At 37.4% G+C, this 120,091-nt stretch overlaps 4 protein-coding genes and 2 long non-coding RNA genes across 9 annotated transcripts; 3 read left to right on the plus strand and 3 right to left on the minus strand.

Moving 5' to 3' along the window:
- The first annotated feature begins 17,797 nt into the window (after positions 1-17,797).
- Positions 17,798-45,133, plus strand: LOC5574832 (threonylcarbamoyladenosine tRNA methylthiotransferase). Its single transcript, XM_021844146.1, has 4 exons — positions 17,798-17,857; positions 17,930-18,729; positions 41,765-42,417; positions 44,778-45,133. The coding sequence occupies exons 2-4, from the start codon at positions 17,943-17,945 to the stop codon at positions 45,012-45,014; spliced, it is 1,677 nt and encodes a 558-aa protein (XP_021699838.1). The 5' UTR covers positions 17,798-17,857; positions 17,930-17,942; the 3' UTR covers positions 45,015-45,133.
- Positions 40,317-41,332, minus strand: LOC110676399. The gene is made up of 3 exons (XR_002500342.1): positions 40,843-41,332; positions 40,703-40,767; positions 40,317-40,643 (listed from the first exon to the last, which is right to left on the minus strand). It is a non-coding gene; the product is annotated as an uncharacterized LOC110676399 (long non-coding RNA).
- Positions 44,930-74,033, minus strand: LOC5574831 (translation initiation factor eIF-2B subunit gamma). The gene is made up of 7 exons (XM_001661610.2): positions 73,727-74,033; positions 63,002-63,149; positions 62,576-62,933; positions 62,381-62,518; positions 45,603-45,770; positions 45,303-45,529; positions 44,930-45,238 (listed from the first exon to the last, which is right to left on the minus strand). Exons 1-7 carry the CDS (start codon positions 73,893-73,895, stop codon positions 45,082-45,084), a joined length of 1,365 nt encoding a protein of 454 aa, XP_001661660.2. The 5' UTR covers positions 73,896-74,033; the 3' UTR covers positions 44,930-45,081.
- LOC110676398 lies at positions 57,219-58,045 on the plus strand. The gene is made up of 4 exons (XR_002500341.1): positions 57,219-57,353; positions 57,421-57,556; positions 57,615-57,746; positions 57,945-58,045. It is a non-coding gene; the product is annotated as an uncharacterized LOC110676398 (long non-coding RNA).
- On the minus strand, positions 58,073-61,139 carry LOC110676397. The gene is made up of 2 exons (XM_021844147.1): positions 60,020-61,139; positions 58,073-59,958 (listed from the first exon to the last, which is right to left on the minus strand). Exon 2 carries the CDS (start codon positions 58,873-58,875, stop codon positions 58,075-58,077), a length of 801 nt encoding a protein of 266 aa, XP_021699839.1. The 5' UTR covers positions 58,876-59,958; positions 60,020-61,139; the 3' UTR covers positions 58,073-58,074.
- A 1,155-nt stretch (positions 74,034-75,188) lies between the features above and the next one.
- Positions 75,189-117,103, plus strand: LOC5574828 (calcium/calmodulin-dependent protein kinase type 1). Of its 4 annotated transcripts, XR_002500343.1 has the most exons (3): positions 75,189-75,518; positions 87,506-88,941; positions 117,020-117,103. XR_002500343.1 is itself a non-coding variant. In XM_001661609.2 (2 exons), exon 2 carries the CDS (start codon positions 87,742-87,744, stop codon positions 88,870-88,872), a length of 1,131 nt encoding a protein of 376 aa, XP_001661659.2. In that variant the 5' UTR covers positions 75,189-75,518; positions 87,506-87,741; the 3' UTR covers positions 88,873-89,165. The 4 variants fall into 4 exon arrangements, 3 of the variants coding, with proteins under 3 accessions (XP_001661659.2, XP_021699841.1, XP_021699840.1); XM_001661609.2 differs by lacking the exon at positions 117,020-117,103 and having other exon boundaries at positions 87,506-89,165; XM_021844149.1 differs by lacking the exons at positions 75,189-75,518; positions 117,020-117,103 and adding an exon at positions 75,567-75,763 and having other exon boundaries at positions 87,506-89,165.
- The last annotated feature ends 2,988 nt before the right edge of the window (positions 117,104-120,091 follow it).

The following is a 120,091-nucleotide window of genomic DNA, read 5'->3' on the forward strand; positions in this document are numbered from 1 at the left end:
CTGTTTTAAGCCATTTTAAGCTGTTTTATGCTATTTTGGCTGTTTTAGCCGTTTTAAGCCATATTAAGCCATATTTAGTCATTTTAAGTTGTTTTAGGCCGTTTTAAGCCGTTTTAAGCCAATTTAAGCCATTTCAAGTCGTTTCAAGCCATTTTAAGCCATTTCAATTCGTTTTCAGACGTTTTTAGCCATTTTAAGCCATTTAAGCCGTTTTAAGTCGTTTAAAGTCGTTTAAAGTCGTTTTAAGCAATTTTAAGATATTTTAGCCATTTTAAGCTGTTTTACGCCGTTTAAAGCCGTTTTAAGCTGTTTTAAGCCGTTTTAAGCCATTTTCAGCCATTTTTAGGCCATTTTAAGCCATTTTCAGCCATTTTAAGCCGTTTTAAGCCGTTTTAAGCCGTTTTAATCCGTTTTAAGCCAATTTAAGCCATTTAAAAACGTTTTAAGCCATTTTAGCCATTTCAATCCGTTTGAGACGTTTTTAGCCATTTTAAGCCATATCAGCCGTTTTAAGTCGTTTTAAGCTGTTTTAAGCCATTGTCGTTTTAAGCCATTTAAAGTCGTTCTGAGACGTTTCTAGCCAATTTTAAGCCATTTTAAGCCATTGAGGCCGTTTAAAGTCGTTTAAAATCGTATTAAGCTATTTTAAGCCATTTTTAGCCATTTTAAATAGTTTTAAGCCATTTTAAGCCAATTTAAGCCATTTTAAGTCGTTTTAAGCCATTTTAAGCCATTTCAATCCGTTTTGAGACGTTTTTAGCCATTTAAAGCCATTAAAGCCGTTTTAAGTCGTTTAAAGTCGTTTTAAGCCATTTTAAGTAGTTTTACGCCATTTTAAGCCGTTTTAAACCGTTTTAAGCTGTTTTAAGCCTTTTTAAGCCATTTTAAGCCCTCTTTTAGCCATTTCAAGCCATTTTTAGCCATATTAAGCCGTTTTAAGCCGTTTTAGGCTATTTCAAGCCATTTTTAGCCGTTTTAAGCCGTATTAATCCATTTTAAGCCATTTCAATCCGTTTTGAGCCATTTCAAGCCGTTTAAGCCGTGTTAAGCCATTTTAAGCCATTTTTAGCCATTTTTAGACATTTAAGGACGTTTGAAGCAGTTTTAAGCCGTTTTAGGCCGTTTCAAGCCATTTTAAGCCAATTTTAGCCATTTCAAGTCGTTTTAAGCGCCGTTTTAAGCCATTTTAAGTCGTTTTAAGCAATTTCAAGCCATTTTAAGCAATTTTAAGCCATTTAAGCCCCCAAGTAACCAATAAGCCGTAAAAATCGGTTCTATAGTCGATTTAAAGGCATGGCCAACAGGGCTTATTGGAACTATATCGTGATTAAGGGCTGCTCAAAATCCACACTTGGCGAATTATTCGGCTGATAAACGGCCTACTCGTTCCGAGTCTCTAAAGTGAAATATGTCAAAAATTTTATAGCACGTTGGTGGAGGAAAAAGGAAAAAAAAGTTTGTTTATCTCATGTACTTTTCTTTCTATTTCTCTCTCTTCCAAGTTGTTTTTTTTTTTTTTTTTTTGTTGAATGACTGCGGCCCGAACTAATGTTCTCCCATCTCCTACTATCTGATGATTCCGGTCACATTCCCATCTGCTCCATCGTTGCTCTTTCGATTTACCCTGCTCAGAATCGTACATAAAGCAAAACATCATGGATGCTGGGTGATGGCATACATTGCATGTAGTTGAACCTGCATAATCTATTCTACATTTTGGCGAAAATCAAAACAAAAATCGCAAAAACAAATTTAAAGGAATTATACATTCCTTGGAAAACCCGCTGAGGGCATTCAAAATCAACGTATTCCGTATTTCCCGGTATCGTAACCCTTATCGCAATCCGGACGGTCTCCGGATCGGGTGGAATGCGAGAGTTTCACACTTTTTCGTTCGTTGCGGTGAATTCAGATAATCACTAACCACCCGTTATTCCGGAGACCATCCGGATTGCGAGAATTGCGATCAGGTTCACGGCATCACGTATTTTCTTTTAATCATTCGTAATAAATAACAATCTTGTTGCTATTCAATACTGCTTCGAATTTTGTCATTCTTGACAAATTGCATCATCGTTTGTGATTTGTTTTGAACGAAGCCAAATTTGATTCGGGTGGCATAATAATCATGTACACCAGCCTCTTAACAGCATTGACAGCCGTTGTATGCTGCTTGCAGACACAAGGCTTACAAGCACTGTGGAGTAGCGTTATATACCCATATACGGCTTGTATCAGTGCCCGAAGGTCACAGTGCCTAAAATCACTTGAAAATTTTATATAAAGCCTGCTGGCACTGAAAATCTGTAAAGCGACCCATATACCGCTTATAACAGTGCTTAATGGTTACCTGGGCCGTTTTAAGTCGTTTAAGGCCGTTTTAAGCCATTTTAAGCCATTTTAAGCCATTTTAAGTCGTTTTAAGCCGTTTTAAGCCATTTTAAGCCATTTTAAGCCATTTTTTGCCATATTAAGCCATTGTAAGTCGTTTTAAGCCATTTTAAGCCAGTTTTAGCCATTCTAAGCTGTTTTAAGCCATTTTAAACCGTTTTTAGCCGTTTTAAGCCATTTAAGCCATTTTAAGCCGTTTTAAGCCATTTTAAGTCGTTTTGAGCCGTTTTAAGCCATTTTAGCCATTTTAAGCCGTTTAAGCCGTTTTAAGCCATTTTAAGCCATATTTAGCCATTTTAGGTCGTTTTAAGCCGTTTCATGCCATTTTAAGCCGTTTAAGCCGTTTTAAGCCATTTTAAGCCATTTTTAGCCATTTTTAGACATTTTTAGACATTTAAGGACGTTTAAAGCCGTTTTAAGCCGTTTTAGGCCGTTTCAAGCCATTTTAAGTCGTTTGAAGCCATTTTAAGCCATTTTAAGCCATTTTTAGCCATTTTAAGTCGTTTCAAGCTGTTTTAAGCCAATTTAAGCCATTTCAATCCGTTTTGAGCAATTTTAAGCCATTTAAGCCGTTTTAAGTCGTTTAAAGTCGTTTTAAGCCGTTTTAAGTAATTTTTAGCCATTTTAAGTCGTTTTAAGCCATTTTAAGCCGTTTTAAGCCGTTTTAAACCATTTTAAGCTGTTTTAAGCCATTTCAAGCCATTTTTTAGCCATTTTAAGCCATTTTAAGCCGTTTTAAGCCAATTTTAGCCATTTTAAGTCGTTTTAATCCATTTTAAGCCATTCCAATTCGTGTTGAGACGTTTTTAGCCATTTTATTTATTTATTTATTTATTTACCAATATTTATCCATCTGACTTCAAGGTCTTAATGAATGAACTAATAACAAAAAAAAATACAAAATGGACGAGAGAGTAATCTTGTTTTTAAAACACACAGTTGTTTCAGCGAACTGAAAGAGATCTTCAACCATAGTGAATGAGCGAATCATCGACGACACTGGTTCATTATATCCAAACGTAGTTCGGTGAAATCTGCCTTGCCCAATGATCGCTGACGGAGAGGTCATTGAGCAGCCCGAATATTGACTTCGCAGCACCAATCTGGAGTTCGCCGGTTGGACTTCCGAATCGAAGTTTTGAACGAACTAACTGTCATTGCTCTGCCGGTTCGGCTTTTATCTCGACTGTTTTTGACAACAGCCCAACATCACGTCGACGGAAGAAGTTTCACCACAACGGAGGATTTGTCAATTCGAGCGCGCCAAAATCCTTCCGATTGAAAATGTGTTGGCGGTGCTTAAGGTGCAACTGTTTACTATCCATAAACGATGATCAAATTTGTAGTTTTGGGGATGTGATATCGGTTCTACCGGACAGAGATGAACTGAAAGTATATCAACATGCCTGTTATCAGCAAGCATATGATCCGATAGATCACCGAATGACCGATATGATATAAAACAGAAATATTTTCTTTTCAACGATAGTTTGAACATAGATTTTTCATGGATGCCACGATGAGTCTATCGTGTGTTACCTTAAGTTCGTTGATAAAGAAGAGGAAATTGAGCGAAGTTCTTTTTCTGAATTTTATCAGGATGCACAATATTTAACTTGGAAAGCAGTCGTGGACGATCAATTTCATTGTTCAGAAGTTTAGCTACAAACATCGCCTGTTGAATTTTACGCCTTTTCTCAAGGGTGTCCATGTTGAGTAGCTTGCACCGAGCAGGATATGCAGGAAGATTCAGTGGATCACGCCAGGGTAGATGACGCAGGGCCATCCGAATGAACCTTCGTTGGACACGTTCGATCCTCAATGTCCAGGAAACATCATTTGGCGTCCAAACAATGGAAGCAGTTTCGAGAATTGGCCGTACCAGCGCGCAGTATAGTGATTTCAAACAGTACGGGTCTGTGAAATCTTTGGCTAGTTTTGATATGAAGCCCAGCTGTCGATTTGCCTTGGCTATTATTGACGCATAGTGATTGTTGATGGTAAATTTCGAGTCCAACGTCACTCCTAAATCTATCACTTCATCAACCCTACGAAGTCTGGATCCATTCATCCTATAGTCGAACAAAAGTGGTCGTTTCGAGCGGTGGAATGTCATTACAGAGCACTTTGGAATGCTGACAATTAACTTGTTCAGTTGGCACCAGTCAATAAACTTGTCTATCAGATTTTGCAGACGATGGCAGTCTTCCACTGATCGAATCACCAGATAAATTTTCATGTCGTCAGCATAGATGATTTTGCAGTCCACACCTAATGTCGAAGCGACGTCGTTGAAAAACAGTGTAAACAATAGGGGACCCAAATTGCTTCCTTGGGGTACACCCGACGTATTACAGAATGGGGTCGAAACGCAGGAATCGATTTTAACACGTAGCTGCCTTCCGATCAAATAAGAGGCGAGCCATGATGCGAGTTTATTAGTCGCACCAAGGCGAACAAGCTTCGACAATAGCATATAATGATCGATTCGGTCAAAGGCCGCCTTTAAATCGGTGTAGATCACATCAACCTGTGCTTTCTCCTCCATAGCAGATATACATGTATTAGTAAAGCAAAGCAGATTCGTAGTGACAGATCTTCCAGGCATAAAACCATGCTGATCGAGTGAGACGTAGTGCTTCGACTGACTAAGAATGACTTCACTGACGATAATTTCAAACAGCTTCGATACTGCTGACAAGCTTGTAATTCCTCTGTAATTTCTAACATTTTTCCTATCTCCAGCCTTGAAGACCGGAAACATGAACGATTGTTTCCAAATGGCCGGAAATCTACCATCATTGAAAATTTTCGAAAGCGGATCAGCCAGAACAGCAGCACAGCGACTGAGCAATACTGATGGAACGCCATCGGGTCCGGGGGACAATGAACTCTTCAATTTTCTGGCAGCAGGGATAACCATTGCAGGAGTTACTTCGAAAGTCGTCAGACTAAGGAAATCCAGCGGGACCTCCGAGGAAGCACTCTCAGCTTCCACCGTGGAACTAGCAGTATGATCGAAAACAGAAGCAAAAAAGTTCGCAAATAGCTCACAACACTCAGCAAAGGAGCTTGCTTTCACATGATCATATATACTGCTTCGCGACTAAAAATGGATGAACCAACGTGCGAAGTTCGATTTTTGACCAACTTCGCCTCGTCACGAGTCACTTCGCTATAGTGCGCATCTATGCCCTCCGCCGTGTGCATCATGCGCACTATTGAGAATCGAGTTGCGACACGGCAAAGTTGGTCAAAAATCAAACTTCGCACCTTGGTTAACCCATTTTCTAACGCGAAGCAGTATACCATATTTCTAGGGATGGCCGGATCTTTTCTTTTGCTGTTCACGAATTTCCAAAAACTTTTCGGATTCGAACGAAGATTAGTTTGCACTCTCAACACGTGGGATTTGTACAGCGATGCATTCAAACTATGGTACGCATTACTGGCTCGTTGGAACTTCAACTTACTATACGCAGTTTGCTCTTTCCGATATTTACGTTGACACGCATTCTTCTCACGTTTCAGTTTTCGAAGCACGTACTCCAGGCAGGCGAGAACGGACGTCTTCGGTGAGGAACGTTATTTTTTAGCCATTGTTGAATGACGAAACAGAAGTTTGAAGCCATATCATCGACACCTCGGCAAGCATTTAGGCATCTCCAGTCAAATGTAGAAAAATAATCCAGAAGTGCATCGTAGTCAATCCTACTAAAATCAAGAGCCGGTTCGTCAGCAGCAGGCAACGGTTTATCAATCTGCCGTTCACATTGAATGGAAATCTGCATTTCCAGCGGAGGATGATGCAAATCTACTGGCAACAATGTAATCGCAGCTTCACTGATGATGGGAGTACAGTCGTTCGAGCGAAATACAAGGTCCAGTGTTCGATCATGTTGATTGCGATGGGAATTCGCTTGGATCATATTCAAAAAGTCCATACCATCGATCAAAGCAGCACTCGCAGGAGCTAAAGATGAATTTCCAGCAAGTTGTACCTCACCATCAGCGTTCAGTAACCACTGAAGACGAGGCTGATTATAATCTCCGCATATCAAAATCTGGTCATCAAAGGATGCGTGGTCACAAAGTTCTCGAACGGAAGCTATATGTTCTTCAATCAAGTCAACGTCTCGACTACGGTCTGGTGGGATGTAAACTACTCCAATCATGAGATGATTACGGTCAACAGCAACCTCAACAAATACTTGTTCCAGCGTTAAACCGCGACGAATGCGAATTTGTGTACTAGCCAATCGACGGTTAACTGCTATCAGCACACCACCAAAGCTCGTTTTATTGCTATTCATGCAGCTGCGGTCACATCGAAAAACGTTGAACGTCTGTCCAAATATTTGCAAGGAATTGATGCAATCGTTCAACCCAGTATCCGTCAGCATAATGATGTCGTAATTGCAATCCATAGCAGCCTGAAGCAAGTCGTCGATTTTTGTTCTAACACCTCGAACATTCTGATAGTAAAGGGATACATCGGCGGTGTTCGTCTGCAACATAAAACGGTTGAGTGTACGTGGGGGAGATATTAAATCCAGCTTTTTACGAGCGCTAATGGCTGCCGCCAACAGGCTCGCTTTCTGGTAGGGATTGGTCGATTTGACGTTTGGCTTGGGTCCGCTCAATATAAAACGACCCAAGCTAAACGTCAAATCGACCTATCCCTACCAGAAAGCGAGCCTGTTCGCGGCAGCCATTAGCGCTTTTAAAAAGCTGGATACGGATACTCGCCTGTGATGGGAACCCTAGGGTTCCCACCGTCCGAAATAGAGCGCATTATACAGGAGTCTGATTGAAGTCCACAGGTTTGATCGATGGACGATGGGAGTTTTTTGATTGGTCCACGAACTCCCGAAACACCAATCCATCCAGCCATGTAGATGCCAATAACGCTTGATCGCGCGCCGACGGATCGAGACCGATTTTAAATGAAACGAACGATATGTTCGAGACATCTTTGCCTTTCGGAACCAAACGGTTTACATCACACGGTGCTGATAGGTCCAGACAGCGAGCCACTATTTTCTGCACATCATCGCAAGATATGAGTGGCTGGAATCCGGATAAATACAACCAGAATTTTGGCGGCGTTGGAGTAGGCTAATCGAACCAATCGAAAGATCACTGAGGTCGATGTCTCTTGTACCACGATCGATATTCAAGGCAGCGGAGTCATATTGTTCCACACGAGGACGTTTGGCTCCTGGTTTGGGCCACGCACGGAAGGAAGGTGTTAGCAATTGCTTAGTTTTACCTCCTGCAACTGTAGTCGAAGCGAGAACATCAACTTTCTTGCTCAATTTGTCCACCACTCCAGCAAGCAATTGTACTTGAGATGATAAATTATCAGACGCGGTCACACCAGTAGGAGAAATCATTTGTGATTGCATCTTATCCTCCAGGTAGCGTTTCACGCTTCGGCCATCCAACTCAGATCGGCAATCGGCGCAGATAAACATCAGCTTCCCTTGCGACAAATCGTCTCGATTGGTACGGTAACTGAATCCGCAGCATTGTTGACTAATGTGGAAAACGGCATCACAAAAGCCACAACGTATCGGTTCGATATCGTTCACGTCCAGTTGGCATTCTTTGCACTGCTTCTTCTCCATCGTCATAACCACAACTGATAAGCCGGTAAATTCGACAAGAGTTTTTTTTAGAAATTAAGCAATTCCGAGATCGTTTTCGATTTGTCCAATGTATGGTAGGATCACAGTTCGATTAAACTACTAGTACGATAATGGATAATTACTTAAAACCGAATTAATGAACAGAAAAACGTAAAAAACAACGGATAAAACACAGTGTGCACCACAGCTAGTGACGTATACAACCTTGTATTTAAGCCATTTAAGCCGTTTCAAGTCGTTTAAAGTCGTTTTAAGCCATTTTAAGCCATTTTTAGCCATTTTAAGTAGTTTTACGCCATTTTAAGCCGTTTTAAACCGTTTTAAGTTGTTTCAAGCCGTTTTAAGCCATTTTCAGCCATTTTAAGCCATTTTTAGCCGTTTTAAGCCGTTTTAAGCTATTTGAAGCCGTTTTAAAGCGTTTTAAGCCATATTAAGCCGTTTTAAGCCATTGTAAGTCGTTTTAAGCCATTTTAAGCCATTTTAAGTCGTTTTAAGCCATTTTAAGCCATTTCAATCCGTTTTGAGACGTTTTTAGCCATTTAAAGCCATTTAAGCCGTTTTAAGTCGTTTAAAGTCGTTTTAAGCCATTTTAAGCAATTGTTTGCCATTGTAAGTCGTTTTAAGCCATTTTAAGCCATTTTCAGCCTTTTTTTTAGCCATTTCAAGCCATTTTTAGCCATATTAAGCCGTTTTAAGCCATTTTAAGCCGTTTTAAGCTGTTTTAGGCTATTTTAAGCCATTTTCAGCCGTTTTAAGTTGTTTTAAGCCGTATTAATCCATTTTAAGCAATTTCAATCCGTTTCGAGCCATTTTAAGCCATTGAAGCCGTTTTAAGTCGTTTTATGCCGTTTTAAGCCATTTTAAGCCATTTTTAGCCATTTCAATCCGTTTTAAGCTGTTTTAAGCCATTTTTAGCTATTTTAAGTCGTGTTAAGCCGTTTTAAGTCATTTTAAGCCTGCGATGGCTTTTCGAATTCAGAAGATTCCAGGTTTGACTCCTGGCAGGATCGCCATGCGATGGCTTTTCGAATTTAGAAATGAACTTCACCATGTTTGACGAAGGAAAAATCATCTTTATTCGTGTGCAGATTAGTTTTATTATTCTATCAATTGCGCATATCGTCATTTTGACCTTGATCTGCTAACATTTCCATATATTTATGGCAAACTATCGGAGACGTGCATCAGAAAATTCCTATTGAAACATGATTATGTTTTCTTTTCAGTTATAGCCATACGCTTCAAGCCCGTCGCCTATGCTTATCAAGCATTGAGCATTAGGCCCGTCACCTTTGTTTATCGCAAGTGTGCTAGGCTGCATAAACAATCATTTCATTCATCTCGTCGTTATCGCATAATACTCACGACCATTCGAAAGTCTAAGCAATGGTTTACGCTATTGAGATTTTATGAGCTTCCTTCGTTATTCGATTGTGTGTAAACTCTACTAATGAAAACGACTTTTTTTTTTTTTTTAATTTTTTTATTAGTATCATTCCAAACATTACATTCATTTCTTATATCTAGGTGTTCTGTGTTATTAGACAACACTATCATCCTAATTTGGTAAAACAAATTTAAGATTTTATTAACATATTGTTAACAACATATAACATTTCATTTGCCGTAGCAGTTCAGATTTTTTACAGGTGAGTTGATTTCACCTGCTTATAAGAGAAAAAAAAAACGCTTTAAATATACTTAACCTAACTTAACCTAAACACATAACGCATTAATCGTGGCAATAGAAGATTGTAACGATTTTTGCCTGAAATTATTTATTATTTTATTTGACATTTGTTCCAATGTTTCAACATTGGATATTCTATGTAACTCATTGGTACTATACCAGGGAGGAAGCCTCAGAATCATTTTCAAAATTTTATTTTGAATTCTCTGCAGAGCTTTCTTCCTGGTATTACAACAGCTAGTCCATATGGGTACAGCATACAACATGGCTGGCCTGAAAATTTGTTTGAATATCAAAAGCTTGTTCTTAAGACAAAGTTTTGATTTTCTATTAATAAGGGGATAAAGACATTTTACATATTTATTACATTTGGCTTGAATGCCCTCAATGTGATTTTTGAAAGTTAAATTCTTATCTAGCATGAGCCCTAGATACTTAACTTCATCTGACCAATTTATTGGAATCCCTCTCATCGTGACAACATGTCTACTTGAAGGTTTCAAATAAAGAGCTTTTGGTTTATGTGGGAATATTATTAGTTGAGTTTTGGAAGCATTAGGAGAAATCTTCCATTTTTGCAAGTATGAAGAAAAAATATCCAAACTTTTTTGCAATCGACTACAGATGACACGCAGGCTTCGACCTTTGGCGGAGAGGCCTGTGTCATACGCAAACAAAGATTTTTGACATCCCTGAGGTAACTCAGGTAAGTCAGATGTGAAAATATTGTATAATATTGGTCCCACAATGCTGCCTTGTGGAACACCAGCTCTTACAGGAAGTCTTTCAGATCTGGAGTTCTGATAATTAACCTGAAGTGTACGATTTGACAGATAACTTTGAATTAATCTAACAATGTATGTTGGAAAATTAAAGTTTTTTAATTTTACAATCAAACCTTCATGCCAAACACTGTCGAATGCTTTTTCTATGTCTAGAAGAGCAAGACCAGTAGAATAGCCTTCAGATTTGTTGGAACGGATCAAATTTGTTACACGTAAAAGTTGATGAGTGGTCGAATGTCCATGGCGGAATCCGAACTGTTCATTGGCAAAAATTGAATTTTCGTTGATGTGGGCCATCATTCTGTTCAAAATAACCTTTTCAAAAAGTTTACTGATGGAGGAAAGCAAACTGATTGGACGATAGCTAGAAGCTTCTGCAGGATTTTTGTCTGGTTTTAAAATTGGAACAACCTTAGCATTTTTCCATTTGTCAGGAAAATATGCTAATTGAAAACATTTGTTAAATATATCAACTAAAAATGATAAGCTACTTTCTGGAAGTTTCTTGATGAGGATGTAGAAAATTCCATCATCGCCAGGAGCTTTCATGTTTTTGAATTTTTTAATAATAGTTCTCACTTCTTCCAAATCAGTCTCCCAGGCATTTTCGAAAACGTTCTCTTGATTGAGAATATTTTCGAACTCCTGAGTAACTTCATTTTCAATTGGACTAGTAAGTCCTAAATTAAAATTGTGCGCACTTTCAAACTGCATAGCAAGTTTTTGAGCTTTTTCGCAATTAGTTAGTAATAATTTGTTTTCCTCTTTCAATGCCGGTATAGGCTTCTGAGGTTTTTTCAAGATTTTAGATAATTTCCAAAAGGGCTTAGAGCCAGGGTCCAATTGAGAAATTTTATTTTCAAAATTTTTGTTTCTTAATTGAGCAAAACGCTTTTTGATTTCTTTCTGCAAATCCTGCCATATAATTTTCATAGCAGGATCGCGAGTGCGTTGAAATTGCCTTCTCCTCACGTTTTTAAGACGGATCAAGAGTTTAAGATCATCGTCTATAATCACGGATTCAAATTTTACTTCACATTTTGGAATTGCAATGCTTCTGGCTTCAAAAATGGAATTTGTTAAAGTTTCAAGAGCATTGTCAATATCAAGTTTAGTTTCTAAAGAAATGTTAACATCAAGATTAGAGTCAACATACGTTTTATATATATTCCAGTCGGCTCGTAGATAATTGAAAGTGGAGCTGATAGGATTGAGAATCGCTTCTTGGGATATTTGAAATGTAACAGGGACATGATCAGAATCAAAATCAGCATGAGTAACTAATTGGCTACAAAGATGACTAGAGTCGGTTAAGACCAAGTCAATCGTAGATGGATTTCTAGAAGAGGAAAAACATGTAGGGCTATCAGGGTATTGAATTGAGAAATATCCTGAAGAGCACTCATCAAATAAAATTCTGCCGTTGGAATTACTTTGAGAATTATTCCATGACCGATGTTTGGCATTAAAGTCACCAATGACAAAAAATTTTGACTTATTGCGAGTCAATTTACGCAAGTCAGTTTGGAGCAAATTAACTTGCTGTCCAGAGCATTGAAAAGGCAAATAGGCAGCTATGAAAGTATATTTACCAAACTGTGTTTCAACAAAAACAACTAAAGTTTCAAAAACTTTAGTTTCAAATGATGAAAACAGTTGATGTTTTAAACGCCTATGAATGATGATTGCAACTCCCCCACAAGCCCCATCAAGTCGATCATTACGATAAACAAAAAAGTTAGGATCTCTTTTGAGTTTAGATCCAGGTTTTAAATACGTTTCGGTAATAACTGCTATATGCACGTTATTAACCGTAAGAAAATTAAACAGCTCGTCCTCTTTACCATTCAGAGAACGAGCATTCCAATTTAAAATATTTAAATTATTATTTGGATCCATTAGAAAAACGTAATCCAATAACAATTTGATTTGTAAATTTTACACCTACTTGGACTGCTTCAGTCATAGTGGTGGCTTTGAACATTGCATCAATCATTAGATTCAATTATTCAGTTAGAAAATTAAAATCAGAGGCAGACATGTCATGTGATTTCCCATTAGAATTTCCGGTAGACGAAGAAGCGGAATTACCTGTGGCGGTAGGGTTTTTTCCATTTGATTTGAAACAAGTAGAATGGGTACCCATGGATCGAACAGGGGAGGAGTTCAAATTTCCTGCTACGATATCGGCAAAGGATTTACCGTGGGTAGATACATTCGAAATTGAAAGATTCGAACGGCTACCCGACGGATTAAAATTTGTTTGTGAATGAGCATGATTATGATCTTCCTGATGGGTATGATTCATGATCAAGCGATCGTTAACTGAAAAATGAGCATTGTTCGATACTCTACCAGGCAAATTCCGGAAACGACCGTTATCGTAACGGATATTATCTTTCATCTGCCTGGCACGAGCCTCAATGACCCTTTTGCGTGAAGGACAATTCCAAAAATTGGACTTATGGTTAGCCCCGCAATTACAGCATATGAATTTGGTGGTATCTTCCTTCACTGGACAGACGTCTTTGGCGTGAGAAGAACCTCCGCAAATCATGCATTTAGCATCCATGCGACAATTTTTTGTACCATGACCCCACTTTTGGCACCGACGGCACTGAGTGGGGTTCTGGTAATTTCCTCCAGGTTTCTGGAAATGTTCCCATGTCACACGGACATCGGAAATAAGTCTTGCTTTTTCTAAAGCTTTAATATTATTTAGTTCTTTTTTGTTAAAGTGAACTAAATAATATTCTTGAGAAAGCCCTTTCCGAACAATGCCAGATTGGGTTCTCTTTTTCATAATGATTACTTGGACTGGGGAAAATCCAAGTAAATCATTTATTCCATTTTTGATCTCTTCAGGTGACTTATAGTCACTTGAGAGACCTTTCAAGACAACTTTGAACAAACGTTCAGTTTTGTCGTCATAAGTAAAAAATTTGTGCTTCTTCTCTTCAAGATGTCTGAGAAGAAGTTCACGATCTTTAAGAGTTTCCGGCAAAACGCGACAGTCTCCTTTCTTTGCGATTTGGAAGGAAACCTTGATTCCCCTAATGGAGTTCAAGATCTCCTGCCTAAATCCCGCAAATTCGGAACAACTGACCACGATAGGCGGCACTCTTTGCTTCCTCACTTGAATCAAAGAGCCTGGGCTAGAGGCTGCTTCGATTTGGTGTTCGGAAAATTTGTCTAGAGCATCGAACTGATTGCTCATTTCGATACAATTATTCATTTCACCCTTGGAAGAAAGTTCGCATTCCGGGGAAGCGTCCTTTCTTCCATTCTTGCCACGTGTAGTGACAGTTTTAAAACCCACTTTTTTGGAAGGAAGTAGTGAATTCAGAGATTCACCCTTCCTTTTGTTAGTTGTTGATACCATGTTTAGTTAATAAACGAGAAAGACGTGACCTTCGAGAGGTTTTTTCCCTAGACGGTGTCCAAGAAGGATTACCACCGCTAGCTTTCGCCAACGGGTCCAACGAAAAATCGAAGGCACGGGTCCAAACAAGGATCGTAAAGGGATCAATAGTAGAAAAAAATAGTACTGAAAAGTACTGTTTTAGTAGCACTGAAAAGTACCGTTTTTAATTTTAGCACTGAAAAGTACTGTTTATGTAGCACTGAAAAGTACTGATTTATTGCTTTAGGTAGTTTTTAAGAAAACTTCCAAGAGCAGAGAGAATTCGTGTACGCACAGCACGAAGGTACGATGCGCACTGTAATGAAAACGACTGAAATATAATATCTGTTTATATATTCGTGTAACTTGAAATGATTGAAATGATGCGACAGCATTTCTGTCAATGTGATTTACAGTTTTGTTTTTAGTTTATGTTGCACGTTAATATTACTAATTGAAATGTGTTTTACTGAATCTAATGTTTTAAGCCGTTTCAGTCAGTGTAAGTCGTTTTAAGCCGTTCTTAGACATTTTAAGCTGTTTGAGGCCGTTTTTAGCCATTTTAAGCTGTTTTAGGCCGTTTTTAGCTATATTAAGCCGTTTTAAGCCCTTATAAGTCGTTTTAAGCCATTTGAAGCCATTTTTACCCATTTTAAGCCATTTTATGTCGTTTTAAGCCGTTTTAGCCATTTTAAGCCATTTTTAGCCATTTTAAGTCGTTTTAAGCCGTTTTAAGCCATTTTGTAGCGGTCCTGCCGACCGAAGGAAGCATTCCCCTCCCCGTATCGAATAATTCGAAAGATCAATGATCACCATTGATCTAGGAAAGAACCCTTTTATTTTTTCGATGATGTTCCACGCAAGTTGGTGGATTTCATCAGATGTGGGTTTTTCACTAGGTTAACTAGCAACAAGCGATGTAAGCAGAAGCCAAGAACCTTACTGCTTGTTGCTCGTTAACGTGCTCCAATGCCGGAGAATGTTTTTGTTTTAATTTTTTGTTTTTGTGTCACCCGACAGCGCTGACTGAACGCCCCAACAAGGTCTCGGTCACATGGCTGTACTAACTGAGCCAGAGCAACGCTCGTTTTGGCTTTTCTCTTTTCTCTCTTTATTTTCAGATTGGGAGATTGAGTTCCCCGCGGGAGCGCGATAAAACGCCCCGATCGCTGGCGGCGGGGGTTGCAGTTCTGACGATGTACGACGCGTGCTGTCCTGACGGTCCCCAGTTCTGACGAGGTGTGCCGTTCGTTTTCGACATTTTCGTTCGAAGTTCAGTGGGCATTTTCTGCCAAATTGACGAGCGGGCCAATTCGGGTCGAGAGTGTTTGATAGTGATATAAGGTGGATAAAGTATAGGTGGATAAAGTATAGGTGGATAAAGTATATTTCGGATATTGGTGGAACCACCCACATACGCGATCAGAATCGAGGGAAAAGTGAAAGTGTCTCCATCGATTCCTTAAGAACGATTCTAAGGGCGGAAAGCTAGTGAACAAAGACGGACTTTTTAATAAATTGTGGAGAAAAATTGTGAGAAGAGAAGGGTTGATTAAATAATCCGAAAAAACCAGTGACCTAGCCGGGGGGCCCGCTACAATTTGAACCGTTTTATGCCATTTTAAGCCTTTTTAAGTCGTTTTAAGCCGTTTTAAGCCATATTAAGCCATTTCAATCCGTTTTAAGCTGTTTTTAGCCATATTAAGCCGTTTTAAGCCATATGCATCTGGGTGCTGCGGACAGACTCGATATGCTTGTCAAAGGGGAGCCTGATTTCCGGAGCCAAACATTTGAAATTGAGGTTATGTTTGCTTCGGATGAATTACTAAGGAGAGTCAAGGAGTATTGCATTCCAAAAAAGTTTTTATTTTTTTTTTTCATATTTTACAAGTATAGTTTAAAAATCGATTTTTCTTACATTTATGATTCTCATATGGATTTGTCTTTATAATTCATGTTAATCACGTTTGACATCAAACAACCATAATGTCAACCGGACGTCGAATTTTGATTTGCGTGTTTTTATCGAATCGTAATTCTTCAAAGATTCATGTTCAGTGATATCATTACTCCGAACAAAAAAAGATGAGCATACACTCTCATTCAGTGTCTTCGTTTTTGTCTAGTTATTATTATAAAATTTGAGCCACTTGGTGCGGTGAATAAAATCCGTCGGCAAACGATAGAAACTCACACGATCCTTCCTGTTGTTCCTTCGGCAACCTTTAACCGAGCAACGTATTGTAATCAACAAGTTGTAAAATAGAATAGATAGACAATAATCAAGATTTTCATATGAACTTATCCATATTTCATATGGAGTCAATCGAGTCCATATATAAACAAACTTTAAGAAAGTCATGGGTGCTTGAACACATTCAAGCTTTCCAGAGAGAGATCGGAGAGCAAAATTTTGAGAACAGACAACTTTGAATGACGTTTGAGGGACGAATGCGACAAACACAATTCGTCACAAAAAACATATTTCAAGATTTGCTTGAAAATAAAAGGGGGTTCTGTTCGCAGTACCCAGATATGCATATGGGTTTAAGCCAATTTTTATGTTCATTCTCGAACAGTCTGCAAAAATAGTATGTTTTACCAGAGGTTTTTTCCCTGTGTAAACAACCTTGGCTCGACGTCGACAGCCGAAATGTTAATCGATTAATGAAAATAATCGATTATTGTGCGACACCTCTATTCTTCATCACACGTGCACTGAACGGAATCCCCCGCCTTGAACTGAATGATTTTCGACTCATCCTAGCCCCATGCCTATTTTCAGACGCATTCAGGATGATTTTCATCGCTGTTGGATTCATCTGTTTACAAATCACGCCGAATGAAAATCATCCGATACTGAAGCTATTTTCTCCTTTTGAAAAGATGCTCAAATTTGAGTGATAATCATTCGTGGATGAAAACAAACCACATTGCATGCTTGGTAATAAAAACATCACAATAAATCAAATGGCACAAAAAAACAAACGTTGATAGTTTAATGCACTTCACTATTTATTTCCAATATTAATTTCACTAATCTGAATTCATCTCATGGCCGCAGGAGTAGCTGTCTGCCAATAGCGCCCGTTGTGACTCCACCAAATTCTCGTTCAAAAATCTACATAATTGCACGAACTGTGCATAAGCGGTCTCGATATATCCCTGAAAGTAAAACAAAAAGTACTAGTTACCACCTCGGTTGACGTTAACAAAGATAATTCAGGAGAATCCCTTTTAAAATTGCAATTACTTACGAAATCCGTTATGGAAAAGTCAACACACCACGCTGCTGCCACCATATTTTTACAAAATTGTCGGAGGGTGATTTGACAGCTGGGATCATTAATTTTCCGTATGATTAGTTAGATGGTAACTGAATGATTTTCGAATAAGGACATGGAAGGAAATAAAATCCTTCAGAAGCTGTAGGTTATTCATTTGTGTTGGCTTTATTCAATTATCTACTTATTGTCATATGGCTATGTACAAGAAATCATTACTAAATTGGATGATTTTTGTTCAGTAGTCTGTGGAAGCATCATCTTCTTTCGTAGTCATTTAAAATGAGGAAGATGAAGTTTTGCGACCATGTGAATAGCAAATCATTCAATATAAAGAAGGTGCTTTCGTTCAGTGTGCGCGTCGAAAGTGACAGCTGATCCTTGATGGTGATCTGTTGACATTTTCCCCAGAGTCTATGAATGAAGAGTTGCGCGAAGAGTGAAACCAAATCTACCTATCGAACTGTCAAACCGTCTACCTATCGAGCAGCCCAGCAAAACAGATAGGGGCTGTTTTCGAAGACGAAGAAGAGCAGGCATTCGAAGAAGTCTCTTCGCGCAACTCTGTGTATATAAACTCTGATTTTCCCGGTGTTTCGTTTCGTAGCTCGACTAAAACATATTTTTTAAATTTTTTGGCGTAATTTTCGAAGGTAGGTGGTTTATATCCTGAGATGTGATATCCATTGCGGTCAATTTGAGCAAAACTACCTTTTTCTCTGCAGATAAACAGCGGGAATGGCGGCCTGTACGGAAATAATAGACGACATTGAAGACCTCATCCAGTCGCAGGACATCACTCCCAAAGAAAGATATGCCAACAAATCTAACGTAACAGTGCGAGCTAAACGAATCCGAAAAGCCATCGAAGCCAAGGAGAAAGATGCAGCAGTTCCCGAGAAAAGTGTCCTGGAGAGTGTCATTCCGGGAACTCAATCGATTTACCTGAAAACGTGGGGATGTGCGCACAACAATTCCGATAGCGAATACATGGCCGGTCAACTTGCTTCCTATGGGTATAACATAACTTCCGATAAATCCGATGCGGATTTATGGTTGCTGAATAGTTGCACGGTGAAGAATCCGTCCGAGGATACTTTCCGAAACGAAATTCAAGCGGCTAATAAAATGGGCAAGCACGTCGTACTAGCCGGATGTGTTCCGCAAGCTGCTCCCAAGTCGGATTACATGCACGGTTTAAGTATAGTTGGCGTCCATCAGATCGATCGCGTTACGGAAGTGGTGGAAGAAACCCTGAAGGGACATTCCGTCCGTTTGCTCCAAGCGAAGAAGCTCAACGGAAAGAGAGTGGCAGGCCCTCAGCTAGCCCTGCCGAAAGTGAGGAAAAACCCGTTGATTGAGATCATTCCCATCAATTCGGGCTGCTTGAATGCGTGCACGTACTGCAAAACGAAATTTGCCCGGGCGGACCTGGTCAGTTATCCTGTGGAGGAGATCGTTCAAAGAGCAGCTCACGTTTTCACCGAAGGCGTTTGCGAAATTTGGCTCACTTCTGAGGATACTGGTGAGTGTTGTATTTTACATAGCACGAACTTTATTACAAGATCATATTGCACTTGGACGCATAACTTTCCCACGTTCAGGGTTGTTACCGAAAGTCCAAAATATGTTTCGCGCCAAATTTGCTTCTGACTGTAGGATCTTAGTAGTCCATGTTTATGTAACTTTACGAGGGACTTTACTGCCGTTCTACGCATATTTGTCCCGTAGTCCATAAGGTTTACATAGAACATGGGACAAGTAGGCGTAGAAGGGCAGTTTAGATGGATTTCACGCCAACTCGACAAAGGGATTGGCAGCACCCCTTCAGAATTCAATGAAACTTTCAGGGTGTGAAGACTATGTGAAACTAAGATACTTTACATACTTTGCGTTTTTTTCAAAATCGATCTAGACTAACATTTGGAAAGGGTAAAAGTTTTTTTTTACTTTTTTTATAAACCCGTATAACTCGAAAACGATAAGACCTACAAAAAGTGTTGTATGGGGAACTGTCGGGAAATTTCCTGAAGTTTTAGAAAAATATTGAAAAATAAAAAAACATTTTCTACATTGAAAAAACAATGATTCAAAATTAAAAAGGGCCATTTCAGATTTTGATCGTTCTTAGGCAAAAAGTTTTGCAATTAACTTTACTAAAAGTCGTCCATACATTGCAAATTTGGCATATTTAAGGGAAAAAAGTTTTTCTAACAACGAATTTTTCAAGTCCAAATCTGATTTTTTTTTCAAAGATTTTGTTCTAAACCGTCAAATATGATCGTGTGTTCAAGTGATAAATGAGTATGAATCAGAAAATAGATTGTATTTTTCATTGAGAATAGTTAAAAAACGGAATTACACTACCCGTCATAAATACGTACTCACTGAAACAAGTATTGCAACCAGGCTTTGGAAAATTTAACGATTATCGACACACGAGCCATAATTTCATCCCATTTATTCGCCTGCATTAATACAACACACATGACATTAATCGTTCGTTGAAGATAACGACCCATGAACGAAAACAAGAGACACACACCACCCACTGTTTGGCGCCGATCACTGTGTGTCGACACTTATAACATTCGCTGACCCACTCTTATAAGAAAGATACCAACAGAATTCTAAGAGATTTATTTTTATTTTTATTTCTTTATTAGTATCATTCCAAATTCATTATTTCTTATATCTAGGTGTTCTGTGTTATTAGACAACACTATCATCCTAATTTGGTAAAACAAATCTAAGATTTAATTAACATTTTGTTAACAACATATTACATTTCATTTGCCGTAGCAGTTCAGATTTTTTACAGGTGAGTTGATTTCACCTGCTTATAAGAGAAAAAAACGTTTTGAATATACTTAACCTAACTTAACCTAAACATATAACGCATTAATCGTGGCAATAGAAGATTGTAACGATTTTTGCCTGAAATTATTGATTATTTTATTTGACATTTGTTCCAATGATTCAACATTGGATATTCTATGTAACTCATTGGTACTATACCAGGGAGGAAGCCTCAGAATAATTTTCAAAATTTTATTTTGAATTCTCTGCAGAGCTTTCTTCCTGGTATTACAACAGCTAGTCCATATTGGTACAGCATACCGTGACCTGCTCTAATTCCGTGTGTTGCCTAATACCGTGTATTTGGGAATTATGTGGATTTCTAGCACATTATATTATTTATTTTTTCCAAATGATTGTTACAAACGTTAGCACATTAAGTAGTATTTACAAAGCCATGACAAACTTGAACTAAAGTTGCACACACAAACAAACAAAAATAATGTTAGAATGTAATCGCCTGGTGCCAACACACGGTATTAGGGCACGGATGCTTATGTGTTCCAAATACCGTGTTTCAGTTATAATTCCAAAATGGCGAAGTGAAATACATATTTCATTTCCCGAATCAATCATGTAAACTTCAATACGTTGTTTGATACAAAAGTTTTATTTTTGATGCGCTTCGTTCGTTCAATTGAGAGATGTTTCAAAATGTGACCCGGCAGTCGGGGTCAGATGCACGGTATATGGAACACTGGTATGTTTAATAACATCAACTGTAACTAAGGTTAAAATTTTCAAAATGGTTCAAATCATATTTTTTATGCAAAGTATATAAAACGGTCTACTATATAAAACATGAAAGGCTTGAAAATAATCATACGTTATTTTTATCTGATCGATTGAAACTTGAGTTTTTTTAACGGTAATAGAGCATGTCACGGTACAACATGGCTGGCCTGAAAATTTGTTTGAATATCAAAAGCATGTTCTTAAGACAAAGTTTTGATTTTCTATTAATAAGGGGATAGATACATTTTACATATTTGTTACATTTGGCTTGAATGCCCTCAATGTGATTTTTGAATGTTAAATTCTTATCTAGCATGAGCCCTAGATACTTAACTTCATCTGACCAATTTATTGGAATCCCTCTCATCGTGACAACTTGAAGGTTTCAAATAAAGAGCTTTTGGTTTATGTGGGAATATTATTAGTTGAGTTTTGGAAGCATTAGGAGAAATCTTCCATTTTTGCAAGTATGAAGAAAAAATATCCAAACTTTTTTGCAATCGACTACAGATGACACGCAGGCTTCGTCCTTTGGCGGAGAGGCCTGTGTCATCCGCAAACAAGGATTTTTGACATCCCTGAGGTAACTCAGGTAAGTCAGATGTGAAAATATTGTATAATAGGGGGACACGGGGCAGTATGGACACCCTAAGGAATTTTCCTATTTTCACTGTAAAGACAAGAATATTGTACTGTTTTTCATGTGCAGTATGCTTTTTAAAGTTCTTAAGCATTTGTTAAACATTGTCGCAAAATTTTGAAAAAAAAAATATTTTGTTTTTAAAAAGAAGGTCATAAAAAGCTTCTATTTGGTAGTCACCATCAAGCAAGCGGGGCAAAGTGGACACCCCCATGGGGCAGTATGGACACCTTAACGTTTATAGGAAAATTGTCCCGCGATCATTCCCAGAACCTCGAAAAACGAAGTACACATTCAGGAAACCATAGTGTTAGTGAAACAGTGGCACTACCATAGTGAAACCACAGATTTGTGGCTCCGCATTATAATCATTGCATTAAACACTAAATATTTTTGGATAGTTTTGTGTATTACATATCTTTCTTTTGAAAGTGCCAGCTCATCTTTGTCACCCGGTGTCCATATTGCCCTAACAGTATAAGACATTTTTATGTAAGTTTTTCAATGTTTTAAAGTAGTAGAAAAAAATCTATTATATTTTTGTATTAAGCTGAACTGATTGGACGATAGCTAGAAGCTTCTGCAGGATTTTTGACTGGTTTTAAAATTGGAACAACCTTAGCATTTTTCCATTTGTCAGGAAAATATGCTAAATGAAAACATTTGTTAAATATATCAACTTAAAATGATAAGCTACTTTCTGGAAGTTTCTTGATGAGGATGTAGAAAATTCCATCATCGCCAGGAGCTTTCATATTTTTGAATTGTTTCTCACTTCTTCCAAATCAGTCTCCCAGGCATTTTCGAAAACGTTCTCTTGATTGAGAATATTTTCGAAGTCCTGAGTAACTTGATTTTCAATTGGACTAGTAAGTCCTAAATTAAAATTGTGCGCGCTTTCAAACTGCATAGCAAGTTTTTGAGCTTTTTCGCAATTAGTTAGTAATAATTTGTTTTCCTTTTTCAATGCCGGTATTGTTTTTTTTTCAAGATTTTAGATAATTTCCAAAAGGGCTTAGAGCCAGGGTCCAATTGATAAATTTTATTTTCAAAATTTTTGTTTCTTAAATTTGCAAAACGTTTCTTGATTTCTTTCTGCAAATCCTGCCATATAATTTTCATAGCAGGATCGCGAGTGCGTTGAAATTGCCTTCTCCTCACGTTTTTAAGACGGATCAAGAGTTTAAGACCATCGTCTATAATCACGGATTCAAATTTAACTTCACATTTCGGAATTGTAATGCTCCTGGCTTCAACAATGGAATTTGTTAAAGTTTCAAGAGCATTGTCAATATCAAGTTTAGTTTCTAAAGAAATGTTAACATCAAGATTAGAGTCAACATACGTTTCATATATATTCCAGTCGGCTCGTAAATAATTGAAAGTGGAGCTGATAGGATTGAGAATCGCTTCATGGGATATTTGAAATGTAACAGTGACATGATCAGAATCAAAATCAGCATGAGTAACTAATTGGCTGCAAAGATGAGAAGAGTCGGTTAAGACCAAGTCAATCGTAGATGGATTTCTAGAAGAGGAAAAACAAGTAGGGCTATCAGGGTATTGAATTGAGAAATATCCTGAAGAGCACTCATCAAATAAAATTCCGCCGTTGGAATTACTTTGAGAATTATTCCATGACCGATGTTTGGCATTAAAGCCACCAATGACAAAAAATTTTGACTTATTGCGAGTCAATTTTCGAAAGTGAGTTTGGAGCAAATTAACTTGCTGTCGAGAGCATTGAAAAGGCAAATAGGCAACAATGAAAGTATATTTACCAAGCTGTGTTTCAACAAAAACAACTAAAGTTTCAAAAACTTTAGTTTTAAATGACGAAAACATTTGATGTTTTATACGCCTATGAATGATGATTGCAACTCCTCCACATGACCCATCAAGTCGATCATTACGATAAACCAAAGAGTTAAGATCTTTTTTTAGTTTGGATCCAGGTTTTAAATAAGTTTCGGTAATAACTGCTATATGCACGTTATTAACTGTAAGAAAATTAAACAGCTCGTCCTCTTTACCATTCAGAGAACGAGCATTCCAATTTAAAATATTTAAATTATTATTTGGATCCATTAGAAAAACGTAATCCAATAACAATTTGATTTGTAAATTTTACACCAACTTGGACTGCTTCAGTCATAGTGGTGGCTTTGAACATTGCATCAATCATTAGATTCAATTGTTCAGTTAGAAAATTAAAATCAGAGGCAGACATATCACTTGAAGTGGGTACATCTGATGATTTCCCATTAGAATTTTCGGTAGACGAAGAAGCGGAGTAGGAGTTACCTGTGGCGGTAGGGTTTTTCCATTTGATTTGAAACAAGTAAAATGGGTACTCATTGTACGAATAGGGGAGGAGTTCAAATTACCTGCTACGATATCGGCAAAGGATTTACCGTGGGTAGATACATTCGAATTCGAAAGATTCGAACGGCTACCCGACGGATTAAAATTAGTTTGTGAATGAGCATGATTACGATCTTCCTGATAGGTATGCTTCCTAATCAAGCGATCGTTAACTGAAAAATGAGCATTGTTCGATACTCTACCAGGCAAATTCTGGAAACGACCGTTATCGTAACGGATATTATCTTTCATCTGCCTGGCACGAGCCTCAATGACTCTTTTGCGTGGAGGACAATTCCAAAAATTTGACTTATGATTAGCCCCGCAATTAGAGCATATGAACTTGGTGGTATCTTCCTTCACTGGACAGACGTCCTTGGCGTGAGAAGAACCTCCGCAAATCATGCATTTAGCATCCAAGCGAAAATTTTTTGTACCATGACCCCACTTTTGGCACCGACGGCACTGAGTGGGGTTCTGGTAATTTCCTCCAGGTTTCTGGAAATGTTCCCATGTCACACGGACATCGAACAAAAGTTTTGCTTTTTCTAAAGCCTTAAAATTATTTTGTTATTTTTTGTTAAAGTGAACTAAATAATATTCTTGAAAAAGCCCTTCCCGGGTAGAGCAAAATAGCAAAAGAATAACAAAATTTACTATTAAAATAGAATTTTTGAATAGCAAAATTTGTTCTTTGTTTGTTTGAAATAAGAGATAAAATAACAAAAATAATAACTAAGTTTGTATGGCATAAAAACTAAATAATAACATATTTTGCTATTGTAACAACAAAATAATAGCAAAAATATAGGCAACCGTAAATAACAAAATATGTTATTATTTAGATATTGATAATAAAATAATAACTAAATAAGCTATTCACAAGTAGATCAAAATAATGGTAATTTTAGTTCTTTGACTTTAATATCTAAATTTACCATAATTGAAAAATAAACTTTTTGCTTTCCTGCTAAAAAACTTTTGCTTTTTGAATTTTCAATAAATATCATACGAATAGTAAAATGAGCTATTATGGTAAAATTTGATATTGGTTTGTTCTCATGAATTATTTAAATAAAGTTTTCAAATATCAAAATAATGACATATTTTACTGTGATGGCGATGTTTGTTATTCTTTAGATATTTAATTCAAATAACAAATTTTACCATGATAGTTTATTTTGTTATTGATTAGTTATTACATGACTTTCAAGAATAACATATCAATGATAAATTTTGCTATGATTGTATGTTTTGCTATTGATGAGATATTTAATGTCTTATATTAATAACATAATAATGGTTAAAGTAGATATGATTGCAAAATTTGTTCTTATTTTACCATTATTTTGTTATTCACCTCTACCCGGGTTCCGAACAATGCCAGATTGGGTTCTCTTTATCATAATGATTACTTGGACTGGGTAAAATCCAAGTAAATCATTTATTCCATTTTTGATCTCTTCAGGTGACTTATAGTCACTTGAGAGACCTTTCAAGACAACTTTGAACAAACATTCAGTTTTGTCGTCATAAGTAAAAAAATTGTGCTTCTTCTCTTCAAGATGTCTGAGAAGAAGTTCGCGATCTTTAAGAGTTTCCGGCAAAACGCGACAGTCTCCTTTCTTTGCGATTTGGAAGGAAACCTTGATTCCCCTAATGGAGTTCAAGATCTCCTGCCTAAATCCGCCAAATTCGGAACAACTGACCACGATAGGCGGCACTCTTTGCTTCCTCACTTGAACCAAAGAGCCTGGGCTAGAGGCTGCTTCGATTTGATGTTCGGAAAATTTGTCTAGAGCATCGAACTGATTGCTCATTTCGATACAATTATTCATTTCACCCTTGGAAGAAAGTTCGCATTCCGGGGAAGCGTCCTTTCTTCCATTCTTGCCACGTTTAGTGACAGTTTTAAATCCCACTTTTTTGGAAGGAAGTTGTGAATTCAGAGATTCACCCATCCTTTTGTTAGTTGTTGATACCATGTTTATTTAATAAACGAAAGAAGACGTGACCTTCGAGAGTTTTTTTCCCAAGACGGTGTCCAAGAAGGATTACCACCGCTAGCTTTCGCCAACGGGTCCAACGAAAAATCGATGCAAATTTGTAGCTGTGTGCAACATTGCTTAGGAACGTCTGTGTGATGAACGCAATAGAGGCTTATAAAAGCAAATGCTGGGAAGGAGCTTAGGGCAAATTAAGAGTGCCAGTACTACCCCTATCGCTACCGACAAAAAAAAATCCAAACTGAAACATTTGAAAATGAAGTGAGTCGGACCTGAATCACTTCAATATAAAATAAATCAGTTTTGCACACTTCAAAAATGAAGTGTCACATGACATGAATCATTTGGATATAAAGCGAATCATATCTGAATAAATTGAGCAAGAAGGTCCTGAATTACTTGTATATGAAGAAAATCTCACCTGAAACACTTGAATGTGAAGTGAATTGGACATCAGTCACTTGGATATGGAGCTTATCAAACATGAAACACTTGAATATAAAGTGAATGAGACCTGAATGCCTTAATTTTACTTCAAAAATCAAACATCAATCACTTGGATATTGAACTAATCAAACCTGAAATACGTACATAAAGTGAGTCAAGCATGAATCAATTGAAAATGAAGTGAATCAGCCCTAACCTGCTTGAACATGAAGTCATACCTGAAAAGTGGAATATACACCTACATTCTAGATGAATCAAACCTGAACCACTTGAATATCAAGTAATTCGTAATTGAAATAGGTGAATATGAAGTGATTCAGACCTGCAGCACTTGAATATAAAGCGAACCAAACCTGAATCACTTGAATATTGAGCGAATCCGACATGAATCACTTGAATATGAAGCGAATCAAACATAAATCACTGGAAATAAATCCTAAATCTTTTGAATATGAAATCAATCAGACCTGAATTATGCTTATTGTAATTATTATTATTATTGCTGAATTATAATTATGAACCTTTGTTATGCGACCTTGCCGCGATGGAAACTAAAGGCGTAACCTGTTTGCTTAAAGCCGCGTCATAATTCATATGGCATAGACGCACTAATATCTCGGATGCGATCCAACGGACATTCTGCGTCATTGATAGGATTGATGCCCATTTCAAATAATTAATCTATTCGAAGTGGACATTAATACTATTGGTGACGATTAGTTTGCCTTTTGCTAACCAGAATAATCCGTAGCCACTCTTACTATTAGCTAGCTAGACACATCGTTATCATGTACGACGTAGGGAATATTACTCTGAGGAAAATGACTAGTACACTAACACTGAGTACAAGTGGCGACAATCTTATTTTAATATGGTTTTTACATTGCCATAAAAAGAAATACCTCTTTTGTAACAACGGTATAAATAATCTAATTCCAGCTTCATTTTCGCAAAATTTACAAGTAGAAAGTAGGCGTTGTGGAGCATTGCATTTGCCACCGAAAAGTGAATCTTGTAGGAGACAGTAATAGAAGCCTAAGGTAACTTTACTCTTAAATATTCACTATAAAAATGACTATGAAAAGTAAGACGCTGAGGTCGGTCATAAGGGTTCACTTGCTAGGTTCGAGAAATTGTTGAACAGACAAGGAAAGTGACTTTTTCCTTTAAGAATATATAAACGTGATGACCAATAAATACTTTTAACAATAAAAAATGAAATTAACTAGAACTACTACTGAGCAGCCTAATTTTGTTAAGACTTCACGACAATTGACATTTAAGCCTCTAATCTTACGTAAAAGACAGGAGTAATCAGAATAGCACTTAAATGACAAATTATTCAAAACCATTTTGACTAGACAGTATTAGTAATGACACTACTATTACTATTTCAAACAAATTCTGATGGAGCTGCTGATTTTCACAATGCTTCCTTTTCTCAGAAGCAAGGGAATATGGGTATTTTTCAAAAACTATCACGTCACAATACTAATAAAAAAACAGTGTTCATGTGGGCACCATAGCCTAGTCCGTCTGATTATTGGTCCTGGTAGAGGGGAAACTTGGCAAAAGCCAGACCGAGGGTTCAGCCTGGAGCCTGGAAGTTGATTTTCATGGATAATTTGTTTTCGACTTTAATGAAGAAAACTGGTTTTGACATTTGCTCCATTTTTACAAGGCCCTGTACAATGGACTTGTTCATTCACACAATGACAGATCAATACTTGCAATGTTTTTTCCTGCCAATAAGAGATTACAATCCCAATTCAACTTCACTAACTTTGCATGATTTTTTTTCTAGTTTGACAACGAACCTAGTCCCTTTCCTAGAAGTATCCATAGTAAATACGTTACATAATTTTCCCTTAGTTGTTGGCACGTTTTTTTCAGCTTCCTGGTGGGACCCCCTGAAAATTTATAGAATGTTTCTTAGTGAACTATTGAGGGAATTGAAGTAATTTGAAATTCATCTCTGTAAAGAATAATCAAACCAATCTTCTCAAATTTATTAGCACTATTTTAGTTTGTTTTGACTTGTAACTGCCGTAAAGAACTATGCAAAGATCATTGGTCTGACAAGCTGTTTGAAAATTTCTGGCGAAATTTTAACGAACACCTGCAACGGACTTCAGTTGACTTCTTAAAAGCAAGTTTATGAAATTATTCCAAGCAGTTAGCATGGAGGATACCTAACCTTTTTCTAGAAAATTTCTTGGCGAAAATTTCGAAGATTATGATGTAAAGCTTGAAAATACTCAAGAACTTTTATTGGAAGCATCTCAACTACCACCAAACATGCTATATTTGACATTAATTTTCATTTCAGTCTGTTGCGATGGATCTTCTTCGTGAACAATGATCGACGCATCTTCGCGATCCAACATTCGCCAATATTCAGTTTTCATTTTTGCGTCACGAAGAGCATCGCAAAAAGCGAACGAATGCAACGCCGAAGAAGCAAAATGAACACACCGATTAGCGGTTCGTGAAGCCTTTCCACTCGTAGGATTCATTTATCCACGCGCTGGTCATTCTCGTGATTTATTGCAAGGTTGCTTCTTCTCGTAAAGTCAAGCAAACACTCCACGCTAAAGGCTCAAACGCAATGATAGCGAAACGGCAACGGAAAGCGGAACCGGTTCGCCAGCATGAATCACACCATCCTGACTGAGCTGTCCACGAACGAAAGTGAACCAAGTCTAAGTCGACAAGCATGCTATAGTTCATGCTGGCGAACCGGTTCCGCTTTCCGTTGCCGTTCCGCTATCATTGCGTTTGGGCCTTAAGCCAGCTCCACGCAGCGCATGTGTTAAAAATACACAGAATGAGGTAACCAATTCAGAACTGGCTGACTGAGTGAAAATTCTGTGTAGGTCGCACTCCTTCTGTGAGTTGCCGACGTGTTGACCTTCGGATGTGCAGGGAACGATGGAAACGATCTCCCGCGCGGCAGCAAAAGGTTGGCCGTTGGTAAGATGGGGAGTTTTCTGAGATGTTTTCTAGCGAAAAGCCGGAAGATGGTCGCAAATGCGAAAGTTTTTTCCACATTTGCTTCCGTTTTGGCTAGTCAAATGAAAGTGTCTGAAAAACTTTATAATTGGAATGTTTTTTTTATGTTTTCAGAAGCAAAACAAAAATGGAAGCGAATTCCGCATTCCGAGAATGACCTCCTCTGTGCGCATTTCACTCATTCTGTTTTGTTTACCACCGTTTGCACAAAACTGTGTACAGCCCCTTTGCACAGAATCAGTGCTGCACGAAAAGAGGTCAATTTTGTGCGCTCGGCACTCATTTTTGAGCGGAGCAAGTTTAGCGTGATTGTTGCGAGCCCGCATGAAGATGATCGAAACGAATATTTTCCTGCTCTTCGCGAAGAGCAGGCAGCGTTGATCGTACCGTTCACATTACCGAGCGATGGAAAATCACCCGATGATAGCGTCGGGAGAAACAGCGATCCGAAAATGAAACACGAACGAATGAAGCGCCCGAATGGTTGTTTGTGTTTATTCGCAGATTCTGTTTTGATGCCTACGAAAATTCATCGTGCCTCGTGTTTTTGATCGTTGTTCAGCAACATTGATTTCAGATATAATTTGGTTGAAATTTCATGATTGAATTTAGATCAAATCGATTTTTCCAACATGCTTGCAGTCTCCATAAAAAGTTCTTCGTTCCTCTTATATTGCAAAATACAATACTGTCCGAAACCATAAAAAAATAACATTTTAGCATCGAAAGTATTATGAACATTGTTGATAATAGGGAAGGTGTACCGGTATTCGCCATGTTCCAGTTATTCGCCACCCCGGATTTATATAATCCGATTTACGACTTATATGGTTGCTACTTGTTTAGTGTTCGCTAAATTGCTTTAAGATGATACGGAAACATTCTTGGAAACCGCAAAATTTTCTCAGAAAATAAAAATAAAATCATTTTCCTTAAAATTTTTGCTCTTTTGCATCTATTTTTCGCCATGGTGTTCCTGATTCGCCACCCTCCATAAGAAATCAACGTAGGTGGCGAATTCAGGAACCGAAATTAAAATCGTGACGAATACTGGTGCAAGTGGCCCAGTATTCGCCACTCCCATTTTTAATACAAAAACAAAGTTTCCGATTGGTTTTTATATTTTCCCTGCTGATCATGGATTGAAAGCTTTCGTTTAATGTATTGACAGTAACCAAAGGTCGTTTGATTTATGTATAAACAATATTTCTCCTTAGGGTGGCCAAAACTGGTACACCTCCTCTAATTGTTATAGACATGAAGTTTGAATTCTGTATCAAATTTAGTGCATAAATTGCCATGCAAGCTGACAACCTTGCATGCAAGTTAGCTGCAATGGATAAATTTTGCATTTTCTACAGTCAATATCTCAAAAACTAGACCTGCTAAACGGCATTGGATTCAGCCATCCTTAACCCCTCTACCGGCAGCTTCATTTTTTACCGCAAAATTAAAATTCAAATCGTTATAACTTCTTTGTTTTTCAATATTTTTGCATCATTTTTTCTCAAAAAACTCTTCTAGTTTTAGGATCTGTGTTGATATTGACCATTGGTCATCTGGTTTTGAAGATATTTTAAATTTCCTTGGGGGACCGACCCGTAACTAGAACCCCCACTTGATTTCTCAGGCTACAGAATTTTATTCGTATTCGGATATTCACTCTTCGGAACAATACATTGATGAGAGTATGTGGTGAAAAAATGAAGCAATTTGGTGCAGCCGTATTCAAGTAATGAGCATTTAGGTTTGTGGAACCACGCTGGCCAAATAAAGATCTTAAAAACTTCATAAAACATCATATCGTAATTTTCAGATATTTCCAAGAATTCCTTATTGATTTGTATGTTTTTTTCAGAGTAGCTCCTTATTACTTGGCATTATATAGCCCACCTTTTATTTTTTTTTATAAATTGATCAAAAACAAAATGGCCGCCAAAGACATTGTATATGAAAAATGTCGGTCCCCAAAGGAACATCGGAATATCTTTAGAACCAGATCACCAATGATTAATATCGACACGGATTCCTAAACTAGAAGAGTTGTTTGAAAACTTGTGAAAAAATGGTGCAAAAATATTGACAAACAAAAAAGTTATAACGATTTGAACATTTATTTTGCGGTAAAAAATGAAGCTGCCGGTAGAGGGGTTAATTTAGTAAATAGCGGTATTTTAGTGCTTGAGACAAAAACGTGTTCCACAGTGTTATCTGTTTGTACACGCGTAGTAAGTAGTAAGTAAGTGATCACTTAATCACACCTTCCTATTTCGCACCTTGTGCAAGGACGTTGCCAGCTGATGTGTCGATCTTGTGCGAGAGTCAGGGATTAGTTCCAAATCGCTGACTTAAGTAAAAAAATCCACTTTTGGATTTATGCGAATTGCTTAGTTTCAATGCTATTTTTAATGAATTACAGTCGTGACTTTTGGGTGTGCCTGCCAAGGGTATCTGCTGGTTCATAATGAGATTTTTGGAAGGATTTCATTTCGAGACTACCCAATTTAGGGGTCCGCGAGATGTATGTAGAACTTCAAAGGGGGTCGCGGTTGCAAAAAGGTTGAGAACCACTGGTCTTTAGCATCGATGTTACTGAATCGATTCACATTAGAACTGCAGAATCGATTCTACGATTTAATCGAATCCTTTGAATCGATGTTTTTGAATCGATTCGAATTGAATTCTAATTATTATTTTTGAAGTTTGATATGAAACCAAAGCATTCGTATAAAATCTCAACATCTTTAAATTAAATCGGTTTTGAAATTCACGAGAACAGAATCATTACTTCAGAGCCAGTTCGAAATTCGGTTTTTCTTCACCAGCTTATAAACAAATGTTCATCGATTGCAGCAAAATGAATCGAATAAAAAATCGAATGAAGAAAATCGATTCACCCAATTTCAGATGCCCTTAACATCGATTTCAAAAATTGATTAATCGGAAAAAAACATCGATTTTCGGAATCGATCCAAAAATTTTTGGAAATCATACAAAGATCTGAAAATTTTATAATATATTCTGCATTTCTATCGACTTTTCTTAAGGTGGCCCCACTGCCCCACTTTTCTCTATACGAAATTCACATGTATCAATGCACTGTGTTTTATTTTCTCGATTTCATGCGCTTTTTGAATAGCGCCCAAACCGTTGATTTTAGCGATATACTTTGTTCGGAGAAGTTTCTTGATATATTAAAGCGCATGTTTTGACGAAAAAAGTTTTATGATCAATCCACCTAGCAGTAAGATAGGAAAACTGTTTTTTTAAAACATTTAGATAGCGGACTTTGGGGCAAGTGTGCCATAGGGGCAAGTGCGCCACCCCTGTTTTTTTATAAAAACTACATTATATATTTTCTCTTTGAGCTTAACAATAAGTTCACTTATAGTTCACAATACAATTATCAAAATATGATGAAAATTGCTCTATTTTTCATGTATTTACATCGACTTGTTCAAAGACAACCAAATTTGAGTGGATTTTTATAAGATTTCGTTGCTTCTAAATAGCATGGTGAAAGGTAAATTATTAACAGATTTTTCTAACGTACTGTACATCGTGAAACTATTCAAATGTGTAAGTTATTGTGGCATGTGAATGAAAAAAGTATTTAGTTTTACAACAACAAAATTGTAATAATAAACCAACATGAGGCACCAGTAGTAATTTCTGAGGTATAGTAGGGGAATAACTGACATTTTTGCCCCCCAAAGTGATTTTTCCCAAAATATTCAATAATAACATGTTTTTCGGCTTATTATGTACCGTTTTACATATCTACATTAATATTTTACCGTTATTTAGTGCTGATCCAGTTAAATATTATACATATTCGCTGTAACATAAGGGTAATACATATGTTGTATTGAATTGAGACAAACATAACCATTTTAGTTATTCGAATCGAGTAATAGGGAGTTACGCATGTTTTGAACCTTGTTATAAAGCATCCCCTTATTACGGTTAACTTAAAATTATTTTTTTTAAATATCCATTATAGCCTGCTTTGTAAGTAATATTAAAAGGAAATAAAGAAAATTTCATTACAAGTAGAATTACATGCGATGTTCATTCGGTAGTCGTCTTGCCTCATATGGGTGGCTCACTTGCCCCATAGTGTCGAAAAATAGGTTATTTTGGATGATATTTGAGAAGCTCCAAAACTAATACTTTTTGAAATAATTTTCTTTTTAAGGTGATTATAGAACGAAGCCACACCTCAAATTTCCAAGAGCACAAGACTAGAGAATCAAACAGCGCTCTGCGTTGAAAATTTATCCCATTGGTCGCCACCAGGAAGCAAGCAATTTGATTGATTTTCTACGCGAAATGATGTCAGATTCTCCAGTCTTGTGCACTTGAAAATTCCAAGTTTGGCTTCGTTTTATAACCACCTTAAATGGCACAGTGGTTATGAAAAGATGTGAAACTAACATCATGAGGCTAAATTGGTGGATTGTATAAGCTTTAGGCAAAGCTAGAGAACAATTTGCTTAAGGTGGCACACTTGCCCCAAATTCCGCTAGACATATGGTGTCTTCGGCAAAGTTGTAGAATTGGCAATTTGAAACAACTTTGTCGAAGACACGATTTTTCTATTTCTTATACTTTTTGAGATATATGCCGTTGTATGTGAATGGTCCCTAATAATCATACATTTTTCCTAGAATTTTAACATTTTTTGTGTTTTTTACAAAATTATTTGTCATGGAAAAATCGTGTTTTTGCTGAACATATCATCACTCTATCTTTTGAAGTAACAAAGTTATTCATGAATTACTCTTTTTTTAAGGGGTAGTTTAGGCCTCTATAACTGCCTTCGGCGCAAAAAAGCGCAGACAACTCATACAAATCATAAAAGTACCATATCTTCCCTTTCGGCAGATGATAAAAACTGTTGTCTATAAGCGTCTTTGCATGGCTTTTAACTATCAAACAAATAAGCCTTATAAAAACGAATTCGACTGATAATTCTGTTACTTTAAGAGATAGAGAGGTGCGACGTTCAGCAAAAACACGCGTTTTAAGATGTTTAACAGCTTTGCAGAAGACATCAAAAATGTCCTTCCTTCATCTGGATTTCCAGATGAACTTGACGAGTCTTTAGCAGTGATGTGCTTCAGCTGAAGCTCAGGCGAGCTATGCTTGAGAGTTTTCTCGTTTGTCCATTAGTATTTCAAGCTGCAGATTGCTTAGGGGCTGTCCCTTAATAGATGGACCCTTACTTCCCACTGATGCGTCATTGAATCCATGAAAAGCATCGATAAGTTTCGCGATTTCTTCTCGAAGACTTATTCAAACAGTAGGCTGACCATACGTACCGTATTTAACGGGACAGTACCGTTTCCATCCCCTCGACGGGCTGTCCCGTCGTTTTATGGAAAATGCTTGAATTGTCCCGTATTTTAGGAAATGGAGAATAATAATTTTCAACACTAGTAAAAAAATAAAAATAACATAACAAACAAACTTTCGTTTTTAGAAATATTTCAGAGTTTATTGTCGTACTCATCTGTTTTCCAAGCAATCATTAGTTTCTCAAACAGAGTTAAACTTGATGCGTACATGCTTCTGCTTAACTTTTTGCGTTTCTTTCCTCATATTTATACCAAATTTTGGTGGATTCCAAAATACGGGTCTTCATAAGATAATTATTCATATAATACCTAAAATGAAAAAGAACAACTGTGTTTATTTCAGATACGCAATTGATTGGATTAACTGTTTAAAAAGTGGTTATTTCAATTGAATATTGAAATATTAGAAACATTTACGTTTGAATTTGAAAAATTGAAAAGTGTAACGATTTTTTTTAAGGAAATTCTTAAAAAACGCTCCTTTTTGGAAATCAAAGAATGAGGTTCAAGGTTCTTAAGTGATTTTTATTGAATCATACAGACATGAAGCTTGTGATACCATAATCTGGTTCTGCTACATTCCCTCGAATGGCGGTTTCCCGAATGTCGTTCTCCCAACGCCAGTTCTCAGAATGCTAGTTCCCCGAAAACCTCGTTTCCCCGAATAGCTCAGTTCTCCGAAGAGTTCTAACACTCATAATTGTCTTAACCTTTTGCATTTCAAGCTGGTGAACAATATGTATTTTTGGCAATATGTATTTAGTCGAGAATGATCAAATATCTCCTTCTTTGGTAGCTTATCGATCTTTCTAATTCAACACTATCTCACTACCCGAGCAGAAGCAAAGTTCTGACCATTAATCTAAGCAATAGCTCGCTGATATTTGTGAGATCTTATAAAAGCTAAATATGATATGCTAATAGTATTTCAGGAGTAAATTTTAGATAACATTTTCGGATCTTTTATCTCTTATATCGTTCAAGTTAATATCACTTTTGTATGTCCATATCAAAATTTGCATTTTCACAAGCTCGGGTAAAGACTATTATTGCACTTTTTTGAGCTGCATTGCTTTACAAGGGAACTGGTCATTCGGGGAAATGGCTTCGGTGAAACGGGCCATTCGGGGAACTGGAATTCGGGGAAAAGTAGCACAATCGCATAATCTATGTCTTTTAAAATTGTCCCGTTTTTGTTTTTTATTTGTCCCGTTTTTATCTGGTTGGCCTATGGTCAGCCTATCAAACAGACTCAAGTCAGAAAAGTTAACAAACTTACTTTATCAATCCTACGTGTTTCGCAGACGAAATTCTACACGTTCCGCTTTAAACCAACTCGATTTTTCACTTTTAGAACGTCTAATTTCCGGATTTACAAAACGACGAAAGTAAGATTCTCCACTTTCGCAACCTAACCGCTACTTTCGTCGCTCCGTTGTATGGAAGACAAAGTGACTTAACCACTTATCAAAACAAAACACTACTTTAGTCGATTTTACACTGGTACAAAAACGTCGTAAGTAACTGATTGAAACGACTTATCATTTTGTCATACAATTTTTGTGGGAAGTGATAGGAACTACCTTGAGTTTTAACGTGTGCTGATTGCATGCAAAATTTGAGCGATGTACACGGTAAAAAAATGTTAAAAAGGGGATTCATTTAAAAACAGTTTTAGAAGAAAGGTTGTGATTCTTCTTAATTAAGTTTCTCAAAACCGTATGAAAGTTACTTACGTCGGTTTGAAAAAGTAATCGAGAATTATTTTTTATTGCTTTGCCGCCAGTACGTATATTCCATAATTGAACGCTTTTCGCTAGACAACTGGAGCTAGAATCATTGACCTTCAACTGGAAAGACAAGCTTTGCGCTGTCAATTACCCAATTTTACAGTAAAAGTCTCCTGCGTCAATACAGTGGGTTTTCCGAGATTTTTCAATGCACACCTTGCTTTCAGCGTTCAAGTGTTGAAACGAATATTTTTACGGTTTTTATTGTGGTGGCTATTTGAACCATCCTCTAGCAGATCATAATGACACTATACATTAAAACACTGTTTTTGAAGTAAAATCAGGGGTGGCCCATATTGCCCCGTATGTTCATATTGCCCCCATTGCCCCTCGAATTGCTAGATGTGCGCAAAAATTAAGACTCTCATGTAAAAAAATGGGTCCTAACATTGCACATAGCTTTTTTCAAATAAAAATTCGACACATTATATAGAAAATTAATGGAATTACTAAAATATTATCTTTTTGCAATTACACCGCAAATATGCACAAAACACAGTTTTGTGTTGTTCATAAAAATGTTGATCTTTGGCAGAGCCTTGTACTAAGACGGTATAAAAGTTGACGTTTATACGTATGACGATAAGGTTTTTTGTTTATTTACTAACATTAACGAGAGTTTCTTAGTAAACAAATGTGTGTCAAACACTTATTTCACATCAACGAACATGTTGCTGAAACTATATTGTAATTGTAATTGTAATTGCTCAATCCACACCCTGGCAGACAATTATCCGCCAATCTAGACACGGGCTGGGTGAGGACCTACCAAGCCTCCCCCGTTAACATGTCCTATACCGTTTAGCACACCGGGTTCCAACCACATTCCACAAGCCGGAATTAAAGCGGTCCCACAAGTTTCAGATACATTAAATAGATATAGTCCTTCTGGCACTAAACCGAATAGCGCCCTCCACCTCATCACCAGCACTGCCCATCCCTCACGCCAAACAAAATGCCGGAAGTGGCGTGCCGTGTAGCACATCAGATGTTCTACAGAGCACACCACCTCCGACACCATGCTCAACGTGCAGCAAAGACAGCGCTAATAAAAGCGGAATGCGCCATTAGATTCAGTACCAGAGGGACTATAAATGTAACGAAGAGAAAATGAAAAGATAGTAGAAATGGTTTGGTTGTTGGATTGCTGAAACGAGAAGAAAGAAATAAAGTTGTTACGTTAAAACGTGGTTTTTATAGTTGAATAAATGTATCGATAGTTTCTCATCTGTTTCTTTTCCGTATCGTAGTTCCGTCGATTCTATCCACCTCGAGTTTTGTCGACTCCGCAATGAGGACCGCGATGAAATGAAAAATATAAAAATATGAGCATTAGTGTTTATCTATTATTTAATGTGATTCTTATTTGCTTTCAAATACCTAAGTAACATGCACTTCAACCGGCACCTCCGCACATGTAAAAACTTCTGCGATAATCCTGTGGTGTGAAAGAAATGCGCAATATAATTTTGATTTCAATCCTAACTTCATGACCTGTAGGCTCTACGCGTATGATTGTTCATTATTTAGGCTAAATATACCTGTACATCAGAAAAAAAGAAAAACGACTACGAATATCTTGCAGCGTAAAGTTTAAGTGATCAAGTATTCATCCTCTCTTCGACCCTGCACTATAATAACCTCCTAATATAACGCAGAGCTAAAGATTCTTTCTTGCGTTACACAATCTGACCAAGAAACCATTTTCAAATACTTCCCATAATTTATGCGAGGCAAAACAGATTCCACTTTCTACGTAATGTAACCCAGCATAAACAGCTGCCCAACTCTCCAGACCTGTGCCCTCCAAGATCCAAGGTGCTGCTGCCTTCTTCTTTCCTCAAAGTCTGTCTATCAATTCCGAACTCTATTGCATACTACAATACCAATCAGACCCTATTCCTGACAAGACACAAACCCCAATGTGATGGATTTACCCACAACCTTGTCATAACCCGTCTTACGTTTCGCTATCCTCGGAAGTCACCCATATTGATGCTTGGCAAAAAATATCAGTATTCAATCCACAAATCCCAAATTACACCACATTACGTTGCTCCGTTTGGCGTCGCCGGTGGATACCTGTTCTGACATTCTTTTCTTTCAAACCCCATTTCAAGCATGTCCCCCCACTTTATCAATACGAATGTTAACGAATCACGATAATCTGAAGATCGTGACCAGAACGGAGGTAGGATTTATCACTAGGGACCAACCACCACCAACGAACATGTTGCTGAAACTATATTGTTCAAAAAATCATTCCCCCCTGGGGGCGATTTTCAAGCTCAAGGGGGCGAAAAAGCTAACACGGGAGTATTTGAAAATAATTACGCATAACCTTTGGAGGATTTACATCTGAAGGTTAATCAATTCCAAACTTAACTATTTCCAGGACTATTTTACCTTAGATCGTTATATATCTCATCTGGGTCATTTTAAAATTACGATAGACACTTGATGTTGGTGTTATGCATTCAGGTATTTCAATATCATGTGAGTTTCAAAAATAGTCAGCATTTGAAATTTTCACAAGATTTTGCAGATGCATAATATTTTATACAAGGAACTTTTTTGTATGTGAACTTTGAGGTTCGGAAATTAATATTTCTGGCATCCAGCTTTTCACAAAAAAAAAAACTGCAGTACTCATTTTGATGTTTCGGTTCCACTTTTTCTCATCAGTTATGATACAAATCATTTTAGAAACAAACTTTGAAAAATTTAACAGGTATTTCCAACGAATTTCCAACGATGCCCAAGACAAAAACACTATTTATAAATAGATTTGAAGAAATTTCAGAGATGCGTTGGATTCGAATTTTCAGAACGTCCGAAAAAATAGAGTTTTTCTTGGTGTTAGAAAAAATACCATTTTGGTGAATTGCATTGAAAAATTAGTTTAAAAAAAAAATCTGGATTTTTATATAATATATTTTTCAGGGCTTTGGATTGGATCAAAAAAGCGTTCCCAGAACGCTTCAAACATTTATTATTCAAAATTTATGAAAATTAGTGCAGTAATTTTAGAAATAGCAGATAAGTCAGAATAAAATCACAATTCACGTAGTGAGATCTTCCACAAACGAAAAATTGCAAACAGAATCAATGCAGTTCACACAAATATGACATATCCATGTTAAAAGAAATGCGTTTGCTCGGAAAATATTGGATTTGGATCAGTTTTAAAGAACTTCGCCTCAACTACGTCACAAGGTGCCTATGCATACATTTAATTTGATAAGTTGAAACTGGACCGAACTTTTATCGACTGATTCAGTACCCTGTAATGCACGCAAGATATTGTTAAAATTGACATTATAAATTACAGTCCTATAAATCATTCCTAGTTATTGTAGGTTATTGATATTTAAGAAAATGTTTTTAATGTACATAAATGTTATTGTATTATAATTCTATGGATATGCGTCTCGAGGACATTTTTTGGCGTACAGCGTTTAATCAAAAAATTTGAATCACATATTAGGGGGGCGATTCCAGATAAATATTGGCCTCAAGGGGGCGAAAGTTGAAAAAGTTTGGGAAGCACTGGCATAGAGTACACTGAAAACAGCATTGTGGTAAAAATTACCATGTTGATGGTTTAAATTAAATGCACAGCACCACTTGATTTGTGCAGACTACCCATTGCATTCTTTTCGAATACGTTGTGTCGTTATTTTTACCATGGCGGCAACGCAAGATGAAAACTGTCAAAATTACCATGTTTCATAGTTATGTTGACGACAAATAAAAGTTATTTTTTCAACCATCTCTTGCATTTAAATTTACTACAATCATGTAGTAAATTTTAATATGATGGCATGGTAACTGTAAACACACTTATAAGTGAAATTTTCATCCACCAAATGCATTTAAAGTAATAAAAATCGTGTTGGTTCGATTGGAACTGTTTTTATTGAAAATGATCAAATCTACACATGATGCATTCAGGATTGCAAATTTGTGTAGCGGAATGAAAAACGACGGACGATATCGGTGTGACGTTAGAACTGCGTTGGTGCGGTGGTCGCGTCGATCAAATAGTTGGTCCAGGTTATGGAGATTATCCAAAGACCATTGATAAGGCGGGTTTCCATCGCCAGCACTGACGCTTGGCTGACCTTCATGTGCAGCGACTGGCTATCCTGTTCAGGAGCATTTGATACAAAATGGTCTGCCTAGAAGATCACTACTCCCGGCTCGTTGAATTTAATCACCGCCAGCTAAGAAAGGCGATAATTAATCGGGATGAACGTGTGGTAAACGCTAACAAGATACTTACGTTATCTTCCCGGTGGATGATTTGCTGAAGCTGACGCAGCATAAACACCGATCGGAAAAACTGGTCTATGGATGTGTTAAAGAGAAAAGTCATATATTTTGAAGTGACGTTTGATCAATAAATATTGTTATCATACGTACCATCAAAATCTGGATGCTCAAGTGTTTCATTTTTGGTTAATTTAGTTTGCCTCCAATCGTCTACTAAACTTCATATCTAAATCAATACACCGAAATGGCGTCTTTCGATGGGAGTGAACTTGAGTTACAGGCATAACTGCACAGTAGTACATATTACAATTCTCTGTTTTAATTTCAACCACGAGCATGGTAAAATTGAGAACATTTACTGTTGCTTGTTACTGAATACGTTGTCAAGTCAACTTCAAGAAGAATAGCTCTTGACTACAAAAAAGTTGTTAAAAGTGCAGTGCTTTAGCTTTGTTAACGTGGTAATTTCAACAACATTGTTCTTATTAAGAAGATTCTTTCAATCAATTCAACACTATTTGGGCATAGTTGTGGTAACAACAATGTCGTGATTGAGGTTACTACAACATTAGTTTCAGTGTATAAACGTACCTGCCACACGATATACGAATGTGAAAATGGCAACTTTGGCAAAGAAAGCTCTCAGTTAATAACACTGTGGAAGTGCTCATAAAAACACTAGAAGAAGAAGAAGATGTATGCCGATTTCTTCAAGGTAATGACTATGCAATATCATAGTACCTGCACAACAAATGAAAGTCTATTATTGATCCCCAGATGTGAACAATCTATAAAATCAGATGTTGAGTCCAAATAAAAATGCTTTGTTTGAGACTGATCAACTAACTCAGAAGTCTTATAAGGAATCCGTCCTTCAGTCCTGAATTCATTTACTTAAGCCCATCGAGAAAATAGTAGAATAATCCATTTTCTTTTTTACCAAAAATTAGATTTCAAGTTCTAAATGCATCTTCTCGAACCCATCAAGAATTGAATCATATTTTGGTCACAAACTTGTTTAACTATAAAATCAATTTTTGTATACACTAAGGCTTATTTTTTTATATTTCAGGAACGTATGGTCGAGATATTGGAACATCACTTCCGGAACTGTTATGGCAGTTAGTTGCAGTCATACCGGATGGATGTATGCTTCGTTTGGGCATGACAAATCCACCTTATATCCTAGAGCATCTGGAGGAAATGGCCAAAATTCTTGCTCACCCCAAGGTTTACAGTTTCCTTCATGTGCCCATCCAGAGCGGCTCCGACTCTGTGCTTTCGGACATGAAACGAGAGTATTGTCGTTCTGATTTCGAACAAATAGTTGACTTCCTGAACGACAAAGTGCCTGGGATAACCATTGCCACGGATATAATTTGCGGTTTTCCGACGGAAACGGAAGAGGACTTCGAACATACGATGACACTGTGTGAGAAGTACAAGTTTCCAAGCTTGTTCATCAATCAATTCTATCCCAGGCCAGGAACACCAGCTGCAAAAATGCAACGGATACCAGCGGATCAAGTGAAAGTTCGCACTAAGCGTTTGACGGATCTGTTCTACACTTATGAACCGTACGTAGGAAAGTACGTACTTGGGGACCGCCAGAAAGTTCTGGTAACTGAAATCTCGCACGACAAAAAACATTACGTTGGTCACAACAAGTGCTATGAACAAGTACTTCTACCCATGGATAAGAACTTGTTGGGAAAACTTGTTGAGGTAAGTGTTTAGTACCTACTTGCAGCGTGCCTTCCAGATTTGTGAGGCTCCATTTTACAGTTGCATTATGTAGTTTACACCGTGTAATCTGCTTTTTTGCCTGTGACGACTTTTAATAGATAACAAGCCCTGCTGGCATGTTTCGTTCTGAAATTATAAAAAGCTGAATCCTACTAAACAAAAATGAACAGTAACGATTAATCTTTGCAGACTCATTAAAAATAGTACAGCTAAATGGCGCTAGTTCAAGAACTTCAAGAAAAAAAACCTCTGTCTAGGTAATATTATGGACAATGGTTTTTCTTCTTTTAGCAAACATGAAATGGTAAACATACGTGCCATGCCTTGTGCATACGCTTGTTAATAAAGCAATCGTTACTACACTCATTTCTGAGTTAACTATCAGAGATGTATGTGCTGTCATAGTTCATGTTTACAACGGATGATTTCAAATGATACTGTCATATAGATACTGCATAACAAACGGACTTTCGCTGATTATAATCAGATTGTAATGCTTATGCTCATCACATCATCTGGGTCAGCTCATATATGAATTTGCCTGATTCCAGTCTGATGGAATACTGAAGTAGAACGACTCATGGATTACTTAATACATGTAGGCAATCACCCAAACTTCATGGTATCAACTAGAGCATAGGTTCCCAGAATTTATGAAAACACAACCCACCTAGCGATCAGGCATATTTTCGCGGCCCATCAGTGAACAATCGTGCAAAAATAAGGTTTAATTTCATTCGTCACATTATCGGAAGATTCGATTAAACGTAATAATAGATATGTGACAAAACCATTTTAAATTACAGAGTTTGCGATGATTTCAACATGTTTTGTGTTCATTTGAATGTTGTTCACGTCAAAATATCATCTGCTAACACCAAAGTTATGAACATTATCAAAAGCAGGATAAATAAAATACCTATAAATAAAAATCATCCATGGTCAGATCGATTAACACAAAATTGAGTTAATTACTGTTAAAATCGACCTATTGTGGACCAACCCATTTCAACACATTTGGAAAAACTGCTTCTTTCTTGATTTCTTTTGCTTTTTCGCAACGTATTTGAATTATGGGACAAGCAATCATTGTTCGCGAAAAATAAATTAAAATGTATAGATTCTTCAATTGCAAATAAACAACTATTGTGGTAAAAGTGCACAATGAAGATGAAATAAAGCCAGAAATACAAGATCTATCTCAGTGGTTCTCTGTGCAATATAGTTATCCTGATTGATTACGGAGTAGCAACTACGAAATGTGTGTTCCATTAGCTGATCGATCGATTTTTAAAAGCTTTATCATTAGTTATCATACATATTTAGTCATAGCTTAGCTGAAAATTTCAACAAGGAGAATGAATATAGAAATCTGCTGCAATTTCAGTTTTGTAGCAAAATTCATTGAATCATTTTTTTTTTTCACATTGTAAAAGTTTGGCAATTTTGGCAAAAGGCAATTTTGAACCAACAGATTATAATTTAGTAACCAATCGCAGTAATTCTCAACCCTGTTTTTTCAACCAATTTTGTTTCTAATAGTGTATAGTTCTCGTAATAATTAAGTCTTGATAACTTTGGGAGTAGAACAGTTTCCCGAAGAAAAAAAAGATTTAAGAGATACAGAGCTAGTAGTGCGAGCTTGCGGTCCACACTTTTGTGAACACGGAGTGAAGGGTTGCATTACCAGAAAACAATGAAGATTACACTCAGGCAAATGGACTATCGATAAACATAGAAACCCCTTATGAAAATTCGCCACAAGGAATCGGGTTGAAATTCATAAATTTACCTTATGAAACCGAAATTTGAAAACAAAAATAGTTTTCGCGGCAACCTGGAATCGAACCAAGGACCTTGCGATCGATAGGCTCATGCATACACCCCGCGCCTATCGACGCCTTGGTGTGGAGTGATGCTAAAACGATAGATGAAGCGTTCGTATTGCGATAATCGTTCCATCTTTCATAAGGCAAAATGTATGAATTTCGATAGTCCAGTTCGCTGCGTGTACCAATGTTAAAACATAAATCTCCCGATTGGGTCGATATCATTGTCGCCTGTGAGAGTTATTGCTCTTGAACGCTCTCTCGTCACGTATCAAGCAAGAGAGTGAATATCAGCATTGATAGGGCTCTCCGATTGCGATGTGCCATCAACTGTTATGATTCACGAAATTGTAACACTCTCTGAATATGGTTCGATCGGCTTATTCGGATCAAAATCCTAACGCTGATTATTAATTTATTTTTTTCGCCCTTGTCGAGTTCGCCACTACGAAAATTAAGTTCTATTCTCAGTTCTTGTTTCTAATATACAAAATTGTCCGTTCATTGTAGGTTGAAATTGTTGGCATAACAAAATTCAGCATGCTCGCCAAGGTAGTCCAAGAGGAGAAAGATTGGGTCAGATGTACGACCTTGGAGAACGGCAAACAAGCATTGGAGGTTGACGGTAGTGTCATCAAGATTGTCTCCAAGGACGATAAAACTCACTCCTATGCTGTCTTTTTATTTTTTGCGTTCATATCCTGCGGCATTGCACTGATTTGCCGTTATTTTATGTTTTCGATGTAGAAATGAATAAAAAAGTTATAATAAAAAAAAACATTTCAATCGTTTTATTAGATCCGTTTTGCTATCACTAAATTTCCATAAATCCAGTACTGTTCGACAAGTGTACGTTATCTTTCTTAGTATTAGCAGACACGATGTAATTGGAACCAATCAAACTATTACGCAGACTAGAACCGGATTTAATGACAGATTTTTCGCAAACGATGCAGTTTTCCATGGTCACGCTATTAAAAGAAAGAAAAGTGGTTAATTATGTTGATGTTGATGAACTCATGTCTAAAAACGAACCTTTCTTCGATGATTACATGGTCCATAAGTGTACAGTTCGTCAATCGCACCTTCGGATTGATCACGCAGTTCGCGCCAATAATCGATGAATTGATCGACGTTTTCTCGGAAACAACAGTTTGATCTCCTACCGCAGTTGATGCTATTTGAGTCGATTTTATAGCACTACTGGATGCGATAAGGGCAGTTACAGGAAGATCCGTAAGAGTTTGGAATACCTTGTATATCTGGAAATCCGACCAATAAAAACAGATTAATGATAGTTATTTTTTAACAAAGCATACTAAAAGCAAATCTTACCTGCTGATTGGCGTAGCAGAATGAAGGTAGCGTATTAACTCTTATTCCGAATGTATTAGCAGGTGCGATTACTGCGTAGCATCGAATTGTATCGTTCAGAGTAGATGCTACTGTGTTGAAAATTGACGAATCATGAATTTTTGTGTCGAGAGGGCTAGTTGGTGCGTACTGAAAGTAGATCAAACAATTACTGGAATTGTGTATTTGGGTGTAAATTTAAGAACTTATGTAGGGGAAGGCGGGGCAGTATGGTCATACGGGGTAAAATGGGCCACCTTTCATTTGAGCTTAAAAACAGATTTGGATCTTGATAACCTTAGGACCCCATAAAGTATGCTTTAATTAGCCACCTCCGGGAAAACCGCGCGAAAATCTGATTTTGTACTTCATATATCGATAAAAATCTGAAATGTAGATGCTACTACGAAAATCTTATAAGATTTTGGATGTAAAAATAAGCTTTGCATAAACGAGACTATTTATTTATTTATTAAATTTTTATCAACAGGCTTCGTAGCCCCAATGATATTGTTTAAACTAAGGACAGCAATACAAATTAAAAAAAAAACTAAATCACAAACATAATATTGGTCACAGTCTCAAACATAATCATAAACGTTGTCAGGTAATTAAAAAAAAAAAACATTTAACATATAATCGTTGTCGTTATCGGCTTCTACCAGCAAAAAACTCCGTAAATCTTCGACGAAGCGATTCACGGGTGAGGTGGAAGTCAAACAGTAGGGCAATCCTGTTGAAGACGCGCTGGATACCGATGATCGCCCCATGCATTCCGTAGTTAGTTCTTCGTAGTGGCAAGCGTAGCATAACATTGTTCCGGAGTGAACGTGACTGGGCGTGTAAATCAATTTTTTCCAGGATGAAGGCGCAATCTATCCGTCCTTGTAGCGTGTCTGCAACCGTAAGAGCTCTGCAGACGTCCCTTCTGGTGCGAAGTAGCTCTAGATCAATCAGCTGGCATCGACTCTCGTAGCTTGGCAGTTGGAACGGGTTTCTCCATGGCAGTTTCCGAAGTGCAAACCGAAGAAAGCGGTGCTGTACGGACTCAATCCTTTCGGAGCCGTTGTCGTAAGCGGGGCTCCAGACCGCGGAACAGTATTCCAAAGTGGAGCGCACGAGCGAGCAATATAGGGACTTTAAGCAGTAGACGTCTGTGAAGTTCTTTGCAATCCTGAAGATGAATCCCAATGTTCTGGATGCCTTGTCGACAATGTACGAAACATGCGGCTTGAATGTCAGCTTTAAATCCAGAATCACCCCGAGATCCTTTACTTGGTTCACACGATCGATTTTAGTTCCCAGCAGGCAGTAGTCAAATATTATCGACTGTCTTTTCCTTGTGAACGTTATAATAGAACACTTATTTGGGTTAACTACCATACGGTTCAGGAAACACCAATCGGCAAAGTGATCAAGCTGTTGTTGCAAAAACCCACAGTCGGCAATCGAGTGGATCTTAAGAAACATTTTGAGATCATCAGCGTATGATAGCCGAGGACTTCTTATGGCCGAATGAACGTCATTAAAATAGATTAAGAAGATCAATGGCCCCAGGTGACTACCTTGGGGTATGCCAGACGTAGCATAAAAGCTGCCAGATCTGCAGTCTCCTATCGCCACCTTCAACAGGCGACCGGTTAAATAAGTTTTGAACCAACTAGAGAGACTGCCACAGACGCCGAGCCTTTCAAGCTTAGCGATCGCAATAGTATGGTTCAGCTTGTCAAATGCGGCGAACAGATCGGTGTAAATAACATCCGTTTGTGATCGTTCTACCATGCTGTCGGTTATAAACGATGTCAAACAGAGCAAATTGGTGGCGGTGGAACGACCGGCAGTAAAACCGTGTTGATCAGGACAAAGATGTTGCTTGCAGTGCGACAGAAGTGGTTTCATGATAACGAGTTCGAAAAGCTTCGACACGGCACATAGCGACGTAATCCCTCTGTAGTTGTCAACGTTGCGCTTGCTTCCTTTTTTGTGCACCGGAAACATGTGTGCAATCTTCCAGATAGAAGGAAATATGCCGCTCGAAAGTGACGAACGAAATAAAAAAAGAAGGGGGCTCACCAAGCCGGCGATGTGTTTCTTTAGGAGTACGGACGGTACTCCATCAGGTCCAGGATTGTTGGACGCTTTCAGTTGCTTTGCTGCTTCCGAGATCATCCCATCGTCTATTTCGATTGCACCTAATGCTTGGTCGTTCAAAGGAACATTTCTGGCTGCAAGTGAAACTTCATGGCTGCTTAAAGTCTCGCTGCTAAAAACCATAGAGAACTTCTCTGCGAATAACTGGCAAATTTCCTGCGTAGATGAACCCGTTCTCCCCTTCAATTAATATAACAAATAAAGTTTTGTTTATTGTTTTCAATTTTTTTTCACTGCATTTCGTTCTTTCATTATTTACTAGTGGTCGCGGCAAACTTCGTCTTGCCATCAAGTAGGCTGTTGAAAAGACGCTATGCAAGTCCCGTGTAGGAAATGTCAGATTGGTTTTCTCCCGTTTTCCCCACTATTCCGAAGACTTTCTTGATTTTTTTCTTCGCACAAACACGTCGGAACTCTGGACGAATTCAACAGTGAAAGAATCATGAATCATGAATCCAATCACCCGTTCTCAAGCCATTTCGTGACATACAAACATCATTCCATTTTTATTTATATAGATAGATAGATAAATAAGCATTATGTGAACGAAATTGTATAGATTCTAAAATAAATTTTCAATAAAACATAATTTATATGAAACATCTAGTGACGGGGCAATATGGTCATAGCCGGTTAAAGCTATTTTATCACAAAAATAGATAATAAAAAATGGCATGTCATTTCTGCAGTTTCATTGCAATAATGTCGTCGCACGTGATTTCAATTAAAACTAGAATTTTAACTGGTTAAACTTATTTGAACGACAATGTTTGAAAACAGAAGCTTTTAGAATCATGATTTATTGTACCGTCAAACGGGGTGACTTGCAACACTTTTCAACTTCAATGAACCAAAACCATGATCTAAACGTCATCTAAAAATCTAAATTCCTTTTAGAAGTTTTAATGGCCGGCCCGCCTACAGAATGGGATGACAGAAGATTGAATCGGATTATTTTTTCTTATCAAACGCCATCAAAAAGGTGAAATTTTTTAAACGACCTTGTGCGGGGTGACTTGCAACACTCAATGCTAATTTAGCTTTTGCCAACAAAATGTTGATATTTTTTATTAGTCACACTTGTTGAGCATTGTTATTCATGTATTTAAAGCATTCGAACCAGTACAAGAGCATTTTGAATATCTTTTTGTAAGAAAATAATTGGGCCATTTTTGTATGGGATAAAGAGGCGTTAAATCATCAAGGTCCAATATCTTAACTGAACGATATTTTTAATGAGTGTTTGTAGTTGATTGATGAATTACTACTCTTTTGATTATAAAGTAGACCTAACAGAAAAGTTTTTCACTTTTATAAAAGTCTAAATTACTTGGAAATAAAGTGTTGCAAGTCACCCCGCATAGGTACATTTATATAAAAATGATTTTTATCAAAAAGTTGTTGCTACAATTTCGTAAAATAAAATACGTCATATTATCACTTATAAGTTGTAAAAACACCATGTAGAGTATTACTTTTGTAGATAAAATCTATCTCATTTTTTCAGGTCACGATTTTGAACCTCCATCAAGTATCAGTTTTCAAGACATTCAAAAGAATTATTTTCAATCTATAAAAAATATTTATAATAACAGCTTTAATCATAGCCCCTACTTGAATTACGAGTCACACGTATTGAAGCACCGATTTATAACGAATTTTCTTTTGAAATTTGTGTTTTACGATGAAATTTAGTTGTAAATAACAATGTGTTGCAAGTCACCCCGCCGCACAGTGCTTCGAATGTATGGGACTTCGGGACAAAAATCATAACTTCCGCTATAGGCGTTTCAGCTCAATGTTGTATATAGGAATGTTGTCAGGAATCATTAGGGCTATAATTGACATAAATGACCTATGTGATAAACGTAACCGCATAAGTGGCATAAGCGCCAATTTCGTATATTTGGTTTCATAAAGATGTGATCTCTTCTAGAAATTGTTGGGATGGCTAAATTTTATATTGGCAAAAAATACTCGCACTTAATTGATGCCATGAGTGGCGTAAACGCCAAACGATCAAAGTTTATTTTTCAAACTATCACAAATAAAATAAAATAAAAAATCATTTTCGTGAAAAAATCTTTTATATCAAGTTTATTGCGAGGTATTTTTTTAGCAAATAGATCAAAGCAATAATCTTGAAATTGCATTTGATGATATTTCGTCACATTTTTTTGTTTTTAAGAAATTATAGAATCAAAGTGTGCAGCATATATTCTGTCAAATCCTTGTGACTGTTGCAACCAAATAGTTTTGCCTATATCAAACAAAATGCAAACTCTTCCAACCTATGAGCGATGTTAACCAAGCAAAGCAGTCGATCTCACAATAAAGTGCGTGAGTGCCAAAGATACCATTTTCAGCGTTATGAAATATGTGAATGAACCCAAATGACAAGAAAGTAAATTTTCCCGAACAAATTCAAAGCAGAGCAATGAAGGTTATTGTAAACAAATCATGATATTTAACCATTTTAAAGAAACTATTCAGTAATACCATGCTTAGGGTCGTGGGTTCTAATTTCACCAATTGAGGGCCTTTCCGAGTTGAAAATATCCTCCAAGAATGCATGAATGCAAATGCAAAGATGATCAATTGGCAAAAAAGCCCTCAATTTATTAAAGTGGAAATAGGTATTAGAACACTAAGATGGGAAAAAGGCTTTGTTCCAATCTGAACGTAACGCTAGAAGGAAGAAATTCGGAAGTATTTGTAATGAAAAGTGCTTCTAATGCAGACATGATCATTTGGCACAAAAACTCTCAATAACAGTGGAAATGCTTATAAGAACACTAAGTTGGAAAACAGGCTCTGTTCCAGCTGAGGCGTAACCCCAAAAAGAAGACGTCCACTGTATCTATAATAAAAAGTGCTTCCTCCGCCCTTGTTCAAACTGCATAGAAGGCTAAGCTGGTGGTTATTCTGTTTCAATAGATCAGCATTGCACATGTGTTCAAAAATCCCGGTTATTTATCGCAAGACCATCATCCACAAAATCTAAGATAGCAATCGAAAGAGCAGACGGGAGCAGCTGGAATCATTTTCAGTGTTTAGAAGGCATTCTAAATAAGAACTGATGCAAACATCAGAGAGGTGTTTTGAGGTGATTTTTTGTTATAGCTGTTTGAAGTTTCGCTAGTTATTTTGTTCTATGTGAAAAATAAACTAAATGGGAGCTTTAGATCTCACAGAACTTCTGTATGAAAAAAATCACAATTATTTACAGTGTTATATATAGAACTTATTTATTTTGATGCTTATCATTTCGATTATCACTTAAGAAATTATCATAGAACAACATAAATCGTTACAAAAGATAAAATGTACATCGCAAGAATTTACAAAATCCACGCCATTCAATCAAATTGTTCAACAACTTGGGTTGGCCTGGTCTTATAAATAATTGAGCTCACGATGTTTTGCTACTCATTTAACACATATCAAATGTATGTAAACAAAGTAGCATATTTGATTTAGTGCAATAATATAGTTGATTTTTCCACTTTTGTCCAAGGGACGCAGCACTGTGCGCCGTTGCAAGTCACCCCGTTTGACGGTACTGTCATTAAAATATACTTTTTCATTATTCAAATCAAACTTCAACCCAGTTTTTGTATTGAACTCTATCATACATATTGTGTTCTTTTAAATTAAGCCTTGCAAACGGTTTTCCAATTAAAATAATAAGATTTTGTATGGTGGCTCATATTGCCCCGTAGAGAGGCCATTTCGCCCCGTATAGTGTAGAGTCACACACAAAATAGTGTTTTTCAAAAATGTTCTCAACATAATTCTAAGTAATCTTGTTACCAAAATACAACTGTGGTATGAAAGGAGATACATCAAACTACAAATTAAGCTTAGGGATCGATTAAACTGTGTTGTGGTTCTACGCTTTTCAAGAACTTTTGCTTAGGTGGACCACTGGACCATACTGCCCCTATTGACCCTAATACGCAAACTTTCATGCGAAAACATTGTTGATATCTGTTTTAGTGCAATTTTAGCAGAAAAAAACTTTAATCAAAAGTTATCAAAGTTTGTCTGATAAAAATGCACTGTTTTTCAATGCACTTGATTAGATAAGGTACTGTGGCGCAAGTGGGTAACGAAAACCATATAAGGTACCGCGGGGCAAGTGGGTAAATGGGGTAAGTGAAAACAATTGATATATTTTACTGAATATGTGAATTAACGTTTGAAACTCATGCGTAAACCTTTGAGGTCATTGAGAACATTACGATAGGTAAGAGATTTCTGAGATTTTTCAGCCATTATTGCATAATAGAGCGAAAAATTGTTAACCTGTCAACTGTTACTCCGTAACAAGTTGGCGGCGTACAATCTTATTTTAATATTTTCAGTGGGATAAAGTTGCGGAAAATAATTTCCTGTACCACTTCTTAGTTGTCCTCTGTGACAGTATCAAACTGCAATAAAAAAAGTTTAAGAATTAATTCGACGTAGACCTAAAAATAACTAAATTTAAACACCGTAAGTTTTCTTATCAGGTGGGGCAAGTGAAAAGTTTATCATTAGAGATTGAATTTGTGTTTTCTCTTTAAGTAGCCATAAGTAAAAATGGTTCGCAATTATCATAGAAAAACATAACGTACTGATAATTCAAGAAACACTATACTCAAGCGTTAAAAGCTATTAGAAATTATGGAAATTCTCTAACAGATGTTGTCAAATATTACAATATCAATATGTCTACTTCGGGCAGCCAATTAAAAGGAAGACGTTGACTGAAAAGTTGCAATATTAGAGAACACACTGAAATCTCGTGGAATGTCTATGTAAAGCTTGTTCAAAACATAAAAATGGGGTATAGGTCTATCCACATAAAAAATACCCTAAACACGTTATTGAAGGATTCCTTTTGATTTCTCCCGAAGATTTTTTTTTTATGTCTTTATTTATGTGAATTTTAACACATCCGGCTAGTTCTTCACTCGTCAGAGAGAGTCAGACGGACTCCTGAAGAGTTATCCGACGTCATATCCGACTTTCTCAAAAACAAATAACGAGCCGTGGAAATTCTACAGAGCAGAAATGCAATTGCTGTCCTATAATGTAAGAACTAACATTGGAAATGTTGCAGTTATAATGTTGTCGAATCATTTCAACTAACATAACTGAACAAAAGAAAATTGAAGTGAATAGAATAACATTTTCTTTGTTTACATGTTACTTATGTTATTGTTCATTGGGAAGCCTTAACAAGTGTTAAAGCTAATAGAAATCGTGAATATAATTGTTTGTTTTTGAATTTATTGTTCAAAACAGTAAACTTTTCACTTGCCCCACTTTTGGGGCAAATGAAAAGTAAAGAGACATTTTTCAAAAACTTTTTCTCTATTTTTTCTTCAATTTTTCATAAAAATCAATTTCAACATGCTGCTTATATATGGTGGGAGTCAAGCTAAAAAATGGACACGACCTCATTTGTTTCAATTTTAAGTCTCTAGAATTAGAAGAATCTCAACTATGCGAAATCCATTACCCACTTGCCCCACGGTACCTTACCTGAACTTTTTTGAATCAGAAAGACTTTAAATATAAATGAATGAGGTCATGTATATTCTTAAGATTGACTACCATAAATTGTAAGCGGTATTCTGAAATTGATTTTTGTGAAAACCACTAATTGAACTTGATTTGAACTGATTTTAGTGCAAAACTCTTTCACTTGCCCTGGAAGTGGCATAAGTGAAAATATTGTCATTTAAAATAATAAATTGAAAATTTATCAGTTGGATTCAAGTTTTCAATGACTTTACTATTTGCTAAGGAGTTACGATAAATAATAACATGGAAACAATGAACATTTTATTTTTGTCAATTTAATTTTCTTCAGTTCAGTCATGTTTGTTCAAATCAGTAATTACTAAATTTTCATCGTTACTTCTTACATCATGTGACAGCAATTGCATTTCTGTGTTGTAGGATTTCTACCGCTTGTAATTTGTGTTTATGAAAGTCGGATATGACGTTGTGTAAATCCTCGGGAGAAACCATTCCTCAAAACGGAATCCTGCAATAGAGTATTTAGAACTTTTCATATGTCGATAGACCGAAATCTCATTTTATACCTAAAATTAACTTCAAAGGATCTACGTGCAGTTTCTTAAATTGAAACTTTTCAGTCCACGTCTTCCTTTTAATCGTCTGTTTGAAGTAGACACCGTAATATCGTAAAGCTTATTGGTATTTTTTGAGAGGTTCCATGATTTTCTATTAGCTTTCGACGCTTTGAATAAAGCGTTTTTTTTTTTTGGAAAATCAACACGCTCTGTTTTTCTATGATAATTGCAAACCTTACTAACACATGGATATTCAAAGAGCAAATACAAATTCAACCTCTAATAAGAAACTTTTCACTTGCCCCACGTGTTTAGAAAATTGATTGTGTTTCAATTTAGCTTTTTTAAGATCCTCATCGAATTAACTTTTTTTATTTCACTCTAAACTTATTAAAGAAGGCAACTTAGTTGTAGTAAAGAAAATCATTTCCCGCAACATTTTTCCTAAAAAAAATCAAAATAAGATTAAACGCCATCAACTTGTTATGAAGTCATATAAGCCATTGAGAACATTACGATAGGTAAGAGATTCCTGAGATTTTTCAGCCATTACTGCATAATAGAGCAAAATATTGTTAACCTGTCAACTATCACTCCGTAACAAGTTGACGTGCAATCGTATTTTAATATTTTCAGTGGAAAAAATTGAAGAAAATAATTTTCTGTACCACTTCTAAGTTGTCCCCTCTAACAGTTTTTAACTGCAATAAAAAAAGTTTTTGGAATTAATTCGACATAGATCTAAAAATAACTAAATTGAAACACTGACAATTTACTAATCACGTGGGGCAAGTGATAAGTTTCTCATTAGAGATTGAATTTGTGTTTTCTCTTTAGGTAGCTATAATTATACAAGGTTCACAATTATCATAGAGCAACATAACGTGCTGATAATTGAAGAAACACTACACTCAAAGCGTTAAATGCTATTATCATGGCCAAATCATGAAACTTCTCTAAAAATAGGTTGACAAATATTACGATATTAATATATTTACTTCGGACAACCGATTAAAAGGAAAACGTTGATTGAAAAGTTTCAATATAAGAGAACGCTCGGAAATCTTGTGGAATGTCTATATAGAGCTAATTCAAAACATAAAAAATGGGGTATACACCACATAAAAAAAGTTTCTAAATACTTTATTGAATGATTCCGTTTGATTTCTCTTGATGAGTTATCCAACGTCATATCCGTTTTTTTTAAACGAATAACGAGCGGTGGAAATTCTACAGAGCAGAAATGCAATTGCTGTCCCATGATGTAAGAACTAACATTGGAAATGTTGCAGTTATAATGTTGTCGAATCATTTCAACAAACATAACTGAACAGAAGAAAATTCAAGTAACAAGAATAAAATTTTCATTGTTTACATCCCAAGTAACCACAAGCATTAAATCATTGCACTAATTCAATAGATAATCAACATTGCTAATGCAAATTAACCCTAAAGTAACAACTGTTAAGGCAAGACGCATTTCAGTGGCGTTATGCAAGCTTCAAATTACTGCATATTTTATAATTGCTTTAATCTTGCCTGATTGCATTGCCTCGCCAAATGTTTCATTGCACACTAAAGGGCAAGCATTTAAAGCACTATAAAAGCCACACCTTAAGCAAAACCTAGGTCATGTTTACGAACATTGATAATTAAACGAAACGAAACAAATATTGGATGGTTTGTTTGCAATTCAATGCTCTACAAACCCAAAAACTGTACAGTGATAGGATGTATAACATATTCGTTTATTTTCCAGAATCCATTGTTTCACGTAAGAACCATTAATTCAGCCACTGCTGAAGATAGATTTGTTCAAAAATTTAGATTTTTATTTAGACCCTTGAAACTACCGTTGGAAAATATACAGTGCCAGGCCAACTCAAGATGCAAGATCTCTCCGGCAATCCCAGGGTCGGCTAGCTACTGGCTAATCAAGGGCTTTTCGCGATACAAAAAACTAACACGGGAACTTTCACGTTACTCAAACATTTATTAAAATTCCCTAATTTGTGGCGTGTGCGTGTTGTTCTGTGGGTTCCAATTTTGTGTGAATTTGTTAAGTGTTGCCTAATCTACTTTTTGTACCGGTACATACCGCTGCCTTATGTTGATGTTGTGGACGAATGGCCGACACAGCGACACCAATCCTGCTGTGCGGCCGGAACTCTCGCCGGAATGGCGAAGCGGGAGGATGTACGGGCTGGTATTCCGGTCCGTAGATGGGCCAGCGGGCGTTGCTGGACGGTGGGGTTGCAGGCGTCTTCCCTCATGGACGATAATCGGCCGGCCGTGGCATGGCCACCTTGGACGGCCGAGAGGGGGAATCTCCTTGACGTTTAGGGCCTTCGGCCCGAGATTTTGGTCCTCCTAGAGGACAAGGTCCTTAGTGTTTAGGCCCGGAAGCCTAATGGCTTCTCAAGCCGAGCCGTGTGCTGGACGACGGAACCTATTCAAGGTCCGAAACAAAGACACAAGAGGTCCTAAAGGACACAGACAAGTTACAATCTAGTTCCTTTGAATAGTACAAGGACAAGGGGGGGGGGGGGGGTTCGTACACGTTTTAACTACACTGCACTGAACACTTATCCACAACACACGGACGCCTGATATAAAAAGAGGCCGAAATTGGACAATGGCCGTCCTTTTAAAGATTTCCCACATCCATCATATTTTATCCAATTACATGCCATCTCGCTTCATATATGTATCCTCGTTCCGCCATGATTAATAATTGGTAGCGGACGAAGACATTTACAGCGGTACTTAACCCTATCACTTCTGTGGTATTTTCCTTCTGTTTTTGCACAAGAAACGTGAAGGGTCCAACAAACATCAACAAATACAAAACAAAAATCAACAATTTGTAACCAAACGGTTACACTATCCACCACCCCGATGAAAAAATGCGAAAGCACGAAGAGATTTTGCATTTTTTTTTTCGATTTACTCCTTCAAGTCATCTTCGGCCGCCATCGGTTCGTGGATGAAGAACAAACAAATGATCATATACAAAACTATACAAATTAAAATCTATTAAAACTACAAACGCGCGAAATCATAATTAAACTTTACTACAAATTAAAAAGATAAATAATAAAACATGCTAAAATATTCTTCACGTACGTGCACAAGTATACATATTAAAAATTAGAAAATGAAATAAATTAAAACATGCAAAATATGTACAAAACATTTTAAAATCTTATAAATATCCCGTTATATGGGTAGACAACTCTATTTACACGTTGCGCAACGAAAACAATTTTACAACCCTATTTACAATAATGTACAACACTTTTTAGATCACATTCCGCACGGCCGAACCCCTTGGCGGGATTCATTCGCCGGCGGGCAAACTGTCATTCGTAGTCAAAGTGAACTGTCATAGCATATGTTTTGTTTATCTTTGTGTACTTTATGCTGTACGTTCGGAAAGTTTTATTGAAGTGGTAAAGTAACGAAAGTGGCCTTTTCTGGATTACATGTATTGGTAAGTAGTACGTACGTTAATGAAACATATCGAAGACTAATCTTCATATGTCTTTGCTTCATTTCAGGTGAATGAATTCATTCATTTGCGGGTTGTTGGGCTATGGGACGGCAATCTTCGTCGGGGAAGATTGGTCCATAGCCAACCCATAATGGTCACGGGACAACCGTGATAACCATCTTGCAGCTGCAAGATGAAATCAGGTGAGTAATGTGTACACAGTGAATAATCAATCATACTTATGATTGCAATTAATTTCAGATTGGCCAATCAACACAGTGGGCGATCCCCTCTCGGCAACTCCGCAGGTGAGGAAAATGAGGGTATTTCTTCATCCCTCGCTTCTTCCGCCGGTCCTGCTAGTCCCGATATTGATCCCCGAGTTTATTTAAGGTAAGTTGGATCTAGTTTTTATTGCATGCTAGCCCGTTCTAACGACTGATCGGAGTCTTTCATCCGTCGGTCAAACTAATCTGGGCCTAGACTAACAGCATAACGATTCTCATAACAACTAACACAATCGACTAACAATTTCATAGTCCTTCGGTGTTACAAATTCCCAAAATTGGTTTGTTTTCTTTACTTTTTCAGATCAACCTTCAGCGGTGTTTGCCGTCGGCAATCGGGGATAAGTTTTACTCCCGCACCTCACCAATTTCTTGGCAAACTGCCGAAGAATTTGAAATAAAAAAGAAAGAAAAATAAAGTTATATGTGAAAATTTAGAAGTGTTTCTTTTTCTTTTTGTTGGAAGAAAAGACTTTTTGGGTTCCAGGTGTGCGTCCGGAACGGGGATTTTTCCTTGAAGGGTTGGGTTCCAAAATAGAAGTAGGTTCGCTGCACAGTTCTTTGGCCGTAGGTTCCGCTCGAAGTTTTAGGTTGGCCTTTTTCCGGATCTTGAACGATCGGGTCTGCTTTCTGAGGGATTCGGGGTTCGAAGTTCGTGGTATAGAAGATTTGAAAGCATTACTAGGTAAGTCTCGGGAGTATTCTGCGAATTGAAGTAACGACTTACTGGAGAAATAACCGGAAGAATAGCGTGACGTTGGGCTTCGGTTCGTTCTCATTTCGACCTGAAGATGGTCTTCCGAAACAGATTCGGACTCGCTGAAGGACATTTCCAAATCCTCGGAATCGGAACTAGGGATTATCAATTCGATTTCCTCCTCTGGTTCTGATTCCGATTCCCTGTATTCGCATGTCGCGCTGGGGGGCAAATAGCGAGAATTTACATCACATGTGACGATGTTCATGTCACGCATAAAAAGATAAATTATACGTTTGATTTTAACGACGTCTGCTGGCATCATGACTCCAGAAGTCCTCTGCTCCCTGATGGTATGCAGAGTCTCTTCGAGGTCCAGCTCTAACTCCTCTAGAGGGTAGTTAGGGTGCGTCGAGAGCAACGGACTAGGCATCTCGGAAGATTCCTCTAAGTCCGACTCGTCCGCATCATACGTCGGAGGCTGCCAATTAATTGGTTTATGATTGGTCTCAGCCTTTGCTCGTCGCTTGCGTGTCATTGTGTAAGAATCAGTGATGAGTGTTGTGGGTGAAAACAAAATCGCAAAAATCGAGACGAATCAAAACAAAACGGATTAAAATAAATATTGCGCGTATGTTGTCATTGTGTGAATGGACAAAAACAGTAAAGATGAATTATGATTTATGTTGTATCAATGTATAAACGATTCACGAAACACAAAATTTGCCAACATCAACGAATTTTAAAACGGAAAAAACGACAATCAAGAGCAAATGTGTCCGTGATGTGCTCAGGACCTCTTTTGAAGGCAAAAGCCTCGTATTAACACATTTTTAGCACCTCAGTGGAAGTTCGTGCATAAGGGGCGAGACATTCGTGCAAGCACGGATCCCTGCCACCTCCCGTCGGCAAAAATCGTTAGATTTTTGTATGCTACTTCGGTCCCTTGATTACCTTTCGCGGACTTTTGGCTGGGCGCCAAGTGAAACTAAGCGGGTAAACCTACAGTGCCAGGCCAACTCAAGACGCAAGATCTCTCCGGCAATCCCAGGGTCGGCTAGCTACTGAGTAATCAAGGGCTTTTCGCGATACAAAAAACTAACACGGGAACTTTCACGTTACTCAAACATTTATTAAAATTCCCTAATTTGTGGCGTGTGCGTGTTGTTCTGTGGGTTCCAATTTTGTGTGAATTTGTTAAGTGTTGCCTAATCTACTTTTTGTACCGGTACATACCGCTGCCTTATGTTGATGTTGTGGACGAATGGCCGACACAGCGACACCAATCCTGCTGTGCGGCCGGAACTCTCGCCGGAATGGCGAAGCGGGAGGATGTACGGGCTGGTATTCCGGTCCGTAGATGGGCCAGCGGGCGTTGCTGGACGGTGGGGTTGCAGGCGTCTTCCCTCATGGACGATAATCGGCCGGCCGTGGCATGGCCACCTTGGACGGCCGAGAGGGGGAATCTCCTTGACGTTTAGGGCCTTCGGCCCGAGATTTTGGTCCTCCTAGAGGACAAGGTCCTTAGTGTTTAGGCCCGGAAGCCTAATGGCTTCTCAAGCCGAGCCGTGTGCTGGACGACGGAACCTATTCAAGGTCCGAAACAAAGACACAAGAGGTCCTAAAGGACACAGACAAGTTACAATCTAGTTCCTTTGAATAGTACAGGAATATTTTATTACCTGAGCTTAATTATCACCCAAGCATCCACTTAGCTCCTGCTAAGGGACAAGGGGGGGGGGGTTCGTACACGTTTTAACTACACTGCACTGAACACTTATCCACAACACACGGACGCCTGATATAAAAAGAGGCCGAAATTGGACAATGGCCGTCCTTTTAAAGATTTCCCACATCCATCATATTTTATCTAATTACATGCCATCTCGCTTCATATATGTATCCTCGTTCCGCCATGATTAATAATTGGTAGCGGACGAAGACATTTACAGCGGTACTTAACCCTATCACTTCTGTGGTATTTTCCTTCTGTTTTTGCACAAGAAACGTGAAGGGTCCAACAAACATCAACAAATACAAAACAAAAATCAACAATTTGTAACCAAACGGTTACACCCTGAAGCACACAGAATATCTCCCAAAACAAATTTATATTAAATAAGCATAGCCTTTGGAATTCTATTCTGCTTCTCGCTGAGCTTCCCTAGATGGTAGCGCACTTCCTAAAGTTATATATTTTCGTTGTGGACTCTTTCGTGGGCCCACCAGCAGGTGTAACAAATGAGAATAAAATAGCCGTCTCGTCACCCAATAAACGAACCAACTTTGATATCGCATCACAATGCATCCTTTTTATAAAGCTATTGTATCTTGCAATTTCGGAAGCTTCTACGGTACAGAGGATTAGGACGTCTGCAATTCACGGATCACCAACAGCATCAGCAATCCAGGTTCAAATCCCGCTTCAATGCCAAAAAAAAAACGAAACCAGATGCGAAAAATAGAAATGATGTGTGAAAAAGTTGTTTTGTTTATTTTTGCACGCATGCCCTAAATAAACAAGGTTTAATGCATATATAATATACACTCTAACTGTGCATACTCAAATGCTGTTATGAAGCATGTGCACTAATCTTGCATTCGCAATGCGACAGTCATGCCAGCTCGTATTACTTTAATTTGATTATAGTGGGGCCCTTTTCGACATTAAATCTGCTTTATATGGCTCTGAAGGGTTTTGTCACTTTATAATAAAATTGTATAGTGCTCTCTAGAGCAAAAATAAAGTATTCATATATAGCTTCATGGTTACTTGGGATATTACTTATGTTATTGTTCATTGGGACGCCTTAAAAAATGTTAAAGGTATTAGAAATCGTGAATGTAACTGTTAGTTTTTGAATTTATTGTTCAAAACGATAAACTTTTCACTTGCCCCACCTATGGGGCAAGTGAAAAGCACGGAGACGTTTTTCAAAAACTTTTTCTGTACATTTTTCTTCAATTTTACATAAAAATCAATTTCAGTATACTGCTTATATTTGGTGGGAGTTTCAGGGCTCTAGAATTTGAAGAATCCCAACTATGCGAAATCTATTACCAACTTGCCCCACGGTACCTTATTCACTAAAATATATGTACAAGTTATTTTCACTCACCCCATTTACCCACTTGCCCCGCGGTACCTTACATCAATTTATCGAATATTTATCAGAAAAAAAACAAACAAAAATGATTTGAAAGTAACAGCTACCATAGAATCAGGGATCGAATCCTGAGAAAATTTAGAGAATCTCTCACGTAACTATCATAATATGCAGCACATTATGAGAGACTGTTTAGAGTATAGGGTGCAGAGCTACTTGGGCACTCCCATTATTCACTTTGGCATAGGGTTTTTTTCTTTGCCGAATTGTCTGGAACTTTGCCATAAGAATCACTTTAATGTGCCGCATATTGTGGCCAAATATGAGGTCAGTAGGTTTCAAAAACACCCACTGCCGAAGTGAATCAAAAGTGCCAAGAATAGGATCCGGCTCCCTACTGCTACAACTTTGATCAGTTCGGGGGGATTGCGGCACATGATAAACCCTCTAAACCAGGCTATTGGTTTGGTATTGTGTTTTGTTTGTAGGTAATTAATTATTGAAATTTGATTAGCCCTAATTGCGCAAAATATAGGGCCTTCCTTAGCCGAGTTGTTAGAATCCGCGGCTACAAAGCAAAGTCATGCTGTAGGTGTCTGGGTTCGAATCCCGGTCGGTCCAGGATCTTTTCGTAATGGAAATTTCCTTGTCTTCCCTGGGCATAGAGTATCATCGTACCTGCCACACGATATACGAATGCGAAAATGGCAACTTAGGCAAAGAAAGCTCTCAGTTCATAACTGTGGAAGTGCTCATAAGAACACTACGCTGAGTAGCCGGCTATGTCCCAGTGGGGACGTTAATGCCAAGAAGAAGGATGGGGCCTCCACGGTACATGGTTAATGTTGTAATAAAGTGCTACAGAAGGGGCTTTAGGACTGGCCTTTGCTCTGTTTTTGAGATTCGTAGAAAGTTTACTAATACTGTTGCACTTACCTCTAAAATGTGTTTACCCTTAGCGTCTTCGTTCACATCATATATTTGTGGATGCGTTTGAGGGGTGGACAATGCACTTAGTTGTTTCTTAACAATGAACGGAAGTAGTTCTCCTTTCAGCGTGGAAAAGCCAGCATTCTAAAAAAAAACAACCCTTTAGATAAAGAGTGAGATGTATTTTTATCAGATACTTACAGATTCCAGATATTCTATGACCCATTTCTTGACAATGTACACATGAGCATCCAGCAGACCGCTGCGGATATCAATTTTTCCATTTTGGCGCAATAGGTGCCCGGGTATTTGGAAATCATTTTCAAAGTCGCTCACCGAACCCATGAACACTAGTCGGCTGGATTCGGGACAAATCCCAAACAGGTCTTGTTCAATTTTGTATTTCATCTTTGGACCCGGCACAACCACATTGTTCATTTCGCTTTGAACGAGCAATCCGACGACGGAAGCATTGTGCTCGCGGAATTGCTTGAAAGCAGGATACAAGCTGAACTCCACCAGGGTATCACACGACACTAGTACTACGTCTGTTTTGATCCTAAAGTTTTATGTTGGAGAAAAAGGAGCGTTCAACGCATTGGACAGTAGAATGATACGCATATTTACCTGTCAGAGATTTGGCGCAACGCATCTGCTGTGCCCACATCAGAATCACCGGAAAGGCAGAAGAATTCGATTTTCAGCTTGAGAGGGTGTTTCTCAAGCTTTTGTTGAATCTCAGATTTCTCGTGCTCGAGTACGATAATAATTACATCTAGGGAAATAAATAAAAGCATTATTATAAGTTGGGGGTAATTGTGGCGTTCGCGTTTTAATGGGTTTGATTCAAGCTTAAGGTGAAGATGAATGGAAGCCAAACCTCAAATTTTCAAGAACACCAATTCGGAGAACCAAACATCCTTTTAAGCTGAAAACTTAATTGATTGGTCACTAGCTGGTGGTGCTTTCAAATCAAACGCGTGTTCGGTTCTCCAGATTTGTGCTCTTGAAAATTTAAAGTTTGGCTGCGATTCATCTTCATCTTAAGGAGAATATCTTTAAATAGAACCTTAGAATATTACTCAGGGGTGGTGGGCGTTGACGCTTTATATCGACTACATATAGCACTTTAAAAATAGTAGCAGAAGTAGCTTAGCCACTCCGGATTTAAACATTAAAACTATCAAATTTTCATTTGGATATTCTCGCTTTTTCAGGTACACTCTTTAAAAAATTTCCCGATTTTAATAGTGATAATAGAACGAATGCTTCTGCAAACCTGAAGCGTCTGCACTCCATGTTAGGAGCGGCTCACAAAAGCGTCTGTTTCCCATGTCAGGGGCGGCTGATCATCGTCCGAGTGCCAGAGAAGGACTATGGTCCTCCGAACATTTAGGGGGAATGGTCCTCCGGAAATCTAGGGGGTTGGTGTCAGGCCCTGCCAGCCAACCGTAAAAATACACCAGCATAGGAACGTCAACGAAAGAATACAGAGCAGAACAATCGGCGAAGGCCACAGCAATGAAAATGGACTAGCGATTGGAAACTCGGTACGTGGAACTGCAAATCTCTATACTTCATCAGAAGCACACGCATACTCTCCGATGTACTGAAGATCCGCGGTTTCGACATCGTAGCGCTGCAGGAGGTGTGCTGGACAGGTTCGATGGTGCGAACGTTTAGAGGTAATAAAAAATCATCTATCAGAGCTGCGGCAACACACGTGAGCTGGGAACAGCTTTGATAGTGATAGGTAGGGTGTCCCTTTCCCGGCCATTTTGCTCGTCCCGGGATTCGAGACAAAAATCTATGCTTGTCCCGGGAAATCCCAGGATCCCGGGATTTATTAATTTCTCAATTTAATAATTTTAAAGCAATTTGCTTCAAACATTTGAAAAGTCATAAAAACTTTAGAACAAAAGAAACGATTAAAGATCATTGAAGTTATTGTAGATCATGCTAAAAGTTAATTACTGAAAATTATTGACTGAAGTTTACTGCCGTGAATTGCAAGTCAGTTCTATCGGCATTTTGGCCAAAATTGAGTTGATAACAGTTTTCATTATATCTTCTAATGATTTTTCAGCTGCACTAACGAGAAATCACTTCTTGTTCAGTAAAATTAGGAAAAAACACCATAACGAATTGTTCCATAATGAAAAGTAAACGCATGTCAGTCCCACTGCAGAACACAAAAATGAGTCGTTATTTGGTCACCTTTATATTTTTCTTGGGGGCCCAGATAGCCGTAGCGGTAAACGCAAAGCTATTCAGCAAGACCAAGCTGAGGGTCGTGGATTCGAATCCCACCGGTACAGGATCTTTTCGGGTTGGAAATTTTCTCGACTTCCCAGGGCATAAAGTATCTTCGTACCTGCCACACTTTATACGCATGCAAAAATGGTCATTGGCATAGTAAGCTCTCAGTTAATAACTGTGGAAGTGCTCATAAGAACACAAGCTGAGAAGCAAGCTCTGTTCCAGTGGGGACGTAATGCCAGAAAGAAGAAAGAAGAAGATATTTTTCTTGGAAAGATAACGGAGTGAAAAACAAATTATGAAAGTTTCATTGAGGTCGAAACATGTTCCAATCTCCTGGAATTTTTTGAATATTTGTATGGAAAATGAGATTGAAACCTTTTCCCTCAATTTTCTCATTGCCTACTTTTTACAGATGGTACTGACTTGCAATTTGCGGCAGTTTAGGTGTACCGTAAAACGGGGTAACTTTGATAGTTTTTTCGAAGAAAACTTGAAATGTAGACTGCTTTAAAGGAATAGAATTTATATTTTTGAAACAAGTACTGGCATCCTAGCTATCGATTCCAGTTCATAAAATGCAAAAGATTTATTTTGAATGTATATATATAATTGTAATTGTAATTGTAATTTCCACACCCTGGCAGACAATTATCCGCCCATCTAGACACGGGCTGGGTGAGGACCTACCAAGCCTCCCCCGTTAACATGTCCTATACCGTTTAGCACACCGGGATCTTCCACAAGCAGGCGCCGGAATTAAAGCGGTCCCACAAGCTTCAGATACATTAAATAGATATAGTCCCTCTGGCACTAAACCGAATAGCGGCCTCCATATCATCACTAGCACTGCCTATCCCGCACACCAAACAAAATGCCGGAAGTAGCGTGCCGTGTAGAACATCTGATGTTCTACACAGCACACCACCTCCGACACCATGCTCAACGTACAGCAAAGACATCGCTAATAAAAAGCGGAATGCGTCGTTCGATTCAGTGCCAGAGGGACTATAAATGTAACGAAGAGGAAATGAAAAGATAGTAGAGATGGTTTGGTTGTTGGATTGCTGAAACGAGAAGAAGAAATAAAGTCATTACGTTAAAACGTGGTTTTTATAGTTGAATAAATGTATCGATAGTTTCTCATCTGTTTCTTTTCCGTATCGTAGTTCCGTCGATTCTATCCACCTCGAGTTTTGTCGTCTCCGCTCGAGCAATGAGGACCGCGATGAAATGAAAATATAAAAATATGAGCATTAGTGTTTATCTATTATTTAATGTGGTTCTCATTTGCTTTTAAATACCTAAGTAACATGTGAACTCTGCCTCTATAAGAAAATTCAAATGAATTATATGTTATTCTCCTGCACTTTCCCTAACACAAAGTATTCCTATTTAGTAAGACATTTACAAGTGCAAAAGCGCAAAAAAAAAGTGTGGGACCTCATCGAATCATGTTGATGCCCTCAGAGCACTCATTCTTCGATTTGCAAAAATGAGTCCGCTGAAAACACCGACCCGACTCGACGCAATCGTGCACCTCTGCCAACGCCTCCGCACATGTAAAAACTTCTGCGATAAACCTGTGGTGTGAAAGAAATGCGCAATATTATTTTAATTTCAATCCTAACTGCATGACCCGTAGGCTCTATGCCTATGATTGTTCATTATTTTAGCTCAATATACCACACTCAAAATAATCCACACGTCAAGCTTACGTGGAAACATACGTAGTTTTTTTCCATCGCACTTTTAACGTAGGCTCTACTTGAATCATAGGTGACACAGAATGAACTCCCGTACTAATGAACTTTTTCCGTTCTACTTAAGATTCCCGTAGCAGCTACGTGAATTATTAGTACCTTTTACAAAGCATTACATTGGAGTGTACATGTTTTCCTAGTGAATATTACTGAAACTTCGAATAGTAACAATGTTTATTTCGGAATCATTTTTCTCTGTTGCTATGTTTTTTGTTGTTGTTGATAAAAATATGTTATTGAAACACTATCACTTTCAAATATTTATTACAATTTGTCGATACATATTATCTCTAGTTGTATGATGAGTAGAAACTTGCGGAGCCAGGGTGGGAATTCGAGTATCCTAGGTGAATCGGTATAAAGCAAACAGCGGGTGCAATCCGTTGAAAATCGTCCTTTACCTAAGAAAGAAGACAATATTAATCTATACATATAAACGTAGTGCTCAAAGCTTACCATGAACTTAATTTATTAATTATTACCTCTTTTATGTTTGTGCATTATGTATTTTTGTTGTCTACATTAGAAATTTTCACACTTAGCGCCAGCCCGTCCTTTTCACACTTAGTACAAAACAGACTGAATGAAGAAATCGAAGCTGTCAAAATAAACCTGAGAGCGTACGTTATTCCACAACAGAGTTCGTCTTCAGTTCACCTGACGCATGAATACCATACAATGAACTTGAAAAGTTGGTACGTGTTTTTCCACGTAAGGTCTACAGGTAGATTCGATACAAGATACCAGTGTTTCATTTCACATTCATTCGATGTCCGGTAGTAATTAGGGATGGTACACAAATTATGTCACGCTAAATTTCGACTTTTTTTGACACCCCCCCCCCCCCCTCTGTCACGTTTTTTGTATGAGTCCTTCGAAAATTTTGTAAGGCTTGTCACGCTTGGCTTGACCCCCTCCCCCCCTTGGAGCGTGACGTAATTTGTGCATGACCCCTTACCTTCGACAGGTAAACTTGACGGAATGAACATGTTTCAGCGCTTACGTGTTTTTTCACGTAGCAATGACGTTTGGATTTTTTTGAGTGCAGTTATTCCTGTACATCAGAAGAAAAGAAAAACGACTAAGATTATCTTGCAGCGTAAAGTGATCAAATATTAATCCTTTCTTCGAACCTAATTTCATTATACATTGGGTTATGCTATGCTTCGCGTGTGATACGAACAATTAGATTTAACAATATAATGCATTAGCATCCAAACAAATACCCTAGAAAATTTTCTTATTGTCCGACAAACATTTCAAAACAATTACGAGCTGCAAAAATTCAACGGTAACTTTACTCAACAAAGCTTTCATTCGATCACCCTTAAAATACACAGTCATCAGTAGACCCTGAACTATAATATCCTCCTAATACAACGCAGAGCTAAAAATCCTCTCTTGCGTTACCCAATCTGAACAAGAAAACATTTTCAAATACTTCCCATAATTTGTGCACGGCAAAACAGATTCCACTTTCTACGTAATGTAACCTAGCATGAACAGCTGCCCAACTCTCCAGACCTGCGCCCTCCAAGATCCAAGGTGCTGCTGCTTTACGTTCAAAACTTCTTTCCTCAAAGTCTGTCTATCAATTCCGAACTCTGTTGCATACTACCATACCAATCAGACCCTATTCCTGACAAGACACAGAGTCATAACCCCAATGTGATGGATTTACCCAGTAAATCCACAACCTTGTCCTAACCCCTCTTACGTTTCGCTATCCTCGAAAGTCACCCATATTGATGCTTGGCAAAAAATATCAGTATTCAATCCACAAATCCCAAATTACACCACATTACGTTGGTCCGTTTGGCGTCGCCGGTGGATACCTGTTCTGACATTCGTTTCTTTCAAACCCCATTTCAACTATGTCCCCCCACTTTATCAATACGAATGTTGACGAATCACGATAATCTGAAGATCGTGACCAGAACGGAGGTAGGATAAATCACTAGGGACCAACTACCACCAATGTATATATAATTTTTCATATAATCGAAAGTCGGTTTTCTGTTTTGGGGTAACTTTGATAATGAAGTGTGAATCGAACAAAATTGAATGAATTACGGAACATTTATAGGGCGTTGCATACCTCTAGGCGTTTAACGCTATATGGAAATTTCTGACTTAGATTACAAAAATGGTCCCAGTTTGTAAAAATGGTTTTCACTAAGAGATTTGAGACCAAATTCATGTTATACTATAACAAGGCCGTCAAGGAAAAGTACCGAACTCATTACGACTTCATCAAATAGTGGTCGTAGAACAGATTGTTTGTAAACGCTAAAATTTCATTAATTTTTAATATTTGCATATAAATCCTCAAATGCACTTGATTCCAACGAAAATAGCTTCTACTTGAAGTGTCACACTAATACTGTTTACTTTTGCATTCGTTTTGTTTAACTGATTAACAGAAACATCGTTGTTTTGTTTAATATGTTGTGGGGTTCTTATTATCAAAGTTACCCCGTTTTACGGTACTTTCAAATTTGTTATCTCAGCATAGGCTTATAAAAATGGCTATTGTTGAGAAGAAAAGCATTAAAGTTTTGCAACTAGACAAATAAAAATATATGTTTTTGATTTGGTAAATTAATCTTTACATGAGAATAATTATTCGTTTATTCTCTTTTTCATTATGCTTTTATACTTTATCAAATAAGGTTGATAGTGAGGAAACATGTTAATGTTTTTCATTAAAATATGATGGTTTTCATCAAATTCTACGTACATTTCGGGAACCTCGGAATTCCCAGGACGTCAGAAATAAAATCCCGGGAAACGGGAAATCCCGAAATTTGTAAAATCCCGGGATTTTTTGTCCCGGGATGTCCCTGGATGGACACTCTAGTGATGGGTGATATGCAAAGACGCCGATCAACGAAAGAATGTGCAAGTTGAGGCTCAAAGGCCGGTTCTTCAATTTCGGCATCATAAACGTGTCACGACGTCAAGATCATCATAGGAGATTTGTACGCTCAGATTGGCCAAGAGGAGGAGTTCAGATCGCCGATTGAAAAGATCAGCGCCCACCGGCTGACGAACGAGAACGGCCTACGACTCATAGATTTTGCGGCCTCCAAGAACATGGCCATTCGTAACACCTACTTTCAGCACAGCCTCCCGTATCGGTACATCTGGAGATCACCTCAGCAGACGGAATCACAAATCGACCACGTTTTGATCGATGGACGGCACTTCTCCGATATAACCGACGTCAGAACCTATCGTGGCGCTAACATTGACTCTGATCACTGGGCCCAAAGCTATCCGTCATCAACAATGTACGGTATCGACGCCCGCCGATTGTATAACATTTTGCGGTAATCCACTTCGCGGTAATTCATTTCGCGATATGACGTATGAAACTAAAGTATGCGTGTTACCAATGATTTCTAAAGATATATTTCAATGGACAAATTATTCTTAAAGAAAGACAATTCATCATTGATATAGAAATAATTGCCTTTGAAAAATAACCGGTGTGACAGTGCTAAATTGAAAGAATATACTTTTTATGAGAGAAGGCAAAATCTCGAATAAAAAAGTTATTGTTTATCACATTAGTATTCACTTTAGAGGTAAAAGAAGAAAAACCTCTTGATGAAAGTGTTAAAAACTTAAATGACAATAATATGAGAAAAGCAAGTTTTGGAAGAACAGCCTATGATTAGAAGAAGGAAAAATCTCTTATGAAAAACAAGTAAGCAAGTGTAATACAAATCATTGTTAAACCAATATAACTACAACAAATAAAGTAAAATTGTCAGTTAAATCAAGCGAAATTTTGCCTCAAAAACTCAAAAGAATAGCTTAAGTTTAAATTTTAAAAAATACAGAGCAAATTATTAAAAAATCGTCATTGGGCCTACATATCTGCGTTGTAGCTATAGTGATTAATTTTAAGTTCGCAATTTGGCCAAATAACATTCGGTCAAATTGCTGGACATCATTGAAAATACAGTCAACTCTCCCTTACTCGATATCGAGTTAGATCCGAGATGAGTCAGCCTCGCGCTGCTAATCTCATTAATTAAGATAATAATAATAATCGAGTTAGAGAACCATAATAAATGCTGGTTTTCACTACTAACTGCGATGGATCGCAGTTATACTGGTTTTGTGTTCTTTGACTCGATATCTCCCTAGCTCGATGGTCTTTTTCTTTCGAGTTATGGAGAATTGACTCTTATACCTTATAATCTAAGAAAAGCGGTAACCGCGAAATGGTATAGGCCGCAAAATGGCATACCACGAAATGGTACAAACCGCGAAACGGTAAACCGCAAAATAATACTAACCGCGAAATGGTACACCGCGAATTGGTTGACCGCGGAATGGTTTACCGCCAAATGACGGACAACCACGCCCGCCTCGGTATAACCTAGCGCGACTGGCCCAACCGAACGTCGCCGCCATATACGCGCAACATCTCGAGGTAGCGTTGTCGGAAAAGGGAGAGCTTGACGAAGCCCCTCTTGAGGACGGCTGGAGCAACATAACAGCAGCCATCAACAACGCAGCCGAAAGCATCGTCGGGTACGTGGAAAGGAGGATATGTAACGATTGGTTCGACGAAGAATGCAGGCAGGTTTTGGAGGAGAAGGATGCAGCGCGGGCTGCAATGCTGCAGCAAGGAACGCGACAAAACCTGGAGCGATATAAAAGGAAACGAAAGTAGCGAACCCGCTTGTTCTGTGAAAAAGCGTCGTCTGGAAGAATCGGAATGTGAAGAAATGGAGCAGCTGCATCGTTCACAAGAAACGGGAAAGTTCTACGATAAGCTTAACGCATCCCGAAAATGCTTCGTGCCGCCAGCCGAAATGTGTAGGGATGAGGATGAAAGCATCTTGACGGACGGACGTGAGGTGATTGAAAGGTGGAAGCAGCACTACGATGAACACCTGAATGGCACGGAGAACAATGGCGCAGAAGGTCACGACAGCGGAGGAAGTGACAAAGCACATGCTGATAGGCGGAACCGAGCGCGACAGAGCCCGCCTAGGAAGCAGTGGTACGATAGACGGAGATTCGGTACGATAGACGGAGAGGTCGGTAAAATTTTACTGGGTTTTGGAACTACCAAAAAAGTCAGTAAAATGAAAACTGTCGCCACGCGTAATTAAAAAGCAAATTTCACCATGTTTTATTTTTTATCGATATATGATATAAAAAGAAAGCTCTCTGCAAAATTTCAGTGAAAAATCTCTTTTTTTCGATCTCTGACATTTTTTTAGTTTACTGACTTTTTCGGTAGTTCAAAAACCCAGTTATTTTTACCGAACAGATTGAGTGTGTTGTTAACGGCTGATAACAACGAAATACTGAGACGCATCATCAGTGGAAGTCGCGCCTACTATGGGCTCCAGAAAAAGCTGCGGTCAAGAAAGATTCGCCCCCGCACCAAATGAACCATGTGCAAAACGCTAATAAGACCGGTGGTCCTCTATGGACATGAAGCATGGACCATGCTGGAAGAGGACCTGCAAGCACTTGGAGTGTTCGAACGAAGGGTGCTTAGGACCATCTTTGGTGGTGTTCAGGAGAACCATGTGTGGCGGCGGAGAATGAACCACGAGTTTGCTAGGCTCTATGACGAACCCAGTATCCAGAAGGTTGCGAAAGCCGGAAGGGTGCGCTGGGCGAGGCATGTTGCAAGACTACCGGATAACAATCCTGCAAAGATGGTGTTCGCGTCGAATCCGGTTGGCACAAGAAGGCGATGAGCACAGCGAGCGAGTTGGCTTGATCAGGTGCAACCAGATCTGGAGAGCGTGGGCCAAAATCGAAGTTGGAGGAATACAGCCATGAACCGAGTAAATTGGTGTAACATCGTTAACGAGGTTTTATCAAATTAATTGATGTAACACCTACTAAACAAATAAAATAAGTGTACTAAGATAGGCCATAAAAAAACCAAAGATGCCAAAGTAAGTTATTGAAGTTTACAACTAGTCCTCTATTCTACTAGAAAGTATTTCAATTCCTAATTCTTCGATTTTTTTCTTCATATAAATGAAGAATTTCTAAAACAATGTTTTATTTGTACAACCATGAATATCTATCTAACTTATTCGATTCTGTCGATTAATTAACTAATGACATTTCAATAGCTGTTATGAGTTATAATTCATAACTACAGTGTTCAAGAAGAAAATTTTCTGCAAAAAGTGCAAGTGATTCAAAACTTTGACTGAAAAAAGTTAGAGAAAAGTTCAAAAAATGTTAGCGTTAGAAAAAAAAAACATATTTCGTAACATTGCTAATCAATGAGAAAAGTGAAACATGTTTAGGGATCATTCAAAAATGACGTCCATCATTTGGAAGAGGGGGGGTCTACGAAAGTGTGACAGTGAGAGTATTAGGTATTGGAAAAAGCGTGACAGATGGGGAAGGGGGGTCCAGAAATCCCGAAAAACGATGGACGTCATATTTGAATCATCCCTTAAGAAGTATATCTAGTGAAGCAAAGTACAAATTTAATCATTATTGCTCGATACATTCCAATGAGAGGATTGCTCGACCAAATTTACAGATGCCTAATAACCAGGGATTGAATCCTGAGAAAATTGAGAGAATCTCTCACGTATCGCTCTCTGTAACTATCATAACATGCTGCACATTATGAGAGACTGTTTATCGTATACTGCTACAACTTTGATCAGATTGGGGGGATGGTAGTGCATGATAAAACCCCTCTAAACATGCTTCAAGCCTGGGGGACACTATTGCTATTTAAAGTTCGTGGATTATTTATCGTGCCAGTAAAGAAAAACACATATCCCCAACGGTAAACAAGCGAGAAAAATGAATTTTATCATCGCTCTCTCTTTGGGGCTCTCGCTCGCTGCTTCCATTTATCAGACTTGTTACACCTTGCGATACAATGACGATCGTGGACCGCAACAGATGGGATGTTTTTCTTTGCTGGCTTTGATCGTGCTTCATACTCAAATGAGAGCGAATTCTGCAATGCCTGCTAATAACAATATCATCAAACATAACAACTTTTCTGGTGATTATCGAATATTCCTGTTTTATCCGGTGGATTAAAATACCCGTCTTTCCCCGCAAATTTTATGTAAATTTCAAAATCAGCTTCCGTGACTTTGTAACAAGTTTAAAACTAAACAGGTTATCGTCAAAAACAAACATGCAACAAAAAGAGCTGCATATCAGTAAGCCGGTTGATTTTGTCTATTTCTCCCCTATGGAAGTGAGAGTTGAATTAAGTCAAAACCTCGAATTGCCTGGAATAACTACTCAGTCTGGAAAAAAAGTTAAGGCAGGGACATAAGGATAAGGTAGATACATAACTTACCCTGAAATCCGTGTCTCTGTAGCATTTTCAGCGGATACCAAATCAAAGGATAAGATCCAACGGGAAGTAAACATTTTGGTCGTCCTTCAAGAATTTCGGGAAATCGGCTTCCCTTTCCAGCAGCAAACACTACCGCCTGAAACTCACTAGCCGTATTAATTGCAGACATTATTTTCAAGTAATCGCCGCCGATAAATGGATCTTGTCTATAAAATTTGAAATAAATTTTGTTCAAATAAAATCACTCGGAACATTTATTTACAACGTAGACCGACTGATGATAAATAAAAAAACGATGGATGACGACATGCCGATGACACTGTCACTGTCACACAATGACATTGACAGCTATGTGACCAAGATGTATAAAAACTGTACCCAAAAATCAACGGAACATAAAACTCTGGATCAATATCCGAGTAGGGCCTATGCAGCTAAAGTGACTTCTAGACGACAACGATATTGACAATATTTTGTTGTCAGTACTTTTAATCAATGCTTTCATCGAGTTTTATTCACGGAGATGCTCTGCTTAAAAATCGATTTTTTTAGACCCGATTCATAGAACACAACAACTTGAGAAAACTATTGAATTCAAAGATTGGTCCTCACGAGTGCCCAAACCGGTGAGATCCCTCCAGTTGGGCCATTTTATAGAATATGGTTCCAGTAAGGCTTTTTCGTTTCGCTCATTTGATTAAACACGGTTCTACTTTGGCCCTTTAACAATATGTTAATTTTGTTGAGGTGATTTGCATTATTGATGAACAGTATTAAATGATTATGTGAGAAATGTTTATAACTATGTAACGCTTTTGGACAAACGTTAAAAGCTGCACGAAAGATTTGAGCAATGCTGTACGATGAAAAAAAATCAAGTGTTACGGCAGTTCATGGTCATTTGTCTAAACTGGGATTCCACCATAGGTATGCTCCTCCTTTTTAAATAAATTGTTCTTAATGTTATGCCTATAAAATTATATTATGTCAAATGATTATATGTTATTTGACCTAATGCTAAACGACTTTACCACAGACAAACAGACGTAACACTTAGAACAAATCTCGATTAAAATCATAGTCACGAGGACATACACGCCCAATGCTAAAATCGGTGTGTTTGGCCGACGGGCCAACAGATGGCGGTAGTGTGTAAATGTCAAACACGAACAAAAACGATGCGAGCGCTGCGGGTGGTGGATTGGCCATCTACTATATTTTTAAATCGACCGTTAAAAAGGTGGTCGATGGACAATGATGAGAGTGTGACGTCTGTTTGTCTGTGACTTTACGCCATTACTTGCGTCGATTTGAAGGAGTATGTAATCGAGAAATTTTACGGTGTTAGGCAAGTTTCTTGGATCATAGTCGTGCGTGTGGAGCTTGGGAACCTCTGACAAAATTGTTCCTGCGCGACGAGCGAAATGTCATTCTGATGGTGCAAAGTGTTCCTACCTCAGTTAGCGGTCCTGGACGACTAGTTGAAGATTTTGCAAGCAGAGCGGAGTGAATTTAATGCTGTTGCACTAATATTTATTTTAGTAATAACCATTCGTTCTACTGTAGGGACCTGTGTTAGCAAAAAAACATTTACCCCTGATGTAAAACACTCATCGAGGAGAGAGAGGCATTTTGTCGCTAGGACGAACATGTTTTGTGACAAAACTAATTGTTGATTTTAATATAGCCTGACACTGCAAGCATTCCAGAACGCAACTGTATTGCTTAGTTTTAATATATTAATGTTCGCCGTTTGTCCTGGATTATCTCGTAAAGTCTTCATATTCGAAAGGCAAGTATTTCTCTCATAGCATAAAATGATTATCGATTATCTGTTCTTGTTTGAAAAGCTGTGACCTTATGGTGATGAAATGTGATAATTCAAGTCGAAAGTATATGTATGGCACGTGAACTACATAGTAGGCAGTGACGGGAAGCAACAGGAGATTTTTTGCAGTACTATCAAAATACTCCAAGGGCTGTGACCTGTTCTGGCAGGAGCAGAAAACACGTATCATATAAACGTAGTAGGCACGGGTAAATCGAATCTCGCCCGTCTTTTTGGTGCTGCATAGTTAGTATAGTGATGACGTCAGCAGGAGTGCGAAAAATGGCAAAAACATTTGTGTTTGGTTTTTCATTATCTCTACACAGTGGTTGATTATTGGTTGATCAAACTTGAAAACAGGTTTTACACATTATTACTCCGCTAAACGTCTCCTAATTCGCATTTCACGCATTTTCCTCTGAAGCGTTTATTCAGCTCGGAACTTGACTCAGTAGCTAAAGAGAGGAATACTTTTGGATGCAAGCAGGCTATGACTCTTTACCATGTTTGACCTTAGACAAGATTTATTACATGTACGAGTGCCTCATTCTCTACTAAATAAAGGGGAAAGGAGTACAAGAATGCGAGAAAATTTTAACACATTGGCTTTACATGCACGTGTTTATTTCTATAAGAATAGCTTTATTGATTTGTCCAAATTAAATGATTTCAGTATATCTGAAGCATTTTGCTACATCAATGTCAAAGTCGTTTGACTGTAATTTATAGTAAAACTAGAAACATTTATTTGACACTAGAAAAAATTGGTACAGTGAAACCTCCATAATTCGATATTGAAGGGAACCGACTTATGGAAATATCGAGTCATGGAACAGAAATCCTTCGGAAAGAAGTTTAAAGGGACCATCATAGCAACCATGAAATTTGGTTTCTAGTACGGTTCCATGAGTCGATATCGAATTACGAAACATGGATTCTTGGAGGTTTAAGGTGAAGATGAATCGAAGCCAATCCTCATATTTTCAAGAGCACAAATTTGGATAACCAAACATCCGTTTAAGCTAAAAACACAGACAAACAGACGTAACACTTAGAACAACTTGCAATCAAAATCATAGTCGAGAGAACATGTGCACCCAATGCTAAAATCGGCCTGTTTGGTCGATGGGCCAACAGATGGCGGTAGTGTGTAAACGTCAAACGCGAACAAAAACGATGCGAGCGGTGCGGGTGGTGGATTGACCACCTACAATATATTTGAATCGACCGTTTAAAAGGTGATCGATGGACAATGATGAGAGTGTGACGTTTGTTTATGTGTGCTAAAAACTTAATCGATTGGTCACTAGCTGGTGGTGATTCATCTTCACCTCAAAGCCTGATTCGCTACTGACAAGTAATTTCTTGGCCTATCTTGATGCATGGGAAAGCCATGGGCTTAAGCCTGATTTGCTGCTGAACAGGAATCGCTAGAGAAATTTCTCGCCGATTTCTTGCAGAAATTTTCTACAGCGACTCCCGTTTAAACTGACATCTCTTTTCAACTGCGTACTGCGATCAGAAAAAAAAGCGCTTCCTTGATCGATTCCTTACAGGAATTTCCCATGCATCAAGATAGGCCAAGAAAAGAAATTACTTGTCAGCAGCGAATCAGGCTGAACTGTAGTTTCAAATAAATCTGGACAAACATTTGAAAAGGGCCAAAGCGATCTTGAGCCTTTTTTTAGGAACGTTGCTGTTGAGCCTTTTTAGCCCGCCCACGCAAATTAACATTACTATCAGAATGTTTGGTGTTAGCTCTTCCTGATAGTGGACATCGCACTCTAGATCATTATCACAGCAGAATCAGTTATCACGTGACAATTATTCAAGCTATCAATGTATTTCAGTGACCAACACATAGTTTCAATCCATCTATAGTGCTGTCAAAAATATCGTAATGATTTAATTTGCTTATTTCAAGGATAAACTGAACCCATCAGTGATATCCATAGTCTGTCGCCATCAATGCACTTTTTTTTTTTTTTTTTTTTGTCTCTATTAACGAGATTTTTAGCCCTGGGCTAGTTCATCTCGGGACCAACGGCTTTACTTCCCTTCCGAAGGAAGTCGTCACTGTAAGTTTTTTGTCAGTGACTATCTCGGGGATGGGATTCGATCCCAGGTCCTCGGCGTGAGAGGCGTGTGTTCTAACCACTACACCAGGTCCGTCCCCCTCATCAATGCACTGGTGATGGAGTATGAAGCATGATGGTGGTCTGATATAGAATGATCCGAATTGTATCGCAGTCGGCCTGTACAAATCAGCAAATTTTAAGCGTTGATAGTGACAGCAATCAACTCTGTTGACAATTTGTGATATTACTTAGAGATACTCGTATATGAATTCCTCGGAGCATTGCTACGACAAATTCAAGATAAACATTAGAAACCTTCTAATTAGCGCATTATACAAGCCCTGAAATTTTTCGGGGAGAAAAGCTAGGGGTAATTCATATCGAAATCCTAAAATATTTACTTAAAAAAATTACCTGTGACGAATCATCCTAAAGAATTATCAAAGGTATTCTAAGAAAAAAAAAATGAAAACAATTAGGAAAATATCTATGTCATTCTGAAAATTATTTTTATAAGCATTCCTGAAATAATACTAGGAATTCCAAATGCTATTTTTGGAAATATTTAAGATTGAAAGAAATTCTCTAACAATTTTTAGAGAATCTTGGAAATGAGGAGCTTCTGGGGCGAATCTTTCAAGAGTTGAGAAGTATTAAAGGAATATCTGGAATTTCAAGAAGAATTTCTGAGCAATATATGTGAAATTCCTTGAAGCAATTCTCCAAGAAAATTCTATGGCAATGGCTAGAATTTTTCCTGAAATGGAAATAGCCAAATTTTAGGAAAGCTTTCTTCCACTAAAAAAAGTATGGTGGGTGATCGTAATAGTGCTGCGACTCACGCTAGGTCTGAACCAGACTATTATAAGAATCGAATGTACATCGGATTTTTTTCTCGCTAGAGATCACTATTTGGTCTATATTTTCATAATCGGAAGGTTTTAAAATATTCTATCGGTGAAATTTTTTCCATACATTTTGTATGGGCGGAAATGCGTCGAATACCTTATTTTCATGGGATTTAGTATGAAAAATGGCTAAAAATTGGAAAAAATCAAAATTTCACCGATAGAATATTTTAAAAGTTTCCGATTATGAAAATATAACCCAAATACTAAACTCTAGCGAGAAAAAATCCGATGTGCATTCGATTTTTATAATCGTCTGGTTCAGACATAGCGTGAGACTTGTATAAAAAACGCAAAATCAGAAAGGAGGCCAAAATTGTCGTTCATGCCTAAAATTTCAAATTAGGTCTGAGGTAGTTCACTAGCCGAGAACATCTTTGTTCATACAGATCTTCAAGTTTGAAAAGTAAATATATTCTCAATTATTCAGTTTTGTCATATCAACTTGAATAAACGTTCAAGAATGTCATCTGGCAGGTACATATATCTCAATAAAGTAAAAGCTTTTGATCAGTTTATTCATACGACATATAACATAAACATCATAAAAATCATCGAATATGTATCTTCTTGTAAAAATCGTACTTATTTCGGTTCAAATTAACCAACTCAGTGGTCTGGAACTTTTCTGGAAGGTCAGGGAAAGTTAGGGAATTTTATTTTCAAAATTGAGTCGACACCCTGTATACGTATCGCGAACTCATATGGTACCTCTTTGGTTGAAGAATTGAACATCTTCCTTGATGATGAGCCCGATGGGCGTCATCCCGGCTATGATGGATATGGACTCTTCAGATACCGTTCGCAATGCGCTTGCTACTCTTAAGCACATGATCCTGTACGTGCTTTCCAACCGCTTTAGGTTTCTGCTCATTCTAAGCACTTTTGACCAGATTGGTCCCCCAAACTTTAGTATGGATAGCGCCACGCCAGGAGCTTGCGTTATGGGTGAATTGAAGAATCAATACGTTTCCTGTTCAATCAAACCTTACCTTTATTTTTTTATTCCATCTATAGTAGACGCGTAAAGTAAATTTTGTACAATAAGCGGTGTTCTGCGGAACATTACAGTAATACCACGGCATTTTTTCGTTTGCGGTAGTAATTAAAAGTTTTTATATGTAATTCATAAAAATCATAACATTATCGAGGAAACATTTTGACCATTTTACGCGTCTCTTCAATGAATTTTCATGAAATCTTAAGTATGGTGTAATATTGCATCCAAAGAAGATTTTCTCCTAAAAGCGTTACGTATTTTATGATTGACAGCTTTAGTCACATCGAATATCTGTCCTAAAGAAACTATAAGCAAAGAAGCGAAATGTTCCAATTGGTATTCCAAGTTTACTGTCAATGTCATTCCAATCGAGCAGGAGATTTGTCATACAAAAATGTTACCGCCCACGAAAATTTCGCTTCTTCTGAAGTAGCATATTTTCTGAATACATGAGTGTCGGTTGCAATTTTCATGCTTTGCATAAAGAATGCTTTACTCATTACATTGTTTTTCCATACATTCAGTCAATTTTTCATTCGTTACCCAAACCTGCGAAAATTCAACACATCAAACCTGTGACTTACTTTTAGCGTGGGAATCTACATTGGCAGTGCTGCGTAATAGATTTGGCAAAGTTGCTAGCTGATTTATTTTGAATATGATCAGATTTCGTCTCTTTATAATAGGCCTTTTCATGTGACAGATCCGTCTATGCATTTGTTTACATCGGTGGAGGACCGGTGCTAACACGGGCCTGTCATTTTCATAGAAGAACTGTCAAAGTGCTTCCCGATCAGCTGATTTGAGACGTCATGTGAATAGGCTTATTTAGACTCTTTACCCCCTCCCTCCCCCTGTTGCGTTACGATTCCTTTCATAGCCGAGTAAAAACGATAAATGTTCAAAGCACACTCAAGACAAATTCAATACATTTTGTCATTTCCACCTAAAAATACTGATCGTTGCCGTTAAATGAATACTCAATATTTCATCTTCTTCTTCTTTTTTGCATTACGTCCCCACTGGGACCTGCTTCTCAGCTTAGTGTTCTTATGAGCACTTCGACAGTTATTAACTGAGAGCTTTCTTTGCCAAAGTTGCCATTTTCGTATTTGTATATCGTGTGGCAATGTACGATGATACGCTATCCCCAGGGAAGTCAAGGATATTTCCATTACGAAAAGATCCTGGACCGACCGGGAATCGAACCCAGACACCTTCAGCATGGCTTTGCTTTGTAGCCGCGGACTTTAACCACTCGGCTAAGGAAGGCCCTAATATTCCGTTAACATTTCCAACGAAAAATGTTAAACGCGTATCTGTCAAAGGATACAAACTCTAGTGGAATTAAATGGTATAGTACTAAATTCGGTTTTTTCATCTACTTCTACTTAGTTAAACATTCTCTGGGACATGTTTTGGAAAAGATTCTGACAAAACTTAAAACATTTGAAATTTAACGTGACATAATTTGTGTACCATCCCTCATCAAAACCTCTCCGAAGATTTATGCCAGAGACGGTTAGGAATAACGCAAGTCCATAAATCGAGAAAACTGATCTGCATCCATTTTCTTTGTGTTTGTTAACACTTCCGGGAAATCACTCAAACCCGACACGACAGAACAAACATGACCTAACAAATTTGCTTTTCACCGCACAACTTCTAACAATCTTTGCTATACCAACAAAATTCAAAGAGTTTGTCAGAAACGAGTGCAAATATTGCTAGAAATCATTTCAGAAACGACATTAGAAAATCTAACAAATTAGCCATTTTTTCCACTGATACTGTTTTTGACACGACTTTGATCATCTATTTCTATACAAAAAAAACTCGTTCCTATAGTGAAAACTTGAACATTGTTCGACAATAATTAATCAATAGTGATATCTGTGGCTATATATGGGGCCTTCCGTAGCCGAGTGGTTAGAGTCCGCGGCTACAAAGCAAAGCCATGCTGGAGGTGTCTGGGTTCGATTCCCGGTCGGTCCAGGATCTTTTCGTAATGGAAATTTCCTGGACTTCCCTGGGCATAGTGTATCATCGTACCTGCCACACGATATACGAATGCGAAAATGGCAACTTTGGCAAAGCAAGCAACTGTGGAAGTGCTCATAAGGATACTAAGCTGAGAAACAGGCTCTGTTCCAGTGAGGACGTTAATGCCAAGAAGAAGATGAAGAGTGGCTATTCTCTAAGGTCAAATTCACAATATTCCTAAATAATGGAATCAGTGGTTAAAAGGCTCTACATATGAGGATAAAAAATAAAATCCCCCATCATCATCTAACAAATAGTTTTATCATTCATGTGAATATTATTCCCTATATTCTAGTGAAACAATAAAAAAACCTTTTTTTGTTCCCACTATTGCCATACTTGGTACCGTAAAATGGGGTGTTAAGGACTCGTGGGGTTTTGAGGGCTTGAGCGTCTCAATCATTCATTCATTCATTCATTTATTTAGTTAACATCTACACAGATAACACTGAATCAACAATTTCACGCCACAATACTCGGTTCGTGGCCGCATCTCTCCATCCTCGGTTCTGCCCCACGCTCGCCAAATCTATACGCACTTGATCCGCCCACCTAGCTCGCTGCGCTCCACGCCTTCTTGTACCAACCGGATCCGAGGCGAACACCATCTTTGCAGGGTTGCTGTCCGGCATTCTTGCAACATGCCCTGCCCATCGTATCCTTCCAGCTTTGGCCACCTTCTGGATACTGGGTTCGCCGTAGAGTTGGGCGAGCTCGTGGTTCATCCTTCGCCGCCACACACCGTTCTCCTGCACACCGCCGAAGATCGTCCTAAGCACCCGACGTTCGAAGACTCCAAGTGCTTGCAGGTCCTCCTCGAGCATCGTCCACGTTTCATGCCCGTAGAGGACTACCGGCCTTATGAGCGTTTTGTACATGGTACATTTGGTGCGGGCGTGAATCTTTTTCGACCGCAGCTTCTTCTGGAGGCCATAGTAGGCCCGACTTCCACTGATTATGCGCCTCCGTATTTCACGGCTAACGTTATTGTCAGCCGTCAGCAAGGATCCAAGGTAGACGAACTCGTCGACCACCTCGAACGTATCCCCGTCTATCGTAACACTGCTACCAAGGCGAGCCCTGTCGCGCTCGGTCCCACCAGCTAGCATGTACTTTGTCTTGGCCGCATTCACCACCAGTCCAACTTTTGCTGCCTCGCGTTTCAGGCGGGTGTACAGGTCTGCCACCTTTTCAAATGTTCGGCCGACGATGTCCATATCATCCGCGAAGCAAACAAATTGACTGGATCTCGTAAAAATCGTACCCCGGCTGTTAAGCCCGGCTCTCCGCATAACACCTTCTAGCGCAATGTTGAACAACAGGCACGAAAGTCCATCACCTTGTCGTAGTCCCCGGTGGGATCCAAACGAACTGGAGTGTTCGCCTGAAACCTTCACACAATTTTGCACACCTTCCATCGTCGCTCTTATCAGTCTAGTGAGCTTCCCGGAAAAGCTGTTTTCGTCCATGATTTTCCATAGCTCTACGCGGTCGATACTGTCGTATGCCGCCTTGAAATCGATGAAAAGGTGATGCGTTGGGACCTGGTATTCACGGCATTTTTGGAGGATTTGCCGTACAGTAAAGATCTGGTCCGTTGTCGATCGGCCGTCAACGAAGCCGGCCTGATAACTTCCCACGAACTCGTTTACTACAGGTGACAGACGACGGAAGATGATCTGGGATAATACTTTGTAGGCCGCATTTAGAATGGTGATCGCTCGAAAGTTCTCACAATCTAACTTGTCGCCTTTCTTGTAGATGGGGCATATTACCCCTTCCTTCCACTCCTCCGGTAGCTGTTCTGTTTCCCAGATTGTGCCTATCAGCTGATGCAGACAAATGACCAGCCTCTCCGGACCCATCTTAATGAGTTCAGCTCCGATACCATCCTTACCAGCAGCTTTATTGTTCTTGAGCTGGTGAATGGCATCCTTAACCTCCCTCAAAGTGGGGGCTGGTTGGTTTCCATCTTCCGCAATACCGACGAAGGCATTTCTTCCGTTGTCCCGTCCTTCATTGCCTGTGCTCTCAGCGCCATTCAGGTGCTCGTCGAAGTGCTGCTTCCACCTTTCGATCACCTCACGCTCGTCCGTCAGAATGCTCCCATCCTTATCCCTGCACATCTCGGCTCGCGGCACGAAGCCGTTGCGGGATGCGTTGAGCTTCTGATAGAACTTACGCGTTTCTTGAGACCGGCACAGCTGCTCCATCTCCTCGCACTCCGTCTCCTCCAGGCGGCGTTTTTTCTCCCGAAAGAGGCGGGTCTGCTGTTGCCGTTTCCGTTTATAGCGTTCCACGTTCTGCCGGGTCCCTTGCTGCAGCATCACCGCCCGCGCTGCATTCTTCTCCTCCAAAACCTCCTGGCACTCCTCGTCGAACCAATCGTTCCGTCGACTCCGTCCCACGTACCCGATGTTGCTCTCAGCTGCATCGTTGATGGCTGCTTTTACTGTTCTCCAGCAGTCCTCAAGAGGGGCTTCGTCCAGCTCACCCTCTTCCGGTAATGCAGCCTCGAGGTGCTGCGCGTATGCCGCTGCGACATCCGGTTGCTTGAGCCGCTCTAGGTCATACCGGGGCGGCCGTCGGTACCGTACGTTGTTAACGACGGAGAGTTTTGGGCGCAGTTTGACCATCACCAGATAGTGGTCGGAGTCGATGTTAGCGCCACGATAGGTCCTGACGTCGATAATGTCGGAGAAGTGCCGACCATCAATCAGAACGTGGTCGATTTGCGATTCTGTCTGCTGTGGTGATCTCCAGGTGTATCGGTATGGAAGGCTGTGCTGGAAGTAGGTGCTACGAATGGCCATATTCTTGGAGGCGGCGAAATCAATTAGTCGTAGGCCGTTTTCGTTCGTCAGCCGGTGGGCGCTGAACTTTCCAATCGTCGGTCTGAATTCCTCCTCCTGGCCAACCTGAGCGTTTAGATCTCCTATGATGATTTTGACGTCGTGGCTTGGGCAGCTGTCGTACTCGCGTTCGAGCTGCGTGTAAAAAGCGTCTTTATCATCATCAGTGCTTCCGGAGTGAGGGCTGTGCACGTTTATTATGCTGAAGTTGAAGAACCGGCCTTTGATCCTCAACTTGCACATTCTCTCATTGATCGGCCACCACCCGATCACGCGCCTCTGCATGTCACCCATCACTATAAAAGCTGTTCCCAGCTCGTGTGTGTTGCCGCAGCTCTGGTAGATGGTATGGTTACCTCTAAACGTTCGCACCATTGATCCCTTCCAACACACTTCCTGCAACGCTACGATGCCGAATCCGCGGTCCTTCAGCACGTCGGCGAGTATGCGCGTGCTCCCGATGAAGTTGAGAGATTTGCAGTTCCACGTACCGAGCTTCCAATCGCTAGTCCCTTTACGTCGCTGTGGTCTTCGCCGATTGTCCCGGTTCGTATTCTCTCGTTGATTATTCGTTGCTTGATGTTTTTTACGGCTGGCTTGCAGGGCCTGACACCAACCCCCTTGATTTCCGGAGGACCATTCCCCCTAAATGTTCGGAGGACCATAGTGCACAGTTTAGCTTAGAGTCCTTCTCTGGCACTCGGACGATGATCAGCCGCCCCTGACATGGGGAACAGACGCTGTTGTGAGCCGCTCCTAACATGGAGTACAGACGCTCCAGGTTTGCAGAAGCAAAAAGCAAAAGCAAACCCCCCCTTCCCTGTCAGCATACGACCAAAGTTCCCACCGGGGGTTGGTTACCCGATCTTCCCTAAGGTTACTCGTACCCCGGCCAGTACCGCGAGGAGGTAGGGATAGGAGTTGCTGGGCAAGAGGCTAAGGACCGCACAGAGGGGTCTATTTTATTCCTTCAGGTACTTGAGGTACCAATGGTACGCCATGCCCAGCCATTTACCAACCGAGCGTCTCAATCAAGTTCGACAAATCACAGAAACGTGAAAAGTCGATATATAAGTCATCTGAAATGCTCGATTTGTTCGGAGGATTGTGAGCTGTATTATGTAATAGGAGCTATCTATTAAAATGAAGTATTGTGGTTGCTAGATATTGAAAACTTTTCAAAACATTTGTGTTCGAATTTTATGGGCTAAATACATTCATCTACAAAACCATGAAATATTTTTGAGAAAAATTCGAGAGTAACGTAGAAGAAAAGTAAATTTAATTGAGATCATAGTGCAGACAAAAACTTCTTAAAATTGTATCTGTGTTTCGATTCTTAGAAACTTTTATGGAAAAAGTCTCGTTTTGAAAATAAGTGGGGTGTTAAGGGATTATCTATTCTAACTTTTCTAAGTTACTAAACTCATTTGTTTATGCCGTTATGTATTTCAATATAGCTTTGGTTTGTTCCGTGAAGTTAATCTGCATGGAAAGTTAAGGGATCTATTTCGTAAGTCACTGAATATCACCAGAAAAGACTTATCTCAAAATTTGGTAAAATTGTTAGGAAAATGTAGATTAAAACTAAATTGGGGATACGACTGTGTTAATTATGTTGTTGGTTATGGCTTTCAGTCTATTATGCTTAAAAACGGATTTTAAGTTGTCATGTCCGAAACGTCGGATGAAAACTTAAAATCCGTTTTGAGCATAATACACTGAAGGCCATAACCTAAAACATAAAAACTGATCAATTTGAATATGGGGTTTTCATGATAGTATTTTCAAAAGCTGTTCCATCGCATTGATGAAAAGTTTGGAAATAGTAATGGTTATATTATATGAGATGGTTTTGAAGCTAATGATTTTTTTAAGCACTACCTACGTCCTAGATAAACAATAATAATATAAGGTTATTTCCAATCTCTTTTTGGAAAACTTTTAAGGCTTCGTGGTCATGTGTTCAGTGTTGTCGAGCATTGAGTACATTGTAGTATAGTGTGTGCGATTGCCGCTTTATATTGGAAACTTTTCGTTAGGATTTTTTTTTCGATTATGCCATTGGGTGTTACATGAAAATTCGTTATTTGTTGTGGTGCTTTATTCAAAAGGCAAATTTGACACTTACTTTATTCAAACTGAAAGCTTGTTGAAATTATCATTCTTTTGACAAGCCATGACAAGGTTGCTCTGCACTATTCTAGGATACGAATACTGCATATAAGTATACAAATCCTTTCAAGACAATTGTGCGATGCACTTATAGCTTGGTTGAAAAAAGAATCAATATGTATGATAGGTTTAGCAAGTAAAATAAAACGGTTAACGTTTGCAGGAGTTCCGACTTGAATTATATTGAAGTAATATCATCTTTAGATTGAACACATAATCGATATTGACCAAAATATATATTTTTTTTTTTGCTGTTGGCAAAATATAGTTTTATTTACAAAGCTCAAATTCCTTAACACCCCATTTAGCATTTTCGTCAAAAATCACACATTTTTATGATTATCTCAGAAATCTGCCGTAGGATCATCTTCATTGTAATTGACTTTTGATATACACGCCGGGAGGACTTATTTTGTTCAATAATTGACATACTAGAAGTTGCTCGAAATGTAGGTAGATTTTTTTTTTCATCCCTTAACACCCCATTTTACGGTACTTCTACCATAGTTGTGTATCATCTTTTGCTTCCATTTTATGAAAAATAAAGATGCATTTATGTCTATATGGATTCAAATACTTTCTGCTCATACAAAATTAAAAATGAATAGCTTAATGTAGAAAATGCAATGCGTATCAATTATAAACCACTGACGGTTGAAAGAATGTAATTTTAGGGTTTTGTTCATCTGTTCAGTTTTTTTTTTTATTTTGTTATATTTATTGATAGAAAACATGATACAGAAATTGATTTATGTAATTTAATATAAAAACTTTAGAAAATATCGGTTCATCCGTAGAGTGCCCATCTGGTACCGCCCTACACTACCAATATTCTAGTTAGATTCTACCTGAAAACATGTATGGAACTAAAGATTATGTTTATTTTTTTTTTCAGATTCAACTACTCAGCGTAATTTAATAGTCACTAAAAAGTGCATATCCTAAGGACCATCCAAATAGCCGTCGTTTGTTGTACAAAAGTTGTTACCAGATTTTAAATTTCATCGCTGTTGCACAAGGGTGAAGCCTGTGCTTAGTTACATAATTGTGACTAATTTTATATGTAAATTGCATCGTAGACGTACTTAGTGTGTGTTGCTCGTAAAGTTATCAACAAACTATTCATTAAAAATGCCATTGTTTGGAAAGAAAGATTCCGGCAAGAAAGTACGAAAAGATGCTAAGGAAATCGAGAAGCAACCATGCATCGAAGACAAGTATGTAATAAAAGAGTTACTTGGAACAGGAGCGTTTTCGGAAGTACGTCTTTGCGAACATCGCGAAACGGGTCAGGCATTTGCTGTTAAAATTATTGATAAGAAAGCCTTGAAAGGCAAAGAGGATTCCTTGGAAAATGAAATCCGTGTGCTGAAGCGATTTAGCGCCAAAAGACAAGAAAATGATCCTGATAAAACATGGTTTACTCATCCAAACATAGTGCAACTGTTTGAAACGTATGAAGATAAATCAAAAGTCTACTTAATTATGGAACTGGTTACCGGTGGAGAGCTTTTCGACCGCATTGTTGAAAAGGGATCTTATACAGAGAAAGATGCATCTTACTTGATACGTCAAGTGCTAGAAGCTGTAGACTACATGCATGAACAAGGCGTAGTACATAGAGATCTAAAACCAGAAAATCTGTTATACTACAATCCTGCTGAAGATAGTAAAATCATGATAAGTGATTTTGGACTATCCAAGATGGAGGATTCTGGTTTTATGGCTACGGCTTGCGGGACTCCTGGATATGTAGCACCTGAAGTGTTAGCGCAAAAGCCATACGGCAAGGCAGTGGATGTTTGGAGTATAGGAGTAATATCGTACATTTTACTATGTGGATATCCACCGTTTTATGACGAAAATGATGCCAATTTATTTGCACAAATTTTAAAAGGCGAATTTGAGTTCGACTCCCCCTATTGGGATGAGATAAGCGAGTCAGCAAAAGATTTTATCAGGAATCTGATGTGTGTGAATGTAGAGAAAAGGTTTACGTGTAAACAGGCGCTTGCGCATCCATGGATTTCCGGTAACGCGGCTAGCAGTAAGAATATCCATGGAACCGTTTCCGAACAGCTTAAGAAAAACTTCGCCAAGTCGCGATGGAAGCAGGCCTATCACGCAGCAACTGTTATACGTCAAATGCAACGAATGGCTCTCAGTAGTAGCGGTGGTGCATACGGACGCAGTTCTTCTCAACTGAATGCTTCAGCTGCTGACCCAACGGCAGCACAGGATACTGCATCAGGCAGCAAGTAAAATATTGGAATCGCTTCAAGTTGTTGCAACAGTTACATCGCAGAAATACAGCTATATCATGACATAAAGGTGTTCATACACACTATTTGTGGCTAAGTAACTCTTAAGAAATCGATGTTGTGCTTAAAGATCTGTTTATTTGTAACTTCTGCAAACCTTGCTCTCTCTTTTTTATATCTGTTACATTCTAGCGTACATAAATGTATGTTTTACTCAATAAAACCATTTATTTTTGTTATGTTCAAAGCGATACTTTTTAATGTTGAAAATAGATTCGGGATTTTATCTAAAAATTGATTGTTTTATTTTATTATCTAGTTATGCGCTGTTGCTCGTTGATTTAGGTGTTCAATATTAATCGCATGCTTCAAGCGGTGTACCCTTCTGATGCTATAGTTTATGTATATTTCTTGAATGATGCGAACAGAGACTTCAAATATTCAGGCTTATTCTGTGAGTCGAGAGGAATCAATCCCGATGAAAACCAAACAGGGCAGACTGGGGAGACTTAATCTCCTTCTTAATTTTAATTTTACTGTTTTTTAAACAACTGATATCTCACAATACGAATACATATTGAAAATATGAGACACGCCAATATTTTTTTTTGAAAATACTATATTTCGAATTTGTGTACATTGAAGTCAAGTTATAAATTTTTATAACACATTCTAACGTCAGAGATATCGCAAAGTTTCCTAATAGAACTATTATACAGACATCACAAATATAATGTCTGTAAAATAATCGAGGGATCAAGTGTCCCCAGCCTATACCATTTTTACTCAAAATGACTCTAATGACTAATGATATCTATTTTCATAAGTTGCTGTAATTTTATTATGAAGTTAAATGTTTATTATTTGGCATGGTGTAATTAAAATAGCGATTAATTATGTAAAAGACGTATGAATATGCAAAAAATAGAGATGTGTCCTGCTTCGATATCCACATGGACAGCGGTCTAATATTTTGAATAATGATTCGATTCACGAATTATTTTAGTTCATCAACGAAAAGACGTTTTTTTACATTCCCATATCTATTAATTGGAGAAGGCTTTTGTAGTTTGATCATTATGGGCCACCCTATTGGGCAGTCTCGGTTTTCATCCAAATAAGCTCAAATTTTTGGGAGAAAATACAGTATTTGATCTAGAATCGAATGAGCGATATGGAGCAAAAACGATAGTTTGAACAACCCTAATATACAGTGCGCAAGTACGAAAATGTTCTATGGTATGTGGAAGGTTGAGGAAATTTCCATTACGATAAGATTCTGCACTGCTGGGATTAAAAAGCAATCTTGCTGATTAGCTTGGGATATTTTAGAGTAGGTATTAAAAAGGATATCTCGAACTTAAGAAAATTCACCTGATTGAAGAGACATTAAATAACATGAAGAATGGAGAAGTTAGAAAGGGATTAAATCTCTTGCGTTTGCTAGAATAAGGGCGTAAGTCGCATGATCGATTTCTCTCCATCGATCCTCTCTTCTGTGAATAAAGATGACAAGATCCGGGTTTGTTAGCATTTTTTTTCACTCCAGACCGCATGGCAGCGACGCAATCTTGCGTCCTGAGGTGAAAAATGCTGACAAACTTGTGTCTTGTCACCTTTATTAATAGAAGAGAGGATCGATGAAGAGAAAACGAGTTTCCGCTTCATCTGAACCCCAAAGCCTGTTGAACTATCTTCTACATTTCCTCGATGTACACTGTCTGTGCTGACAGTAACTGCGTCAGGTGACAGTTCACTTCCCCATGATTTCTTTTATACCAATCTGACATGTTTGGTATTAGGTGTGGATTCATCTTTTTTAGTGTAGCTATCCCATTTTTGCTATCAATCTCGAAGCGATGTCTTTTTCATGCGTTGTGGATTTCTCTGATTTCTTAATAGAAGCATTCGACATCTTTCTTGAAGATAAGCCCAATGGGGTCCATACCGGCCACGATCAGAAGCAACAAGGTTTCATCACAGAGAAACAGACGTAACACTTAGAACAAATCTCGATCAAAATCATAGTCGCGAAATCATGTACGCCCAATGCTAAAAACACTGTAGTTGGCCGATGGACCAAAAGGTGGCGGTAGTGTGTAAACGTCAAACACGAACAAAAACGACGCGAGCGCTGCGGGTGGTCGATTGACCACCTACCCAAAATTTGAATCGATCGTTTAAAAGTTGGTCGATGGACAGCGATGAGAGTGTGACGTCTGTTTGTCTGTGGTTTTATATTCCGAAAAATGACATTTGGTGGTGACGTCATTCCTATCGCAAAATAGATCGAGTACAAGAGAAAGCAAGGCATGCTCTCTTTTACTATCCTTCTAGCATCATGCCTGATGATAGGAATTACGACACATGTGTTTTTATTGAAAATCGTTGTTTGCACGTGGGAATAGCCTACCTTATTGTGTATACCGTGAGCTATGATGCACTGTTCGTTCTAAAACTTAAATAAAATCTGTGTTGTTTTTTCATAAGGGCTTATCTGCATTCATCGATTTCTCTTCATCGTTGCTCTCTTTGCGTTATTGGAGAAAACTGACTCTCGTTTAGTAACATGTTTTTGTGCTGTAAGATGAAGAATCACTATGTCTTACTTTATTAACAAAAATATTACAGATTTATCTAATTTAGCGAAGTCATTAGCGAAACAGAAGATCGATGAAGAGAAATCGCTCATGTCAGTTAGGCCCTATTGAAGTAACAGCACAGAAATTGATCCCTCCAAGTATGGACAGTGTCACGTTTATCAGTAGCTAGGGGAGCTTGTCATTGATCATTGCTCCTAAACAGTGTTAAAGAATCGTTTGGGCAGCGATGGAAATGAGCGTTCTTTGCTCAGAGTAGCAATTGTTGACTTCCATACATCAGTCATATGGCGGGCTAGTCCCAATTTCTAAGACCTCATCCGCGATGCAACGCTGCACACATTTTGGATGTATGGAAGCGAAGGAAATTGGTGCTGTTATCAAAGGTAAGAAAACCGCCGAGTTAGAAAACACTATCATCGCAATAATAGCATTTATAAACATTTTGTTAACAACATATTACGTTTCATTTGCCGTAGCAGTTCAGAATTTTCACAGGTGAGTTGATTTGACCTGCTTACAAGACGAAAAAAACGCTTTCAATTAGCTTAACCTAACTTAACCTAGATATATAACGCATTTATCGTGGCAATAGAAGATTGCAACGATTGTTGTCTAAAATTATTAATAATTTTATTCGTCATCTGATCCAATGTTTCAACATAGGATATTCTATGTAACTCATTAGTACTATACCAGGGAGGGAGCCTCAGATTCATTTTCAAAATTTTATTTTGAATCCTCTGCAGAGCTTACTTCCTGGTATTACAGCAGCTAGTCCATATTGGTACAGCATACAGGATGGCTGTAAAATATTCAAAATATCCAAACTTTTTTGCAATCTACTAGATGACACGCAGGCTTCGTCCTCTGGCGGAGAGGCCTGTGTCATCCGCAATCAAAGATTTTTGACATCCCTGAGGTAACTCCTCAGGGAAGTCAGATGTAAAAATATTGTATAACATTGGCCCCAAAATGCTGCCTTGAAGAACACCAGCTTTTACAGGAAGTTCTTCAAACTGGAGTTCTTATAATTAACCTGAAGTGTACGATTTAACAGATAACTTTATATTATACTCACAATGTATGTTGGAAAATTAACGTTTTTTTTAATTTTACAATCAAGCCTTTATACCAAACACTGTCGAATGCTTTTTCTTTGTCTAGAAGAGCAAGACCCGTAGAGTAGCCTCCAGATTTGTTGGAATGAATCAAATTTGTTACACGTAAAAGTTTATGAGCGGCTGAATGTCCATGTCGGAATCCGAACTGTTCATTGGCAAAAATTGAATTTTCATTTATGTTAACAATCATTCTGTTCAAAATGACCTTTTCAAAAAGTTTACTGATAGAGGAAAGAAAGCTGATTGGACGATAGCTAGAAGCTTCTGCAGGAATTTTGTCTGGTTTTAAAATTAGTATTTGGATGTAGAAAATTCCATCATCGCAAGGGATTTTCATATTTTTGATATTTTTAAATAATAGTTCTCATTTATTCCTGACTGATTTTGAGAATGTTTCGAAGTCCTGAGTAAGTTGATTGGACTAGTGAGTCCTAAATTGAAATTATGCACGCTTTCAAACTGTAGTAATAATTTGTTTTCTTCTTTCAATTTGAGAGATCTAATTCACTTTTCCAAATTTTTGTTTGTTTAATTGAGAACAACGTGTTTTAATTTCTTTTTGCAGATGCTGTCATATAATTTTCATAGTAGGATCGTGAGTGCGTTGAAATTGCCTTCTCCTCACGTTTTCACGACGGATCAAGAGTTTAAGATCATCACGGATTCGAATTTTACTTCACATTTTGGTATTGCTATACCTCTTGTTTCAGCAATGAAATTAGTTAAAGTTTCGAGACTATTATCGATATCAAGTATTGTTTGCAAAGAAATGCTAACATCAAGATTACTATCGATGTATGTTTCATATGTATTCCAGTCGGCTCAATTACACCCGATTCTGTTTTGCACGGGGGATGCGTACCGTGAAAAAAGTTTTCAGTTCAAAATTTCGAAAACCGTGCGAAAAAAATAAACTTATGAAAACTTTTTTGCAGAATCGGGTGTATTTGAAAATGGAGTTGATAGGATTGAGAATTGCTTCATGGTATATTTGAAATGTAACAGGGACATGATCAGAATCAAAATCAGCATGAGTAACCAGTATGGCTACAAAAGTGGCTAATCCGAGAAGAGCCAGCCTCGGGCTGCAAATCTCGTTAATAAAGATAATAATAATAATAATACAAAAGTGGCTAGACCCGGTTAAGACCAAATCAATCGTAGAAGGGTTTCTAGAAGAGGAAAAACTAGGAAAAGTAGCGCTATCAAGGTATTGAATTGAGAAATATCCTGAAAAGCACCTGTCAAATAAAATTCTGTCATTGTAACATTGTAAGTACTTTGCGAAAAACTTTGGTTTGAAATGACGAAAAAAGTTGATGTTTTATATGCCTATGAATGAGCCTATGCATGCTATAAAACGTTTGACTTTTACTGTGCGCCCTGTTTTCAAGTTGCCCGTGAGAGAGAGCGATACACCACCAACACACGGCGCACAGTAAAAGAATTTATGGCACGTACAGAGGCTCATGATGATTGTAACTCTCCCTCGCCCTCGTGCCCCATCGAGTCGATCATTACGATAAACAAAAAAAAAATTGGATCTCGTTTGAGTTTGGATCCAAGATAAGTATGGAATCGCATCATCTAGTATTGCAACATCCCAGTTGAATATTGCAGCACACCGAAAAGTTTAGCATCATCTAAGGGTCTGTCTCAATTGCGTTGTTAAAATTAGTCCGAACTTAAATTTGACAGTTCGGAAATTATTTCCCGTCCAATCAATCAATAAACTGTCAAATTTAATTTTTGTCTGGTCCAATTCGAAAACGTCGCCGATTCAGAAAATTTCAACGCCAGTGCAAGCAAGTTAACACAAAATATCATCAATATGTTATTTGAAGATGAGTTTCTAATTCTTGAATTTACTTCTTTTCATGTTCTGCTCTACGAGTTTGTAGCTGCTGAACCTTCTTCTTCTTCTTGGCATAACGTCCTCACTGAGAAAGAGCTTGCTTCTCAGCTTAGTGTTTAATAAGCATTTCCTCAGTTATTAGCGATCTTAAAAACTTCTTAAGGCGAAGTAGGCCGTCATTGAAATTTGTACGCGTCGTTCATGATTGTTGCTAATTCATCTCACGATTTCGAATCAAAGAAAATCAGTTGGTTTTGCACTGACACAGCTGAAAAAGTATCAGCATACTTTATGCATGTTAGCGCGTACAGTTATAGTTTTTCAAGTCAATATAAACTATCCAGACTGAGTTTTATCACTTTGAAATTGCAGGCTGAGAATTCATCATTGTTGCCAAAACGAATGACGGGCTACTTTGCCTTAAAATGCTTGTAGATCGTCGCAGCTACTTCTAATCGTTTTGGTGTTTGCTGCGTGATTATTCCTGATTGTTCAAGGCATGGTCGCTCAGCGTTTTTCAAGATCGTCGGCGCGAGAATTTTTCTAAGCATGGCGCGATGTATTGCATAGTCAGGATGGGTACAAAATTCTTGGAAGGGCCAAGTATTATCCCCTATCCCAACACATCAACGATTCTAGCTTGAGTTTCAGTCCTACACAGCGAAATGCCTATTAGTATAAGGCACTGTACTGTTAGTTCCTCATGAAACACTTTTCGGACTGAAATTAGAAAAGCGTCTAAAGTCCCTTTGAATTCGTGATTTCCATAATCGCACATTTCCATGAATAATCTCAAATTGTAGGATAGGGCTTGGTTTTGGAAGCCCAAAACTTGGGACCTCCAGGATTCACTTTCACATGGGTGGTTTTTTTTCGGTCGAATTGATTGAAACTCGGTAATGCACTTGAGGCTCGGTCAATACTTACTTCAGCATTTTTTTGTTTGGAGATTTTAGACCTCCCGTCCTCCACTAGTATAATTTCACAAGCATTAGATTGCTTGAAGACCGCAATTCGGAAATATTGTTCATCGTAAATCGAGGTCTATGTTCAAATGTTTTATAGAAGCCAATGGGCGACCCCCGGCGTTTTTTAAATGATATTTCCCAAAGTATTTAAATTTCATACAAATTTTGGGCGGCTGGCGCTGCATTATAGTTCGAGCTGTAATTGTGTACAGTTATAATGTGAATTTGTACAATTTCAGAAGAATTTTGTTTGCAGAATCCGTATATCAGTATTTTTCCACAAAAATCTGTGTATACAGATTCTTGGTCAAAGATTCGAGAAAATCAATAAAATTCAGATAAATCTTTATATGTGGAAACCCTACTGAGGTCTAGTCCATCGAACAACTAGCCCTGCAGTACAGGTAGTGGTTAGACAGCAAAATAATAGTGACTTTAGTGACTAATAATGATCAAAATAGAGAATAATAAGTGACTTCAAAACTACAAGTAGTTATCCAAAAAATGCCTAGAAACGAAAATGGATGTTAAAATTGTAGATAACAGTAAACTGTTACTATAGTAATTTGAAATATTTCTTTACAATTATTCGACTGGAATAAGAATTGAGAGTAAAAAAATGTTTCTAATCAGAAATCAGATCACCTGTTTTGGCGAGTTTCTTGTTTCTGACAAATTTTCCGGCAAAAGTTTATTTATGATTTTTTTTTAAATAAATAATGTAGAGTTGCAAAACTAATTACTTAGGGCATTTCTCAATATATTCATGGAAGTGTTGGAGGGTTAATTTCCAAAGGTGATTGTAGACAGATTTATTTTAATGTTCGTGGATAAATATTAGAACATTATGGCGAAGTTCCTTGCAACATTAAAAAAGGAGTCTATTGTAAAATTAGTAGCAGAATTCATGTAATAAATATAACATCAATCAAAAGTTCGTCCCGGTTCTCGTTAAAAAAATCTCGGACAGAAAGTTCAGCCAAGAATGGTTTCCCAAATTTGTCCGGATTACCTCCAAAAATTCTTCAAAAAGCCCGACAATACATTTACTTTTAGACAGAAATCTCAGAGGAATACTTACCTGATTTTTTCCAGGAAGAGCCAAAGATTCCTACCTTTTAATTTCCAATTTAACAAAGTTGATATCTTTAAAAATCAGTGAAACATTATTGGTTTGCTGTTTGAGTTTGAAATGCTAGACCAGTTTATACTTTCTTTATCATTAATTCACGAAAGTAGAGATTTGAGTGACTATTTTTCTGGAAAAGTGGCTTTAGTGACTTTTAGTTGCGAATAGTGACTTTTTAGTTAACAGGTTTAAGATAGTGACCAAGCCACTAAAAATTGACTCGCTACCAGCCCTGCAACTGTTCCTTTTGGATGTGATCATCCGGATTGAACGAGCGGAACGAACCTACCAGTACCACACCATGCACGGAAGCATTGAAGTTCCTTGGTACTGATCTGTGGTATACGAAGAGGAGCCTTTTGTTACTGTAGTACACTGTGACAGGAATCGGTAGTCCTCTGGATACCAGAGCATTCCGTTGGCATGTATTGCATGTATTGCACTGTTTAGCCACCGGGAGAAAAACTTACCAATTCACTGAGCAGCAATATATTATCCCACTTGATGTGCCATCATATTACCAAATTACATTCACACTACCGCCACGGTGTCTGGACATTTGGCCGAATGCCGTTTACCCGAATGCCATCTGGCCGAACGGGTCGTTTAGCCGAATGCCGTTTGGTTCGTGGTTCGTATTAAAAACTCAAATTGCAAATGGCTGTTCTTTAAAGAGTCATAAAACGTTTTTGTTACTGTCAAAAGCTGACTACAAACACCATGCGAAAACCTTTGCTGGCAGCTATTACCACAAGCAACATTAATAAATAATTGCTTACATATAGGATGTTCTTCTTTCAGCACTGACTGTTTCTTGAACTAACACTTAGAAGCTAATTGTTTGTATATCAATGATGATTTATCCTTCTTTCAGAATAAGCTGAATAAGTTCTTTGAAATTCAGCTTAGAAATTCATTACAAATGCAAAGAAAAAACAGCTCTTTACCATTCCAAGAACGAGCATTCCAATTTAAAATATTTGGATCCATTAGAGAAACGTAATCCGACAATAATTTTATTAGTAAATTTTACACCAACTTAGACTGCTTCAGCCATTGTGGTGGTTTTGAACATTGGATCAATCATTTGATTCAATTGTTCAGTTAAAAAAAGAACAAAATCAGAGGCAGACATTCTACTAGAAGTAGGTGCGTTTTCTGATTATTTTTGTTGAGAAATAGGAGTTGCCTGCAGCGGCAGAGGTTTTTCGGCTACCCGACGGGAGAAAATTAGCTTATGAATGAGCATAATGAAAATTTACCTGAAGGGTATGATTCTTAAGCAAGCGATCGCCTACTGAAAAATGAGCATTATTGGACATTCTGCCTGGGGGATTATCTACCTGGTACAAGCCTCGACGACTCGCCTGCGCGAAGGGCAATCCCAAAAGATAGATTTATGGTTACCCCGCAATTTGCGCAGACAAACTTTATTGTATGTTCCTTCACATGACAGAAGTCCTTAGCGTGAGAAGAACCTCCGCAAATCATCCCAAGTAACCAATAAGCCGTAAAAATCAGCACCAAGTCAGTTCTATAGTCGATTTAAGGGCATGGTCAACAGGGCTAATAAGAACTATATCGTGATTAGGGCCGCTCGAAAGCCACTTTTGGCGACTTATTTGGCCGATAAACGGCCTACTTGTTCCGAGTCTCTGAAGTGAGATATGTCAAAAAATTTATACCACGTGCGAATGAAAAAAGAAAAAAAGTTTGTTTATCTCTTGTACCGTTTTGATTCATATTACGGACACTTAAGGCCTCAGTGAAGTAAAACTCATCATAAAGCATATAAAATAAATCATTCTGTAAGATTCCTCCACGCTAACGAGCCTTCAAAACACTTAACTTTCGAATGGTAGGTGAAGATTTTGATTCCGCAACATGAATAATTTAAAATAAATAGAAATGTGTGGACTTTTCATGATTCTTATTTCGGACGCTGCCTCACTTTTGTTTCACATTCCGGACACTTTGATTCGAATTCCGGACAGCTCAAGTAAAACATAGATAGAAAAGCCAAATTATTAATTGAATTCGTCAAACCACTAAAAAGATGTCTAAGGCAGTTGGGCATTATAAATTTCAATGGGTAGGGGAACTGGGGGTAATATGCCCATAGGGGGCAAAACGCGCCACCATCGATTTGGACGAACGATGTGTTTTAGAACGCTTATTTTCATCCTAGATCATAGAAAATGGACAAAAATGCTTTTCCCAATATATTTTTATGTGTTTTTCTCAACCAAATCGATAAAATCGTATAAAAACGTTTTTCGCTGTTTTCGTTGCAATTTTGTGCGATTTTCAATGTCATTTTTTAGGTCGATAAATAACCAAATTTCTGAAACTATTGCCGAGAGCCAACTTGTGCACTGTCATAGTTTGTATTACGTGCAAAACATATGTTAAATTTGCCCTCAAAAAGCTTATTGAAGGACCTAAACTTTTATCAACTCTGGGGGCAAATCGCCCACCCCTATTTCATAACACCAAAACAGCCGTTTGAATTCAAATTCTATCAACCGTAATGCCACGTTGATGTTACGCATAAATTGGAACCTTACAAATGTACATTTTTCGCATCAGCATGTATACTATTGTTGAACAATAACATCTGAACAAACGCCCGGATGTATGCAACCCATATACAAGCATGATTGTGTACGTTCGTTTACAGCATGGCTAACGCCGAACTCAAGCGGGGCGTTTTACCCCGCAAAACAATACATATGCAGTTAAGCAAGCATTTTTTAAAAATTAATTTCTCAACCCCAGAAAATTTAAAATGGATAGCTGTTTCTACTATTTGGTAGAAAACATGTTTGTCTATCCAACCATAATCAAAAAAGATCATAAAATAATGTTTTTCACACCTAAAACCGCTGTTCTCCTTAACGTGGGCAAACTACCCCCAGTCCCCCTATCTATGGAAAATGATTATTAAAACAAGCCTCGAAAGTGAGAACTTTTGATCGGCAAAAATTGAAACATTTCGTGTGAAATGTTTCCCATACAAAGTAGAGTGTCCGGAATATGAATCAAAACGGTACTTCTCTAGCTTTTTCTGTCTCATCCGAGTCGATGTTTTTGTTGAATGACTGCGGTTCGAACTAATATTCTCTCATTTCCTACTACTTATTGGATGATTCCGATCACATTCCCATTTGCTCCATCGATGCTTTTTTGATTTATCTTGTTCAGCATCGTATATAAAGCGAAACATTGTGTATGCTGGGTGATGGCATGAATTAGATGGAATTTAAGGTGCAAGTAAAATTGAAGCAAATGTCAAAAATGAAAAAGCAGTTTTCGCTCTTGAAATCAACAAATCGGAAAAATATAAAAACACACAGCCTTTTTATTTTGGAAATAAAACAGCTGTGTTTTTATTTTTTTCGATTTGTCGATTTTAACGGCGAAAACTGCTTTTTTACTTTTGACATTTGCTCCATTTTTACTTGGGCCTTAACGCGGACAATTTCAATGCTATATTTTGCCTATAGACATACCCTATCACATAAAGAATCTCACAATCCTCCGAACAAATCAAGCATTTCTGATGACTAATGTATCGATTTTCGACATTTTTGTGACCTTTAAAACTTTATTGAGAAGTTCAATCCCTTAAAACCCCACGTGTCCTTAACACCGCATTTTACGGTATGCATTCAAAGTTATCGTAAGCTTCAAGGCGGCTTATTTTTTTTAAAGTTCTCAAAACCAAAAATCAGAGTTGCTTTATGTCAATCATATCTGCTGATGGTCTAAAACTATCACTATCACTTGCGAGCTATCAATATCACTTTGATTTGACAACCAACAGCAGTGATGCGACATCGCACTCTAGATCATAATCACTGCGGAATGAGTGATCACGTGGTATTTATCCATGCTATTACTGTTTTTCAGTGACCAACAAATAGTTTCAACCAGAGTCTATGAATGGAGAGTTGCGCGAAGAGTGAAACCAAATCTACCTATCGAACTGTCAAACCGTCTACCTATCGAGCAGACCAGCAAAACAGATAGGGGTTATTTTCGAAGACGAAGAAGAACAACCATTCAAAGAAGTCTCTTCGCGCAACTCTCCATTCATAGACTCTGGTTTCAACCTATCTGCAATACTATCAAAATTATCGTTCTGATAAATTGCCATTTGAACTGCTTAATTTAAGGCTAAACTTAACCCATCAGTGATATCCATAGTCTATCGCCATCAATACACTTGTGATGAAGAAGACAGCATGATATTGATATGATGTGAATTGATCCGAATTGTATCGCAGTCGGCCTGTACACATCAGCAAATTTCAAGCGTTGATAGTGACAGCGAGCAACTCCGTCAAAAATTCGTGTGCTCTTCTGAATTCATATCATGTAAAAAAAAACTCCAAATTTGAGCCAAAAATATTAACATTTATAGGTGGCGCAAGCGACTTGAAGGTGAATTTTATATTTATAAAACATGACCTTCAGTGAAGTAACTTTGTTATTTTTCAACCAATTTTGAAACTTTTAGCATCATTCTCTTCAAAATTAAATTTATAAAAACTGTGTAATTTGCCTAAAATAAAAACTAATTTTAGTTAAAAATAGTTTACTCCAAGGTTTTTCTCATTTTACTAAAAAAATCATCTTTTGACTATAACTCAATGAGTACTCAACCGGTTCCAAATCTTTTTACATGCTTTGAAGCTTACTTCATTGTTTTCAAACTGCGCATACCACATATTTCACTAAAAAGTCTTTTTTGACCAAGTTATTCAACAAAAACTGTACAACAACATGATGTTTTAACGAAAAATGCCTGTTTTTTCTTCAAATTTTGCCAGTTTAACATTATTTTCAAAGCTAAAACAGGAGGTTATTTTTTATAGCTTGAAATTTCACCTTCAAGACGCTTGCGCCATCTCTAAATCTTAATATGTTTAGCTCAAACTTTGAGGTTTCTCTTTTAATGAGATTTGATGTTTGGTTTTGAGAACTTTTGAAAAATAAGCCGCACCCTAGTGTACATGTTCTCGCGACTATGATTTTGATCGCGATTTGTTCTAAGTGTTACGTCTGTTTGTCTTTGCCTGAAGTGTATACACTCAGAAATAAAAATAGTCACAGAATTACTAAAATTTATGCATTAATGAATATTTTCTATCTGCCTCTCTTTTATTCTGCTGTGAATTTCTACACTAAATGTCATTTCGCCTGGGTTGAAGCTTAGCGATGCTTCAACCCAGGCGAATTGACAAATACGAATAAAATTCCCTGCAGAATGAAAGAGAGGCAGATAGAAAATAGTCATAAATTATGTACTAAAATTTAGTAACTCTGTGACTACCCGTGTTTCTGAGTGTAGGTGCATTGGTTTCAGAGTTGCCAATGTTTAAACTTTACAAAATAAGTTCGCCGTAGTTTTTATAATTTAAATGTGAGAAACAGTAAAATTTTAGCACATTTATCAACATGACACCTTTTGAATAGTCTTCAAAAAATTTAAATTTTATCACCCTGAAATGGCTTGTTAACTTTCATTTTACTATCACGGAGAACAAAATATAGTGCCTGTAATCATTTTCCCGGTCAAGTTAACTATATTAGCTGTCAGGATACGGTGCTAAAAAATAGCGTTACACAGATTTTTGAACAGCCATTACTCTGAAACTAATGATTCGATTTTCAATTTTCTTTCACAGTAGTAAAGCTTGACTCTTCAACTAATAAATAAAAATATTCTACATAGTCGTAGCAAGGAACAAAGAGTCTTAAGGGGGGTGTGAAAATATGTCTTCCTAAAAAAACAGCGTTACAATGGTTAAGAGCTCATATCTCAGCCATCAGGCAAAAATATTATAATTTTATTTCACCGCTGTAAACATTCAAGACCAGCATTGCAGGAAGAATATCAAACATAGTCGTAGCAAGGCAAATGGAGAATGAGGGGCTTCTATCTGAAATGTTTACCAAACCTATAAAACAATATTTCAGTGCCACTATGCAATCAATTTTGGATTTTGTTTTACAATTCGACAATCCGAGTGCAGATCTTCAAATGAAAAATACTCAACATGGTCGTAGCGAGGAAAAACAGTAATAAGGGGCTGCCATTTAAAAAATGCCCAAAAACTTTAAAAAATCATAACTTTTTGATGAGCAAACCGCCTTTCGATTTTCTTTCACCATTTGGATGGCTATAGTTGTGCCTTTCAGAGAAAAATAGTATTACACATAGTCGTAGCAAGATATAAGGTTTTTAAGGGGTATGCCCTATTTCTTGGTTCCGTTTGCCTGTAAATCGAAATTCATAGCTATAAAACGTAGTTTTTTTTCTCCATATCGTTGATTGTCGAAGTGAACTTGATAAATTTTAATAAAGATATACATTTTTGTAAACACTTAAAATTTATTTTACCTAAAAAATCTACAGAAAACCCTTTTTTAATCAGGAGCTTAAAATTCAAAGCAATGACATGTACTTTTTTCGCCATTAAATTTATTGCACGAATCAAGTGAAGATGTTTGAATAAGAAAAGAAACTTCTGATTACACACAAAATTTATTTTACCTATTAAACTGCTAAAAACTCAATTTCATGAGTATGTGTGCCTGCTAATCGAAATCCAAAGCAATGACAAGTAGTTTTTCAACATGAACTTGCTTATAGAAGTTAAGTGAACATGTTTTAGAAGAAATAGACATATTCTGATAGCACTTCATATTTATTTACCCTAAGTAACTACGAGAAACCCTATTTCATGAGCTTGTTTTCCGGTAAATAAAAATTCAAAGCGATAACTCGTAGCTTTTTCGTAATAAATGTGCTTATAGAAGTTAGGTTAACATGTTTGAGTAGAAATAGACATTTCTGATTACACTTAAAATGTATTTTACCCAAAAAACTACGTAAATTCCTGCTTCATAAACATACTTGCCTTTAAACGAAAATTCAAAGAGATATTATGTTATGTTTTTCAACATAAAATTGTTGATCGAAGTCAAGTAAACATGTTTGAGATGTGATAGAAATTTTTATTTATACTCAAATTTTTTTTTACCTAAGAAACTTTGTAAAACCTGTTAAATAAACATTTGTGCCTTTGAAGATATATTTAAGGCGATGATATGTTGTTTTTCCAGCATACAATTTAGTGTAAAGGATAACTTAACATGTTAAACAGGAAATAGAAATTTTTGGTTACACTCAAAATTTATTTCACCTAAGAAAATATGAAAACCCCTGCTTCACGAGCCTGTTTGACTGTAAAGCACAATTCAAAGAGATGACATTAATTTTTTCCGACATAAATTTCTTCACTGCAGTTCAGTTAACAAGTATGAGGAAATTACACTTAAAAATTATTTGACTTAAAACCAAAAAAAATCCCAGTTTTTGAATCTTAACTTGAAAACAAAATCTAAAGCAATATGTAGTTGCTTGACCTTGATTTGAATGTGGAAGCCATGTTAACATGTTTGCATAGAAATAGTTTTTTTAATAACACTCTAATTTTATTTTAGACAAATTTCCGTAAATCCCTGTTTCATAAACTTTAATGCCTGCTAGTATGCCTGTAAATAAAAATTTAAAGCGACAGCACTGTTTTTTGTAACAGTAAATCAATTGTAGAAGTCAAGTAAACATGTACGAGAAGTTATAAAAATGTTTGATTACACTTTAAATTTAGTTTACCCTGAAACCTACATGAAACCATGTCAAATGAACATTTAAGCTGGTTAAAAATATATTTAAAGTGATGATATGTCATTTTCTAACATCAAAATGATTGTAGAAGTAAAGTAGACATGTATGAGAAGTACAACAAATGTGTATTACTCTCGAAATTTAGTTCACCTAAAACTGTGATAATCATATATTAAGGTAATTTTTTTGTATGACCAAAAATTTTCAAACATTAAATGAACATATATAAAGCATAACATGGTATAAAGCAATGTATGTCAAAATGACTTTACGTTAGCACTTTGAATTTTGATTTATAGGCAAACAGTCTCAAGAAATAGGGTTTTCCGTAATTACTCAGATACTACAAATTTTAAGTGTTATATAAAATTTCTATTTGTACTCGTTTTCACTTCTACAATTAATTAAATTATTATTATTATTATATTTATTAAAGAGAATTTCAGCTCAGATCGTGGCTTGGATCAAATAAATGTCAAACAATTACATATCACCACCTTAAACTGTTATATTGCAAAATAAGGTTTTCATAGTTTTAAAAGTATAATAAATTTTGAGCGTAATCAAAAATTATGATTTTAACTAAAATATAGTAATCTAACTTCTATCAGTAAGTTTATAACGCAAAAATTAAATGCTTTTGTTTTGAATCTTTATTCAAAATAAAATAGGGTATTGTTGGAGGGGTTTTCTTAGCTACTAAGGTGAAATAGATTTTGAGAGCAAACAAAAATTTCCATTACTTCTCAAACATGTTTACTTTACTGCTGCGATCAATTTTATGTTGAAAGAAAAATATTTCTTTGCAATCATAAATATGCATTGGACTAAGTTTCACGTAGTTTTGGGTAAAATAAATTTTGAGTTTATTCAAAAAAATGTATAACTTCTCAAACCTGTTCACTGCACTTCTGAAATGAATTTTTCGTTAAAAAAAATGACATGATATCGATTTAAATTTTAATCTACAAGCATATATGTTTATTAAAAAGGGTTTTACGTAGTTTATTGGGTGAAATAAATTCTGAGTGTAATCTTGTTTTTACTCAAATATGTCAACGTAACTTCTATAAGCAAATTTGTTCTGAAAATGTTAAGTGTCGTCGCTTTGAATTTAGAGTTACACTCAAACAAGCTCATGAAATAGGTTTTCTTGTAGTTACTTAGGCTAAATAAATTTGAAGTGTTATCAGAAACTGACTACTTCTTTTAAAATATGTTCGCTTAACTTCTATAAGCAAGTTCATGCCAAAAAAAACTACTTGTCATTGCTTTGGATTTCGATTCACAGGCAAACAATCTCATGAAATTGGATTTTTAGCAGTTTCTTAAGTGATATAAATTTTTAGTGTAATGAAAAATTTACATTTCCACTCATTAATGTTTACTTGACTTGTACAATCAATTAATTGTCAAAAAAAGTACATATCATCGCCTTAGATTTTGTCTAGAGAAGTACAATTTGAAATATGATATTTTTCATAGTTTTAAAAGTATAATAAATTTTAAGTGTAATCAAACATTATATTTTAAACTCATTCATGTAAGTAAAACTTCTTTAAGTAAATTCATAACGTAAAAATTAAATTTCATCGCTTTAAATTTTGATTCACAGGAGAACATGATCATGATAACTAGGTTTACTTAGATTCTTATGTGAAATAAATTTTGAGTGTAATCAAAAATTTCCATTAGTTCTCAAACATGATAGCTTAACTTCTACAATCAATTTGGTGTTGAAAAAACAAAACATTATTACTTTTAATATTTTCTTATAAGCATAAATATGTATTGAGCTAGGTCTCACGTAGATTTTTGGTTAAAATAAATTTTAAGAGTAATCCAAAAATAGTTTTACTCCTCAAACATGTTAATTTGACTTCTCAAAACAATGTTATGTTGGAAAACAATATACTACCGATTTAAATTTAAATTTACAAGCGTATATGTTTATTAAACAGGGTTTTACGTAGTTTCTTTGGCAAAATATATTTGGAATGAAATCAGATATGTCTATTTCTACTCAATCATGGTAATTTTATTTCTACAATCAATTTGGTGTTGAAAAAAATGAAGTATTATTGCTCTGAATATTTCTTTACAAGCATAAATATCTATTGAATTTGGTTTTGCGTAGTTTTTTGAGTAAAATAAATTTTGAGTGTAATCAAAAAATTGTATTACTCCTCAAACATATAAACTTGACTTCTAAAATCAATTTAATGTTGGAAAACATAACATACTATCGATTAGATTTTTTATTTACAACCATATATATTCAGTAAACAGGGTTTCACGAAGTTTTTTTTTGAGTAAAATACATTTTTAGTGTATTCAGGAATATCTATTTCTACTCAAACATGTTAACCTAACTTCTATAAATTATCTATAACATTGTTTTCCAAAAAGCCATGACCCATCGCTTTGAATTCAGATTTACAGGTAAACAAGCTCATGCAATAGGGTTTCTCGTAGATTCTTAGGTTAAACAAATTTGAAATGTTATCAGGAAATATCTATTTCCATTCAAAAATGTTCACTAAGCTTCCACAAGCAAGTTCATGTCGAGAAAACTAATTGCCATTGCTTTGGATTTCGATCAACAGACAGACATACTCATGACATTGAGTTTTTAGCAGTTTTTTTGGTAAAATAAATTTTGAGTGTAACCAGAAGTTTTTTTTTCTTATTAAAACATCTTCACTTGACTTGTGAAATTAGTTTAATGGTGAAAAACGTACATGTAATTGCTTTGAAATTTGAGCTACAGACAACCAAGTTAAAAAAAAGTTTTTCCGTTATATTTTAGTTAAAATAAATTTTAAGTGTTTTCAAAAATATATATCTTTATTAAAATTAATCAAGTTCACTTCGACAATCAACGATATGGAGAAAAAAACTACGTTTTATAGCTATAAATTTCAATTTACAGGCAAACTGGACAATTAAATAGGGGATACCCCTTAAAAACCTTATATCTTGCTACGACTATGTGTAATACTATTTTTCTCTGAAAGACACAACTATAGGAATTCAAATGGAAAAAGAAAATCGAAAATCGGTTTGCTCATTAAAAAGTTATGATTTTTTAAAGTTTTTGGGGATTTTTTCAATGGCAGCCCCTTATTCCTGTTTTTCCTCGCTACGACCATGTTAAGTATTTTTCATTTGAAGGTCTGCACTAGAAGTATCGAATTGTGAAACAAAATCAAAAATTGATTGCATAGCGGCACTGAAATACTTTTTTATAGGTTTGGTAAACATTCCAAATAGGAGCCCCCCATTCTCTATTTGCCTTGCTACGACTATGTTTGCTATTTTTCCCTGCAAGTCTGGTCTTGAATGTTTCCAACGGTAAAATAAAATTAGAAAGTTGTTGTCTGATGGCTGAGATATGAGCTCTGAACCATTGTAACGCTGTTTTTTCTGAGTTTGACCATCTTTGCTCAGCCCCTCACGGACCGTCTACCTTGCTACGACCATGTGTGTTATTTTTCTAGAAGCGTTTGACCACAACGTTTTTGTTAGTGAAAAACTTTCAGCATTTGGACAAATATTTGTGAAGTTATGATTTTTTGAAAAGTCCGTGTAACGCTGTTTTGGGGTCACCGTAGTCTACGGGGGTTTTTTTCTCACAGTAGCGTGACAGTTAGTATAATTATAATAAGTTATGAAATTAGTATTGCACACTTCGCCCCATATCGGGCTATCACAAAAATTGTAGAGTGCAAAAACAGCATTTTAATCAACCTTGTTGATGTGCTTCACAAAATCTTAAACCAAATAATCGTATATTTCTGGATTTGATTTTAACGTGTCAACAAATAAATAAGTTTTGAAACAAAAAATTCTTAAATTCGATTTAAAATCAATATAAAACAGTTTACAATGAGAAAATATAGATAACATTTAAGTGTCCGGCTTTCTAAACAAAAGCGTCCGGAATTCGGAGCAATGCGTCCAGCTTTCGAAGCAAGACATGTTATGAGTTTTTTTTTTTAAGATGAACATTTTCGCTTAAAAACTGCTTATTTTTGTGCACTATTGAGAACAAAACAAAAGAGCAATGAAGAAAATATTTCGAGAAAATTTCGATTAATTGAATTGATTACCGTCAAACGGGGCTTCTTTTGACATTATTTCCACATTCTTTAACTTTGAGGATTTGTAACTCTTAGAATTATGGAAAGATGTTGATAATTTTTGCTTATATTTAAGTTGTATATGTACGTAACAAATGTGCAAAATATGAGGCAAATCCATCAAGAAATAACAAAAATGCTTGAATAGCGAAAAAAGTGTGTCCTTCAAGACAAAAAAGGGGCTACTTTGGACATTTTCACAATTTGCTAATGAAATGATTTTTCCTTATAACTTTCAAACTGATTCAATAGATTGTCGTCCACTGTGATGTTATGGAACGTTTTTCATTGATAAACTTAATGTAGAAAATTGCAAAGCTAGAATCAATTACACATATATAACAAATTTCAACAAAACATGCCATTCACTATTCTCAGTTTGCAGTAAGAAACTTAAATTTTTAACTTCCTCCTAAATGGAACTATCAGTTACGAATGCTCGATTTTCAAGTTGACATAAACGAACGACATAACTACTAGGTACTCCGATGATAAATGAGTTATGCACAAACACTCTTTTTTTTTCTATTCTTACTGTTATATGAACAATATGTTGAAGGATCACATTGATACCGGTAACTAATTTGATACCAGTAAGTAATTTTCATTAAAAACGCAATCTATGAAGTAAAGTTTAGCAAGATCGTAAAGAATTGAGTTTGCTTCTGTAATATGCTTTTAGCTTCTTAGCAGTTTAGAGCTGGCTTAAGAGTAGTTTAATTTAAGCATTTGAAGGATGCAATTGTTCTGTACTACAAATTCATGTAAAATATGACGAAAAATAGTTTTTTAGAGATTATGTTGTGAATTTCACATTGGTACGTATTGAACTATGTGTGTTTTATGTCTATTCACTTTTACAAACATTTATTTTATTTTTTTTATGTTGTAAAATACACAAACCAAATCATTATAATAGAATAAAAGTCGCAAAAATAAGACCTTTGATCAATTATTTTAATAAAACAACAATTTTAAGCAAAATAAATCACAAGATTTTCATGAAACATGACGATTCGATAGTTTTGTGATGCTCCTAATAAGTTTCCACGACATGGGTAAAATTCAAACAATGTTTGTATAGCCAATATTTTATACCTTGTGAATATTTATTCAGGCTTTTTTGAAATGTTTTCTTGTTTATCCTGTTATTGTTGATGTTGTTCCAAGAAAAAATCATGCCTAGTGGTAGAGCATATATTGGTTAATAAAAGTGCTGAAGACACAAAATTGCTCAGATTAATATTTACGCTGCTAATAAATACAAAAGGTGAGTGTCCACAGTAGCCCCTGGAATCAAAAGTAGCCCCGTCCGACGGTATATTAATTTCAAATATTTCAAGTGCTCTGGTGTCCGGATTTCGAAGCAAAACGCTACATGAAAAGTTGAAGATTGATTTAAAATTAATCGTTATTTAACTTCCCAGGTACAATCGATAATCAGCACCTGTTAAAAAATAAAATCAGCCAGAATACAGACTTGTTTTTAATTATGAATCGTGGTTTTACGGCTAACCAGCCGAGTGGAAGTTTAACAACTACCGAAAAGCTAAACATTACATATACTTTGCAATTGGATTTCGGTAGTTTAACAACTACCGAAAAGCTAAACATTACATATAATTTGCAATTGGATTAGATGGACAAATTGATGTGAAGATTTGCGAAAAAGTTACACGTCTTCTCAGTGAGTTGTTAAACTTCCACTCGGCTGGTTGGCCGTAAACCACGATTCATAATTAAAACATGTTTCGGTAGTTGTTGAACTTCCACTCGGATGGTTAGCCGTAAAACCACGATTCATAATTAAAAATAAGTATTTATCGAGCAACGGACTCATGTTCCGTAACCGGTCGTTTGAGAACGTCGCGACCCATTGGAAGCCCACACAATAGAAACCTCAGCCAGCACAGTTGCTGGCTAGTGTGGTGTGTTATTTCAATACCTAAAAATATAATGCGCTCTCGGGCTAGGGATTGGATATAAATAGAAAGCGTTGTGTTTGGACGGGTATCTAATTCATCCGAAAGAGGTGCACTTTGCGAAAAAGGACCACGTGATTATTGAGCTGAAATCGAATTAAGGCCCAAGTAAAAATGGTACAAAAGTCAAAACTGAAAAAGCAGTTATCTCTTTTTAAATGGACAGATCGAGGAAAATAAAAACACACAGCTCTTTTATTTGCCAAATAAAACAGCTGTGTGTTTTTGTTTTCTTCGATTTGTTGGTTTGGAAGGAGAAAACTGCTTTTTCAGTTTTGACATTTGCGCCATTTTTTTTTGCGCCTTAAGGTTAACTTCTGCGTCCATGAGTCCTCTCATGTCGTAGGGGTAACACTGAGAGGACGTGTAACTTTTTCGCAAAACTTCAGAAATAATAAGATTTTCTTCTAAAACTATCAAAATTGTCCCGTTCTACGGTACTTGTGCATTCTTACAAGAAAAATATCTTAAACATTAAGTTTCACTTTATTTGCCTTCCTTCAATGTATTTTGCTTGCATAACAATGTTTACATTAATTTCTTAAGTAGCCTGCTTTTCAGATACTCCGTGTGAACTATCCGTTGTAAAATGTTGTATAAAGCAAGTTAATTTCCAATTATTCTTCCCTTCGGCTTCTAGGTCTACATCACTGAGGCAATGAATACCGTGTGCTATTGCATCTGATAAATGTGCGATATGATTAGTGAAATCGTTATCATTTAAATATATATTTTTTTAACAAACTCCATAACGTTCAATCAAAAAATGGGCTTTATATTGATATGGTCAACGTACTTTTTGCTGGAATACTCGATACACATTGGATATACTCTGTGCAACTTTTGACTACGGTTCAATGCCTACATCACATGATGAAGTTGGTTGTGTGTAGATAGATATTGTTGGATGAGCATTTTACTACATAGAGTGATTCGTTCATGTTCAAAGTTCCAAATAGATTCATTAATTGTTATAAATCCAATGAAGCTGATTCGAGTCTAAAACCAATTTTAAGTTGAAGTCAATAATATATAGATGCAAAAAGATACCGAGGTTACACTAATATCAGTTATTTTGAATGTGGTTTCCTGCGAGACAAGCAAACAAACAACGGTTAGGACTCGTGGAAAAAAAATGTGTTCAATTTGAACGACCTAAATGTTCGAGTTCGAGCCCCCTAGATTGGTTTAGCTTTTGGTTTTAGGCATTAGGAGAAATCTTCCATTTTTGCAAGTACAGGGTGTCCGCAAATTATCCGAACAGCAAAATATTGGAAAGATGATCTCGCATTGAAAACAATGAAAAATCAATGTCCATGTACCTTTTATAATATATCTATTTGTTAACACAAAACACAACATTAAATTTTTTCGAAATAATTGCTTGTTACTGAGATAGGCAAATTTAATTTTTTCGGAGACGTTTTTCCTGAGGGCCGCTAGTCATACTGGAGATGTGTTATCCCTAAAATCTTAAAGAGATGAATCCAAATGTCCTAATATTATTTGAAGTAATCTACAGGTTAGTGGCTTCAAGTTAGACTGGAAATAGAAAATTGTACGGTTCAAATCCAGTGAGTTGTATGGACATTTCTCTTCCGTCATGAAGCTTGGAAAACAGCTCACTTTAAGACACCTTAATACATTTGGGTTGGTTGTGCAATTATTTGAAATCGGAAATGTGTTAAACTTACTTCTTAAGAATATAATAAGCCAATGTTTAAAACCATGCAAGAATATTGAATTTATTATGCTTGATTGTATAGAGCCATGTCTTCAAAGTTTGTACGGATAATTTGCGGACACCCTGTATGAAGAAAAACATCCAAACTTTTTTTGCAATCGACTACGGATGACACGCAGGCTTCGTCCTTTGGCGGAGAGGCCTGTGCCATCCGGGAACAAAGATTTTTGACATTCCTGAGGTAACTCAGGTAAGTCAGAAGTGAAAATATTGTATAATATTGGTCCCAAAATTCTGCCTTGAGGAACACCAGCTCTTACAGAAAGTCTTTCAGACCTGGAGTTCTGATAATTAACCTGAAGTGTACGATTTGACAGATAACTTTGAATTATTCTAACAATGTAGAATGTTGTTTTTAAATTTTACGATCAAGCCTTCATGCCAAACACTGTCGAATGCTTTTTCTGTGTCTAGACGAGCAAGAGCAGTAGAAAAGCCCGTAGATGTGTTGGAACGGATCAATTTTGTTACACGTAAAAGTTGATGAGATAAACCTAGATAAACCGTATAAAGTGATTGAAACGAATCGCCAATTATGGGAATCAGGAGGGCTTATTATTTCACCAGGAACGATTATTTTTTACACAGATGGTTCCGAAATGAACGATAGTGCCGGAGCTGGTATTATAGGCCCGAAGATTCATGTTTCAATACGAGTCTACCACAAAGGCCGAATCACAAAATGCCTTTTGTGATTCGGTCGTCTGTGATTCGGCCTTCTGAGATTCGGCTTTCTGTGATTCGGCTGCATTCGGCCTTTTGTAGCCTACACGCAGAGAAAACAATTTTGATATCAAATATATTCTGAGTCATTACAACAATATTTCTGTATTATCTGCCGGCTTATAATTGCGTTTCATTATTTTAATAACTACTATCAATTTGATTTAACAATTTTTATTTTTTATTTTGACAGCTGGGTCCAATACGGTTCAAAAAAATTTATTTTTGGTTCAATAATTTATTCTTTTGAAACAACAATATTTTTGCATTAAAATAAAAAAAATTCTTTTTTGAAACAAAGTCTTGTTCTTTTTTGATTTTATAATATATTTATTTGAAATAATAAAACATATTCGTTAAGTTTTACATGAAGACAACCGGTGTAGCTTAAAAAATTAATTAATTTATTTTCGTTTTCATTAGTTAACATTTACTACGACAAGCAAATATGAAAATGGCCTTAAGTGCATGTGCCGCTTTCCTCATCTCATATTATTGAATGAAACTGTTTTGCACCGCAAGTGACGAGGTGGACTCATCAGCTAAATCTACTTTCGCTGAGTTAGTTCCAGTATTTCTGCTATAATAAAAAAATGAAATGATTTGATTCAAAACTAGAAAATGATGATCATAACTTACCAAAGCAGGCTTCTATCATGGATTCCGATGTTTCTAAAGTATTGAACTTGTCGATTTATTGCACTTTTGCATTGCAAAGTTCTTCGCGTCGGTTGTTTTCATTTTTACTCAAAAGCGTAAAACAAAATGGCAGATCAGCTCTTTATATATCAGTAAAACGAACTGAAACAAAAAAATCCTCAATTTGAAATGAAGTTTTTTGTCGTTGTTTCAAAAATGACTCTGATTTGAAATGCTGTCAGAAAATTCAAAAATATTTCTGTTTTGTTTTAATAAAAATCATTGCTGCTTCAACGCACTTCGTTTAGTTACAACAAATTGAAAAGTTTTATTGAAAATAACAAAAACAATTATTGTTTTGAATAGCTGTTAATTCTCTGCGTGATAGAATGTATTCGGCCTTTTGTGATTCGGTCTTCTTTGATAATCCCTTCAAAACCTATGGGAAGATGGATGCAGAAGTATACGCCATCTCAGAATCAGGCGTCTTTGAATGCATTAAAATTCCACATGCCAATCGAAATTGGTTTGGGAATGTATAACAATTCTGAAGCAATTGGCTGCGAAAACCCAGGTCCATCTGTACTGGGTGCCAGGCTATTGTGGGATTGAAGGAAACGAGAAGGGCGATTTACGTGCCAGACAAGGCGCAAGTTCTCAGTATGTAGGACCAGAACCTTTCTATGGAATATCTAAATGTGTAACACAATTAGAATTAAAGAAATAGGAGGACAATATAATTCAGTCAAATTGGAAAGCTATAAAAACTTTAAGGCAAATAAAAAATCACTAAGAATATTAATTGGGCTACTTACGGGACACTGCCCGGCAAGATATCATTTGAAAAAGATAAGTCGAAGTCAAACTGATGTCTGTCGGTTTTGTGGCTGTGAAAGAGACCTATCTACATCTGCTTTGTAACTGTCCAGCATTATTTGCTCGTAGGAAAAAAATATTTCAACAAGGGCATTCTAAATCCTCTTGAAATTCGGTTACAGAGCCCTAATCTAATAGTTGAATTAATTTTAAACGTCATTCCGGTTTGAGACTTGGGGATCCCTCGCATCATCAAACAACAGCAGTTATCCTGAATGGTAACTCTTCGTACTGAGCACGTTGCGATAGTTGCATAGTTGCGATAGCACGTTGCGGGGGTATACCACAATAGATCAGTTAATGGTCACAGCGGTTTAAATCCCAAAAAAGGTAGCTCTAGTGATTCAGGAATGTTTAGATTTTTTTTTCCAGGACGCCTTACAGGAGATTCTACGCTGATTTTCCTAGTTATTCTTTTGGCCATTTTGGCCACCTTCAACAATTTATTTCAAAAGTTTTCTCCCATGAATTCCTATTATTGCTGGGCATCATAAAGAGCTTTTCCATAGTATCCTTAATAAGTTTGACCAGGGATTCTCCATGAAGTTCCTCCAGAAATTTCTCCAGTATCTCTTCCTGAGATTTTGTACTTTTAAATATTTTTCAATAATGTTTCGAATAAACTCTCCATGGATTCGTCAAACGTTTATTTATACTATTTTTGTTATGGCTATAGCGGTCATGCGACTCAAAGGTAAAGAAAGGTGGGTAGGCGTCGCAAGGGAGCGACAAGATTGATTTTTTTTTATTGTTAGGCGGTGAAAAATGAGCAAACCATTTTAAAGTCAGTGAGCATCGGAACGTCATCTATTCTACCTAGCTTCTCTACTGGAGCAGGGTTAGCTCAACGCTTTGAGCTTTGCTACCAACACAGGCTATCGCCCAAATACTATAGCGACTATTCCAGCAATTCCTCCGATCATTCATACACAAATTTCTTAAGGATTTTCGTTCTGATGTTTCCTACAGAAAAACCTTCAGAATATTATTCAGAGATTGGATTGATTAAGGTACTGTGGGAGAAGTGTATCAGTGGGGTAAGTGGATCATTTGTCCAAATTAAGCATAAATACTTGAATATTTTGAACGTTTTCGCACCATTGCTTTGTTTTAGGTTATATTATCACGTTCACACTAATACTACTGCAAAGTTTTTTACAGTCTTTCTGGTATAACAAAATGAATATTGCAAAATTCAAATAAAACTTTTCGTGGTTTATGTAAGATGAATTGTAAAAGGGTAAAATATACTAGTTTTACAATTCAATGCATATTATTGTACGTTATTTGATCATATAGATTGCTCTAGAAAGGTGATACAAATATATTCACAAATAGAATGAAAAGATTTCAGTCTGTTAAAAAAAATGTAATTGATATTTTTAAATCACGAGTATCTTTAGAAAACTTCGTTAGCAATAATCCTACAATACTTCTGTATAAATTATGTATATAAAATTGGCGAAATTTCTCAAAAATATTTTACTTGCAATATTTTTTTTTTTCGTTTGAATTAGATCATTAGATAAATAAATTTTAGCACTAATAACAAGAATGAGAGTAATATCATTCTCACTATACAAAATTACATCACATTTGTTTCGAGAATAGATTATTTTTCAATGGTGATCCACTTACTCTACCATGGTGAGGCAAGTGGTTCATTTGGCGCAAATTTTCAAGTCACTTATACTCAACACAAAACAATCAGAGAAATTTAAACAAATAACGTTTTGATGTATATTAGTCCCTCATTTGTTATCCACATAAAAAAAGTTTGAATTACGCTCTTCAGGTTAGCTGTACATAACTATGAAGTTGACCATTGAGTTTTCTGCATCCACATATCCCAAGGTAACTTATTTTTTCAATAATCATCTAAGCATGAAAATCCACAAAGACTTTTTGTCAGTCCAGGAGATTATTTAAGGGGAAGGAGTTTATCATTAATTTCTATAAACGTTCGCTAGGAGAATATTTCATGTTTTGCTTTAGAAACACCTAATGGATTTTTCTAAATTGAAAAAAACCTTTGACGAATTTGCTGGAGACATCCCTGGGAGAATCTATATAAATAAAAATGGAATGGTGTTTGTATGCCACGAAATAACTAAAGTACGGATGAGCGGATTGACGTAAGATTTCCATAATTGCATTCTACAAGGGATACAACGTGATAGTGCGATGAAAAAGTTTTACAACAGTTTACTTGATGGCAAGACGAAGTTTACCGTGACCACTAGTCCTTAATAAATTCATTGAAAACATCAAAAGTCCAACTAAATCGACTGCGAATTTGGTTTTGTAGATCTGACTGTTGTCTAGTGTGATGCTTCCTTCACTAGAAGCAATAACATGCGGTGCTTTCAAAAACTTATCCAAACTTTGATCGATTCTCACTTAAACGATCGTAACCAATTTAAGCATGTTGGAAAGTTTGTGTAAATTTCAGTGGTCCACACAAGTGTATCTTTTTGTATCTCTATATCGTTGACTTCAATAAAAGTAAAACATCCCGTAAAAGAATTTTATTAACCAATGTATATTTTGTAAAAGTCGAATTATAAACCATAGTCCACTAGTTGCATTATGAACATGATAGTAATGATATTTTCTGAAATTCAATGGCATTTGTATATACTAATTTGAATTTTTCTCTTATTTTAGGCAGTTTAGCAATACTAAATGTATGTATCTATTCCATGCAGGATCAGGCGTCGCGTATTGAAGTGTATATAATCCATTCTAAAGTGAGTTGATACGTCAAACAAAAAGTCTATATCATAGTCCCTACAACTGAAATCCTTATTAAGTAGCAGTGATAGCCAATGCGATAAGATTGTACTGTTTGTCCATCATTCTTTATACTGTAGCTAGTTTTATACTTGTTAATAATGTTCAGTTTGTTATGATATTTATTTGGAGAAATATATTGCCAATTTGAAAAGAACAATGCATTGAACGATACGAAAACGTTGAACGATTAATTTAAAACAAAATTATGTGTGAATTTTCTTGATACCGTCGATAGAAGAGTAAAAGTTTGCAAATGAGCATCCGATTGACAATTTTTATTATCTGGAAACTGTAAAATATTCGGAATAAATAGTATATTATGTGTAATCGAAGTTGAAATCTTCTGAGTTTGGATTCACATAGACTGATGACAGCATTGTATATTTTCTCGAAAGGAGATGGGTTAGATGTACCCGTGTTCGCCATTCTAAGGAGAAATATTTATTTTAAATTAAATAAACACTTTTGAATACTGTTAATAGGGTGCAGAGCTACTTGGGTTTCCATGGTTCACATTAGCATGGATGTTTTTTTTTTTCGGTCTAATGGATCATTGAAGGTCACTAATTTGGCGCTCATCGCATCAAAACAGCGGCGCCACCGTATATCGGATTTAACATTGTGACAGCATTGCTGTTCTATCAAAACACAAGACTACGGTGGCGCTATCTATGCTTTTCATAGCGGCCGTTTTGGATCTTTTAATGATCCATTGTCTGAAACTTTGCTATCAGAAGCATGACGCATATTGTGGCCAAATACGAGCTCAGTAGTTTTCGAAAAAAAACACAGCCAAAGTGAATCAAAACTGCCAAAAAGAGAAAACTGCTCTATCTCAGTAGCAAATCTAAGATAACCGAATGACTGATATAAAACAGAAATATTTTCTTTTCAACGATAGTGTAAGTTAGGGTTAATTCAGTAGGATGCATACGACTTACCTCAGTGACTCATCTCAGGGGCTTCCTGGCTTCCCTAATCGAGTGTATTAATTAGGTTGGGAAGGGGTTCCTTCCGCCGCTTTCCAGACCGGTCTACGGCCCACACTCACGCTCGCACGCGACAGCGGCGTCCTTCTCTCCGTAGGACGGACTCACTAACGCTATCACTGGGAGGGGGCCGTCCACACACTTTTCTCACCCCAGTCGACTCACTCACTCACTGTCTTCGTGATATTCACGCTACGTCCACTGTTAGCTTGGGGTTCGTGGCCTAATTGCACTACTATGCACTCGCGGGCGGTAGCTCTCACGGGTTCGAGGGTTTTCTTCAAATCGTGGCCCGTCTTGGCCTCGCACACACGACTTTTCTCCACACACTGATTCTTCGGCCCAAATTGATACCTTTCTTCTCCTTGGCCAACACTATAACACGCGGACTTAACCCAAAAGATGGGCGAGTGGTATTTGAACACGGCGGACTAAGTTTTCGATCTGTCTCCTTCGACGGTTCGAGCACAAGAGAACGATCCCTGTCTGTCTCGCTAACTCGAGACCCTCCGCGATCACCGATGGGTGGAAACTCCAAACCGAAGAGTCGATTTTTGCGTTTCCCTCTTATGTCATCGCGTTTTCGCTGTCGAAGTGGGGCTCAGCATTTTACGGCACGAAAAAGGGGGGATTTTTTTACAAAAAATATTCTAACTCCTACACTCTGGCAAATACAATTTCACGGTAATTGAGTATTACCTATGGGACATTTATTTCAAATGTAACAATAGTTTGAGCATAGATTGTTCATGGATGCCACGATGAGTTTATCGTTTGTTACCTTATTGATCATCTTATGTTTTTTTAGAGTCCGGCGGCGGTCGTACGCCCGTAGCCGTTATAGCAAACTGACACCCGCAAGGTCAAATAAATGGAAAATCTTTCCCGCATGAATTGAAAGCACGTGGTTTATGCAAAATGACAGCAATACATCTATGTATTAGTAATAGATATCAGGAGTCACTGAATACGATGAGTGTACTTGCTGTCTAGTTCATGTACTGTGCTTCGAAGTTGAAAGTTCTGTATGATCTGTGACCGCTGCGCTCATATTTGGAGACATGGGCAGATACTCGCTATAATTGGATTTATCTTGAGACAGACAATAAGTTTGTTGATAAAGAGGAAATTGAACTAAGTTCTCTTTTTGAATTTTATCAGGATGCACAATCCAGATTTTTGAAACCGTTAATGGTTGCCGAAAGCAGGCTCGCTTTCTGGCAGGGATCGGGTGATTTGTCGATTGTTTTGGGTCGTTTCTATTGTATTCTATTCTATAGTGCTACACACCGCAGGCTACTGACTGATATTGCTACCACGTCAGCACCTCTCTTTTATTCACTTTCTGGGTATATATTCCAATTTCTTCTCTATCTTAAAAAAAAATTACCTCCAGACATCTCCGCTACAGGCTGTGTGATGTACCTGCTCTCAAACACTCCTCCTCATCACACAACCTTTAAACCGCTATCTGCCACCCGAGCTCTCTTGTCCACCAAGCTCCTCCTGGCACCGAGCTACAGCTACCGAACTACTCCTAGTCGAGGATCTCTCGGCCAGCTGCACCATCGTCCTCTTGGTCAACCACACCGTCCACCAAGCTCCTCCTGACTTCCGAGTTCTTGTAACACTTCCGGACTCATCGTCCGATCAGCCAGCATCCGCACCTTCAGCCTCGTCCTCGGCATCTTGGCCTCCAACTCTTGGGCACCTCGTCCAAGTCACCTCCCGTCTCTAGTCTCCCCAGAGACTCTACTTCCTCACCTCCATACCGCAGGCTACTGACTGATATTGCTACCACGTCAGCACCTCTCTTTTATTCACTGTCTGGGTATATATTACAATTTCCTTCTTTTACCTCTATCTTACAATATTTTTACCTCCAGACATCTCCGCTACAGGTTGTGTGATGTATCTGCTCTTCAATAAAAGCTCCGTAATTTGTCGCGTAAAT

The sequence above is a fragment of the Aedes aegypti genome, chromosome 2 (genome assembly GCF_002204515.2).
Source record: "Aedes aegypti strain LVP_AGWG chromosome 2, AaegL5.0 Primary Assembly, whole genome shotgun sequence".
NCBI lineage: Eukaryota > Metazoa > Arthropoda > Insecta > Diptera > Culicidae > Aedes > Aedes aegypti.

Coding starts and splice junctions, on each gene's coding strand:
- LOC5574832 (XM_021844146.1), top strand. CDS start 17,943: ATGGCGGCCTGTACGGAAATAATAGACGACATTGAAGACCTCATCCAG. Junction 18,730..41,764: donor GCTCACTTCTGAGGATACTG/GTGAGTGTTGTA, acceptor TTTATATTTCAG/GAACGTATGGTCGAGATATT. Junction 42,418..44,777: donor TGTTGGGAAAACTTGTTGAG/GTAAGTGTTTAG, acceptor CGTTCATTGTAG/GTTGAAATTGTTGGCATAAC.
- LOC5574828 (XM_001661609.2), top strand. CDS start 87,742: ATGCCATTGTTTGGAAAGAAAGATTCCGGCAAGAAAGTACGAAAAGAT.
- LOC110676397 (XM_021844147.1), bottom strand. CDS start 58,875: ATGACACGCAAGCGACGAGCAAAGGCTGAGACCAATCATAAACCAATT.
- LOC5574831 (XM_001661610.2), bottom strand. CDS start 73,895: ATGTCTGCAATTAATACGGCTAGTGAGTTTCAGGCGGTAGTGTTTGCT. Junction 62,519..62,575: donor TCATAGAATATCTGGAATCT/GTAAGTATCTGA, acceptor GTTTTTTTTTAG/AATGCTGGCTTTTCCACGCT. Junction 45,239..45,302: donor CATGTAATCATCGAAGAAAG/GTTCGTTTTTAG, acceptor TTCTTTTAATAG/CGTGACCATGGAAAACTGCA.